Genomic DNA, 139228 nt, shown 5'->3' with positions numbered 1-139228 from the left:
TGCTTCTTTCTCTAGCACCTCTCTGTTGGCTTTCAGTGTGGACCTCCAGCTGAACTCTTTGGACGCTTCTCTTGATCCCAATGACCGGAGAAGCAAAAACTGTGCATTGGACCGACGGCGATAACCGCCCCATGTTTTTATTCCTCAGAAATCCATTTCTGAACCAGACAAATGGAGACGCCCCTAGAAATGCTCATTCTTTCATCCGCGCAGCAGGTCAGGCTGAGTTTGAAGAAGCTTCTGTTCTGATCAGTGTCCAGCAAAACTCGGCCATAGCAATGATTTAAATATAGCCTCATCTTTCTCTCTCTCACACACACCCTATGTTTTTGTTTTTTTATCATCAGAACTGGTCAAAGCCAAGCAAGGAAACAAACGAACAGCATATAGCATCCCCACCTCTATTGGTACATCTTTTGATTTATTTATTTGCTTGTTTGCTTGTTTGTTTTGCATCGTGCTTCACCCTCAAAGAGGCACAGTTTCACACAAGTTCTCCGTAACCAGAAGAGGGAAGGGTTTGTCTGGAAAGTGACAGACAGAAAGGCCGAAAAGGACACACACGGGGGGGGGGGTTGGAAAGGAGTAATTGGCTGCCCCCCTCTTCTTCGTCTTTGTAGCAAATCAGACAAGACTCCTCCGGCTCTGAATGACCATCCTGGCATTGGCTAGGTTGCCGCTTTCAACTTGACCTTGGCCTCTAGTCGTGTCTCCCCTCCCTCCCCAAAAGAGCGCTGCCCTGTTAGCCTTTTGCTGGGGTAGGTTAATGAATTGAATGAGTTGGGGAAGGCTGAGTGTGCTGTGTTTTGGCTCCGCTGCAAGGCGTTTTGAAAGAATGAGATTCCCCAAAAGGAAAGGGAAGGCGAAGGGAAGCTTCCCCCCCCTCCCCTCCCTGCCAAATAATGGAAAGACTTCGAAGGCCACATTTTTTCTAACGGCTGAAGCCCGGAAAGCGGGGTGGTGGGGTGGGGGGTGGGGATATGAAAATATGCCAGGAATAAATATTTGCCTTTGGCCATGAGGAGGAATGCGGAAAAGATCATCCAAGAGGAGAAGGAGGCTGAGGCTGGAGAGGAAAGGAGCCCTTTATTGGTTACAATTAAGAGAATTCGCTGAAATATTGTCCGGTGACAAGAGTCCCCTCTGTCGCATGCCATTCTCAGCGAAAAGGGCCAGGGCAGGGCAGACTGGGGGACGGGCAGGCGAACTGACAGATCTGTTCCTTCCTACATACAAGGGACTGGGAGTCTCTCCAAACAATGCACGATTTAGAATTCCATCCTTGTAGCACTGCAGCGAAAACAATGTTGCAAGCCCCAGCCGCTCGCACAATAGTTCATAAATACCTGTCAAGCGTGCATCAAACAAGCAGACAGAGGTTTGGGTGTGGTGGGTTTTTTGTTTTGTTTTGTTTTTCCTTGCTTTTGCTTTTGTTTACAAAGACAAGTTTACTCCCTTCATTGCGGTCGGAGGTCAGTAAGTCTCAAATCCCCACTCTCTCGCGTGATTAGATTACCATGAATTAACTTCTACAGTACTTGCGTTTTGCAGAATGCATATAAATCCTTAAGCAGTCGTGTCTGCATAACATATACTCGTGATAGAGTATGTGCCAATGATAATAACAATAAATTATTAATTAATTAACAATTAATTAATTAATAGAAAATACTCCAAGGAAGTGCCCTTTTATTGACATAGTGGCTTTCCGTGTTGGTGCATGTGCTTACGCAGAGCGTTTCGGTGCAAAGGGTTTGCTATTAACGATGATAAGGGGGGAGTCCCTATGGTCACTCTTTGACAATAAATAATCCCACGCAATATTTTTATGGTCGGGGATGATTCATGCAAAAAATTGTAGGCTGCGCGTTTTATTGTTGCAATAACAAATAATACAGGGAGGGCTGATTCATTTCTGAGGTCTGCTTAACTCTTTCTCTTCCACACCCTGCCGTGGCAAATCTGCTGCCTACGTTCTGGATTCTGCCCCTCTTTTTCAGATGTATTTGTCCAAAGGAGGAGTGATATCATTCAAAATGCACATATATGTTTGTGTGTGTGTGTATCTGGACTGGTCAGGAGAAGATGTGAAATACCCGGCGTTGACAGGCGTTGTGGTTTTAGAAAGAGGTGTTTTGACCTCGTAATGGTACAAGCAGTTTGCAGTCCTATGACACGAGAAAATACGAGTTTAAGTCTAGTGAGGGAGTGAGGGGGAGGGGAGGGCGGGACGTTCCCCAGGAAAAACCAAAACCAAAAAAACCCCACACATACACACACCACCAACCACCAGTTGATGAGCAAGAAAAATACAGAAAGTCAGAAGGCTTTGACATTAAGACCGTGGAGTGAGAGCCTGTTGAAATAATTTCCTAGAGGCAATGTGCTAGAGGGAGTGGAGGGGGAGGGGGAGAGGGAAGAAATCCACACTTTGCAGAGCGGGGGGTGGGGAGGGAGGCGAAATACCTGCTCTTCCTTTGCACCCGCGTTGGCGCCTCCCTCGCCACGCAAAGTCGTGAGTGGAAGGGGCGGCCGCGCGCGCGGGCGAGTGCCGTCCGCCGCTGGCATTCCAAGCCGTGGCGCGATTAGGCCATTATTTAATTATCTGCCCTTTATTCCTCAGATGTTTATCAGCTGCTTTGCATATCACGTGGGGGAGGGCGGTCCAATGAGCGCCGTCGTGGCGCGACACTGGCGCGTCAGCCCTGGTCAAGTCTGGGAGATTTAGTATCTCTTTTTTCAGTCTTTGGGGCTTTTAAAAAAGAGCCACTAGTCTCAATGCGGATCGGGCTATGACAGCCTCCGTGCTCCTCCATCCCCGCTGGATCGAGCCCGTCATGTTCCTCTACGACAACAGCCTGGAGGAGATCAACAAGAACATGGAAGCCGGTTTCCACGCGGCGGCGGCGGCGGCCGCAGGCACCAACTTCGCCGCGGCCAACCAGTGCCGGAACCTAATGGCTCACCCAGCCTCGCTCGCCGCCCCGGGCAGCGCCGCCGCCTACACGTCGAGCGAGGCGCCCGCCGCTGCGGGCATGGCTGAGCCCGGGGCATCTGTCAAGCAGTGCAGCCCCTGCTCGGCCGCCGTGCAGAGCTCGTCGGGGCCGGCCGCGCTGCCCTACGGCTACTTCGGCAGCGGCTACTTCCCGTGCCGCATGAGCCACCACAACGCCGCGCTCAAGTCGTGCGCGCAGCCCGCCGCCTCCTTCGCCGACAAGTACATGGACACGTCGGTAGGAGCCGCCGGAGAGGACTTCACCTCCCGGGCCAAGGAATTCGCTTTCTACCAGGGCTACGCCGCCGGACCCTACCAGCCGGTACCGGGCTACCTGGATATGCCCGTGGTGCCCACCATCGGAGGCCCCGGGGAGCCCAGGCACGACTCGATGCTGCCCATGGAAGGCTACCAGCCCTGGGCTATCACCAATGGCTGGAATGGGCAGGTCTACTGCCCCAAGGAACAGAACCAGCCGCCCCACCTCTGGAAGTCCACTCTCCCGGGTAATGCACCTGCATGACCCTTCTTTCCTACTCCGGAGTATGCTTACTTAGTGCCTCACTGTCTGCCTTGCCCCAGTAGAATTAACAACGCCCGTTCTCCTCCTAAGCCTCCACCATCACCCCTCACTTATTAGCAACAATATGGTCGCTTCCCTTAAGAGACAGAGACAGAATGCGCCCCAGTTAGGCTGCAAATCCACACTGATCTGGGAGTGAGTCCCCTTCAGCTCAGGAGGGTTTCTGTCCGAGCAGACGCGCCCAGGATGGCTCCGCACCTATCCGTACTTCTCATAGTGCCCTCTTGGTTATTTCGCTCACAGCAGGGTCAGCCCCTTGCTCTGAGAAGACTAGCGATTTCCTTGGCTGTCCCACCAATCATCGTGGTAGAAGTGAGAGTTGTGTTTAATGCCAGTCTCTTACCTTCTACAACGTGGTTACCTATTGTTATTAACTTTCACAGGGAGAGAGTGCGTGTGTTTGAATCTATAGAAAACAGTAGGGTTTACTTGCGAGTAATGCATGAAAGATCCTATTGTTGCTTTGCGATCATCTCTCTCACCAAGCGCGTTCCTGCTTCTTTCTCCGTCTATCCAGCCAAAATAGGGAAGATGTCTGGTTTACTGGAATATTAATATTTACCTCTTTTGCAACATCACCAACCCAACTAGCAGAAATTATAATAATACTTATAATATTGTAGCGTTTGTCCTCTTATTCATACTCTCCCAATACTCCTTAGATCAAGCCTCTCATAAGTAATTTGATTATAATGATTAAGTCCCCTCTTCCTTAGTACCACTGTTGCCATTTCTTACGGCGCTACCACCCAGTTTAGTTCCTCAGTTTGGGCTATATAATAAAACTTAGAGTGTTGTTGTTTTTTACTTGCTCAGTTACTAGCCTTCTGATTAACATAAAGCCTTCCTGGTGAAGCATGAACTCCCTTAGTCAGATTATTCCTCTACGATCAGCGGCTTTAGCAATATATATGTGTGTGTGTGTATATTGCTACTGCACCAGAAAAGTACTAGAAGCTGCAATACTGTACTAGTAGCTGTCTAGTTTCAAGTCAGGAGATTGTTACTCGTTCTGACTGCCCTGCTTCCAAATTATTTCGACCATCAGTCTCCGCTTCTCCGCTCCCCCTCCCCTTCTTCAGCGGTACCAGAACTAAGTTTCGGGTACCTCAGCTCTGCTGGATCTAGATTCTAGAACATATGCACGATTTGTTTGTTTATATATTTATTTCCGAGGAGCGAATCGGCTTGAACCAGTCTGCCAAGGGACATTAAGTCTTCCCGGTTAACAAGAATTTTCCACCGAGGCTTCAGCTCGCACGCTTCATCGGTTATTATAACTGCGTATAATTTTCCTACAGTCTTTTGGTGTCACAGGGAAAAGAGCTTGCAGCGAAGCGCTTGCTAGCAGCAGAAAAGCAAAGCCCGCATTTCTGGGTGATGACTTAGGAGCCAAGGCAGGCCTGTTGATTACAGTCCATTTTAGCTTGTCACTGCGTGAAGGGGGAAGGCATGGTGGAGAGTAATAAACTGATATCAGTTGATGGTCGTAATAATGCTAATGCCCGCCTTCCTGTTTTGATTTTTTTTCTTTTATTATTATTATTATTCTAGACGTGGTTTCGCACCCTTCGGATGCCAACTCCTACCGGCGTGGGCGAAAGAAGAGAGTGCCTTACACCAAAGTTCAGTTAAAGGAACTGGAAAGGGAATATGCTACAAATAAATTCATTACCAAGGACAAGCGCAGAAGGATATCGGCCACCACGAACCTCTCAGAGAGGCAGGTCACAATCTGGTTCCAAAACAGAAGGGTGAAAGAAAAAAAAGTCATCAACAAATTGAAGACGACGAGTTAACGGATTAAATGAAAGCGCAGCTGCCCAGAGGCCTAAAAAACCAACTCTCTTTCTCTATATTTTTTTGGTCCAGATTATAATAATAATAATAAGTAAATAATAAGTAATAAGAAAATAAGAAAAGACAATGAACCTCTTCTTTCACCAGAACTCTCTGTCTCTTTGGAATTATGGCTTTTGGAGAGAGCGAGAAAGAGAGAGAGAAAGTATGGGTTCTTGAGAAATGCTTTAAGACTTGTCAGTGCTCCCGAAATCCAGAAGAGGCCATTTCAGTGACTGAGTCTGAGAGCCCAAATGCCCAATCCAGAAATATTTCAGTTAAGAAAGATAAACATTTTGTCGAGAAAAGCGTGTAAGTATTACTGTGACTGTTGTAGGACACTATTTAGGACTGTAATCTGAAAGATGGCTTTTTAAAAAAAACACACACGCGCGCGCGCACACACGCACACACTTTGCGATCCAATTTCTTGCGTTGCTTCCCAAAAGCATGTTTGAATGGTTGCTCAGGTAAACACGGGGGTGGGTGGGGTTGTACAATTACTGTATGTTAAAGCAATGCCTTTTGTGTTTTCTGTTTTATTTTCTTTCTGGAGGAAGGTACTAAGTACCAAAGACAGCAGTAATGAAGGATGAACCTTGAAAAGAAATTAAAACCAGTCTAAACTACCGGGTGTAAAAAGGGGAACCTTACCAAAAAGAAAATTGATTTACTTTCCAATCGCTCATTTCTTGATCCCTAAACTCAGTGATAATAGAATACTCCAGAGATTTGTAAAGGGACTCTATAGCTTTTCAGTATCAGCGATATTAATCAAGTAACAAATGGTGTAAATCCCATAAATGACTGTTTTCCAAACTTGGGGAGAAACAGAGACATGAGAGTTATAATTGTGATGTAACAGAACTCCCTTTCTAAGAGAAACAATCTTAAAGGACCTGATAATGAAAATATATTTTGCTTCCCAGAGATATCTTGATTTCTATATTCTATAGTTTGAACTATGAGCAAGTAGACTTTTTTCCTTCTTCGTTTTCAGTTATCAGGCTGCATTAGTAAGTATAGGAATTCATTTTACAGCACTTTCACCCCTTGAAACAAATCAGTCTGCAACTTCAACCAGCACATTATTATTCCCCCCCCCTTCACAAGGAGAGGCTATCTTGTAAATATTTTTTTTTAATCAGCACACTGTGAAAATGTATTGGTGCACCCTTGGTTTGTTTTTTGTTTTTTTATATTTTTACTGAAAATGAAAATCTAAGAGCTGTAGATAGATACTAGTGTTAATACTGTTAATAAAAAATAGTCACTGTAATAAAGCCTGCTTAAACCCTCCTTTATTTCGCTCCCTCTGATATATACATATACGTGAATTTCAGGACGAATGTACTTATCCTGTAGGTCTAATGTTTTCTCCTAAATTGCTGATATGGTCCATATTTTCCCCGTAAATTACCTAGCCCAGAAAGCGAATGCGTGATAACTAAACTATAAATGTTTCAGTAAGGTTAAAGAGTCAGGTATTCTGAAGGGGGGGGGAGGAGATATAAACGTTGAGCCGGAGCACCCCTTCCAGAATGAAAAACAGTTGTTAGAGACCACAAATGCAAGAGTGTCATATTTAAGGTTTATTGGCAGGACCGGTTAAGAGTTTTTTGGGGGGTGGGGGGGAGCAAGGAGAGAGAGAGAGGTTTTGGTATTTGTTGAAATGACAGGACTAGGAAGGCCTTAAACCTTGACCTTGATGGGGGTGGGTGGAGAAAAGACAATTTGTGACCTTGACTTTTGACAGCTCATGAATAGCCTTCTTCTGGATTAGTAGATGAAGGGCGCCACCTCGTGTTTCCACTTCGGCTTTGTCGGCACTGCTGCTAAGGATGGAAACCCAGCGAGGCCTGTCACCTGGCGCCTGCTTCACCAGGCGGGCGTCAGCCGAACTAGTCAGGATGCAGGAAAACACACCGGGCGGCATTAGTCTACGGCTCATTTCACATCCCCGTCTCTTGGGCTTGTCTCGGAGACCAGTACATATTAAGAGGCTTCTTCCTTGACTGGGCGTTGGCTCCTGAGAGAGCCTTGCATTTTGTTTATATATCTATATCTCCAAGAGCTCTTTGCTGCCTGTTCGCCACCCTAATTAGAGCGGTCAGGCAACTTTTAAGGCGAATAATAATAATAATAATTTATTATTTGTACCCCGCCCATCTGACTGGGTTTCTCCAGCCACTCTGGGCGGCTCCCTACATATATAAAGACATCATAAATAAACGCTAATACTTTGTCTACTGATCGTAACTTATCACAGGCGACCCTGAGGTATTGGCTACGTCTTCGATCTTTTCAGAAACGTCAGGAGTCGTAGGTCTATCTCTCCGCCACCAGTCGAGATATATGGATGTGCACGAGTGTGCATATGTATGCCGCCATAAATCTGTTCGCCTTTAACGTGCTACAAAGGAAGGACTCTCTTTCTGTGATAGGCAGGGGAAAATGTGTGTGCATGCTTGGGCGTATTTTTGATAGGGAGGGCAGGCCTTTAGTTAGGGGGGAGTCCTTTGTGGGGGCCCAGAACCTTAGTTTGCTGTGTATTTTTATTGAATTTTATTGGCTACGCTCATGTGTGCATGTACATCCATGCGCGTATGTTTGCATATGTGTGCACATATACACATACGCGTCCTGTAGGAGATTACATAACTACCAATATATATTTCACTTTTGCTCGTCTTCAGGGGGTCCTCCAAGGCTCAAGTCACAATAAATGTATTAGTCTTTAAGATGTCACATGACCTTTTCTTTCTTTCTTTCTTTCTTTCTTTCTTTCTTTCTTTCTTTCTTTCTTTCTTTCTTTCTTTCTTTCTTTTAGCTATTTAAAGTGACTCTCTGGGACAGTGGGTGGTACCCAATAAGTTTTACTAAGAGTAAATCCATTGAAATTAATGTGCCTAAGTTATTCATGGCCCTTAATTTTAATGGGACAACTGAGCACGGCCAACAACCCAGTAAAGTGGTCTTCTTAATACAGTATAAATTGTTAATACCTTCAGGTAGTATTTCAGAACGCGAAATGATCTCCTAGAAAAAGGAACTGTTTGAAGGATTTTATTGTGGGCTTTTTTTTCCTTTTTTTTTTTTTTGATCGGTGAAATATAGAATGAATGAATGAATGAATTGAATTGAAAGGCTATTTTAATGTATCTGGCAGAAATCTCTGGCAATCCAATAATGAGCCTCTCCAAAAATCTTTTCTTAAGGCCTCCTGCCACCTCAGTTCTCAAGCTACTGAGACTGAGATGCTCAGATTGGTTGGTCCTTCCCTTCCCAATGAGGTCCAAGTTCACTGCTTTAAGACGGACGGAGCTAAAACTCTCAGACAACAGAGATCTTATGCAAGCGAAAACCGGCTATCTTTAAACTGAGAATAAGGGGGATGCAAGTATAAATAAACTGATGTTTTGGTTCTGCGGAAGGGCATTTTCAAAACAGCAACCGGAATTTGTTTCCTAACATACAGAGCATTTTTTTTGCTTTTACAGAGAGTGTTTATATGGCGTTAGTGAGGACTTAGGGGGCTTCTGGGTGACTTTAGCGATGGATCCTAGACGCCTTGACGGGCTCTCCACACCTGGAACTATCCAGGATAGGGAAAGGGCAAGAGCTCCGAACTTTGCGGCGCTGCTGGGAAAGTAATTCGCTACTTGTTTCCTGCATACTAATTGCATGTTAAGAGCTGAGACCTTGGAAAGTGCGCCTCAGTCTCAGCTTGCCCGCTGCACGTCAGAACTCATCTTCCTTGAACAATGCGAATAGGGATTTTGGCTTCCCTTGAAGTCTGTGGTCAAACTCCCTGACCTTCGCGGGGCTAGGTGCCCCACTGCCCTTATCCCCTTGGAAAGAATCCCAATGTAGGAGTTCAGATGATCTACCACTGCCCGAGGACACTGAGGGCACAGGTTGGGTTGGATAATACAATATCGCCCAGTTACCTCTCTTAAATTCTGGACCCTAGTTTCCAAGTTGCTTTCCCTACTGACCTCACTCTTTCCTATTTATTGTATAGGCTGTGGCGTTAGGTACAATTCTGAGTGTTTTCAAATAAGTTCCCGGACGTTCCAATAATTAAAAATAGTGATTAAAGCCTCACCAAAAAATGTGACTAGACAATTAATTGGAGAGCATGATGGCACATATTATTAGTTTACACGTGTGTAATTTGGCGTGTGAGTGTATGGCATTTAGTGGCACATAAATGTATGCTAACGTATGCTTGGATTACAGGTGGATCCCGTGCATTCTGCAATACGCAAACCAATGTGAGCATCTTTTGTTAATGCAGCTTGTATATCATGTATGGAAATGCGTAAACTATTATTCAAAACACTTATTTCAGGTATGGGAATATATGTGCATTGTATGGAACGAAAATGCCAAAATATGCATAAATCTGTCCCTGTGGATATACTCAAAAGGTGCAGTCGTGCACTTCTGAGAACATTCTTAACAATTATATAACCAATATCGTCTTCCAAATCAAGACAAGGAACCCAGATTTAATCCGTAGGAGTTCAGTGGGACTGCTACACGAACTCGTTGGAGATAACTGAGTTGAGAATCCATCTGCTACATACTTTGGCACTTTGCTTTTAAAGTTTACCCATGCCACGTTAAACCAATAAATGCAATGCTCTTTAATGTGATATACACACAGAGCGATATATATATATATATAACTGAAGCAACAACAACAGTAAAAATCCTTCCAATTCTGCACCCAGGCAGGAGCCATCCTATACTCTAAACATTCCCATTGTAGGCTGGCACCTACACACAGAGGTAACTTCAGTTTTCTTAAAAATATCAGCAAGAGGGATGGAGTGAGACAAAAACCTCTTTTTACATCTACTCCGTGTGAAATCTCCTCTGACTAACTAAGACTGAAAATGAGTTCTACTGTTTTGAAAGCACAACATTCCTGCTAATTGCAGACTGAGTTATTTTTTTAATTATTTTTTAAGATATCCGTGTACATTTCTAGTCCCAAACCAGGACTCCTTCGGCCTTAATTCTAAATATAGACGAATGTTGCAATAATATTGGGAATGGTGGTGGCAGTAGTAGTAAAAGTAGTAGTAGCTGCAGCATGAGCAATTGCGTGGCCAAAAGGGTATTTGTAGCCAACGGAGTCTTGTTCTTCCCTCCCGCGCCCCAACTAACAATCCCAAGAAGGCTTGTCCGTTCCTGGGCCCGTTGGGAAGCCATTGCAAAATGCCTCCATGGGAAGTAAACTGCGTAAGAAGCTCAGTCAGCCAGCTGGTCTCTGGTCATCACGTTTTCTCAGTTCGACTGCGAGTCTGCGACACCCTGGAAATTCAGCCATAGGCGAATAAAGAGGGTTTGTTATCCCTTTCTCCCTCACCTCGCAAAATGACTTTTTTAAAAAGGAAACGCAGCCCATGTGATATTTTCTCCTCTTCTCGGCTACAGTCATTGTCAACCTCATCCCTGAGAAATGCAGGGGAATAAAATCGGACGCAGGCTGTGCGGTGAATGGTGAATTCTCTACAAAAGATCATTATAACAAATCAGAACCCTTCAGATGCGGACCCTGAATTTCGAAATTTAAGTTCCTCTGGATAACTTGCCGCATTATAGTTTAAATTCTGAGCCTCCTAAAACGCATATATGGGATATTAGTAGATTTACACCCCCGATCCTAAAATTGTTTGTTAACGAGCAAATTCTGTTATTCCAAACGTGCTTAATTTCCATATGAAATATTTAGGATTCTGGTGTTCTTCCATGAACTTCCCCGGGTTTCTCGCTTGATTAAAATAGCTCAAGAAGCTTCCGATTTCAGGGCTAGATTTTATTAGTGCTTCAACTTAACATTTCACGCGCGTATTTGTTAAGGAAATCATATTCTGATGTGTATAATCTCCAGCGATTTCTCAGACATACCATGAAATTCAGGCCAAGGGGAAATGGTTCATTTTGCACAAATCCACCGCCCATTTAAACAGGCTGCTTAGACTTACTCAGATTTACACCGTGGCTCTAAAAACATTGACTTGGGAGTAATTCCAAATGGTTGCAAGAGATATAACTCCCCGGTCACTGATTTTTAGGATCTCAGCCTTAGGTGGGAAATGGGGCTAAATCCTGCTACTGTAGGTTCAGTGGACTGGGTCCACCTCAAGCCCAATAACAATCCCACCTAGGCTCTGCCTTGTCCTCACAATCTATGATCGTATACTGGATTACGATGAGACCCGCAACACGCTTATTTATAAATGTATGTGTCTACTCGGAAGTAAACCCCACTGCGTTCAACGGAGCTAACACTTAGCGTAGATACGATTTCAGCCTGAGATGCAATGTCCTATTATATTGTATCAAGACTGGAGAGACCAGGCCGCTTGATAAACTGTGCTTGAAGAATGAACTTCCATTTTCTTATTGGTTTTGCATCCATTAAATCCCCTCATTCATTCTCTTTTGCTTCAGTAATAGGAATGCCTAGATGTTCCGGTAGGGTGTGGTGCCTGTTATTTATGGCCTTCATTTACCCCTAAACTGTTGGCACATATATTTCCAGGTTACAAATTGCTGTTGGGTCACATTTCCCCCCCTCTCCCCATCTGCCGCCTTCGTTCTGAAATATATGCGTAATATCTGCTTTATAAGAACATCTATCACTAATGAAATGCGTCCGCCACTACGAATGCCTGCCTTGAGTTCGCGGCGAGTTCCCACGCAGCATTCGTGCCTTTCCAAAGAGCCTGGCGCTAACGTGGACCCTTCCACTTGTCCTGATTCATTCTGCCATAGAAACACCAGGATGTTTTTTGTATTAATTTCAATAAGAAAATCTCCGTTACTTCTCAAAGCAAACGGGTTTAGCACACCAATCTAGGTTTAAGAAACTTCCCTTCCCTGCGTTTTGCATGGGGGGGAGGTGTCTGTGAGTATATACTGCGCTCCATACCCACCCACCCCTTTTCTTCTTCCTCTAAAACGGAAACATTCCTAACCACCTTGGGTATTAAACTTTGTCCCTAACTAGGAAATACAGTAATGTGGGGAAACGATTAGCGTTTATGCATATTGACTTTTAATGGCGGTAGGGAACGGCGAAGTAAGATTAACTGTAAACTCAGATGGTGCCAATCCTGAGAAAGTTAGAGGTGCGTCACGTTCAACTGCAAGCTCCTACATAATCACCTAAAGTAGAAGGAATATATATAGGACTCCAGAATATAATCCGCATTCTAACCTCTCAAACTGCTGGCAGCAACAAATGTGTTTTTCTCAACAGGAAATAAAATTTGACAGCAGTGTGTTTCCTAATCAGAATTAAAGTAATACTGCGAGTCTATAACTTAGGCCATTTCTCCCCTCGAACATACTTCCGTTTCAAAACACCAAGCGCTTAGTGCTTCGGATTGCAATGATTGGGATATAAATAGCTTGTGCTATCCAGGAAAAGACTTAGATTTCTAGAAATATATATATCGGGCAACTATTTTAGGGCCCAACTGTAAATGAAAGTTAAATGTCAGTGGGTGTTTTAAAATATTTGGTTTTTTTAAAAGGCACCAGTGTGTGTTAACTGAAATACGTTTCAGTATCTAAATCCCTCTGCAAATGGAGACGAGTAACTATTTTTTTAACGTGAGGAAGACCTAAAGAGACCTAGTCTGTTGGATCCGGACAAATGGAAAACACGGGCTTCCTGAGCAGTGCGAGGAGGGGGAGAGCCTCTTAGGCACAGGGGAAAAGCAGAATCGTGGATAATAGTTTCCAGCCGCTCATTCTGCGGTACTGAAAGATTGTCCCGCAGATTTGAATGGAGCTCGAGCGATCTGTGAAGGTCCGAGATAAATTGTGTCGCTATCTCTTTAACACCCTCCCCTCCCCTCGCCTGCGCACGCACGCACGCACACACACACACACACACACACACTTTGCTCCTGGATTCTCTCCCTCCTTCCTTCCCTCCCAAAGACCCCACTGGTTGTTTTATGATAGGTGGGGGCGGGGGGAGGAAGGGGAAAGGCGCGTCAATAATGAAAGTGGATGTTTCTAATCTATTGACGAGGATAGATTTCGTTTCGTTTTAGTTTTGTAGCGAAGCAGAAGTCTTTCCTGGATATTTACACACACACACACACACCCATTCCTGCGTTGCATACGTTTAATTCTTAAACTCCAAGCTCCGGGGAGGAAACGGTCCTGGCTGGTTTTCGCTGGCGAAATAGACCAAATATGGCGTGCAGGAAAAAGCCAGTGGCTTTTGCCGCTCTTGCTTCTGATTTCCGATTAAAGATCCCCGAAGAGCGCATCTTTTCCTCCGCCCCCTCTCCCTCCCTCCCTCCCTCCCTCCCTCCCTCCCTCCCTCCCTCCCTCCCTCATCTCCTCATGCAGAGTGAAAGAAAAAGCCCCTCTTCGACGTAGTAAAGGTCAAGTCCTACAACGCACAAACCACGGTCATTACTGTACGGTGACCCATGGTGAATTGGGGAGGGAACGTCAGGGTGTCCCGCCATCAAAAACATTTGGACTTTCCCTCTGGTGGGACTAGTGGGGGGAGGACACGTATGGGATTCCACCGCCCTTGAGTCTCGTTCCCTCACTTTCGTTGGCCTGCTCATCTCCATCGGAACTTTAAGCAGCGGGATTTGAGAGGAGGAGAAGTCAACGTGAGATTTTGGGCGCATGTTCTGGCTCAAGTTCGTAACGAGGAGAAGCAGACTAACCTTAAGGGCTCTGCTTCCCGATCGTCGGATGATTCAAAACCCGGAGGGGGTCAATCCAGCTTTATTAGCATACCGGCTCTCCCGGTCTCCCACCTCCCTTAACATCCGAGTGGATCTGGAGCTTGAGAGGCGAGATCCGAAACCTGCTTGTCCAGTTCCTCTTTGATGTTTTGCGCCGGTAGACTGGATCTTGGAGAATGGGGTAAGATTATTCTGATAATCTCCACGCCCGTGACAATGCCATGCAAATATGAATATGTATGTATTCATAAAATTTCTGGTGCCGCTGCTGAATGCGTGGCTGCGATCGGTGTAGTCTAAATTGTCTTTCTATGAGTTTCTGTCTTTCCTTTTGTGGGATGTATTGCAGTATTATTCCCACACCTTCACCCCAAAGCCGTTATTTCTTCACCACCCCTCTGCTTTGACGTTTCATATCTATCTGTCTATCGATGAATATAGATTAGATATAGATAATATTTGAAAAGCACCAACATATTTCTTTTTACTAACCGCCCCCCTCCTTACCACCACCACCACCACAAAAAACCATTTATTGGTTGGTGTTTATTATCTGGAAAGAGGGAAGCAACATTCCCTCTTTCCTGCAATTCGCCTACAATTTTATTCACGCCACAATTCGAGGTGCAATTTCAGGAAATCCCACCTCTCTCCCCCCACGCCGCCCCAAAATCTATTTGCCGTCAAATAGGAAGCTTTCGCAATGTGTGCCTGAATTTATTAATACAGCTTTTATTACAATTATTTATCTTTGGGACAGCATTCCTAGGCACAACAGGGAACAGCCCCGCTTTCTATAGTTCTGCTTAAGCCGCCTTCCATTTTGAGTATTTGGAACGTCAGAAATATCCTCGTGGGGGGTACCTCGTGGTTTAAAAGCCTTTTTTATCCGACCCTGGACTTTGGCGAGGGATGCCTCAGGGAAGATTTAGATGGCAATCGAAGAAGCCTTGGTTTTTCCCCTGGTCTATAGTTAATGGTTTGCGTGTGACTAAATATAAACAAGGTTTACCGCAACAAGGAGACCCACTAGGGTGGACAGCTGTGTGGAGATAGGGACGGGGATGAGGAAATGTTAGATGAGGGCGCTGCCCCTCCGTGTGTATTTTTAGCCAATTTCTCCTGGCTGCTATTTTTCCGCTCGTTGCTGATGCAAAGACAGGATTATCAATCCGATTCAAACCCAGGGCACTACAGAGCAATTAATACGCGCTCTTATTGTTAACCTATTTATTCTGCTTGTTGTTATTCCCGCCCACTCTCTCATTATTGATGCAAATGATACCAAAGTAATTGTGCGCGTGTGTAGATAGATACAGATACAGTTCAACCTCAATGCAGCTAAAGGGCTATAGCTATTTTCTCCGGCCCTGCAGCTCATTCGAACGAGTTTATTCTGGCTATTATTATTTTTCGGGGCATTACTGAGGCAGTCTTTATGCAAGCGATGCAAAAGAGCATAGGCGGGGCCAGAGTGGGACAAGAGCCCCCCCCCCCAGTAGACCCCTCCATTCCCTATCATCCTTGCTTGACGCCCGTGGGAAAAGCGTATTCTACAACCCCCACCCCACCCCGCAGTGGGGTTAAGATTCCTTCCCATTCCCCGAATCCCTATTTTAAACCTGGTTATCAATATGTTCATGCTCCTTTCTGGTGAAGACGATGCAAATGGTGCAGAAATGGACCTGACGGCCATACTAAATATTCGCAGTCACGCAGCTTTGCTTTGGTTCTTCGGGAAATAAATGCTCCTCCCTTCTGCCCCTTCCTATAATAATAGTATTCGGTGAGCAGCGAATGTATATTTAATCAGCGTGGTGAGAAAATGATATTCAGTTCTATCTTAGCCACGTTTACCCAGAATTAAGTTACAGTGAGATGAATGGAACCTTAGTCTCAAGTCAAAGCTCCTAGGATTGCGGGACGACGAGGCCCAATGAGAATACAGTTGTCTTATTCCCTTCTACTGCAGCTTAAATGGTCCGTGGTTTGCATTTTTGTCCAGTATTGCAGAGTAGCATTGCAAAAACGCAGGCAATTTGTTTGTTTGAAGGCCTTCAAAAATCTGAAGTTCGTATTCTGAAGCTACCGAGAAACTCTGGAGACGAGAAATATTGTATGTTAGGTGAATATGGCGATTATCAAGAATGGCTTTTACAGTGAGTTTGCAGCACAGAATAATGAGAAGCTTTGTGTCGTCGCTTGGTGATTTAGGGAAAATAATAAACGTTTTCTTATTGGAACAAAATGTTGTTATAACAGGTCGTACTAATTCTACAGTTGTTTAAAAGCATATATTTTACCTCCCATGTGGGGAGTTAAAAAAGCATATATGTTATTGTACTTATTGTACCTAACAGGTGATTCAAATAATAACCCTTTATCAAATTACTTTTCTGTATCCAAAGAACAATATTAGTGAAATCACTGAAGGTACAACAGGTATAATGAAATAAAAAAATGTTTGCTCAAATATACAGTCTTGAACAAGAAATAAATTTTCAATGTTGGGAATAGAGAAATGAAATAAATTGAACGGTTTTTCATCCATTAAGTAAATAATGAAACAGAGCACGATCATTGCATTAAAATGTTTTATTTTCGTGGATTTTGTTGATTAACAAACTTAAGGTCAAGTTCAAGGCATCACCTGTGACAATACGTCTAAATATGTCAAACTTGAAATGTTGTCCTGCGGTTGTTTTGGTTGTTTATAAACGGGAATGGTCTCCTTTGCAGACCAGACATTGACCTCACGGTCTTTAGGAAAAACCACCAGGTTCAGAATCCGTGGCTGGACTTCTCATTAGGATGTCAGAGGGTATTATGTATTTGAAATTTACAAGAGCGGTGTCCGTGTGTTTTACTCTCTTGAAGCAGCAGATCTGCTGGGGCAGATCCAGAGGCAACCTTGCAGGAAAAAAATGCTAGAAATATAAATTCCAGTGCTGTGGTTTAACCGGCTGATGCTTATTACGTTCTGCAATGGCTGATTTGTTAGGGATTTCGCGGATATGAACCGGGTGTGTTTTGTCCATTAAGGAACGTGCAGACCTTTCCACCTCTCCCGCTCCTGCTTTTTCTTCTCAAACCAAGTTAGCTGCTCTAAACACCTCGAGAACCTTGCATCTGGACGCTTTATGTATTGGGACTCAAAAGAAGACTTGTGAATCCTGTAATTGTGTGCGCTGCCCATATTTTCATTTAGTGGGGGAAGGAGAGTGGTCGAATAAATGTACACGCCAGAATGCACATGCAAAACACAAGAACGTGAATATGTGGCTCCTTCTCCGGCCAGTCGGTTACAGAAACACCGACTGCAACATCTAAAGTAATACCTCAGTTTTATTTGCAAACGTTTACGCAACGCTATGGAGTGTACAGTACAGTCGCCCTGTCTATCACAGAAGCTGTTGCTGAGTGCTATAATGAAACAAACGCTGCACTGAGGTGGACGAAAGGCATACAGAAAATTCACATCTACGACTGCCGTCTGTAAGCGGTATATTCGTATCTTGAAAGCACATGTTCATAGCTCCAAGGGTACTTACTTGGAAGCAGATTTCGTGGAAAGCGATGGGGCTTGCTTGGAAGCAAACGCAGTTTAAGATAGGGAAAGTAACAGGCGGGTTGGGGTGTCTAATAATCTTAATCAGGAAAGTCTATCTTTCTTGCTTAAACTAATGGCAACTAAAAACCCTTAACTTTAACCTAGCCATGGTTTCCGATGTCAAAGAAACACTTCCAGTTTTAGATAGGATCGGGCCCATACTTTATTTCTAATCAAATATGTATAGGGTCGGAATCAGTTAGCGCCATCTCATCAGGCAACAGAAATACATTTTCAAATGCATATATTTGCTTTAATTTTTAAAGTAAATACTGACACCAGTATCTCTAGGGCAAATTGCAAGAAAAACCAGCACCTTATTCCACAATCTGTATTTTGTTAATATCCATTCACTGTTAGGGAAATACAACCGAAGCTACTGTTTTAAACATAAATTTCTTTTCAGTATTCCTAATAATTGCTTCCAGGGACATGATCCAGTGTACAAGCGATTCTAAACCCCAGTGAGTTGAGTGGCAGAGAACAGGAGAAAATCTCTCACCACTGAAATAAGGGAGAATGAAAATGCTCAATTTTATCTGGTTCATGCCCTGTGAATTTATTTATGTATTTCTGGGCCATTTCTATAACAGCAAGTGTGCATTTAAGAAGAACAGCAAGAGGGGAAATATTGGCCAATGGGACAGAATACATTTACAAGCATAGTTTATAAATGGTTTTACAGCAATGGAACTTCCTTTACATAGCTGCTTTTGTTTTAAGTAATGGAAAATTAAAAGCCAGGAGTCACTTGCAGCATCGACAACCCCACACCAACATCTCCCCTGATTGTCCATTTAGGTGCCATATGCAATCTACCTAGCTAATAGAGGGCATATACCCACAGTAACATGACAAATCCCGCAGACCTAAACCCCATTTAAGTTCAGCTACGTGTACCGCCGTACATCTGAACTGAAGTTGAAAATAAAATAAAATTCTGCAGCATGGGCCCAATGGCAAAACACATTATACATTAAGAAAAAGACGTGATAAGCGAATTTTCACAAACATCTGCCAAATATATACCCATAAAGAAGCAACCGTTCTCTATAATATCGTATACATCTGAGCGTCGGGCGCCTGGCATATAAGCATACTAGACAATTTATAGATAAGAAAGCGAAGAGGCATTTAACATATAATAAAGCGAGGTCTTTAGAGAACAAAGGGAGCATTTCGAATCTTTCTTCTTTTGCTCGTTACAAGGGCGAAGAGAAAGCCTATAATCTTCCGGAATGGAAACCGTTCTTCCTCGTTTAGTGGAGGCATGTGTTTTCCTATTTCCCTCACTTACGTGCACTGAATCCTTAAATCCTTAAATTGAGACCCTCGGTTTCTAACCCCAAACTAAACACCTCCGTGGTATCTACGTGGCTTTCGCACAAGGTGAATTGTGGGGATGGCGCAGGCTCAGGGGATGATCCTCAGCTCCTTTTCCCTCCTCCTCCTCCGAATGTCAGCAGAGGAAGTCGCGGATATTGCATTCAAGGGGGGCCTTTTTTTAAAAAAAGGAGAGCAAACAACTAAGCCCCTAAAATAGCCACCTTAACAGCAGGCTCACCATAACTGAGGGCCCATTTGGAGGAGTTGGAGGCACACATTAGCGGCCTATCACTTAGCAGCAAATAAAGCAGAGATAAGTGTGCCTTGGGTGCCTACTAATTCCGAGACTAGCGGCACCCTTAAGTCTTGTCCCTTTGCATAATAGCCTTTAATGGCTTCACAAATGTAAGCGGTTGCCAGGAGTCAATGCATAGTGTGTGTGTCCCACCCCTCCTCCACCACACACACCGCCACCTCTTCCTTTGCACAAAAATGCAACTGCCCCCAAATCTCCGAGTATCTAATTCATTTCCGAAAAACGAAAGCCCATCACTAATATCCCAAGCCAGACAGGAGATGGCTGAAGGTGCAGACAACTGGACAGGCTTCCTTCATCCTATATCCTCCTCGCCGCCCCATCTTAATTTCCCCTTTGTCTGAAAGGATTTGAACATGCAAGACTCTCGGTCACCCAAAGGACCTGGAGTCCTTCCGAACAACAAACCTTGGGCTTCCAAACCTGCCCCCTTTTCACCTAAGGCTGCAGCAGACTTATTGAAACCAGCGAGGCGGGGGGGGGGGGGAATCCGTGTAGGTGGTTGTCTGTCTCCTGGCTTTCAGTCGGTCGGATCTGGCATGTCCGCTCAGAGACAAGCTGAAGTTGACTGCCAAAAGTGCCATAAAACCCCAGGCCAGTCTAGAACTGTTTTCGGTTCTCCTAGACGCGCCGGGTTCAATGAGAGCCTGTAAAAGCCACCCGCCCCCCACCCTCCATACAAGTGCAAGAAAGTTGTTTGCTAAGGCAGGAGAGGCGGAGCGAGTCTGGGCAATGGTGGCGCCTTTGTTATCACTGGGGAGGAAAAGGGGGGAGCCTTCAGAAACCCACTCTTGTCCAGTTGGAAGGGAAAGGAATCAAGCAATCTTTTCATAAATATATATGGTTTGGGTCCTGGGGCAGGGGATCTGTATTTTCTACCATATGTATATATGGCACAAATGTAAGCTAGATACAGTTCTCAGGTACCTTGTTTTATTCGGGACGGAGGGAAAATAAAATCAAAAGGCTGTCGTTAAGGCCAATTTGGCAAGCATCAGTGTTGCATATTTCTGCACCTTACCTCCCCCCCCCCTAAAAGAAAAGAAATAAAACAGTTTTATAGTCCCACACAGACCCAAGCAATCTGTAACTAGCCCTTTGATGACACGCTTATCTCTTATTTCCATCCACTCTCTTGGCAAATGCGACAAGGAGGGAGATTAATTAATAATTTCAAGTTCAGCTCACAACCGTTGAAGGCCCATAAAAGTTATTCCAGCGATCCAAAATAAAGAGTTCATTAAAGGGATATGTCCAAAGCGTTTGATTTGTGATTGGTAACCCTTGTAAAAAAAGAAGAAAAAGAAGGGGGGGAGAGAAAAGAAAATAGGGAGCCAGAGAAAGAGAGAGGTAAAAGGCATATAAACATTAATGTTAATAAATTAGTTTACTATGCTACAAAGTAATTACTAGATATTATTGATATTTGCAGCTTCGTATACAGTTAAATCGAACGCAGAGAAAATACATAATGAGGATTTTTTCCCCCTCCCAGGACCCAACATGATTAGATTTGTTATTGAGTCAGTTACGATAAGTTCAGCAATAAATAAACAAATCGATCTTGACATTCAAATCCCCGGATCTCCAGCATGTACAGTAGAACTTTGAGCTTCTGATGTATTAAAAAAAAGAGGTTACATGGGTGGGTGGGTGGTAAAACAGCAATTTAAAAAAGGATTTCTCCCTCCTTTTAAAAAAAAAGGTACCCCCCAAGAAATCATGACATCCCCTGGAATGATATGTGCCCGGGGTTTTCTTTTTACACCAATTTCATAGTGAGTTGTCTGTGGCCTTGTGGTAGCTCTGTTCTCCCCACCCTACCCCCCGCTATAATCAGATCCAGCCAAAACACGGATCTTCCTAAAATTAAGCATAGTAAGAGGGCACACATAGGAAAGGGTGGGACATGGTTGCTGTAGGTTTTCCTGTCGCTTGGCAGGATTATTCCACACACAGACACACACCACCAGCAGCACTTCCACCTGGTTTCCTTTGACTCTTGGGTGTGGACGCTACTTCTAAACACAGCCAGTTGCCTTTTTTTCCTGCGCAAGCTTCCTCGGAAGTAAGCTCCACTGAGCTCAATGAGCCTAAATCCTGAATCGGTGGAGTGGGCTTCCAGCCCTGATCACTTCTCTATACAGTCTTCCTCTCTATAAGGCCGCCTTTCCTCCGACTATAGTCAAAGCTTTAAAAAAGAGAGGTCTTTCTGTAGACTGGGGTTAGTGCTATACAGTATAGAGCCACTAAGCAGTTAAACGTTAACGCTGAGATTCGGACCCGCCGAAATCCTGGCTCGTCTGCCTCCTATCCCTGCTAATTTTGCATACTTCTTGCTCGCAGATATATGTCTGGATTGGTGCATCTGACCAAGTGATTCCAGTCCACGCCAGTTTGTGCCATCGTGGAAACGCGTTGGCCTTAGAGGTGCCGCAAGACTCTTTCTTGCTGCGGCTCACCCGCTGGAATTCTAATGCTCCTCACGAGTCCCTTGCAATGAACGGCACTTACTTCCGAGGAACACCTTTCAAGATGGGGAGGGGCGCGCGCCTTGGGCTCATCCAACCTCGCTGTGGGTTTCTCAGGTAGGCAGCTGCCCTTAGGTCGCACGCTGCTCTTCCACCTGATGGGTTGCAATCCAAAGACGTCCTGGCATTGCATGTAATAATGGACAAAAAAAATATTTTAAAAAAATCGAGCAACCGGGGTTTCAAAGTGAGAGGAGGCCGGGGATGGGGAGGGTGTGTGTGTGCGGGGATCGGAGAGGAAAAGCCTTGTTAAGGGAGCATAAAAGACCGTGAAATGCATAGAGCAGAGCTAGGATGAAGCAGCCCAGGCTCTCTGAGGTTAGTACGTAGGAAAGGAAGGCGTTTAAGCGCCTTCGGAAGTCGAACATGAACGCGAGCATGTCATCCATTCACCATGAAAATCAGTACAGACTTGGCCCTGGCACATTCTTCCCCGACCATGCCTTCGGAGAGAGAGAAAAACAAAAACCCCTGCAAGGCTTGGCGAGTACCTTCCGGAAGAGCCCTTCCCAAGGACCCCGTCGCTTGCGGAGCAGCGCTTCCCAGAAGCCAAGATCTGGGCAGAATTAGGAGATTACACGGCATCTCATGAAAGCGACTCAACGTGCTTTTAAAGGGGTGGGGGTGGAAGGGAAGAGATGGTGCGGGGGAGAGGGAGAGAGATCCGTGGGCACTTCAGCGGGCTAATAGGCTCAAGATAGCTTGATTGCGCGCGCGGGTGGGAAGAGAAGGGCTGCAGGGCGAGAGAGAGAGCGAGGAAGGAAGAAAGAGAAAGAAAGAAAGAAAGAAGGAGAGCCGGACAGAGGCCAGCAGTCTTTTCTGTCCTCCTTACTGTCCACGAGGCCCGCGTGAGTTGCACTTTAGATCTCGTGCTTTTTAGCCAGAAGACCAAAAGTGACGATCTGTTGCTTCCCCTGAGATGGCTACAAAAGAGGAGGGGGCGGGAAAAGCGGGGGGGGGGGACAGGAGGGAAGGAGGGAGGGAGGGAGAGAAGGAGAGAGGGCCCATACTCGCAGCTTGTCAATTTCAACATTTGGTCACGTGACCAGCGCCTCCCTGCTAAGGATGGGGATAGATTTCCACGTCAGCTTTACGTCTCCAAATTTCTTACTTCACGGATCTGCTTCAAAGAGGCAGCTGCATTAGAGAATCATGTTAAGCTCGGCTAATGCGGAGAGCCCGAGGTAGCCTAATGATGGATTTTGATGAGCGTGTCCCTTGCTCGTCTAATATGTATTTGCCAAGTTGCACGTACTACGTGTCGGGTCCTGATTTCTCCAGCCTCCCTTCTTTCCTGCCCCAGACCCCGTCTTCTCGCCCCATGACATACTCCTACTCCTCCAACCTACCCCAGGTCCAACCCGTGCGGGAAGTCACCTTCCGCGAGTATGCCATTGATCCGGCTAGTAAATGGCACCACAGGAACAACCTCCCGCATTGCTACTCGGCCGAGGAGATCATGCACAGAGACTGCCTGCCCGCCGCCGCCGCCAACACGGCCGCCAGCATGAGCGAGATGTTCGGGAAAAACACCGCCGCCGTCTATCACGGCCACCACCCGGCTACGACAGCCACCGCGGCAGCCGCCGCCGCCAGCGTCTCCTCCAATTTCTATAGCACCGTGGGCAGGAACGGGGTCCTCCCGCAGGCTTTCGACCAGTTCTTCGAGACGGCTTATGGCACGGCCGACAGCCACTCGGACTATGCAGGCGAGAAGAACGGCGAGAAGATGCCCCCGGGAGGGGGAGCCGCTCCCGGGCCGGCCGCCGCCGCTGCCGTCGGCGCAACGTCAAGTTCGGACGGGAGCTGCGCCAGGGACGCGGCATCCGCGGCGGCGGCGGCTGCAGCGAGCGCCGCGGCCTCGGCTGCGGAGGAGAAGGAGCGGCGGCGGCGGACGGAGAGCAGCAGCAGCCCGGCTTCGTCTTCCGGCAACAATGAGGAGAAATCCAGCAGCTCCAGTACGTATAAAGGCAGCGCCCTGGCGCTTTTATGAAGCGGACTTGGAAATCTTAGCGCACCGCCGCTGTTAAATTTTTATATGCTGTTTTATAAGCATATAAGGTTTATGGAAGGGCCTGTAGATTTCCCCCAACAAAACTTTGTTATAAAAGGAGAGATCACGTGGCGGGGACTGAAATTGGCCGTGAAATACCCACCGGCCAATGGATGCCTTTTTAAAACAAAAAAAGGAAAAAAAGGAAAAGTCCCCCCCCCCTTAAATCATAAAAAAAGAATAAAGAGAGAGAGAGAGGATGTTGGGGAGAGAAAGGCTCTGTGGTCAAACTCTTGAAAATATAATAACGCACGTTTTGCGCCTGTAAATGTACCCAAAAGGGGATTTCTGAGTCCTTTGATATCCATGTAATCCTGTGATTATTTTTCTTCTCTCTTTTTTTGGATTTTTTTTATAAAAGCCATGTGTTGCCCCAGAAGCCTAGTTAGAAACTTGGATTCAAAGCCATCCCAGTTTTTTAACGATTGCCCGGGAATAGCGTTTAGCAGAAAAACTAGCTGCCTGCACTGTAGCAATATAGTTAAAGCAACAGATTAACCTAAAGCTGGCCTTTTTTTGTCTAAAGGAAGCCATTTTCCTAAGACAATGTGGCAAGTATGTGTTGCTTTCTGTCCAACAGTTTGCTACTTACAATTGCTATTCAACCTGTCACTGCCTGGTTTTATTTTTTTAATGTAGATTTTTCTTGCTCCTCACCCCCTCACCTTCAAAAGCCTAGGAAAATAGCCTTGTAATGAGCTGTAGCAGCAAATGGGGACGGGTTGTGTGTATGTGTGTTTGCAAGGAAATATAGCACCAATATTTAATGTAAAAAGCCTTTAAACATTAAAGGAGGGGGGCTATGAACATTAACCCCAGTTTGGCTATGAAGGAGCGAAAGGACTTGAGAGAATATAGCAGAGGGGTTAATTTTAAAACACACACACCCCAGATGCGAGTGATAAGATGTAATGAACTAGTGGTTGTCCAAGGCGCTGGGGTACTGTTTTGTCATTTTTAAACAAAAGGAAGCTGCACACAAAAGCAAAACCAAGTTTAAGATTAAAAAAAAAAACCCTCGGTCAATGTACAGGAGCCCATTTGGCTTCTCAGATCCTGGTGTCATAATGTCCTTCAGGGCTGAAACAAGCGATGAAGCTCCCTATGTCCTCTCTTAAAACTGAGTTGCAAAACTGGGTTGCAAGAACAGTGTCACAGCTGGGTTAGGTCCCAGAGAGTCTGCCATCAACCTTCTTAACCTTCCCGCGCCAAGCATTGTATTATTCGGAGACTGCTTGTGCGATGTCCATCTAGATCTTGTGCACTGCAGATTCTGCTGACTAGGGAGTCAGTAGTTTGGACACCGTGGGTTTTAATTTCATAGCATAGCGCCTCAGGTGTGCCGCCTGAAGTGATGCTTCGAAGTGAAGATGTTGGGATTTTGGAATATTACATGCAAATATGTTCCTCAAATACATGCAAATATGTTCCTCAAATACAGGTCAGGCTAATACAGCTGCAGAACGGAACAGAGCGTCAACTTTATGTAGCTAATAAACAGGCCTTTTCTCAATGGTTCAACCCAAGAATGTCCCTTTATTCAATATGAATTGCAGTCGTCCCCCAGCCCTATCTGATCCCAGACTTAATGGCTTCTGCCTTTTATTTTTGTCATTCCACAGGTGGACAACGCACCCGTAAAAAGAGATGCCCATACACCAAATATCAGATTAGAGAATTAGAGAGGGAATTCTTCTTCAGTGTCTATATAAACAAAGAGAAACGCCTCCAGCTCTCCCGAATGCTCAACTTGACCGACCGTCAAGTAAAAATATGGTTTCAAAACAGAAGAATGAAAGAGAAAAAAATTAACAGGGACCGATTACAATATTACTCAGCTAATCCACTACTTTAAAAAACTCGTAGCGTTTTTCAAGATGAGATTAAGTTCAGATCTCGCCCATGACAAGGTCAAGCCACAGGGTTACCTATGAGAAGGAGGTGTGCAAAGTGACGGAGGACGCTGGGAAAAAACACCACACTAATATTTTTTTTTCGTCCCCATAAAAATGTAAACCAACCGGGCTTTCCCGCTACTTTTCTCTCCCCCCTAAAAAAAGTTCTTCTTAAAGCTCTTGACATATCAACTGGAAACGGTTTACACCCTGGACCCGCATTTCCAAACAAGCCACCCCCATATTTTGCTCTGAGGGCAATTTTATACCTCTTACCTATAGACACTGCAACTCATCCCAACGCGGGTTCACACGTGAAAAAGCGGGGAGTGAGTTATTGGATTCGTGTCGTTCTAAAACTATGTTACTTTGGTTTTACTGTGGAACATTGCTTGAAAGGCTATCCATGGCTGCACCGGAGCCTGATGGACTACTGCAAAAGAAAACCTACAGGAGCCCCCGCAACCTCTAAATGCACAGCCGCCGTCCCATCACCTTCCCCTCCTCGACCCTTAAAATGACAAACCTTCTTCCGCAAGAGCGGTTACCCTCTTGACCAAGTTCAAAAAATTTAAGCAGTTGCAAGGCCAATCATAAATGTTTGTAGAGGTGTAGTAGTGTTGAGTCTAACCGTGCTGTTGATAGGGAGTTATGGCGTGGAAGGTTTGTCAGTCTCCTTTTGAAACCATTTCAGGTATTAATTCGCCATATATGGTAAGGAAACAATCACTGAAGAGTCAAACACATAGCCACGTGCATTAGCTCTCGTTTAAAAAACCCCCAACAAAAATGAACAACAACTGTCGAAAAGTGGCCATCCCTTTGGAGACAAATCATTATGTTCTTATTTAAATGCTTAAAGAAAATTAAAAAGCAAACAAATAAATAAAAGTGCACGGTGGGGTGGAAAGGGAGGGAGAAAGAAAGACTAATCTAATAGCTCCAAAGGGGGAAACCGTAAAAGGAAGCTTCTGGCTTCTGTCTCACAAACTTTCTTCAGGAAATACCTGTGGAGAAGGACAGTTTGGCAAATACCACACAACACTTAATTGGACCCTGGATGTGTGCAATGCACTGAGATCAGATCATTAAAATAACTAGCGTTTTCTTTCCCTTAGAAGCCCAAGCAGAAGGCAAACAATGTAAATATGGTGGATTGGTTTTCAGATCTTTTTGTTCACTATTAAGTGTCGAAAGCCCTACTTAATCGCTCAGGCGGCAGAATCAAAGAACGGAGAGTTCCCTGGAGTTATTTTAAATATATATAAAAGAAGTATATTTCCCTGCAGGAACCAAAGCGAGAGTGAGAAATAGAGAGAGAGAGAACAACGAATTTTAAAAGAAAGAACTATTTAAAAGTCTATATCAGTTTACAAAGGATATTGTGTTTTATTGTAAAAGTCGCTTGCTGTCGAGAATATCTGAATGTATATTTCATACGAGAATGGTGTTTTACAAGACTTGTACATTTTTAAATGATCCGTTTTGGTTGGTATATGTTTTTTTAACGGTCCTTTTCCTTGAAAAATGTCGAGTTTGTCCTTTTTTAAAAAAAATTCTGTGCAAGAAAGATAAGGTGACTAGAATGTTGTAAAAACCACCAGCTTCGAAAAGGGACACGATTTCTTTTACACGGTTCACAAAACGCAATACCTTTATATTCCAACACTGTTTGAAGATATGTATCGTCATATATGTAAATACGGTTTCTTTTACTATGAGAAGGTCTTTCGTGGCATGTATACAGTGGTACGGCGCACAACGAAAATAAACATGTGGGAAATTTATAATAATAATAATAATTTTTTTTAATCCTTGTGTTGTATTCATGGATATTCCTTGATCTGGGCTCTGAGACTTTGAATCATGGCTCCTGAATGGGATGCTTTCATGGAAATTCCATTCACCTATTGCTTCTGGTCCTTCAGGATAAGGCAGTGCAACATGTCTGGTATTTATGAATGCGTAGGCAGACTGCAGCGAGCTTGAGGCCAGGTTTCACCGGTTTGTAGAAGTGGGAGGGGGTGGAGGATCACTCCTTCAAGTAACTGCAGATTACAGGCTTTATACATTTGCTCACAGGTGTAAAACCTATTAGAAAAGCTGGTGGTTTTTTCTGGGCTCGTCCGCTCTTGTTTATCTCGGGCGCCATGTTTCTGAACACACTCCTTTAAGTGCTAAGAAATGTTTGTGGCAGGATCTGATCCCCAAAACGCAATGATAGAGAGGCAGAATGAAGCATACTGGTTGAAACGTGTTGGCTCCTCTGTGGTGACTCCTAAGGGAAGAGGATGGGGAGGCATTCCTCGTGTGAGTGAGGCCCAGATGGCCTGTGTGTGGTTTTCGTTCTTAATCTCTCGAGCGGGGGTGGAAATTAATTTTTTTAAAAAAAAACACACACCGAAGACCTTTTTGAGGATGTAGCATGAGGTTGATTTTCCTCTCTTACACTTAATCAGGAGAGAAAGTACATACTGTTTTCTCCTATTGTTTATTGGCTTTGAACTTCTGTATTGCTTTGGACATCACCCATAACCTTGAGGTGAAGGGCTAACTGGCTCTGGGCTTTTGCTGACAACCCCCACCTAAGCCAGACAGCGTCTGGTCAAAGGAAATGTACAAAGATGAAGCGCAGGGGGAGAGAGGAGAGAGAGAATGGAGCTCGCTTGCTTGTTTGTTTATTTGGCTAGCATGCTACAAAGGAATGCAACTCTTAAAAGGGAGAGATAGAAAGATAGATAGAGAGAGAGGAGAGAAAGAGAGGGAGAAGACAGGGAGAGGAATAGGCGGGTGGCAATAAATGTTCAGGCAGCAACTTCCTTTGCTAGTTAAAAATTAACTGGTTATTCATCTCTAGGTTGACTCATGGAGTTTCTCCAGTTTTGTGGAGAGGCTGCTGGTGATTTCCTGGCCCAGTTAAAAAAAGGTGGGGGGACATCCCATATGTGTTGCCGGGACAATGCAGCTATAAAAGTGCCCTCGACCCCCCCCCCCACTTCTATTTGCATACTGGGAAAGCTGGGCTATAAACGAGACGGAGGTTTGTTTCAGCCATCTCTGAGGGTAGATCCGCGAAGGGCAATTGTCTGCGCTAGCATCCGTTCGTTTAACGCGGGGCATTTGGAAACCGGCTGGCAGGTCAGCTCTGCGGAGGAACGCTGTTGCCACAAGATGGCGTTCTTCAGATCAATGTCAAAGCCGCAGTGGGAGAAGAGGGGGAGAGGAAGGGGGGGTTTGAAATCTTGGCCTTTGTTCCCCTTGCGTTCTAGGAGCTGCACATTATATTATTTCACTTTCCACGCTCAGATTTGCAAAGGTAAGGTGAAGCCGATTGCTCACTCCTTCACGGAGAAGCACAAGCGTTGAGCCAGGAGGTTCTCTCTCTCACACACTCTCAAGGCTGACTACTCCGGGCTTCCAGCGCTTCCAGAGGGTGAGTATTTCCTTTGAGGCTAAGTTTGGTTGATTAAAGAGGAAGCAAGCTCTTATCAAGGTGCAGCTGGAGTGACCTCTAGGTCTACTTGCTCTCGATTAAGTCCTTTCACGTTTATTTTAATTTCTTTTTGGAAGTGGAACTCCAGGGGTGTGGTGTCTTTTCGGAAAGCCAGTCATTAAAAGGTTGGCTGTGGAAAGTATTGTTTGAAGGCTTGCTAAGTTTAGAGAGCAACTCCTCGAAAGGAGTGGAGAAAAGGTTTTCAGGTTGAAGGTCTGCCAAGCAGTTCACGCGGTGGTGTAACAAGCGTAGGTAGGCCAAGACGGCGGCTTTCTTATAAAAGCTGCATCCCTGGGAATACAGGATTATGGATGTCCACGTTTGTTTGGAGGACGCTAGGTGTCTTCTATCAACTAGATCTATAGCGGCGTAGACTGAAAATGGCAGCTATTGGACTTGAGCTGTGGTTTGCTCATTCCAGTTTGGCCGAGTTCGCCCGCCTATGGTTGGTTTACAGCGATATTTATTAAATGCCTTTCTCTTCCGAGGCAGCGTCACTCTCCTCCACTCTAAGCAGAAGAAGCTGGAAATCGATATAGCTGGATGTAGAGTAAAAGCTCCTTTCGCTTAACACCCCCACCTCGGAGCGATCTCATGTAAAGCCAATTCCTGGGTGGAGGCTGAATTTAAAATATCTCTGTTGATCCTGTCTCTATTGATCTGCAGTGTAGTTGCTGTAGAAATATTCTGAGAGCGGAGCCATAATCTGGAAGGCCTAGCCCTTGTATACAATAACAGGAAATTTACTTGACACTTGGAGCTACGGTCATCAACATACTTGCTGCAGCGAATTTGCAGGGATCTCGTGTTATGATTATTCTGAGCGGGCCAATTACTTATATAGGATTGAGGGATATCTAGTTTTCTCTAGATTGCTGCCTATTATGCAACATCCAGAGGGGATATTCTTGAGCTTCCTTTTGCATAAAGCGCCTGGGATCAGATGCTAACGGTGAAGAGTTACCAGTGTAGCACCCAAGATAGATTAGGAGGAGCAGTCCTGATTTCTTAAGCAGTTGACGAGTTGACCTTGGGATAAATTACAGATTACAGAAGCTCGCGATGAGATTGCCCCCCCCCCCCCACGTTACCGCACTCAGATAGGCCCAACTTTATTCGAGCAGTCTGCCTGTGCCATTAACTTCTTCGGCTTGCATATTTTGGTCCGAGTCATGTGTTATGTTAGAAAGTCTCTTATCTTGGCCACGCACCGCCCTAGTGAACTATGATTTCTGAAGTCCAGTGTTAAAGCTTTACTCGGTTATTATGGTGGGGTGGAGGAGGCGAGGCGGGAAGACGGAGGGAACTTTCCTTCAGTGTTTATGGAAACAAAGGCAACCGATTCATAGGAGGGAAACGTTCCGCCCAGCAACTTTCTTGCATTTATTTAATCAATTTCTTAGGTCTCATTAGCAAATCATTTCACCAGTCAGCTCGTGCTTCTGTGGTAGTAGCATGGTGTCCTCTTTTCCGAGGGAACTTTCCTCCAGTGCTTATGGAAACAAAGGCAACCGATTAATAGGAGGGAAACGTTTAGCCCAACAACTTTCTTGCTTTTATTTAATCAATTTCTTAGGTCTCATTAGCAGATCACGTCACCAGTTACCTCGTGCTTCTGTAGTAGTAGCATGGTGTCCACATAAAATGATAAAAATTTAAGCATAGCAAACTCAAATGAGAGGTTTTCCCCTTCATTTTAACAACAACAAGAAGAAAGAAAAAGAAACCAGCAAAAATGAATAAATACGTGTATTCAGAAGCATACTTTTTTTAGTTTTGGTTGCTTCTCTTTCTTTCATTTCATCCAAAAATATAAATAATAAACAGGTTTCCACAGTGGTTAGTCTCTAGATATCCTCTGGTGGTAAAATTAAGTTTGCTGTAGATCTAGGTCAGAAAGCAACCTTCCTTGTAGCTGATTCCTTATATTCACTCTTCCCCACCCGCTTCGATATCTAATAAGCTGGGATAGTGTGCTTGGGGGAAGAGGGTGAAAATGACTCTACGTTTATAAAATGCTGCGATTGCTTTCTCGCACACAAGCACGCCTAAGGGTCTTTAAAGAGGCGTCTTCCACTTCGACGTCTCCTTCGGATATCGTGTATTCCCCATCCCACCCCAAATCTGTGCAAAGGAAATGCCTCTGAGAACGAACCATGGCCGAGCTTCAATATAATTTTATATTATAATTTTACGTTGTAACTTAGAAATGCAAATAGATATCCCTCCGCGAACAGCTGCTGCCTCGTAGTTTGAAATAGAGTGCCAAACTCACGTTGAAAAGAAAAGAAGCATAGGTTCAGACATGCGCCTCGCTTTGACTTCAACATATTATTGCCTAGCCTAAATTATTCGAAGGGAGAAATCCAACTTTGCTGGAGTCAGATCAATGCACTCTCTCCAAATTTCGTTGCTATGTGCACAACATAATGGGCTACTAGAACCAGACGGGAGTCTACGACACAAAATGCTAGATACGTGTCTGCTAGCCTGGAGCTAGGCTTGCAAACCCAGAAGTGAGTCCAACATTAAATTCAATAGGGCTTCAAGTCTCAGGTTAAGTGTGCGCAGAACTGTAGTATTAAATAACTTTCTTATGCTCCGGGATCCTCTAATTTAGGCCTTGTAATGGCCTTATTTTGAATGTGAGCCCCACTGAGACCTGAAAAGACTTGTGCTCTGCTCCCATTCCTTAGGAGACGTTAATTTGGGAGAGATGCCCTTGACTTCAACTGAATTTACGTCCAAGTAAACACGCATTCATATACGTCTGTGGTCCCAGCCACTCTCGCGCGGAAGGATGTGCTATTGAAACCAGCAGGACTTCCTTCCCGACCGACGCGTTTAACACTGGGGTGCCAGGCTGCGATCCTGCGCTCGGTTGCCCGCACATAAATCCCATCCCTATCAGAGAGAAGAAGGAAGGTAGTCACCAGCAAACCGGTGAGCAGAATTTCAGCCAGACCAGAATCCCAGCTGCCAGGGAAAAAAATGGGCTTAAGGTGCAAACGAAGTCCAAATTTTAAAGGAAATAAATCTCCCAAACCCGACCGTCGCTCACTCTTTACCCTTCAGGCCCTCTCCCCCCTTCCCCCCTCCTTTTAACCTGAAAGAATTTCGAAGCGAAGATAAAAAATTACTTCGGTAGTCGTTTGACACCTTTTCTTGGCGCAGAGATGCAGTTCTTAAAACGCCTGATGGAAAGCCGCCTGTTTGGAAATTTTTCCAGAGGGAAAACTGCCTTGGCACACAGTCACATTCTTGACAACTGACACTTTTAATATTAAATAAGTGCGCACTGATTGTATTAATTTGGGTGGAGATTTACAAAATGCAATCTGCGGCTATATATTTAAAGGCAGGCAGCCTTCCGACTCCCAAGATAGCTTTTACACTTTTTCCTTCCTCTCCGCGCACCCCCCCCCCGCCACCGCCAGCCCCTTTCCCGCAAAACCTCAATTTACCCATGTCAGAAATATAAAGCCCGTTTTAATTAGCATACAAAATAGCATCCCTTTCTTAACAATGTTGTACCTTTTTAGTTCCTCCTGGAAATAAGGAGTGGATAAATCATTCTCTTCAGCGAGTGGGATTTTAAAGGAAGAGAGACAGAAAGTGGGGGGGGGGGAATCCCTCCTTCGATCTAACTTGGCTTAAGTTATTGTGTCTTCCTTAGCCCTTCCAGTCTTTTTTAATTTTCAGTTCAAACTCATAAAACAGCCTAACGACTGTACTAATGCAGCCATTATATTTCTCTTGGACCAATAACTGTGGTGTTGTTGTTGTTGTTGTTTAAAAAATTAATAGGATATCTGTGTCTCCGCAGAGTACAAAAGCTCGTCTCCCCACCCCTCACCTCAAACTACCAGCCCTTTGGGTGGCTTCTGAGAGTCTTCGGTCCATTCCATAACTCAACTAAGGAGACGCTAGGCTTTGCCGACCCACATGTTCCAGCGCAACCTGGTTGTAGAGCTGGCTGGTTGTTTGCTGGTGCTTAACCCGCCAACCCTCCACCCACCCACTTCCCAATCTCCCAGACGAGTTTGTTGGCAGGAGCAGAATGAAAAAGCAGTCATTTCTCTTCTCCCCCCCCCCCCCGCGCGCCCTGCATAATAGTCTCAAGAAATGCTATAAAGTCCTGGTTAATGTCCGAGACACATTGTTAAGTGTTTAAAATGTTACCGCTACACACAATGCACGCCAAAGTAGTTTAGTTTGCTCTAGAATTGACCATTATCTTTTATAGTTAAAAATCAAGTGCACATTATTAGTTTTACTTCACTGGCTTTGACGATGCTTTTGGCCTTGTTAGCGATTAAAGAAAAAGGCGCCGAGAGCCGAGTTCACGAGCTCCTCCTCGCGCGGTCCAAAAGCTTCCCCGAGTCAAATGCTAGCCTTCTCTTTACCATTGACCTCCCCGGGCTTTGGATCCGGCCCTGGGTGCCTTGACCATCAAAGCCCAGACGCTTTGGGTCCCACAAACGCAACCATAAAAGGGGGCCCTGGATACGAGGGGCCGCTTCCTTATTGCCTTATACTTTGAGTGAAAAGGAACCAACAGTACCCTTGATTGCAGAGGGTGTGTGTGTGTGTGTGTCCAGCTGCAAGCGGTTCTAACCTGAAAGAGAAGAGGTTTCAAACCATTTTCCTAGCCCCGCTCCTCTGGTTTCGACCGCCGGTTTCCCCTTCGAGTCTTCTCTTGAATCTTAAGAGCAGAAACCGAGTCTTGCTGGGATGGATCCGACCAAAGGTCCAATTGACCTCCAAAGTGGCCCACGGGATGCCCCTGGACCTCTTTGAAACGGGAAATGGTCAGTCGCCCGTGCACTTATGAGGTGCGAATTCCCGTATCTCCAGGTTTTTCGCCTTCGCTAGACTCACGAATCGGCTCGACCTTCACTGTAGCACTTATTTAAAGAGAGGAATGGCGGAAGGGAATTCTTTCCATTGGGATCTATAGATTCGCAATCTTTTTATTTAAACTGGGGGGGGGGGTGATTATTATTTTTAAACAGACTTGTAGTATCTTTCCTTTATTCGCCAACGGACCCTTCCCCAGGTAGACGGTTGTTGTTGTTGTTGCATAAGTAGCAAGATTTTTCAAGGCATGCGCTTCATTTCTTTTGGATCTGGCAGATGAGGGGTGAAGGCGGGGATCAACACACAGCACAGAGGGACGAGATTCCCCCTCCTCGAAGTTTTGATCTACTGTACCTGATTTTAGCCCCACCAAGTCCTGGGAAAGGCGAAGGTGGGCCGTGCGCGCGGGTCCCATTTCATTGCTCGGAGATCTGCTGTTACAACTCTAAGCCCATTGATAATACGTTTCCAATGTGCTAGCCCATAAAAGTGCTCCTTATATGGCATTAATTTTGCTGGAAGTCATATTGCCCTCCTAGGAATCTGATAAGAACTTGTTCCTCACACATTAACACAGTGTAAGTTAAGTCGAGTTGGGGAAACACGGACAATATTACTCCAGGGTGTGGGGAAGGCTGCTGACTCCCTGCCTCTGGTTGTTCTGCCTCCATGCTTAACTTGTGCTGGAAGCCAGCAGAAGTGAAAAACCCAGGGTGCAATTCTTGGCTGTTGGGAGAGGAGATGATAGGTGAGGGTGATGGGTATGGCAGTGGTGGAAGTGGCTTAAGAAGGACGTCTTGCCTTTCCATAAAGATTTTACGGGCCCGGCAAAGTTGCAACTATCTCTGCCAGGCTTCTCATCCGACAAGCCAGAAACCTCAGGAGGCCCCCTTCGCGTTAACTTGCCTAGGAGAAAACTCGCGTTCTGTGTCCTGCTGCCTTCTGAATCTTTTAGAAGCTGAGCGGAGGGGAATCCCAGAAGGAAGGGAGGGAATTTCCCCACTTTTGTAGGCAAAACCAGGGCGTTATTAGGCATGCGAGGCTTGGCAGATCAACCCTACCCTACCCAGCCCTCCGTGGAAAGGGGGAAATGTGCGGAGTGGCATATGAGCATTTTGCAGGACTCGCCCTGCATTGTATGAAAGCCAAGGGTAAGCCGTGCCAGAGAGAGAGAGGGTATATCTGAAAGCCACCCTCTCTGCTGCACTCACTACACCGAAGGCTTGGTCAGGAAAATAAGGCAGCGCCTTTGCCTCCCGATTCCCTTGGCATTCTTAGCGCTTTTGAGGGCTTTATGGACGAGGGAGTGGGTGCCAAAACGGAACCGAGCAGAAGATTTACAGCACAATATTGAATTGTTCAAAAGAATATTCCTACTCGCTTGGGAGCAGAGACAGGCGATCATTTAAATCCTACCAGCTGGGGCGGTTTGGAAGAAGAGATACTTAACGCAGGGATTTGTAACCTAAAAAAAAAAAGTTAAACAAATATTTGTTTTATTTTCTTAAAAAATAATAATTCTAAAAGACTCCATGGACAATAAGAGATGTTATTTCTCTCAAGTTTTTATTATTTCCAAACAACGCGTGCCAAGAACATGAGAGACAGAGAGGCAGAGAGAGAAGTGGAGCCATTCTTTCGCTCTCCCCCCCCCCCCAATTAAAAAATCTATCTCTCTGCCCCCGTCTGACGGGCTCACTCTCTTGTCTGCTAGTTGTCTACCACAATTACGAACTGGCTACACAGTTTTGTCTGACAGTCCTTTTTAGCCTTTTATGGGTTGAGAATGAGGATATTTTGAGATAATTTGCTTGTGGCGCACTTTTGAATCTATAGTGGGTGTGCGATTATTATTATACTCCCCCTTGGGGGGAAAAGAAACAATTCCGAACACTAACCATTAGAATTTAATGTTAATCTGAGGATATCTCGCATCCACGTTCTGTGAGACCTTTTTGCTATCCTCGTCCCTACAAGACACACCAGATATTTCTGCTTCGCATGTTAGTTTAAGACCAGATACGGAAGACTTCGATGCAATGCTTGCTTACTGGGTCAACAAAGATGGGCTCATATTGTTACTGTTGCTTCTGCGGCGCTAGACAGGAATATTTCACAGTGGCGCTCCTCAGCCTCTCTGCCAGGCGGGGGTTCACTTCTGAGCCGGTATTTCTATATGTACACTTAGCTGAAAGTAAACCCACCCATCCCACACTGAACACAGTGGGACTTGCTTCCGCGTAAAACACGTATAGGCCAATATTCAAAGATGGGAGTCAGGCTTGAGAATTTTCTTCATTAGTGTCGTTGTCATCTTGAGGAGACACTGGGTGACTTTATGATGTCCGTAAACCTTCAGTGCTAGTGAGGAGGTCAGATTGGTTTAGAACTTCCAGTGGCCCGTGATGCCATAATCACCGCCACTAAAAATAGGTAAGCAAAAGCATGTCCCAGGGCTTGACAATAAATACTGAGGTTTTAATAATTTCATCACAGCCATGGGCTGTATGAGATGGGATTGGGAGAGCAAAAGGAGGAGGGGGGAATGTTGGTGGCGAGGTGGCAGAAAGAGAGAGAGGAGTTGGGATGTTGAAAGGTTCACTTACAGCTCGCTTTACGACCTGAACGCTTAATATGCTCCTTTGCAATTTTATATTAGCGCATATACTTAAAGAGGAAGCCTGGCTAAATTATGGGTTGCATTAAAATCGGGGCAAATTGTTTTCTATTGTTTGTCTCCCCTTTCTCCTCCGTGTGCGCGAGAGCCCACGCGCGCCTTTCCCCCTCCTTTGCTCACACGCAGGCAAAAGACAGCCTATATGTGGCAACATCAATTGTACCCCGGGTACCTAGGCAAGGGCAGCTATGTGGCACCATCGATTACACACACACACATACACACACACACACATATATAAAATTCAGCAGTGGACCTGAGAGCAGCTCATTGCCTACGAAACCAAACGGGGAGGGGTTGCTGGCGAGGGCTGGGATTCCATTGGCTGCACGCACTCGCCGTGGCGCGGGGGTATCTCTAATCATATCCAGCATGTTTTGCACAAGAAATGTCAGCCAGAAAGGGCTATCTGCTCTCTTCGCCAAATTATTCCACCACGGCCATGGCATGCTCGGAGAGCCCCGCTGCAAACTCTTTTTTGGTGGACTCCTTGATCAGCTCAGCCTCAAGCAGAGGGGAAGGCGGAGGAGGCGGAGGCGGGGGCGGCGGAGGAGTTGGAGGAGGAGGAGGCGGAGGAGGCGGCGGCTACTATCCCAACAACAGCGGTGTCTACCTGCCACAGGCGTCCGATCTGTCCTATGGGCTGCAAAGCTACGGGCTTTTCCCGGTCCTGAGCAAACGCAATGAAGGCCCTTCTCCAAGCGTGGCGCCGGCTTCTCACGCCTACATGTCAGGGATGGAAGTCTGGTTAGATCCCCCCAGGTCCTGCCGCCTGGAAGAGCACGAGAGCCCGCAGGCGACCTCCTGCTCCTTCGCTCCCAACATCAAAGAGGAGAGCTCCTACTGCCTCTATGACGCCGAGAAGGGCACCAAAGAGGCGGCGGCCACCGACTTGTCCGTTTTCCCAAGGCTGAGCTCGGAGGTCTGCTCCATGAACAACGTGACAGCCGCCGGGGTGCCCGTCCCAGGCTACTTCCGCTTGTCTCAAGCCTACGGCACCAGCAAGAGCAGCGGCAGCAGCAATGGCAGCAGCTACAGCAACAACAGCAACCACCACCATCAACATCATCACCAACAGCAGCAGCAGCAGCACCATCCGGGGCAGATGGTGGTTCCTTCCCAGTTCGCCCCGCAACCTCAAGTGCGCTTTGAAACTCCGCCAGCGTTGACTCCTGCAGTCCCACCGCCGGATCCGGGGAGGAAAGACAGCGAGGATTCATCCCCACCCAGCACCTTGGCTTGCGTGGCCCAAAGGGGTGAGGAAGAAGGGCAAGCTTCCTCTTCGGCCCCCGAAGAACTCTCCCCGGCTCCTTCAGAGAACAGCAAGCCCTCTCCAGAGAAGGAAACGCTAGGTAAGCAATAAAATAAAATAAATAAATGCACTACTCTCTACCCGCCTAGCTCCCCCGCCCCCGCGCACGGCAGCCGGCCCCGTTGCCACAAAAACCAGGAGGGGTGGGATGCGATAAGGGGGTGAGAATCTCCCAGAATACTGGAAGCCCACTTCGCTGGCCAAAATGGCCATTCATAGAGCGGCTTAGCTGAGCTGCCATTCATATTTGGACGCTGGGATGCTGTAAAGATAAATAAATAAATAAATATTGATATATCCACCCCTTCGAGTTTATGAGCCATGCAAAAAGAAAAGAAAAGCTGAGTATGGGTAAAATCCTAAAGGCAAAGGGCTTGAAAAGAGACAAAATAGGAAGAAAAGGAAAAAGAGATAAATACAGCTCTGTATTTCCTCGCCTCAAGTGATGCTGAGGTGACTGCAGAGATAACATAGATGTTTGTAAAGCGTCCAAAGTAAGCAAGGGGCCAGCGCCAATAAATAAGCCCATTAACAGGCTAAGTTCTAGTTTACGATCCTGGATGCCTTAAAAAAAAAAAAGGCAGCTGGGTTAAAATTCTCTTCTACGAAGCACTATCAAATTAGACTGCTGGAGACTGCGCTGCGAGAGGCTCTCCAGAGCGCCACAAGGCTTCTGTGTTGAAATATACGCAGGGTCATTGGAATGAATGGGAGCTGTACAAGAATGCCAGAGTTCCTGGTCGGTGCTCAGTCATTCATTTCAACGCGCGGGGATGGCGAGTGGCTTTTGCAGAAGAATTTTCTATTTCATTATGCCATTAAAGGGAATAATAAAATAATAATGATAAGAAAATAAAACCGGGAACTCCGCAGGGTAAGCTTACCGTTGTTGTTTCTCCCACAATTCTGAAACAGGATGCAATGAAGCATGTTACGTGTGCGCACACATATATGCATATGCATATCGTTACCTAAATGCACACAGAGAGAGTTGGGTTTCCCGCCCCAATCCCACCTCCAGCTACATGTACTTCCAAAAAATAAAGAGAAATGCATATGTGCTTTTAAAAAAAAAGCGTACATCATCACTGTGTGCTTGTAGGAACCATCTCAGCGCTAAACTGCCCAACGGTTTAGATTTAATTTGAATTTGGAAACGCACAGCCCGTTCCTATGCTTGCTTGCTTGTTTGCTGCACCACTGAATTGAACGGGCTTGATTCTCAGTAACGCAACATTCCTATACCTGCTTACCGGGGAGTAAGCCGCACTGAACACAGTGGGACTTACTTCTGAGCGAACATGCTATGGAAGGGTGTGCGGAGTAGTTTAGATGGGATTGCAGCCCTCATTCGCCAGAAATATTAGGCATAACAATTCGAAAACGACCCCACCCCCCAATAAAAAAACAGCCACCCAGGGCTTCTTCTTTTTTTAATCGAGCGCTTCGGCAGCGTCGACCACATTTCCAAATAATCTGGATTTAGGGGAGGGAGCAGGGGGCGGTCTCGCAACGAGTGTTTTGAGAACAAACGGCCAGGACTGAAGCAGAGGCAAAACCCTGCAAGACGCCACTGCCAAAGGCATTTGTGCGCATCGGTGTCAACTCCAAAAGCGATCCGGTCTCTCAGACCAGCGAGATGCGGCAAAGTCAGGGAGTGTGTTGCAATGCTCGCTCTCCTTTGGGGCTCCCAATTTAAGAGGGACCCGAACCCTGAAGGAAGGCCAGAGTGCCCTTCTCAAATTTATATTCGGTACTAAGTACGGAAGCGTCCCCCAGCCCAGCCCCGCTACGCCGCCCAAGTTTTCCTGGTGTCGTTCTGGTAACCTTCCCTTTTTTCCCCTTATTTCCCCCCCTTAAAACTAGGCAATTCCAAAGGAGAGAACGCAGCCAGTTGGCTCACCGCAAAAAGTGGCAGGAAGAAGCGATGCCCTTACACCAAGCACCAAACTCTCGAGCTGGAAAAGGAGTTTCTGTTCAACATGTACCTGACTCGTGAGCGTCGCCTAGAGATCAGCCGCACAGTCCACCTAACAGACAGACAAGTCAAAATCTGGTTTCAGAACCGCAGGATGAAACTGAAGAAAATGAACAGGGAGAATCGAATCCGGGAGCTCACAGCCAACTTCAATTTCTCCTGATGAACCCTAGACACGCATCTTGATGGTCTGAACAGCTAGGACGGTTCCACCCCCCCCCCCACCCACGGGTCTCCTCCCCACCCCCTAAGCCTCTAGCTACTCGCACCTGTGTGCGTCCGAGCCTTTCAATTACATCCTCAGCCTCTCCATGGCCTCTTGGTAATTGATTTCGTTGGGATGAAGCCATAACTAATGCACACTACCCCATCCATGTCCGCTGCTGCTCTCAGTCAATGCCCGGTCTGGAAAGTCTGACGCTGAGGGGGGGGGGGAATGGTTTTCAGAACCCTAGATGCCTATTGTCCCCCCCCTTCTCAACACCCTTCTCCCAAACTCCATTTTCAGAAAATTGAGCCAAATAAGACTGAAGGCAACTTCCCACCCCACTGTAATGGTAGCTGGTGTTTTGGATCTGAGCCGAGGATGGTTTTGAATAATTAAAATCTGGCCACGCCGCTGCTTAATAGGAAGCATGCGTCTAGCCGATCCAGATAAAATCAGGTTATAGAATATGGTGTCAGGAGCCAAGGCTGGCGCACTTATATGTTTGTGCCCAATCCCCCGCGTACCCAAAAATCCATATTTAATATTACAACTTTTTTAATTGCCACGAAAATGAGACCTCTTCCCCCTCCTCCTCCCCCTCCCCCCCAAAAGGAGAGAGGAAAGTCTTTGTCTGCTTTATTGGCTAAAATCTTACACTTTCTGGTTGTAGGTAATGACTTGAGGTAGTTTTTGCTTTGGATACCTTTGGGTTACCGCTAGTTACGCTTGGCAAGCACATGAAAGGAAGGAAGGAAGAAATCTCCCCGCTTTGGAGAGGAGAAACGACTTTGTCCACGGAGAGGTGTGTTATTCTATGTATATTGGACCACCAGATGAATTTTCCCCCTGACTTGACTGTGGGAGACAGCAAGGGAGGTGAAAGTTTCCCCCCTGGTTTCCTTGATACTGTGAAGTTACATGCGTTGAAAAGGTCAAGCGTGTAGTGCAAAGAGAAGATTTTTTTAAAAAAGAAAAAAATATCTATGAATACAGAATATGTATAAATGTCTATTAATATTAATATTATTAATATTATTAAAATGCCGATACTGTTGCAAGCAAAGCATTCTATAGCGTTATTCTCGATGTTAGCTCTATCTCTCGTCCATCCCCTCCTTACCTTAAAACCAATGAATTGTAATGCTGCCCTGCGTGGAAGTAAAGCAAAACAAAAAAAAAAGAAAAACACAGGACAAAATGGAGATGCTGTTTATGTTTCTCTTGGAAGAAGAATAAAAGGCATGGAATGAACCACCCTCTTTTTTAAAAAAAAAAAAATACCTCGTTTGTGACTGTTTATTCTCATGGTCCTACTTTCAGATCTCCAAGAACTTTTACAACAGGAATAGTTTGCCCGAGCCCCCTGCAATTACTTTAGGAATCTATTTAAATATTACCTAGACGGTCGTAATTTGTCTGGGCCATATAGCAATGGTGCTGTAAGGTTTGTCGGCTTTTGTTCAGTTTTATGACTTGCTAGTATATCTGGATTGTTGCTGTCTTGGACGAGTGGTTTTAGTTGACTGAGGGGCTGCACAGGCAGAGGAAGCCAAGGGCTGCTTGTTTGCGAAGTTAGAGGACTTGGGCTTCTCTTTATTTATTTATTATTTTATTAAAATAAGTCGGTGGTTAACTCACGAGGAAGGATCCACTATTATTATTATTTTTTATTTTTATTTTAAACCAAACAAAACTACCCTACTTAGACGCTCGGAGCAGCTCTTTTCAACTCCAGAGGAAAACCTAGATGCCCCCCACATACACAAAAAGGCGATTCTGAAAAGGTGAGCACGTGGGAACGAGGATCTTGAGCCTTGATCGATCAGCTTTTCCGCCATGTTTATTCCTCCCTTCGCTACCTGCCTGCTTGCGGATGCGCTGAAGCGGAGAGTGTTTTGGTATTAAGGTTCTGTATCATTGCACGTTGATCAGCTCCAGAATCCAGACAAAGGCGGATCGGGTGGGGAGGGAAGAGAGAGGGGGAGATTGGAAGGGGGGGGGAGTGGAGGCGGTGGTGATGGGAGCCTGAAAGGGCTGTGTAGCCATTTCTTTTTCCAGACTTTGAACCCGCGCATCTTGATCGTCTTCGATAGCCTATGTATACAAGGATTCTTGCCTCTCGAGGCCTCCCTGGCCCCGCTGCCCCCTTCTCTAAGTTGCATTTTAAAAAGGCATCATACCTAATTCGATCCGTGGCTAAGTTAGAGAACTATGATGGAACGTGGAGAGTAAGATTAAACGGAGTGACTACAGAGTGGGCACAAAGGCGTTTCTAATGATTTGGCGGGTCCAGAAGAAGAGAAAGGACTTCATTTTTTTAAAAAACACACAAGAATGTGGAAAGTTTGTAGACGGAGATGGAGACTTTGGTGGAGAGGGCGGAGGGGAGCGGTGGGAAGGGTGAGGTCTTGTTGCTGTTCGGTTTTTTTTGGGGGAGGGGGCTTTCCCCACCCCACCCGCTCGGAATCTGTTTCTTTTGGGCATTGGTCTCTCCATATTTATTCGAAGCGGGATCCTGTTTCCTAAGGAAAGCGGCAGTGGGGAGCCCTCTTAATTAGGAGCCTGAGAACTGGTCGGTGGTTTAGGTAGTTTCATGTTGTTGGGGCTGGATCTCAATCTCTCTCTACAGCACGAAACTGCCTTAATTACTTCAGTTTGAAATCATCAACCGGGTCTAATAAGAATAAGAATAAGCGCCGGAGTCCTTCCGTAGCAATAGCGATACAATACTAATAATACCGCCTTTTACCGAAGAAATCTGGCAAGCTACCTTTCCTCGGCAGGCGTTAAGTCCCAATGCCATTGGTTTGCCTTCTGCGCGCCGAAAAACCCCGCGCCTTTCCGGCCGCCTCAATTAATCCATTTCAGCCAAGTTGGAAGAGGGGGGAAATGTTTCAAGGCGCTGTTGGAGGAGACCTTCAAGCTTAGCTAGGATCGGTTGTCTTCGGGTTTTCTCATGCAGGTTTCCTTCAAGGTCAGGTGCACTCTGCCAGTTTAGGAATGTCCAGATTTTATTGTCTAATCCGTATTAATGGATACTTTGATTATTGTTGCTGCTGTTGCTGGTGATATTATTCGCATTATTCGCAAAAATGTCTGTTGTCCTGGTCTTTTCCTCCCTATGTATTGGGTGTGTTTCAGTTACTCCGCTGTAAAGAGAGAGAATCTGGTAGCAATTTCCATCCCTGCTTACTGGTTCTATCTCATTATATTTTATTGAGCTATATTGTGTTATGAGGTCTCGCCGCCGGCCCGTTTGCGCAAACACACACACACACACACACACACACACACACACACACACACAGCCCTTGCTCTCCCTTTACTTACAGTGGTGGCCTTCAGAATCACTGTTTTCTCTCCGCTGTTTCTCCCCCCACCCCGAAGCTAGAACAGTCCTTCCAATGTCTGCAGGGAATGCAGACCCTAAGGGCATAAGGGGCGGAAAGAGGGAGCCCGGGGGGGCAGGAAAACTCGGGAGGGGGGACCCCAAGGATTTCTCCGTAGCTCACAAGGCCTCGGTTACGATCATTATTGGAGTGTGTCCGGGCGCCTGCATTCCAATGAGGGGGAATAAGCAACAGCGACCTCGCTTGGGCTCGAGGCTGCGCTGTGCTGTCGCTTTGCCTTTTATGCGCAGCAGCCCAGCGAGAGGCGAAGGAGCTGCAGCGCCTTGTTTACACCGGATACACACATTGTTTACAGCTATTGTAAATGAACAAGACCTCTCCCTTCCATGTCCTGCGGTGGGTACGGGTGCGTGGGTATTGGGAAACGCACGGGAATATCCTTTATATTCTTTTTTTCCCCCTCCTCCACCCTTCAACTTTCCGAACCTTTCAGAGAACAATTAAAAAGGCTGGAGAAATCAGATTTGTTTAATTCTGCCTCCCACAAACACACACCGTCCCGTCAATTTTGGGGGGAGCCTTTGCCACGGTTGAATAATTTAAATGGCAAGTTCACACGATAAGTGCTTCGGGGGCATTGCTGCTTATAATATGGACATTGTGTGGTTATGTATGTGTCTGTGTTTGCACGAATGCACGTGCCTACGGCTTGGATCTAGAGGACGTACATGTTCCCACCACATGAATACAGAAAGAAGGCCCTGCTGTATGCAAGCAGCTACCATGGCCAGCCTTCTGTATGAAGTCTGTGCTTCTTCTGAATCATTCTATGATTGTTTGGTCACTTATCTCAAGCAAAGCTTATTTAAAAGCTAAAAACACAACAAAACAGACAAACCCAAGAACCCGGAATTCTCCATATCAGTGCGCAATACATTACCTCCTACAGAATATTATCCAAATCCTATTAGGACTACTTTTCTTTCTTTCTTTCTTTCTTTCTTTCTTTCTTTCTTTCTTTCTTTTTAAAAAGAGAAATCTCTATATGTCTCTGTGTGTACACACATATATATGTTTGCATGAATGAGAGGGAGAAGGGGGTGGAATATATGTGGGGGGAGGAGAGAGAGAAACATTAGTCAATTATATTGCTTAGATATGTTTAGGAACATACTGATTACTTCAGACTCTGTGTAAAATAAGTAAATAAAGTGCGAGCACACAGTTATAACCCTTAAACGGCGTTTTTATTTTTCCTTTGATCTGTCTGGTAGGTAGATTCAAGGGTTAAAACCTAATAATGCGTGTGTGTGTGTGTGTGTGTGTGTGTGTGTGTGTAACCAGATATAGTTATTAAAACTCTGAAGCTGCGACCATATATGCACACTAACTTGAAATAAATACTGTTGAGATCAGTATAACATTTTTAACCTGGGCGAAAATTTCCCGAAATGGGCGAGACAGTGTATATGGGTTGTTTATATGTCACGGCTACCGTTCTGCACACACTTACTCGGGAGTAAGTCCCAAATTTATGTGTTCAGGGTAATGTCCAAAGACTGGTAGCCGCCTTATTCCAACCCGAAGCCTATTTCATTGGAGCTAATTAACAGTTCAAAGTAAGCAGGAATTCGGCTAATGAGGAGGCTTTCTCCATTTTCATATTATTTGTCGCTAAATGGAAGTCAGCTATAGGTGCTACAAAGCCGAGCTATTAAAAAAAGATTCCTGTTGATACTGAAAATACAATATGTGCACCAAATGAAGAAAATGGCGAAGTACTTTGTATTTATCCTTTTCTATCATTTCGAAGGTGAATGTAACAAATCATCTTTAAATTCTTTAATTTTAATGGTTCAGCAGCCAGCTTTTTTAAGGGAACTCTGAAATGTTTATCCCTTTATTGTAACGCGAGCCTTACATTTCAAATTTCTACATGTCTACTCAAAAGTAAGTCCCACTGAGTTCAATGGCGCTTCTAGGTAACTGGGTAAAGAGACTGCAGTCTTAGACTGCAATTTTACCCAGAAGTAAGTCCCACTCAGCTTTAATGGGACTTACTCTGTAGTACGTGCCGGGGATTGCAGCTGGATCATTCCCGTTGTTTCCCACTCTCAAAGGCTTAATCCGGAATGAAAAGTCACTACCGCCTCCGAAACCCCAAAAAGTCATAAAAACATTTAGGAATCCTGCTGTTAAGATTATTTTTCTCCTTCGAGGAGGAAGGAAGTTCTGCCAGCATATTTCACAACAGCTGACTCTCGATTTTAAACAAAAATGACGTAAGACTTCCGTCTTTCCAGGAGAGAAACCGACTAATAATAATATTTTCCTCCTCTCTCCTGTTGAGGATATCGCACTAAGGCGATCACATACTTTAGCTGTAATTACATAGGAAGACATTTGTCTACTTTTTTTTTTTTTTAAGAAATGGCTTTGTTGAGGCATGGGAAGAGATTTCCAGCAACGCCCCTGCGAAATTGTTTCTGCTGAGGATCTGTGAAATATTAATTGTTTCTTGTAATCTCGGGACCTTATGTCAAAAAAAGAGAACTGACTGCTAATTTAAGTTTTTCTCAAGACTCAGCTATTGGAGAAGTATGAAAGGGGAAAAGAACGCTGACGTGATGTAAAGCTAATGAGAACCACACTTTTTGCGCTCACAATATTCACAGACGAATTTCATTAGCACGCGGTTTCCTTGCTATTTGCCCCGTCTCTAGCCTGACGAAGAGTTAAAAAAAATAAAATAATAAAATAAAAATACAGAGATCCTTATTCTCTTCCCCATCCTCCCAGTAGCAGAACACAGCATTTCTTTCCAAAGAAAGAAAGAAAAAAAGAAAGAAAGAAAGAGAAATAAATAAATAGGGGGGGGAAGACGTTTAGGAATCCTCCGGAGAAAGACAATGAATGCAAATGTCACCGACAATCCACCATTTAGTCATAACTTTAATCCACAACACTGGACTTGATCTGAGACCGTATCACCTTCTCCTTGTTTTTCCTAGACGGCGGTAACCCTCCGCCGCTTACAGAAGCCATATAAGAACGTGCCAGAGAGTAAATAACTATTTGCACCTCAAATCCGACGGCTCGGGAATGCGATCCGCCAGCGGGGATACTGCATAAAAATGCAAGGGCGAAAGAGGGTGCCCCTTTAAAGGCAGGCGACAGACAGGATTTTTGCTCCTATTTTGCTTTCATGCATGCTTAGGAATTAATCGTCATGAAGTGTGTGTGTGTGTGTGTGTGTGTGTGTGTGTGTGTGTGTGTAGTGTAGTGTGTGTATAGTGTGTGTGTGTGTGTGTGTGTGTGTGTGTGTGTGTGTATTCCTTCCCCACCCACAGACAGACACACAGTCTCACACACTCACAGTCTCCAACATAGCTGTGCTTTATCCGGTTCTTGACAGAATGTGTAGTTACACTTCAGAGAGAGAGAGAGAGAGAGAGACAGAAGGGATAAAATGCCCAGTGGCCGTGGATCCCGCTGCAGTCAACTTGATCGAGGGGGATGTGTCCGCTCAGTTTTTCTCCCGCATAAAAGTTCTCTTCTGCATTCCTCCTCTTGACTTGGTCTCTTCCTTTTACCAAAATAAAATAAAATAAAATAAAATATAAAGGTTATCTAGTTGTCAAACCTGCATCAAAGAACAGGGCATCAAACAACTTCTTGATAAAATGTCACAATATTATTTAAAAGAAAAACAGCAAGAAGGGTAATTGTCTCCCACACCTGCACGTTAAGCTAGTATTTGTGGCAGAATTTAAATGTGTCTGCGGTTCCTTGCCTTATTCTGCTGCTGGAATTATTTCGGGGGCTGTGCTGGGGGCGAGGGGAGGGAGAGAGAAGAGAAAGAGATTACTGAGGAGCCAGGAGGTGGGTGTTTTGGATTCCTAGTTGTGGGTCCGATTCCACAGTGAGGGATTCCTGGCTGTGGGTCCGAGGACTCTTAGATCGGAGGTGCAGATAAAGATGCAAATTTCGATATCGATTTGAGATCTCTCTCCCCCAGCCCCAGTTATCCTCCTGCTCTGTTCGGCGGTGGGCAGATTCCCTTTTGGAAAGGGGAATCGTGTTGGATTTGACTTTTCCCTGCCAGCCCCAGTTAGCTCTGAACTCAACGGCACAGTATTATTTACAGTGAGTTCCCAAACTAAACACAATAGTATAATTTAACCTTTCCAGGCACTCGTAAATTTTTACTGCTGTGAAACACAGCGATGCAAATGAATATGCTCGTAGTTACTGACTTAATAACAACCCCGTGGCTCCCGAAACAATAACTCCTTATGAAATATAATAAATATATATTTAAATACAGTATGCCGCCAATGTTATTTTGCTTTTTTATTGCTTCAATTATTGTATAATTTTATGTGAAGGTCTCCGATCACAAGGAGGGTAGCCTGTCTTTGTGTGTGTGTGAGCGTGAGTGAGTGAGTATGTGTGTGTGTATGTGTGTGTGTGTGTGTGAGAGAGAGAGACTTGGCTTTTTTTTTTTTTTTTTTTGCAAGGAACACGGACCATTGATGGGATGATTAATTATGATATAAAATAGTCCGCTTTAGAAAGGTGGCCATACCCAAAATTCTGATCTTTTAATCTCGATCAGCCACAATTAAAACAAATATTGCCTTACAAGTCGTCTATCCCTTTGCATAAAAACATATGGCTTTGCTATAAAAATGATGACGGGAAAACACTGACCCATTAATAGCCTGCGGACTGATTTATACTTTATTGTTCTGCTGCCCGGCCATGTGACGCGAGGCAGCCAATGGGCTGACAGGCAGCCTTCAACTTATTAGGTGACTGTACTTCTTCGTGAGGACCAAGTTGTTACATGAAATCTGCAGTTTCATAATTTCGCCAGGTCTTGCCTCTCCTTTTTTTGCACTGGGGCTGGGGCTTGGCTTGGATGGCTATGTCTTCTTCGGGGACGCTCAGCAACTACTACGTGGACTCTTTCCTCATCCACGACAGCGAGGAGCTGGTGCAGTCCCGCTATGGCTCGGCTTCTCTAGGTCAGCCGGCCAGGCAGGCGACCCTTGGAGACCACCCCGAGTTCACCCCGTGCAGCTTTCAGTCGAAAACCTCCGTCTTCAGCACTTCCTGGAACGCCGTGCACCCGCCGAGCGCTAACAATGTGCCCACCGTGTACCACCCGTACGTGCATCACCAGGCACCAATGGCAGCGCCCGACGGCAGGTACATGCGCTCGTGGCTGGAGCCCATGCCGGGCTCCTTGTCTTTCCCGGGCTTGCCGGCCAGCAGGCATTACGGCATTAAACCTGAACCGCTCACGGCCAGGAGGGGTGACTGTACCACCTTTGACACGCACGCGCTCTCTCTGACTGACTATGCTTGTGGTTCTCCTCCAGCTGATAGGGATAAGCAAGGCAACGACGGCGCGTTCTCGGAAAACAATGGCGAGAGCGAGGCGAACGGAGACAAGCCCCAGATCGACCCAAGTAAGTGCCATCCGCCTGGGCTTGGGCGGGAGGAGGGTGGGCGGGTGGGTAGGGGGCTGGGTGTCGAGAGCCACCGTCTACCGCGAGCTATGCGGCAATGGCTGCTGGGTGGGTGACTGGGTGGGGGCTTCTGTGGTCATAGAAGAACGTCCAGCGGCACCACTGAGCTTCTCTCTATCTCTCTGTGTGTAGAATTGTGTGCGTAAAACGGGAAGATGGTTGCGCATGCATATACGCGTGTATGTATATATTTGGTGCCACAGTCTTTGTAGGCTTTGTAGGTCTATGCAGCCAGCTAGGTCTGTGTGTGTTTCTCAGCGTCAAGGTGCCAGCAAAGTCCAGCATGACCTCCCTGTCGCAACAGTGTGCAGGGGCGCGTCACCAGCGTGTTTTCCTGGGCGCACGCTTCAGCTACAAAGCCACATTGGGGGGGGGGATGGGAGGAGAGAGCCGGGCGGTGTAAGGGGGGGCGGCGTGAGAGGGTGGTGGTCGCGCACAACCCAAGTTACTTGGGAGAGGCGAGGAAAAACAAAACATTGGATGTGAATCTGATCCCTTTGTGACGACTGAGCTAGGAAAGCCAAGAACGACAACTGTGCATGTGTGTGTGTGTGTTTTCTCTAACTTCATTTTAGCACTCTCTTTGGCGACTGTTTATTCCAATCCTTTGCTTGTTGCTAACACCTTCGCTTGCCTTTAGAACTGAGCTAGCGGATCAATAGTGCAGGCACGGCAAATAATGCCAAATGCAAATGTGTGAGTGGGTGTTTTCCTACCTAAGCAAGCCAGGCTTCGCCCGAAGAGAGGGCCGGGTGGGTGTGTTCCCTTATCTCCTTGAAAGCGTCCAGTGGTTATATAATAGAAGGTCAGAACTGGAAAGTGAAACATTTTCCGTAAGACACTTATTCTCAGGGGTTGTGCACCGGTCCTATATTTTTTTTCCCGGAGGGGGAGAGGACAGAGAGAAATCAGGGGGCTTGGCTGAGAGGAGGCTAAGCAGCAAAGCCAGGCTTTGAAATCACACCCTATATAAACACTATGAAGAAGTGAGGCGGTGGCCAGTGGGGTTCCCCCCTCCCTTTTTCTTTTTCTTTTTTTACTACGCGTAATTCTACGTGACCTTTTCCATGTGTCTCAGTTTGGAGTCCATTGTGTCTGACCCCATCCTGTATGTCTGTCCAAAGGAAAGGAATGTCGTAAACCACCAATATCAGGGCATCCATGCTCTTCAAAAGGAAGGTGGTGGCTTGGGGGGTGGGGGGTGGGAGGAGGTGCTGTTTGTGTGCCTATGGGGTGGAGATGCAGTCATAATAGCAGTACCGGGGGGGGGGTGTTGGTGCGGGGTTCTGTCCTTCGCCAACTTAACCCTCTTTGGCGTCGTTTTCCTTGCAGACAACCCGGCCGCGAATTGGTTGCACGCGAGATCCACTCGGAAAAAACGGTGCCCTTACACCAAGCACCAGACGCTGGAACTGGAGAAAGAGTTTTTGTTCAACATGTATCTCACCAGGGACCGACGGTACGAAGTGGCCCGGCTCCTGAATTTAACCGAGAGACAAGTGAAAATCTGGTTTCAGAACCGGAGGATGAAAATGAAGAAAATCAACAAAGACCGAGCGAAGGATGAATGATGCTCGGCTTCCAGGTTTAATCACGTTTCAAACAGCAAAAATCTCCCCTTCCAGCGCAACGCAACACAATCCTCCCCTCTTCTGTTCCCAGCATACCCCGAGACTGTGTCCAGGCCTCATGTGTTGTTGTTATTATTATTATTATTATTATTAATATTATTTGGGGTTTCCCACCCCCCTGGGGTTGTTGCTGTTGTTTTGTCCTTGGCCAATTCAGCTCTTGAATGTATCTCGCCAGCGTGCAGGGAGATATGGCTGTGCTCCGGTGCTATTATGGAGGTACCCAGATTTATCATTTTCTAATCATAGGAAAGGAAAGGGGGGCATTAAACTCGGAAGGCTGATCTGTTGGCTTGTCTAAATCTACCTGTCCTTCACGAAAGAAAGAAAGAAAAAAAGAAAGAAAGAAAGAAACTACCTTTTTAATGCACAATTCTTTACAGACTGTATAGGTTAGTCGACGTAGTTAATTTTATTTGCTCTTTGCGCGGCAGAGAGAGGTCTGCTCTAATACTTGAACACTGTGTTTTATTGTGGTAATTATATTTGTGACTCAATTTTTTGTGCTTGGGTGCTGTACCAGATGTGATTGTGTAAGCTAGGATTCAATTTGAACTCAGGTTGTTTATTATAAAGGTTGCATAGAGTATAGCTCGGTAGTGTAAGGAGTCCTTTTTTCTGTATCATTATTAGACAGTGAACCTTGGATTGTACCGGGGGGAACCAATTCGTTCGCTCTCTTTCTATCCCAGCTTTTAAACACAAAAGTGGGGGGCATGATCTGGGATAGCCAAGGACTTGTGGACCCCCCAGTTCTTTTGAAGCAAGTCATTTTCGTATGCACACCTGATCGATCTATCTATCTATATATATATAGTACAGTCTTCGTCAGTTGTATATATCATAATCTATATATTAAAGAAAGAAACCCTTAATAATCAGGCTAGCTTGGATCTTGTTTTTGCACCCGTGAGCAATTTTGAGATAACGGAGCTATACCTATATGTGAAAAAGAAGGTAACTACCTATGGTTTACGTTTTGAGTTTAATCGAATTTAATTGATTCTTATTGTAATGAAGTTTAATTTTATTGATAATAAATTATACACTCTAAAAAAACCTACCTTTTGGTTATTGTAGATTTGTATCGATTATTAACATAAAAAATAAAAAGTCCTGGACTTTATGTTTATGCAGAAGCTACACTGTATATTTTGCAATAGTTACCTCATGGCCTACTGACCAAATAGTTGTGTCCAGAATGATATTTAACTTTTTGCTAAATAAAATATATATTGATTCTTTTAAAAAAATATATTGTGCTGTTTTTAAGATTATTAAGAAGGCAAAACCTGCCCATCTTTACCTTTGGAGAGCAATCAAAATCCTAACACTGGTCCTTTAACACGGTTACTCAAAAGGAAGACCCACTCATTTTGATGGAACTTAACTTCCAAGCAGTTATGGTTCACATGGCAAATCCTTCTCCCAAACGAAAACGCGAGTGGAATCTGGGAGAAGAAGACAGTGGAGTAACTCGGCCAGGCACGTTGCGCCCAGGCTACCCAACGATTGCAAAGAACCCTGAACTGGAAACTAAGGATAGTAACTAGTGTGGGTGTCTTTAATTAGTTAAGATGCTGTGAAATAATAATAATAATAATAATAATAATAATAATAATAATAATAATAATAATAATAATAATAATAATAAATAATGGAATTGATAAACATAAACCAAAGCAGCAGGACAAAATTTCGGTGACCTTTTGCAGGAATAATCTAGTCAGTACCCGCCCCCCTTTCAACTCTCATTTTTTTTAAAAAAAACAGCTTGGCTTCCAGAAGCAAATAATCCATAGAGTATGAAATTTCATCCATGTCTCTTCATAGAGAAAGCATTCCCAATGTAAAACCCATTCCAGCTGCTTTCTGTGTCCTCCGTGCATTCTCGCCCGCGAAATCAACACACCGCATTTGACGCAGCCAAAGATGGAGGCTTATCGGGCAACAAGGGACGCTAGAAAGGTTTTTTGGTCGTTGTTTATAAAGTTCAGGTTAGAAAATCGGGCTGGTTGGCAAAGGGGTGTTGGTGATGGAGATTAACCAACACTTTAACGAATACATGCAGGCGATGGAGTGGGGGTGGGCAGTCCAAACGCATGAAGAAAAAAAGGAATTCTGACGCGTTGGGAGTTTAGGCGTGCCTCGGGCAGGCTCGGCTCTCCGCTCTGAAATTATTATCCTCCCCCATAAAAAAATATACCAGTTAGAGCAGAGTTGTGCACAAGACCAAACAGGGACTCCTCTGTAGCTCATTGCAGAAGAGTTTATTTTAAAGGCACAAACAAGCCCGCACACTTCCAGCTAACAAGTCTTAGCTGAAGAAGCTGTTAAGAAAATTCAGAGCCATAGTGTGCCATAAAAGAAAATGACGGCTGTAACCGTTTATGGGGTGTAAAATGCTGCAGGGCTGAAGGCAAGAACCTTCAGTGTCTCAGGCTTTGAAAATGTTCGAAGGTTTAGAGAAGCAGGGGAAATCACTTGGAGTTTTGTTGGCCTTTTTAATTTTAATTTTTTAAAATAAAGAAATCTCTGGTAAATTGCATTAAATTAACACAAAGCGAAACAGTTCTTGTCTGCAAAAACAAGGGGGGGGGGAGTTCTAATTAATGCCTGTCCCAGTGGTTTGGGATGTTGCGACGCCCTCTGTTGTTGCAGACAGTGGGGACTTCAAAGAATCCGCATTGGAAGTGCGTAATAAATGGCAGGTCTGCAAACTGTCTGGAATTCGGCCCTTAATGAGTTTACAACTGTCCAGCCACAATTAAGATTTTCTACAAAAGCCCTTTCATTTGTTTTGTCTGGCTGTTTTAGATAAAGCGGCTCTGCGGAAATAGCTCGTTTTTATTAGCCCTTTCCCCTCTGAAATGTAGGCTGTAAGGTGAACGTTTATCTTTAATGAATATACCGCTGGAACCTTTTCTATAATTGCTACTGCATGGCAAAGTAGATTACCGAAGCGTTTGCAGGGGTAGATATCAGCTATGTTTACACGTTCGCCAGATTCCTGCACCTATTTTATTGCTTGCGGTTACCAGGACGGAACAGCAGATGGCAGTGTTGTTCCACGAAAACAAGGGCGATTTCCGCCATGAAGCCAATGGAAAAAATTCTAAAATGTCGACTTCCTCGGAGCAGCATATGCGGTTTTGAAACTCCTGATTTGATATTAACAAAAGGCGATGTTATATATGTCCCCACTTCTAAAAGGAATACCTTAATGCTTCAGTATTTCGTGTTTCCATATTTAATACTCTTAAAAGTCAATAACTGCAATGGTAAAGTTCTCCGTCTATAACTATTAGTATTAGTATTAGTATTATCATGCCAGTTCTGTACAGATTGATATTTTCCCCTCTCAGCTTGAAGCCTGCTTCAAGAATACTGCTAATTTGACCGCAGTAAGAGCAAATAATATGTCGTGCGCCTGAGTGCACGTATCAAACACATGTACAGTGAGACTATATTTAACAGTTTAAGCTTATACAGATGCATTTGGGTTAAACACCCCGTGTATATTGTAATCGACTAATGAAAATGCATAACGGATATATAATGTAAAGATATATAATGCACAAAGTCAAAGCAGATATTCTCACACAATATAATCGTTTGTATTAACCCATTCATGGCTTAGGCAATCTACCTGGGAATCTGCCCCAGTGAATGCAGCAAGGCTTCTTACTTCAGAGTAGACCTGTATAGGACTGCACTACGCTATACTGAGGCCGCATAAGCAATTTTTATAGCCGGGAATCTCAAAGCGCTTGGAATGCGGATGCTGGTGACTGAAACGCGGCGGAGTTGTTAAAGAAACATGCTCAGTGTGTATTTAAAAAGAACAACAACACACAGTTAGACGTGGGTTTTTTTATTTTATTTTTTAAAAAAATGCTCCGATCAATTTTCTTAAAAAAGTATTTATTAGGAGCAAAGAGTTTTCACAATGCAATGGGCGAGCTTTTGAGATGCTGAACATGGATGGCTCCATCTTAATCTCTTATTCAGCCAAAGATCCCTCCCTTTGGCTCCATTCTGCTCTGGGCCAGAATCTTTCCGAAACAACGTTCTTTTCGCCGGGCCAAAGCAGAGGCTCTAAGTTGGTGGCTTGGCAACAAAATTTAATTTGAAAATTATTTACCGGCCACTGAATTCCTTCACCAGATGTCTTGGAGGCAGTTAAAGGCTCCCGCTCGCTTTCTTAAGCAATTTCATCTCTGTGGGACCCGGTTTAATTATGCAGTGCAGATGATAACAGTTCTAACACACCGCATGACTAAGATGCCTGTACGAATCTAGGCTGGAACTCTTACGGCATTTTATTTACTCTTTCTCATATATATATATGTGTGTGTGTGTGTGTATGTTTATGTATATATAGTATATATTGTATATATTGTGTGTGTGTGTGTGTGTGTGTGTGTGTGTGTGTGTGTGTGTGTATATATATATATATATATATACACCTCTCCTTCACTTCTGAATTCTACGGCTCCATCGATTAGTAATTGAGCCATATACACAAACATACATACGGAAGATAGATGAATGGACTCGATGTTTGTGAATAAATAAGACAATTAAACCACAAATGTGTGTCTACTGTACCGAAATTAAGAGCCAAGAAAGACAACATTATTGGGGAAATGCTTTAAGTTTGCGTCTTTTTTCCCTGCAAAAAAAGAAAAAGAACGTTTAGCAGTCAAACGTTTCCCACTAAATGTGATTATCAAAGGTATTTCATTGTAATTCCTTAGTGGGAATCCAGGAGGATTCCTAAAAAAGACTGGAAATTTATTGTGCATTTATTTAGGATGGAACTTACATATACTCTACTTCATACAAATCCCCAGTAGAAAATGTCGTTTATATGAACGAAGGACTGGTCATGGCAGCTTTTAATGTTAATTCTTATTGTCTCGTGTGTACTTTTAATGTAGCTTGTCCTCAATGGCTTCAGCTACAGTGAAATGCAAACACAAATATATACATTTTTTGCAAGTAATTTGGACAATGGGTGATCAATGGAGGGAAGAAAGGAGGAAGAAAGCAGCTGAAAGAGCGGTATAATACCTCAAGTCCAAATTGCAGAAAATTCTTTGCTTGATCCCAAAATAAACCACCCTGCAGAATGACCAGTTGGTGTGTGTGTTTTTAAATCATCCTCGTTATTTTTTAACTTTTTATTCTGTGGGTGGAGGTAGTTTTTAAACGAGGTTTGTTTAGAGAAACCTAGAAAGCAGCAGTTTCCAGGTTACAATTTTTTAAAGGGGGCGGAGAGGGCACTTTGGATGGAATGAGTGACCTAGGGAAAGCTTTAAATAGTTAAGCAGTATCCATTCCAAAGTATCTTTTATTTTTATTTTTAAGTGGGATGGAGAATAGAGGCATCTTCGAAAACTGGACACCATTAAATTTCCGCATTCATGTACCGGTAATATGTCCAGGAAACATGGCTTAGAAGTGAATAATCATTTCCCCCCTCTTTTTTGCTATTTATACTGGAAGTCTATACTTTGGAGGTGATTCGGAGCTCATTGCGAAGGGACATTCCGTTTAGCGAGGGTTAGTCCTGAGACTTTATTATAAAACGCCCTATTTCCTGGAGGGTAGGCCGTGGACAACGGGTGTGTGTGTGAGAGAGATGGTCTTCTCAGCGTTTAAGAAGCGTCTAAGCAGCGTTTCCAAGAAGTGACTTTAGGCAAACGCGATTTTAAAATATATTTATATAATCCCAGCAGAACTGAGACACACACACACGTCTAAGAAAGCAGTGTGCGGTTTGATCCTCCCAGACCTCGGCCTCAAAGCTAGTTGCACTTAACGGTGTCCTTTAAAGACTCATCGATAAAATTCTGTCTTGCTCTTATCAATACCCAAGTCTAGACTGTCGGTTCTGTTTGCTGCTGCTTTCTTCTGGCATCTTGGCTGCGTTGTCACCAGAGGAGCAATTTATTGGCAGAATGCCGTCTAATTCCGCTTCTTTGATCTGGCTCGTCGTCTTTGGCAGGTTTTCTTTCGCCTTCCCTTCTAACTTCTTAGTCCTCTTTTATTTTTCTCAGGAGGCTTTTCTTTCTTTCTTAAAATTTCAAGGTTATTTTTTAAGGGGGTATTATTATTATTGTAGCCCCTCAATCTTGCATCACACGCCTCTCTCTCTCCCCCCCCAACACACACATTTTCTTCCTTTGGGTTTGACAGCCATCTTGGTGCCTTGACCGATCTTGGCGGAATGAAAACCAAAGACGTCTGTCGATGCAACCAGACTGTTCTCTCCTAGGAATAGCAAAGTAAACCTCGAAGGGCGGTCTCCGCGCCCAGGACCGGCTCCAGTCCATATCACTGATTGTGAAGACGAGTTCATGATAATAATGTTCTTCCTTTCCAAAACTGTACACCAACACCTCTCTCCAGCCCCTGTTGCACCCGGGCCTCCTCAGGCCCCTTAGCTGAGCCCTCCCCCCCTTCCCTCCCATGGGTTGCCAAAATGTGCCCCTCTGAAGGGTCCCTGCGAAATATGGGCCAGGCATAATTTTAAACTGGTGAGAACCTCTTTGTACACACAGGATACCAAACTCTATAATCTAAAGGGAGAATTTCCGGGGCAATCTCATTGTCCTCCTTCCAGTTTATGGTGTGCAATATAGCAGGGCAGTAAAAGCTGTCTTTACCAAAACTCCCCCGTCTGAGGGAAGGAAACTAGTTTTACGATCCGTTTTAAAGGAAGGGTAGGGCGCAACATCCTCAATGGCGTGTCCTCTTATTGCTTAGTGGGGGCCGAGTGTTTAGAAATTAAGGAGCTGCCTTATCCGAGATCTGGGACGGACACACAGACACATGCCACCGCTCTCGTCACCACCAACACCACCACATAAAGTCAGAGGTAGGTATTTATTTACCCCGGGGCGGGGGAGGAGAAAGAAGAAGCCAGGATGAAACAAAGAAACCTGAGTCCGCATCCCAAGTCTCTTCGATTTTTTTTTTTAAAATAAGAGGTGCTGAAAGTCCGTTTGTTTTTATTTTATTTCCCACTGTATCATTTTTTTGGGGGGGGGAGTGGCTGAAATATGCATGCTAATGCATAGAAGAAATCCGCACCAGTAAAGGCAGACCGGCTGCATTATCACCGAAAAACAAAAACAAAACAAAACAAAACTCCCTCCTGGATATAAACCTTCCTGGAGTAAAAGGAACAGGCAAAAGTAGACACATGCCTTCTTCCTCTTCTTCTTCTTCTTCTTCTTCTTCTTCTTCTTCTTCTTCTTCTTCTTCTTCTTCTTCTTCTTCTCCTCCTCCTCCTCCTCCTCCTCCTCCTCCTCTTTCTTTTTAGGAAAGATACCCACCCGTCCTCCCTCAGATATGCTGTGCTTTTTCTCTATTTGTGTTTTGTTGCTGAGGAAGAGAATTTGGCAAAAGAGGGAGAGAGAGATGATAGAACACGTATTTAGCAACCCTTCACTCATCTCGCCAGCAGCGATTAGCCGAATATGTCTGTCAATATCTTAATAAATCTGCGAGCAAATTGGGAAGCCTCTCATATAAATATTTCATTCTTTCCTTTCCTGAGGAAAAATAAATGTGAGCAGGATACAGAAGGATTTGCCAAATGAGTTCATTCATACACACACACACACACACACACACACACACACACACACTTGAGATAGACAGAGGCAGATAACACATCCTGCATAATGGTGGTGGTGGTTTTTACTATGGGGGTATTTTTATGGGCACCTTGCCTTTGTATTTTTTTTTTAATGTGCTTTCCCTCCCGCAGTTCTATCCCTTCCCTTTCGGAATATGGAAGAGCTGAAAGGCGGAGAGAGATAAGAAACAAGAAAAACAAACAGGAAATATACATGGAAACTCAGAGTTGTGTTTGTGGTTTATTTCCAGCTCTGCAGGAAATATGGCTGAGGAGTGGGGTATATGCAGGAGAAGAACAGAAATGCCTTTTCCTCCCCTTAAAAAAAGAAAAGACAAGGAGAAAAGGGGCAGAGAGAATAAAGATGCAAAGAGGGAAATGTGTATTTCAAAACACTGGGTTGACGTTTCTTATTCTAGCTCCCTCTGCCTCGGGGCTGATCTCGGCGCTCCCTCGGCTTTATCCGGAGCCTCTCCGGGAACCCGGGCCCCGTTGGAGCTGCCCGAGCGGCCAAGTCTCCCCCTCGCCTTCGAATCGGCCAGGCGTCGGCTCGATCCTCTTCCCCTTCCATCATAGGACCTTGTGAGCCACCCTGATCTATACCACCTGTGATGCAGGAGGAGATTGGAGGATGGGGTCATATGACTGGTCACGTGGTGGAGGCAGCTCAGTCCAAAAGAAAATGGGGTTTGGTGTAAATCTGGGGGTGTAATGTTATCATATATCACGCTACCTCGTAAAACCGACACGGAAGCCTACCGGACCACAAATCACCGGTCAAAATTATGAGTTCTTCGTATTATGTGAACGCTCTTTTTAGCAAATATACGACGGGGGCTGCTTCTCTCTTCCAAAATGCGGAGCCCACGTCTTGCTCCTTTGCTACCAACTCGCAGAGAAGCGGCTATGGACCAGGCGCTAGCGCGTTCACCTCCTCCATGCCTGCCTTGTACAACGTGAACAGCACCATATATCAAAGCCCGTTCTCTTCCGGATACAGCCTGGGCTCCGATGCCTACAACCTGCATTGCTCCTCTTTTGATCAGAACATTCCCGTCCTTTGCAATGACTTAACCAAACCCAGCTGTGACAAAGCGGAGGACAGCAACCTGCACAGCCAGGCGGAGAGTAATTTCCGGATATACCCCTGGATGAGATCTTCAGGTATGGGGGAGGAAGGAAGGAAGGAAGGAAGGGGGGTGGGGGGTGGGGGACAAAACCGAGATGCGGGCGGGGAAGGCCGGGCTGAGGGGGGGGGGGCGTTGGATTGAAAGCGCTGCCAAGCAGGCGAATGGCAACTTCCACGCGGGTGCGGGGGCAACTTCCACGCAAGGAGCGCGCGCGCGCCTGCCCTGCCTGCCTGCTTTTAATTAGAGCAAGCGGCGCCATTGCGCAGAAAGCCCGTGGCATTGTATGTAAATGAGTCTCATAAAACTTTTTATTGCCCAATTAATGGGTTCTAGCCTCGTAAATTTATTTAACTCTCTCTCCCTCTTTCTCTTTCCCTCCCCTGATATGGAATGGGAGCGTTGGGTTGAATTTTTGGTCGGGGCCCTAGGGAAATATGGGAAGGGTGATGGCGAAGGTGCCCCGAGACTGGCAGGGGGAGAGACTCGCTTCTCCTCGCCCGCACTGGCGAAGGAGCGGGGGGGGGAGTAATGCTGAGTGAGAGAAGAGCCGGGGGTGCGGACTGGGGTGGGGGACGTATCAGAGAGAGAGGGAAAAAAATATGGGGGGGAAATGGAGCTTTCTCTTTTGGAGTGAGCGAGAACGTTTGATTCCCTATTATTAATCTGACCCACCTTCCGCAAGAAATATAGACGGTCAGTGGTAGGCATGTCAATAAAGAAATGGGTTATTGGAGCGATGCAAACCCGAACCTGCAGTTAATTTTGCGGGAGGACAGGAAGACCTGCTCTTTTAACTGGGAGCAAAAGCGAGCCCTGAGTTCCAGACACCGCTTTGACTTCCGCCAGAGTCTGGAATGTGGCGGGCAAACCGGAGAGAGTTTGCTTTCAGTCAGTCGCCCTCTTTCCCCCCCGCCTGGGTTTATTTATTTAAACTACCTGGTTAAAACCCGAATTCCTCCACCCACCCGGTTTGTCGCCTTTGCCCCGGGCACTTGAGGGAAAGCTAAGCCTTCAGTTTTTAATATACTGTGCAGGAAGTCGGTGGGATTTGCTTCCGAGTAGACGTGTCTCAGAATTGGACGGTCAGCTTCTACCCACTGGCCAGGAAGTTACGCCTTGCTGGACTCAATGGAGCTTACTTCTGAGTAGGCATGAGCAAGATTGAAGTGTTGCTGTCCTGTTCCGAAATATTTATTTATTTATTTATTTATGGGGGGGGGATTCGTGTGTTTGTGTGTGTGTGTGTGTGAGAGAGAGAGAGAGAATAGGAAATAGAAGGGATTTGTTTTTCATTTGTTTGCCAGTGTTGTAAAACTATTTCCTGGTTCTCTAACTTCGGTGGTTCTTCCCCGGCCTCCCCAAATCCTCTCTTCAGGTCCGGATAGGAAGAGAGGGCGTCAGACCTATACCCGTTACCAAACTCTGGAGCTGGAGAAAGAATTCCATTTCAACCGCTACCTGACCCGGCGGCGGCGGATAGAGATCGCCCACGCCCTGTGCCTGACCGAGAGGCAGATCAAGATTTGGTTTCAAAACCGGCGCATGAAATGGAAGAAGGAACATAAAGAAGAAGCTGGAGGCGGCGGCGGCGGCAGCAGCGGCGCCCCGGCGGCCAACGACAGCACATCAGCTACTGCCTCTGTGGAGAAAGTAGAGGAGGAGGAGGAAGAAGAGGAAGAGGAAGCGGAATGAACGGACAACTCCCCCCCCCCTCTCCCGGGCTCTCGCTCGCTGGAGCCCAGCGCTCGTCTTCTGTATGCACGTGACATTGTAAACGCTCTCTTCAAATAATAATTAAAATCTATTTAAAAAGGAGACCCTTGCAATCGCCAATTCCAATTATAAGGGATGGGGGGAGAGGTGAGTTCACCTCGACTGGCCCTTCCGCATTCCCAGAGCATCCGAGACACAGCTCTGTGTAAACTAAGAGTAAAATTATCACTTGAACACCCGGACCAGTTTGGCTGTGAATGTCCAGACCTGTTGTGTTATTATTTTTTGTTACATGATAGACGGATAGATTTTTCTCCCCGCCCTGATATCTGTGAGGGGAGGGGGGTGTCGTAACTTGCACATAATAAGAAAAAGAAAAAGGGGAAAAAACGCTGGGGAGCCGCATATAGTTTAACTTCCAAATAAACTACCTGACTGTACTGGTCCCAATCAATCGCTAAGGGATAAGTGCATTAGGCTCACACTCAAACTACCTAATTTACGCTGAGGATCGATGTACTCCCAGTTACTGAAATTTTTTGTTGTTGTTTCTTTGTTTAAAATAACCTGAAGAAGGATTTGGGGGTGGGTGGGGAATTTCGAATTCCATGCGGGAGAAAACAATGACTAAACCACTACACTCAGCTGCAGTGATTTGTACTACCTATTTTCCAAACTACCTATTATCTAGCTCCGCCTACCTATCTTCAAAATTATGCTGTATTTTATTAATGCAAAAAGGAAAGATGACAATACTTAAAGCGGACCTTCCTTGCAGGACCTGAAGCGTAGCGCATAAGGTATAAAAGGGAAAACAATTTAAATGGGAGGCCTTCCCAAGTCCGCCACAGGATTTGATGCCTGGTATTGTTGAGTATAATTTAAAGTTTTTAAATAATAATAATAATATATTTATTCTAAGGCTGTTATTAAGTGGAAACAATATGCTGCAATGTAAGCTTTCGTCACACAAGTCTTCGCTAGGCCGAATTTGATGGAGGTTAAACCATCGCAATGGATTTGTACAAAGCGGTTTCATCGCGTCCTTTTTGTGCGGCTCTGCTCAAGGCCGATTTAGTGTTCCCTTTTGAGTTTTCTACCATTCTGCTTGATGCAACTGAAAAACACACAAAGCAACAAATTGAAAAAAAAAAAGATGTGAATTTAAGCACCGGCCACATATACCTATTCTCGGCCACCTTATTCCCTTCTCCCTATTGCCAGAATGTGTTAAGTCGGAAGCAGCGTTGATTTTCATAACAAAGAACGAATATTGTATATTGGGTCGAGGGAGGCTTGAGCCATTTCTGATTTTCTTGGACCTCATTGATAAATATACCATGTCATCTGCTGGGAAGCCTGTACTTGGTTAGGCAAACTTTGTAGCATGAAGCAACGTTGGCAACTCTGTATAAATAAATTCTGCCTTGAAAGTTTTGGCTAAACTTTATTCATAAAATGTACGTTACAATGTGTTTTTCCACTGTGAACATTGAGGTATCTCGTGTTAAAATTGAAGGGGGCGGGAAGTGCGTGTGTGTGTGTGCGTCTGCGTGAATACTCTTCGGAGGTGCTGTCGTGTATCGCCCACGTTCGATGTGTTTTATGTTACACAGAAATAAAAAAAATGCTTGTTGACAAAATATCCTCTCTTTTTTATTATTAAAAGTTACATATCTATATAAACATTTATATACACGTCTAGGCACACATGCAGACCCGCATCCAAATGCGAAAGTCCCGAGTATATACAAAACAACCCAAAGAAACTAACGATAACTCTCTCAACCTGGTACTTGGAAATGAATGCTAATATAATCACGAAAATCTGCTCTCACAGTGATCTACTTTATATATGAGAATGAGCGAGCAGGCTGCTAGCCACCCAGCAAGCAACCCAAATATTACTTGGGCGGAAATCTCGTGGATTCCAATCAGAGTTCCTTCCCCATAGTATAATGGGGATATAAAAGAGAGATTTTGCTTAAGATGAGTCTACTGGTTCGTTGGAAAACATACATCTGATTTCGAAGTAGGTCCTAATTAACTAATTCATGATTTGTTTTTCAAACGCATCTCGCGAGGTATATATAAGCTGGTATAGTCCGCACTTTGGAGAGGAAGTCACTGAAATTTCTGGAATGGAATGACTATAAGGCTCTTTAAGGCGCCGTCTGGAGGGTGCACGGTAGCCCCCGGAACACGGAATTAAGGACAATGCCATTAGCAAAGATATAACACGTATAGAACCTATTTCCATAGCATATTCCCAAAATATTTCTCCTACGAGCAATTTTTCTCCCCGCCCCCCTTTTATTCATTTAAAGCAAAACTGAGTGCTATCTCTCATATATATATATATATATATATATATATATATATATATATATATATATGGAAAGATAAATAAGAGTGGTGAGTGAATAAGGGCAGATTTCCTGCTGCTCTGTTAAAAGCGTGTGGCACAGTTTTAATATTCCCCCTATTATAAAATACAATTCAAAAATTGTCCAGACTGTGGGTCCTTTAAAAAATCTAGAGCTTGCCTCTCTGGTAAAATGGCGCCTCTCTAAGTCCTGCCTCTTTCTTAGTGAGGAGGAAAGAGCCATAAATCCGTTGTTGTTTATGAAAATTTACAACTTTGCAATACAACTTTATGAGTGGTTCCGTTCCTCCATTGGTTGCCGATGGTCATGTGGATGGCAACCGTGAACATGAACTTTTTTATAATTTCCCTGGCGAGAATAGAGCTGCATTCTTTTGCTCAGCTCTGTCCTGCTTCGGATCTCTCTGGCTTTTCAGTCCCCCCCCCCCACCTCCACCACCCCCGATTTTCATTTGTCCTTTGTAAGTCAATAGGGAGCCGGGTGGATGGAGGTTCAGAGCAGGCAGTCGCCTAGAACGCAGGTCTTGGATGGCAATTTCCAGTTCCTCCGCCGGAAGGTGTGGCATATTGGATTCAAAGCGCTGGAGTGGCAGATTTTCAACTCGCAACCTGGCTAATTTCCTGCTTCTTCTGGCACCAAAAGGAGGGCGATTCGTCTCCGGTGCAGCCAAAGCGACAGCTGTCAAAGTAGCAGGGGCTCCTGCAAGCCAGAACCTAAAAAGGTGAGAAATTCAGAGAACTACCAGCATGAGCAAGCAACCTCTGTTATAACATTAGACTAGACAAACCTGGAAAATGAGCATCCTTCTCTGAAACAGATTAGACATAGAATGTTGATCCGCCAAAGGTGCGATGGTGCCAATTGACTCTCTAAGCTTTCTGGATTGTGCCGGGTGCAATCAAAACAGACCAGAACTGCTAGTGAGCCTGTAGATATGCTATTTTAACACCGGCTGCAGCTACATTTGCTTAAGAATAACCTGTATTTTTTTGAAGCCACGGGAGATTTTAGAAACCGTCTCATTAAATGTTGCGTTGATAGTAAGGCAGAGCTGGAATGGTTCTAAAATGTGTATTTTAGCAAAGCGGGTGCGTTTTGACTTTTTGTGTGTTTAATGCGTGGTTGTTGTTGCTATGAGATCTGTCAATGTAAATAGAGAGTTTAGGAACTTATCGCTTCATTTTAGATGTTAGGTGGAAATTAATTCCGGTAACGTCAGAGGATAGATTATGCATGCACTGGATTGCTCCATCTTCGGATGAAGATGTACGTACAATAGCATGGTAGTCACGTATATCGTATGGCGCCTGGATAACATTAGGAGCTTTTTAAAGTCCCGAAATGCAGCTTGTTCCTTAATGATAACTAAGGATTAAATGCAATAAGGAAGCTTACTTCAGAATCACAAAATGAGGCTTTTTGTTTGGTGGAGACGGGGGAGTGTTTGTGTGGATGTGAGAGAAAAACAGGTTAATGAAATAATAGAAAATTATCCTCAAAATTGGTATAGGTGGAGGGATGTGGTGAAGCAATATTTTCGTAAGGGTACGTAATTTTGTGTGATGCGCCCATTTTGTGTCGTCTCCTTAAAATGGTTTTCTGGGAGGAAAATATTTCGGATTGCATATCTTCAAATATTCATTTCAGTTGTTAAAGATGAGAAGCAATTATCTTATGTGTTCAGAACGATGGGTGTCCCCCCCCCCCCACTTCTCCGAGCTGATAAAGAATTACGTGTGCATTGCATTGCAGTATCTGGCTGACTGCAACCGCAGTGAATGTCGGATTATTTATCGCCAAGTGGAGTGTACTCAGTGCTGCCACTGTGTGGTTGAAGGTGGTACTGGACGCAGAGTGAGCTGGGGCAACCGCCAGTATCACACACACACACACATACAAACACACACACACCCGCAGAACGTAGCGGGTGGTTCTCCATTGGAAAACTCTATTTGTAAAAATCGGCCTTCAGTTGCCCACCTCAAGCCGTATCGCTTTAAGGATTCTTTTTCCGCGAGAGCTTAAAAACATTTACGTGGCAGACGGGATTTGAAGGGGACACCCCGGAAAGATATTGTTGTTGAACTGAATGTTTTGGCGTGGTGAATTGGAAGGACCAGGAAGGGCTACTAACACGTCCAGTCTAAACAATAGCTGGGATTGCGAGAACTGTTTGGATTAGCGGCTGTTAGCTAAATGTTGCTTTCTGTTACACCTCTGAACCTAAGAAGGATTTGCAAGTGGATTTATACCTTAGGGAAACGGAGCTTTTAAGCTTAAGAGGGTAACTGCCCCCCGCACCTGTATTCTAACTTTGTTTGACTTATGGCTTCGATTGAATGAAAGCCCGAGAGCAAAGGGGGTGGATGGGGGGAAACCTCGCACTGTTAAACGGGTAGTCACACATTTTAAATCGATGGGTACTGCTATATATTTTTTTAAAAAAAGTTTTGGAGTTTTGCATGTTTTCTTTTAAACGGGGCCACTCCAGCTGTTTACCTTGCTTCGGTCAGGAATGTGTCTCCGGGAGCTTGTCTGGGTTCATTTGAGAAGCTGCAGTCTATGGCAAGGCTTCTGCTTAGCAGATGTGGGTCTCGGAACCTCTAGCTGGGGAGGGGCGACTTTTTCTACTGGCAGACCTTGATATATATATATATTTGTACATTGGAATGCAACCATGACATTGTTATTATTACATTGCATCTTGCTAAATAACCTCGTTAAGAGACCTGGTGAGCGTTGCATGCACTTTCGTACTTTTAATTCTGCTTTATTTGGTTCTTGGTGAGTAAAAGGAGTAAAAGAAAAATGAGGGAGATGCCTTCGTTATATTGCGCTGAATTTACAGACACTTCCCTACAGTTTGTATTTTTCCTGGCTGCTGGTCTTTGCAGGATAATTTGAGAGTGGCATTTTGGTTCATTAAAACTGATGGGATGGGGAACCCCAGCACAACTTCCTGAAAATATTAATAGAGAATGAAGAAATGTTTTACCTGTCCTTCAACCGTATGAAGTTTCCCACTTTCAAGCGCCTTGTGCATCCTGACGTTATATAGCTGCACTGTAAAAATGTTTGAAACGTGATTTACTCATTTTTTGTTGTTCTCGGCGAATGGTTAGCTTCCTGTTCCTCTGCTTCTGAGCTCTCCCACCTATACTATCGATTGCATTTATAGGTAACCTTTTAGCGGAAAGATTGGGGAAGTCCTTTGAAAGCACTCGCCATTATTGGAGGTAATCGAGAGTTGCCTGTGAAACCCCGATGAGGGGCGCAAACAATGCACACGGTGGGGAGACGTTTTAACTTACTGCTGTTTTATAGATCCCGTAATGGGACTCCGGAAATGAAACAAACCAGATTGCAACTGGGACAAAGCTCACGGCTTTCAAGCCAATTGAGGGATAGTTTTTAAAGCGCCCATTCAAAAACTCGAGTCTTGTGGAGGGAAGTGTAAATCGCTACCCAGGCAATTGGCACAGAAACCATTTTGTGGGCCTCTGCCCTAAAGACACTTTACTTGGGACCAAAGTCCTAATGGGCTCAGGGGGGGGACTTACTTCTGAGTAAACCTGCTTAGAAATGAATCAAATGTATTAAAAGCGTGGATCTATCAGATGTTAGCATTAGTACCTCTGCTACCTTAGGCCTAGGCGTACCGCCTTCTATTCATCACCCTAAAATTTCCACCACGTTTGTGGGGGAGGGATTACAGTGTGGTGCTTGCTAGGTGATGTCTGGGGGAGTCCACAACAGCCAGGTTAAATATAAAGATGAAAAGGGGCAGCCCCCCCCCCCACCCAAAGTACTGGCGATAAAGGGTATTTGTGCAAAGTTCGCCATGACGGGTTTCCCCTCTGCCTGCCAGACTGAGACAAAAACAAGGACTAAAGCTGCAGATATATTCCTTGACGAGTTAAAAAATGTCAACAAGAAAAACAAGCCTGTCCTTGCCGGAATGATTCAGCCTTTTCAAAGCTTCTGATGTCTTGTCCTCAGCTACTTTCGAGAGGATTCCTTTGCCAAAAACAATAACAAAAACACACACCACCCACTGCCAACACACAATAACAACCACGTCGAGACATCCTCACTTCTTTCCTGCTTTCCGAATTACTATTAAAATTGTCTGGGTCAAGCTTAACAGACGAGATTATTTTCCTCAGCCACCAAGAGGCTCAAAGAAGAAGAATTATTGCAGAGAGACGTATCTGCGTGCGCGTGTTTTCTTACTAACCAAATAAAACTAGGCTAAGCGGTATTCGATATTATTTATTATTATTATTATTATTATTATTATTATTATTATTATTATTATTATTATTATTATTATTATTATTACCTGAATCTAAACATTTTGGGAAGCCTTGTATGACTAAGCTTATTCTCCCCGCCCCACCCCGGACTAGGAATATGTGAAAACAATGGAAGCTTTTAACTGAGGTGGTCTCTTTTTAATCCGATCAGTGAACAGAAGTTCCCGTTTTCGAACTTGTTTGACATTTTCTTATTATATTTTTAAAATTCTTAGATACCACATAAATCAACCAACCGGCTGCCTTGCTTTCATCTTCCGGGGAGGGGGGAGGCTGAGGGGTCCTGGCGGGAGAATCAATGGAGAGGGGGCAATGGGGAGTTTCCTGGGTGCTGCTTCATAACGCCTTCAGTCTAGACACCCTAACTTTGCAGAGGTGCCTCTTTTGCTTACAGATGCCAGCGGGGCTGTGCTCTGGGTGTCTACAATCACCTTGATTTATTTATCTATACAACAACACACACACACACACACACACACACACACACACACACACACACCCAATTCCTCTCTAGCCTTCCCCCCGCCTCCAGCTTTTTGGCACAGAGGACGATAACCGCTGTTTCCAAGTTGCCATCCATCTGCCGGGCTCCGGCGGCGGCTGAGATACGGCGGCTGGGGGGTGTTGTTTGTAACTTTGCTGGTTCGGTGGCGGCGGGTCCCAGGGGAGAAGGGCCCTCCGCCGCTCTCTCATTGGTCGCCGAGCCATCAGCTGGTGCTATTTGCTGCTGTCGCTTTTGGCGCTCGGCCATCCAGAAACAAACCACTTCGATGACTACTAATAGTTATAGCCAGATGTACTAATACACAACAAATCACGGTCCGGGATCTGGGGAGCGTCAATGAGTTCCTATTTTGTGAATCCCACTTTCCCGGGGAGCCTGCCTAATGGGCAGGAGTCGTTCCTCGGGCAGATCCCCATCTACCCAGCTGGGTACGAGGCTCTGAGGCACTTCCCAGCCTCTTATGGGGCCGGCAGCCTGCAGGACAAGACCTACTCCTCACCTTGCTTCTATCAACAGTCCACCAACACGGTCATCGCCTGCAACCGGGCATCCTATGACTATGGAGCCTCCTGCTTCTATCCAGACAAGGACTTGGGCGGCGCCTCCTCGCCCTCCGGCAGTGGCAAGCAAAGGGCCAGCCACCCTGGGGACTATCTGCCCTGCTTTGCTTCTGACCAGCAGTACAAGCCCGAGAGCGGGCCGGCCAAAATCCTGAACGAGGAAGGAAGCGACCGGAAGTACAGCAGCCCTGTTTATCCTTGGATGCAAAGGATGAACTCGTGCGCTGGTAAGTCACAGGGATGCAAGCAAGACTCAAGGGGTGGGCGGGCGAGTGAGGGTGAAAGTGAAGGTGAGGGGGGAGAGAGATAAAGGGCTTTGGGGGAGGATGGAGGAATATGAGAGGGGGTTTTTGCAGGGGGGTGAGCTGGATCTATGAAGACCAGTGTCACCTGCAAGCAAATGGGTAGACTGAGATTCCTCTCCAGGTTCTCCTCTATCCTGACACTTTGCTGGGCGGGGTGAGGTCGGGTGGGGGGGGCTACTTTGAAAAAGTATGCATTTATTTATTTATTTTAAAGGAAAGGTCGCCTAAAGTCTGAGTCAGCAGATAAAGGTTGCAGTGCCCAACAGTCATACCTGAGAGCCAGTTCGGTATAAAGTACTAAGATCTGGTGCTCGTTGTAGGCTTGGCTGGTGGTTACTGCTGCTACCAGTACGAAATAATCATGGTTAAAAGAAGCCCGCTTCCCTGAGAGCCAAAGACTGATGCAGAGGAATATGCCCTCTGTATTGACTGCTCAATATATTTGCAAGACAGATCCTCTCTTCCCCCTCCCTTCACCCACTCATTAGTGTGTAAGTATTAGCTACTGAATGCACGTTTTCCAGTAATATGTGCACGCACACAAATCATCTACTGGGGGCGGAGGAGGTGGGAAGAGAGGAAACTTGATCAATGGCCAAATTCCCATTGATTTCAATGGATCAGAATTTCATCCTTTGTCCATCTTAAAGGGGAAGTTTGGAAAAGACATGCAAAATTTAAACTCCACGACGCATTTTTATTCAGGTTTTTCCTACATAAGTTTACCTTCTCCGTTGTGAGTTTGTTTCTTTTGGGGGTACCACACTGCAGTAAATATAACACTGCTGGGGCGGGGGCTTGTTGCTTTAAGAATGCATACTAGGATTTATTTCTTTGTAATTATGTTCGTTTCTAGGCTGTTATCCTAAGAGCACTTCCTTGAAAGTAGGCTTTACTGAAATCGATGGCCTTGCAAATAAATGAGCTCAGATACTGGTATCTGTTGCTTTAATTATTATGGAAGGTCGTGGTCCAGACAAAGTTAAGCACTTTCAGGTCGCACTTATTTTAAATCGAGCAGAGTTAAGGACGTGCGCCTGCTCGAGTTTGCCTCTGAAAACCAATGGAGCTGCTTAACTTTGTCCGGATCCTGCCCAGGTACCCTATCGGCGTGATCTTAGGCATGTTCACTTATAAGTGGGTCCTGTTGAGTTCCATGGGGTTTACTCCCAGGCAGATGGGTATAGGATTGCAGCCTGAGTTTTTGCCGACGCCACAGCGAGATAGAAATGTTACACGCCCCACACAGAGTCAGTCACAGCGTGTGCATATGTGCCCGTTTGCGTGCCATATGAGAGTATTTTCTGCGCGTTGAGCGCGGAATTTTAGCCCCGACGTCAATACGAACATTGGCTTCCCAAAGTTCTGCTACCAACTTAGATACCCCTGGGAAAATTTAACCCGGGAAACGTTGAGGAAGGGACTGAACTTTCCCCACGCATCTCCTTATATCTTCCTATGCAGGGATATGGGCTGGGGGTGGGGGAGAGAGGGGGGAAAACACACACACACCAGCGCAGCTCGAAGCAGTTTTCCTCCATTGTTAACAGAAAGCACGAAGGCCTCTTCAACTGAGACCATCTTGTCTTTCCTTCCCTAGGTGCAGTATACGGAACGCACGGCAGACGGGGCAGGCAGACCTACACCAGATACCAGACCTTAGAGTTAGAGAAGGAATTTCACTATAACAGATATTTAACCAGGAGGCGACGGATTGAGATAGCGAACGCTCTCTGCCTCACTGAGCGGCAGATTAAAATCTGGTTTCAAAACAGGAGGATGAAATGGAAAAAAGAAAGCAAACTCATCAATTCCACCCAGCCGGGAGAAGAAACAGAGGAAAAGTCAGGGGAGTAAAACAATGCTTACAACGAGGCGGGTGTGTGGAGTTGCCACCATACCCTCTCTTTAAGTTGCTTTTTACATCTCCCTTTACCCCTCCCCTCTTATGTTCCTCCAGGAATATATATATATATATAGATATAATTCGTATTGTAATGGTTCTGACGACTTTCAAAGGCTTGATTAAAATATATACCTATTTATATATATCTATATATATTTGCAATTAACTGTGAATTTCTGGATCGGTAGGATAAATGGACATGGAAGGGAGTGATGTACATAGTCAGGTCTCCAAAGTGTAGGTTAGGATATGCTTCAGATGGTATCAAGATTCTTTAAAAAAACCAAACCACACCAAGCAAACTTTGAAGTGGAGCATCGGTGATAATATGAAAGACTGGAAATTGGTGGAATGGCTTCCAGGGACAAAAAAAGAGGGAGGCGGCGGTCGCTTGCTCAGAGGAAAACCTCCATATTCTAGGACGGCCAGAGATGTACATGCGTCTTATTTATGTCTTCGCTGCTAACTCGGGATAGATTGGTGCCATTGTTCGTCTCCTTTTCACCTCAGACCTGAGCCCATTCATTCGGATTTTTTTTAAAAAAATACAAAACAAAAAATAAAAAGACCCATGATTAAAGTTGCCACCATAGCGACTTTATGGCGCCGAAATATTACAGTACAGATTAGGAAAAGCCTGTTTCCTTGTACATATGATTGAAATATTTAGTTAGGATCCCACCCCACCAAAAAGAAAAAGAGGGAAAGGGGAAATTTCAATAATGAGATTAAGCGTTTTTCTGTTGTGGTTTTTTTTTTTTTAAGTACAGCCTTGAAGTGTTGATGAACCGCTATGGATGTTTCAAAATGGCCACGTATTTGCGTACTGTTTTGTTTTAATTAGCAAAAGCCTGCATTAAAAAAAACCCCCACAAAGCTCAAAATACTGTAATTAAAAGCACAACAAGTGAAGGGAGAAGTATCTCCGGGCAGGCAGAGATGGGTAGAGTTCGAATTAGAGGAGTGTGTGTGTGTGTGTCTGTGTTTGTGTACACACACATGTATATGCACGCTCACAAACACAACTTGACTATCGAGGGTAACTTTGATTTCTGTGTACTGTTGAAGGAGTAGGCAGAATACTGAATCGTGGCTGTTTCCCCAACCCCCCTCCTCCACATTTGGTTAAATTTCTAAACAACGACAGTAAATTATGATGGTGATGGAAGCAAAGTCGAAATGTAGCTACTATTCTATGCTTTCATTGAGAATGTGTGGAAGAAGGATCCGGCGCAAGCACGGTTTGCTTTAAAAATAACAGTGACAGTGAAAATGTGTCTTTATATATGCGATTAAGTGTGTTTGGCGTCCTCTGTGTATATGTGGAAATGCAAAGGTCTTTTTCGATACTATGAAAAGTGTACTTTTTGGGCAATGACTCTGAATACTAATAAAAGTGAAACAGTGATAACCTACCCCTCAAAAGATCACCAACCTTATATATATATATATATATGTTGTTGTGAAATTGGGTGGGGGAGGAAGAGAATATGCCATGGTGTCATAAAATGATACTGGGGTTTGCTTGCTTTTAGTTCCAGGCTGTTTAAAAGAGGCTTAGAGAACAGCTCAGCGGAAGGAAATTTTGAAATCGGCACTGATCTTTAAAAATGCACAGCGATCGATCCCCCGCCACCCCTTTTATCCTGGTTTTTCAAGCGCCTGAGAAAAAAGGACACCATAGTAATTGTTGCTAGAATGTTGGGGTTTATTGCTTTCCTCTAATTGGCTTCAATAATAATTAGTCTTTTCCCTTCCTCCCGCAAAAGAAACCCCTGTATATATATATATGGCTCTCTCTATTTATATAGCTTTTGTTTGTAAAGAATCTCTAGCAGAATGGGGGATGTTAGGAAATAATAAAGGAATGTGCAAGATTAAAAGGAATCTTATTGAAAAGGAAAGGTTGAATATATTATTTCTCCCCTATGCTTCTGAATTCTTGCTGGTTTTCTGATCTGGAGCCGATAGCCCTTAAAAATTGGTCCATACTAATGGAACTGTGTGAGAGATGCCATAATTTTGCTATAATGGGCTGTAACCTCGATTCGACCCCAGACTTGCGAGTAAGCCCCTCGCTGGGGCTGGGGGGGGGGGTGTTGCGGAGGTGAAGATCCCGCTTTCCTCCAGAGGGTGGCGCACGAGGCCGACTGACAGTCGCGAGCTGGCGGCCGGGTGCGCGCGCCGGTGCGCGCGCCCCAGCCCTTCCAGCATCCACCCAAACTCCCCCATTTAGTGCACGAGTTTACCTCTAGAGGTCATCAGGCAGGATTTACGACTGGACAACAAAAGCACGTGATATGAAGCCGTACCCCATATTTGGGTGCCTACGTAGGAGGGAACCAAGTACATGTCCCAGTCATTTCCATAATTCATCATAAATTGTGCTAGGGTGCTATAGACGCACCAAAAAACGAAGCAAAGAGCCACAAATCAAGCCCCCCGATCAAAAAAAAAAGCAACAAAAAAATCCCAACCAACAACAACAACAAAAAAATCATCATCAACAAAAAAAACAAATGAGCTCTTATTTTGTAAACTCATTTTGCGGTCGCTATCCAAATGGCCCGGACTACCCGTTACATAATTATGGAGATCCCAGTGCCGTGAGCGAGCAATTCAGGGACTCCGCCAGCATGCATTCCGGCAGGTACGGCGGCGGCGGCGGTGGCGGCGGAGGCTACGGCTACAATGGCATGGACCTCAGCGTCGGCCGCTCGGCTTCCAGCCACTTTGGGGCAGGGGGCCCCTCGGAGAGGGCTCGCAGCAGCTACCCCGCCAGCGCTGCCCCCGAGGCCAGGTACGCCAGCCGGGCGGCGGCGGGGGCCACGGGGGCCACTCACTCGCCTCCGCCTGACCCTCTGCCCTGCGCCGCTGCCGTGGCGGCGGCCACCTCGCCTGTCAGCGGCGACGCTCATCACGGCGGCAGCGTGAAAAACTCCACGGCCAACTCGAGCAGCACTTCGTCCACTTCCAGCAGCGGCGCCAGCAGCAGCAGCAGCACCAGCGCCAGCAGCAGCGCCAGCAGCACCGGCAACAACCCCCACCACCTAGGCAGAGAAGGGCTCAGCACGTCGCCCGGCACCGAGGAGGACGCCCCGGCCAGCAGCGAGCAGGCGAATCCCCAGCAGAACGACCAAAGCACAGCTCCACAGCCGCCACAGCCCCAGATCTACCCCTGGATGAGAAAACTGCACATAAGCCATGGTAAAAAGCATGCCCGGATTACAATATCTATGTATGAGAGAGGGGTGGGGAGGGGGGGCAGTGTGTGTCGAGGGAGAGAGAAGGTAGATTGTTTGCAAAAGAGGAAACGTGGTGGGCAAGAAATGTGCTTTCTCTTGCTCTCTGTCTTCCTCTGCCTGCCTGCTTGTCTGATCTTCTGGTCTATGCGGAGGAAAGCCCCCCCCCAAACCCCGTCCCTCTTGGAAAAGGCAAGTGGGACTTTGGAAATCGGGGTAGGGTGAGCCAAGCTCTCTTTAATAACTCTTCTAAGTCTCCCGGACTGTGAGGTGTAATTGAAATTTGGGGGGAGGGGAGAGAGGGAAAGCGTGTGTGTGTGTGAGAGAGAGAGAGGGGGGGATCTTGAATAGTGCGTGTCAGTCCTTGTAATTTATGACGAGGACCGTCCAGTGAAAAACACCGTTACTAATTATATCAAAAAAGAAGTTGAGTAAATAATGTGTGTGTGTGTGTGAGAGAGAGAGAGAGAGAGAGAGAGAGAGAGAGAGAGAGAGAAAGAAAGGGGGTGTGGGGTGAAATATTTTTTTCTGGGAGGGAAGGAAGTCGAGGGAAAACTTAAGAGAGGAGGTTGGAGGGGGGCAATTGGGGGGGCTTAGTCCTGCAGTCCATAGTGCACTTGGAAATTCTTCCCACTGACTCCCAGATAAAGTGTGTTCAGATCAGGAGTGGGACCAGAACTTCAGAGGGTGCTTGGTTTGGGTGTTTATGTTTGTGTAAAACTCACTCTAGTAACAACTTCCCCACGACCCTAAGCATACTGTCAGGAGGAAGTAAGTTCTCATGAAGCCAAATGGTTTTGTTTTCTTTTACTTGCGAGTAGTAATATATTAAGGATCGGGGTGCAGAAGGGAGCTGCCATCCTGTCTTCCCCAGATTAAATAAAATTCCTCAGAAGAGGCAAAGGGGAGGCTGCTCAAATTCAGAGCCCGGGATATTATTTGAGGGAAGGGGAGAAGAGATAGATGCGGGTGGGGAGAGCGAGAGAGGAGAAGGAGCTACTTGTTGATCATTTTCTCCCAACTTAACGCCCATACCAAACAGAGAAGGAAATCAGGGAGAGGAAGATTGGAGAGGAAGGATCCGGGGTGGCGGCGGTGGGACGTCTCCTCTTGCCAAAGGTCTAACCCGTGTCGTCCCCTTTCTATTTTTTGTTGCAGACAACATAGGGGGTCCCGAAGGGAAAAGGGCTCGGACTGCTTACACCCGCTACCAGACCCTGGAGCTGGAGAAAGAGTTTCACTTCAATAGATACCTGACCCGCAGGCGGAGGATTGAAATAGCGCACGCTCTTTGCCTCTCAGAGAGACAGATCAAGATCTGGTTCCAAAACAGGCGGATGAAATGGAAAAAGGATAACAAGCTGAAGAGTATGAGCATGGCAGCGGCGGGAGGAGCCTTCCGCCCTTAAGAGGAAAAGCCCCCGGCCCTGAAGCTGCTGCTGCTGCTCCTTCTCCTTCTTCCTTCCCCGGAAGAAAACAAAACAAAAAAACCCGAGTAACTGAGCAGTATTATAATTGAGCTGACCCTGCGTGGAATGTCAGTAGCCTCTTCCCGCTCCTGCTCTCCTTCTGCCCATCGTTCTGTAGACCACATTGACTTGCTCCAACTTCTCTGGGAGGCTGAAGATTCCCTCGCCCATCATTTCATCCTGAGCCTGTTTTAATTAAGCCCCCCCACCCCGCCCCTGCCCGCGTCTCTCTCTTCCTCTCTCTCTCTCTAGCGCGTGTTACGTACGAGTAGATCTGCTTCCCGTGCATTTTATGTCTTGAATGGCTTTTGTCTTGAAGGGGGGGGGGGGCAATGTAGATGTTTTAACTTATTTATATGAAGCGAGTGGTGTTACTTGAAGTAACTGTAAAGTGGGAAGGGGGAACCGAGGGGGGGGGGGAAGACACCCTAGACAAACACAAAAGTAAAGGAGGACGATCTGTTCCCTCGTTCGCTCCCCCCTCAATTCCTTCCCTTCTGGCTCCCCTACAAGTCCTGTTTGACTCCCAATGTTCTCTCTCTGTGTGTGTTGCACTCGCTGTGCTTTGCTGTGCATGTGTGTTCAAAACGTGTCAGTGTCTGTATAGCTCCAAGCTGTGGCCGAGATTTCCGATCAGAAACGACCTATCTTATTTCCCTGTGTCCATTAATGGCTGTTGTAGAGGTGAATATGACGAAATACAAAAACGGAACGTGTCCTAACGTGTAGTGAATAGTGAATCTGTGACGAAAACTGTGATTCCAGACAGTATGTCCTTTGCTTGTGCCTTTGTATATGACTCTCTTTGCACGAAGTCTTAGAAGTGGCTTTTTTATTAAGCGCAGCTTCAGTAACGTATTTCCCACCCCCTCTTCTCTCTTATAGCTTCCTTCCTTTCTTTTGGTGAACAAAGTTACACATAGAGTCAAAGTCTGGCTGTTTGAGCAAACAACAATAATAATAATAGCAGCAACAACAACAATAATAATGTGATCGGCTTTTGAAAAGAAACTGTTTTTTTTTTAAATAACTGACTGGAAAAAAATAAACTTTCTATTGTAAGGGTTTCCCCCTTTTCTTTCTTCCCCATCGAAACCCCCGGTTTTTGTTTTTACTTCTGCGGGTAGTTTGGTTTCTACCCTAACGGAGGTGCCCTCAGCTTCATCACTCTAACTAGAGCAAAGTTGGAGAAGGACCCAGCCCAAATTAAAAGTAGATGCAGACACGATTGCCCCAGATCCCTTGGAATTGTAAAGTTATTCTTTGGATGGAGGGCTCACAATAACAGACCCTCAGCCAACTCCTTGTCTTGGAAGTGGGGTGGGAGGGAGAAGGAATGCCCCAAACTTCTGCTCTTTCTTGGCTGGGGAGGAAAAAAAGAAGAAGAAGAAGACTGTCCTTTCTTCAACAACATTATCATCTCCAGAACTTGCTTTATACTATCTCCATCGGTTCATCCTCATAAGTTAAAGAAAGCTAGACCTGCCAGAAAGGTCTTGCATCTGTGAGCACCAGTCCAACATGGGGGGGGGGGGGAAGTATTTAAATAAACCAGATACATCCACCTTCTTATTCTGCACTCTTACAAAAAGGTATTGGGGAAGGGTTTTGTGGCTGTTGTTGAGCGGGTGGGGATAAATTCCACCCTTCGACATAACATTTATTTATTTATTTTCGCTACAGCTACTCTTTTTTTTTTGCTAGGAAATGTAACGTTACTTACCCACACCAGGGCTTGAATGGTTAACTCTCCCGAGCTTCTAAGCGCAACTAAAGCTTTGCACATTTACAGACGGCTTTACATTGATGCCTTCCCTTAAAAGTTATAAAACAGTAAACTTTATAAGCCCCAGTTCCGGCTATATGACATTTGGGTGCCAAATGAATAGGGTTTTGTCTATGAATTAGATCGTAAAATCATCCATAGCACAGACAGATAGGCTCACTGGCTATAAAAAGTCACGTGGTGCCATTAAAGTAAGTTTTATGGTTTTGGGGAGTTGTCATCCAACATTATATACCACATAACATATAATCGCACTGACGATGGACTTCATTTGACTCTTTTGCAGGCTACGTGCGCCTCCTGGCCATTCAAATTGTCAGGTTTAGGTACAGAAGTATCCATTAACCCAAGTTCTCAAATACTCTCTGAAAAAATGGCTCATTGCAAGTTAAGGTAAGTTTCGTGCACAAGTTGCTTAAGTTTATTTGTACAGTGAAGAGCTCGCCTCTCGTTGCCTGGCTCCTTCTTAACGCTGCCCCTTTGATTCGGAAGGGAAGAAATAATATTTGGAAAGGCGCAGGTTACAGTGGGTAGGGGGCCCTTGTCCCTCCTCCCCATTTTTATCTAACCTCTCCTTTTTAAAATTTTATCCTTCAAATCCAGGCAAACCACAATAAGCGACTTTGGCAGAGATGGATTTTGAGGCCTAACTTTAATTACTTTGACTACGGCAAATGATAATGACTTCCTTTGCTTTTCCGTGCCCAGTGATTTTGTTTATTGAGGGAGCAGAGAGTCCGCAGGCGACTTTTTTTTTAAAAAAATATATTTTAATGAAAGGAACATAGATCTGGCTATGTCTGTAGACTGGTCATCCCTGTCTTTGCGGGGCGGGATGTGTGTGGAATTGACGCAGTCGTAGGTTTTCCAAAATAAGTTTTCCAACTTATCGTCTCTAAAAGACAAGGAAGGTGCGCTCCAAGTCTTGACTTTTTACGTGGTTAAGGTTCTTTGAGACTTATCTCTCCTCCATAATTACCCCTACGTACCTCCATCTCTCTCGTGTGTCCCTCTCTGTGTGTACATAGAGTGTATATATACGCAATTTACACCCTTACCGTAGATTCCCCACAACCCCAGTGCCTTCATTTCCCGCTGGTTCCTTTATCTCTTCCCATGAAGGAACAAACTGACTGTAACTTTTACAGGAGATTCTACGTGCCATTGGAGTGCTTGGAATTATGAAGGACAATACGTATAGGTTTATAGGCGATAGTAAATAACCCCATTTATATAGATATCCATATATATATCTACATACACACATTACTGGCTGGGAATTGCAGGGTAGGCCCCAGCTGCCTGTTTATTTCAACATTCTTTTTTCCTATTTAAGTAGACTCTTCTCACTAGAGTGTGATTACTCAGCAATAAACTTTATGACCGGATTCAACTTTAAGTCTTTGAATTTCCAGGGTTGAAAGAGAGCGTGAAAGAGCATCCCTTTTTCCACTGCCCTTCTTCTTTTTGTTTTGTTTTGTTATTTCCTTTTCTTTCTTCTCAGCTTCTTTGTACTGCCAGAGCCAAATCCTGGAAATCCTTGCTCACACGAGCAGCTTTTAAGTCTTATCAGTTGTATCTTTGGAGCGCCTTGTAGCTAAAAGCCGTGCAGGTGACCAAGAATTGGCAAGATAGGACCCTAGTCTTTTTGAAGAAGAAAGTAAGAGGGGCCCGTACAAATGGGCTCATACATTGAGGTGACCCCACGTGAGGTTTGAAACGATCTCACCCCAATTCCTGCCTTTTAAAAAAACAACAACAGATTGTTATCAGCGTGTGGGGTTCTAGAATATGCTTTCCCACTCTTATATCGCTTTGGACATCAGAGGAAAAGACAGTGTTGTCAGAAAATATAATAGCGTAATATAACATAAGCGTGCCTTGTCCTAGTGGCTGTTTGGAAAGAGATATTCTGATGAAGGATCTTTTTTCTTGTGTATAGGTGGGTAACCTTAGAAGACTGAGAAACTTGCAGCAATAAGTGAATATATATTTTAAGACTTCAAATATTTTTTTATACATTTCCCTGAATACAGATGGATACGCTAGCAATGCAATAAACTGGGTGGGGAGGAGCAGTTTTTAATTATACATTTAGTCCAAGCCTATGTGGCAGAATTAATCACACAGAACCGAATGCTAATAGTAGCTGGCATTTTCATGGTATTTACTTCCCTACACCTTAAATAGTTAGCAATGCGTATACACGTGTCTGAAACTATGACTAGATTTTTTTCAGTAGAAAAAATAAGGATTTAAATATAATGCATATCTGCTAAATAGAAACAGATGGCTGAATTACAAATCCATAATCCAGTTAAGGGAAGGACCTGATTTTACACTTTTTTAAAAAACAACAACATCCAACGGGACTATTGTTGGACTCCTAAAGTATTTATTGGGAAATTCGAGTCCACGCTTTCAAGGGGATATTTCCCTAAGTGAAATATCACTGAAATCCAGGTGCTAATCTACTTCAGTTTACATGAACTGAACTTTAGCTTCTGTTTCTTAGTGAAAAACAAGGTACAGTTTAAGCTCATTCGGGGCTGGATGTGATCTCACCGTCTTGGATGAGACCATCTGAAGGTTGTGGTCATTCTGCTCCATACCTAGGCAGAAGAAAATCGTACTGAAGTCTGTTGGATTTAATTCAAAAGAATTCAGGAATGGAGTAGGGAAATCCTGATGCCGTCTGATTTTGTAACTGGGGGAAAACAATTCATTGAGCTGAATGCTTATTTAACTCTTACCGTGGCTATCTAGCGATCCAGCCTTCTGATTGCTAGTTGACTGAATGGATACTAGCCAGTGAAACACATACAGCTTTGTGAACAATGTCATTCAGGCTGCAATTCTATACTCACTTCCCTGGGAGTGAATCCCATTGAACTCAACGAGACTTTCTTCTGAGTAGGCAAAATTCCTCACGCACAAAAAACAAAACAAAAAAAGCCAACCCCTAAACACAAGATGAATTCATGGAGCATGCGAATAACTATGGGAATTGTCACTATTTAAAAATATTTCTAGTTTTCTGTCATGCCACCTTGAAACACTCTACCGAATAACCTAGGCAAAACACATCCACACGAAACTCCGGAATGTAAAGCCCATTTTAAAATAATATTGTATGTGTATTTAGTGCAAGTATATCTGATGGTGATGACTGTCGTATCACTGTTACTTTCTTTCTCTGACAACTGTGTGGTTTATTTTACTTAAATTACCGCCAGCAATTCTGAACCTTAGAAGTACTTCGCTGGCCCAGATGTAAGCACCAGCGCCATTAAAGGTTAGACAAGGGTGCGTGTGTATATAGCAAAGGCGTCGGAAGACTTCACTTTCTTTAAAGCGTAAGATGGCTTTTCTAAGTCACATGATTCGATGGTTTGCGCGTGCACCTCACTACAAAGCATCATGGGAAAATTATTAGTGGCGTTATCTTAACGAATTAATTTCCTTGTCTTCAAAAGAGTGAAATTGCAAGCGTTTTCTACCTTATCTGTCCAGCTTTCAACATTACATTCTAATATCGAGGACATAAGCACTTGGACTGCATCTTTCCTGTAATCCCTCTCTTTCTTCCCCTTTTTCATCTGATTTTCTGATCTGTATAATTCGGCCTTTGGGAGTTTTTTGTTCTTTCTATCCACTCTGATCATATAACCTCTATTTTTCGCAGGCTTTGTTTTCACGATTCTCCAAAATCCTAGTAGTTTCCCTGGCGGCTAGCGCTTCTCGAAAACAGCTCCTCCACAATCACAGGGCCGTATGGTTTGCATATTGGACGCAAACAATGCACTGTGATCTCAGAGAGAAAGACACCATGTTTTCCAAAGGGCGTCTCTTCCCAGGCAGCCTGTCCCCTTCTTTTCCTTCTCCACATAACCCTCTGAAATGGGCTTTTCAATAATAATATTTGTTATGAAGGTTATTGGGTAATTATTGCAGTTTTTGTGAAGCAGTCCTTGCTCGAGGTGAAGCCTGTCTCTGGATAATAAATGGCAGCCCTCGCAGTTCATTGCCAGGTTAAGTAAATGCAGAAACTAAGATAAATCTGCAGACTCCAGAACTCGCCAGCAGAGCTCGCTTTAGACCAAGTTCACAGTCAACTTGCTTTCTCCGTGGGCAAGGCTTCTCGACTCCCTTGGATCAGGGTCTTTATTAAATAAATAAGATGGCACAATGGCCAGCCTGGATAAATTGCCCGGTCACTTCGCATCCAGAATTTACACATCTACCATTGGAAAGCACATCGCTCCTTTCAGTATAATCTAGTTAATCTCCCACGCTGGTGTCTGGGCATTGCGTTTGATTTTGGAATTCGGTTTCAGTGTTGAAAGCCGTTGAGGCTGCTCTTTTTTTAAAAAAAACCCCAAACAAACAGCCATGCAGAAACTGCATTCCCTTAAAATCTTAGCGAAAAGGGAAACAGTCAAGGCTTGATGGCAACAAACAAGAGAGCTGGAGATTCTTTTACGGAGATAGGGGCTGCTCCGCTTTTGTATATCTCTGTGGTTAGGGCGTAACAACTCTAGGTCAAAAAGTTGAGGGTCAAAAGTTTACGTTGTGCGCCACTCTTAGTCATGCGCCCAGACAGAGTTTGATGTCAATGTTATAGCCAAGATCTTGACTATCAACACAAAAGATAAAATAGCTTTGAGTTAGGCGTGTATCATAGTATGGACTCCAGGTGAACTCTAGTGGTTGAATGACCTCAATTACCGAGGAAAGGATAGAAAATCCCTCTTTTCAAAGAGTAATGCACGTTGTATTTCATCTTGAATTATCAACCACATTTCCCCCATTGAATATCGTTGGCTGGCAGATGCATCAGGTGAATGCGGGCGCACATTCCCCCCCCCCAGGCAACTGCGCATACACGCACCACCACCAATGCATTTTAAAGTGCGAGTCCTATCAGAGTCCATCGGAAATTCCCATTGGATTTTAATAGTTCTGAATCGCAGAGAAGTGGACTCTTGTTCACACAAGCGTACGCCATAGTACAATTGTCTGGCTTTTAAGTGCCACAATACTCTGTTTTGTGTGTGTGTGTTGTTCGGCTTTGCTACAACAGACTAACACAGCTAGCCCTCTCAAAAAGGCTCAGTGAGGTGCCAGCTTAACTTTCCAGTGGGTACCAGAAGACTGCCCGCTGGCTGATAGCAATATCTGAGGAAACGAGTAGACTGAGATGACCATCTCACTGCCGGATACCGCAGGAGTATAAAATACAAGCATGACAATACTGGAGAAGTTCAGATATGCTGTCTTTCTGAGTTAAGGAATGACCCTAAGAAAATTGCATGCCCCCCCCATCCTTTAGGGTTATACGTTTAATAAGAAATATATAGCTTCACCCTTTTGGCCGCCTTATTTAGCCACAATGAAGCTTTATTTTTTCCTTCTTTTTTTCAAGGCGTGTTTGTATCTGAATAACTATTTATTTCAAATAGGGAAGTAGGGATTATTTATTTAGCCATGAGTAGGATTGCTTTCTGAGATGGATTTTCCGTTTTCACTGTGTCTCCAGGTGTTTTGTTTCTTTTGTGTATTTTTTTTTAATCCGAGAAGGTGCGTTTTTCAGTCCTAAGAAATTCAGAATATTTCACAGAGATCCAGTGAGTGGTTTATTACTAAGCAAATACATAGGAGAGATTGCTCCTTTCAGAGGTGTCGAAACAGAGATAACGTGCAGGAGAAAGTAAGCAAGTTATTATTAGAAGGCTTTATCAATGCTTTGAAAATACACAAAGAACTACGGGACACCCCCCCCCCCGTTCGACAAGAAATAGTTTTAATTATAAGGCGAGGACATTGGGCTTCCAGGAAACATATTTGCAATGTATTTTGGTTTTTCATCAGCGACCTTCTCTTGAAAATTATCTTGCAACGTCCCCCGTCCCCCCCGTGTCTCCTATATGTGCTTTTGCACTGAAATTACCACTGTAAGGTGGAGGGGGATGCTACTCACAACACACTGTTAAAAACACGCCTCTGCTATTTCGGTTTTGCCCTTGAAATACTGCATTGCCTATTTGGAAATTTAATTATAGGAAGCATGAACATTGCAAGGCGGAATGTTTGCTTAAACGTCCCTTTTATATACAGAGGACCAAGGAGACTATTTCGAAGACAACACTTCTTTGACTCCGCCTGTCCTGAAAAACTTGACTAAAAAAAAAACAGAGGGAGAAAAAAAAAGAGAGAATAAGATCTCTGTGGAAAGCAGCAAAGCGAAACCTGGCTTTCTTTTCCAAGGACTCCTAGTGCCAATTTATTTTGCTTCCATTTAAGGTGGAATTTTGGGCGGGGGATGGGAGTAGGGACAAGTTTTTTCAAATACAGAATATTTCCAGAAGGGCCTCAAAGAGCATCTGGAAGAAGTATCGCCTTCTCAAGTCGTTTTCTATTCATTCATATTTTTTTTAAAGGTAAAAATAAAAACGACACAGTGGGCTTTTGTTGCTTTGATCGGAGTCATCGGAGTCATATAGTCGGAGCGTCCTACCTCTAGCGCAGCACAGACACTGGTACTTGGTGCGTAACGTGACCTTTGAAAAGATTAGCCTTCTCAGCCTCAAATGTAGATGCCAATCGCCCCATCTTCCCCTTCTTTAGAATTGTGCTTATTTACGGTCCTGGACGACCAGGACCTCAAAGTCCAGTTACCAAACACACACACACGTACACACACGAGTTAGATCCTTATAAATAAAATCACCAGTATTTCGGAATAGGGGGGAAGGAGAACATCCCAACCTCTTGTCCCAAGAATGAACTCCATAGGAACTCCATCCCACCATCCAGTTCCCTGGTAGGACCTTTTGCTGATTCAGAGGAAGTTTAGGATAAACGCAGCCGCTGCGTTATCACAACGTTTACATGTTTTCTCGCACGGCCGCCTTAAGATTCCTTCCCCGTCTGCGAATAAGTGACCTGCCCAGAGCCTCTCTCTGCCCCTTGCTATTTTTTTTAAAGACGCTCTTAAAGACCTCGGAAGGGGAAGAAAAAAACCCCCTAAGTCCAAGGCCGAGGTGAACTTCAGGTCAGCGCGTCTAACAAATATGAAAATGTCGCTTTGTGAAGGGCACGCCTTGTTATTTAACAAAGACTGTCAATGTGTAAGATTAATAAGAAACAAAATGCGCCCGGTGTCACTTTTCGGTCACTTTGAAACTTGGGGCAGGCTTGCATTCAAGAGTGAAAGCTGGGTTAAATATATTCAAAATGCCTCGAATCAAATTCAAGCCAGGCTGCCGGGTGTCGCTCTCCACCGCCAACCCGCCTCCCCCCCCCCACGCCCGCGTCTCTATTGCTCGCTCGCTCCCTCTCTCCCTCCCAGGCGCGTGGGCAAGTTGGAAAGTTTAATTGCATAGATTATCTATAAGAGCGCAACCTAAGATTGCGGTGCGCGCGCGCACACACCTATATTTACACTCTGAACTTGCTAGTCGGGGTTGGCACACTCTCCGCTTATCCATTTACTTGGTTTGCTCCAGTTCTGAGACCGACTCCTGTTTCTTGGGAACCTCGGAGTTATCTTGCCATCAACTTTCATTTCGGTCAATCTTCCACGTTCTTCACTGGTTAGCTGCTAAACTTCAGCCTCCCCTGATCTGCGATGATGATGAGGTCTTGGTGCTGAAATCCCCCTCACTGAAATGTGTGTGGTTTAAAAAAAAAGATAGGCGATGCTCTGAAGCAGTTTCAGGAGGCCAGGGTTCAGGGTTCGGTGTAGGTTCGTTCCGGGATTTGCTCCGCGGAGCCATAAATCTCTGGAGGGAGCGGGAGGGCAGGCTGAACGTGGAAACCGCCGCATATGAGATAACAACTTGGTGGTCTTGGCTGGGCTCTTGTTTATGATATGTAAACCGCAAAGACGAGGAACAGGCCCATCTCTGCAGCCTGATAGAATCCCATGGAGGTGGGGGTGGGGGGGGGGAGAAACCCTGGCTGCTCCCGCAGCTGAGCAGCTTAGGTCACCTTGGAGATTTACAGCCCCAGCTCTAGAATCGTATTCATTGCTTGTTGCAACTGAGCAAAGGAGACACCCAGTGGAAAGCTGACCAGGGGGAAACAGACCAGGCTCTGAGATACAATCAGGAGAGCTAATATTAAACAGCCCCTGGGACGTTCTCCGAAGGTAATAATCAGCAGACAAAAAGAGAGAGAGAAGGTACCTGTTTTCCTTGTATTGTTGTGGTTTCTTTTCTTTTTTGTTTTGTTTTGGGGAAAAAACCCTGCGGTTTTGACGCCTGGTGGTTTTCTGGTATTTACTATCGCCCTCAGATGCAAGGGCACCGCTTTATCTCAAGGGAAATTGATAGTGTTTATGTCAGAGGTGCATCTTGCAGCGTTTCTGTGCCAGAATCGCACCGTCCATTTCAGCGTGTGCGAGAAAAGGGGAGGGAAAAGCGAAACAAAACCCTGCGCCTTTGCTTTAGCCGTTTAACACCAACCATGGGCTTACGTAATTGTTGCTGTTTGTTAGTGGCAAAAGACCTCCCCAAAGGGGCAGCTTTGCATCCCGGTCTACTATTCCGTGAAACCATAAAACGGGACTGGAGCCGGTTGTCATTCCTACAAATGTCACAGGCGCGCAATCAGCGTTAAAAAGCCAAGTGTTGGATCCTGCTATTTGACTTCCGCGTTGTCTGCGAGTGTTTTACGGCCTGGCACTCGCCAGTGGCGTCTATTTGCTTCCACAGTGTATGGTGCATTCGAGAAAGCTTTGCATACACAGAATATCCACTAGAGATGTACAAGGTGGGGTGGGGTGGGGAGGGCTCTTGCCATTTCCAGGACGGAGGTATTTCCGATAGTATCTGGAAACCAGCACTTTATTATTATTATTATTATTATTACTACTACTACTACTACTACTATTATTACTATTATTGTTGTTATCGTGGAACGAGGTTTCAGCAGTTTAAGGGAGACGCACAGAGAAGAGGAAGGGAAATTCAACGAGAGCATAAAAACGGGATCTATTGAGCGCACTGACACACATTTATACACAAAGAATTGTAGCTGGTTAATCTAGATGCAATCGTCATCCACATGAGCGCTATGAGCGGTTGATACAACCGAAAAAGTCATCAGTCCACACTTCGAGTGAAATAATCACGATGAGAATGAACACTCCTATTATATGGATCCTTTTCTTAAAACTAAACTGGTTCTTTGGGAAGAGGGCAGAGCAGCATTTTATCAAGTTCCAAATTCTTATTTTTTAAAACTAATATTAATATTATATTAAATGGGTGTGTCCCTAAAGACTCAAATATTAAAAAGGAAGGTGGGTCACTAGACCTACCAAGCGGTTGAATTAATATATACTATAATAAAGGCTAGTTTAACGTCCAGATTTCAATTACCCCATAGGTCAGGCCATCGCCTCCTTTTCCTCCCTGTCTCGCAAACGGATCAATTTCCAGCAATCGTAATGCAAGTCGAAGAGACTATTCACGACGCTCAACTGCAATGTTTACGGTACTTGTGAAAGATAACGGTGCATTCTGTTTTAAATAACCAATTCCTCTCCCTTTCTCGCTTTCTCAAAGGGAAATACTGTTTCCTGGGCACTAGATATCTTTATTTATTTATTTAGGCACGTGAATGGGATTAATTCTTGATCTTAACTGCCTCTCTAGTCTGCTGGAGGTTTTGATTAAAATCTATTCACCTTAAAAAAAAAAAGTATTTTTATATTGGCCTCTCTATTTAATGATATGCCCCCGCAGCTCCAAATCTGCCACGGGGTGGAAGATTTTAAAAATAATTAAATTATCGTAAAAGAGCAACATTTAAAAGCCCCCGGGAGGTATCAGAGAGAAACAAATAGCTAGTTGCAATTAGGTGGTCTCTGTTTTCATAGGATCGACTGGTCTCATTGATCGCACTGCTACCGTCCAATCACTCATTGATGCCCCCGAAATCACGCGATCTCGGGTGCCCTTTTATGTCTCGGGAGGACACTGCGTTTCCTTTGCTTTCAATGACTTGGTAAGGGCTGGAGATACAGAGAGCGAAACCGTACGCTGCGTTTGATGTTCGGTTTCAGATACATATACAATGCTTTGCTCACACTGTTGCTACTCACGGCCTGATGCTTGTGGTCAGAAATAGCACACATGCGCAAACTCCCAGCTTGCGTTCAGGAGGATATATTATTCCGGAATAAGGACTACCCTTGGTTCCCTCATCATGATAGCGCACAAGGACGTCTTCTGCGACACACACTTTTGGGCTGCCCCAGATCACTCCCTAAACCACATTGACCCTAAGTAGCACATAGCTGTTTTAAGGGGTAACGACCGTGCGTGGTTAGTCTTAGGTGACCTAGCATGTCAAGCAAGGATCCCTCGCTGCTTTCACTGGGGAAACTCGCTCAAAGCAGCAGCCCCCTCGCCCACAGCTGCATGGCCCGGAGGCTTTCCTCTCGGCCTAATTCTCTAGTTAGGCCGCTTGCGCCGACTTCGGTTCTGACCGCCGCTGTCTGGAGCGCGCAGAAAGGAATCTCCAGCTTCTCCTTGCCTCTGCCGCGAGAAAGGCAAGACAGGCAGGCAGGGACCGTCCTGGGCTTGTCCACCAGCGTTTCATTTCCTGATCCGGGCTCTGCCAACCGCGTAGCAATTGGCCCTGCCGGTCAGGTGGTGGGGGTGGCACTGGTTTGTGTGTGTGTGTTTGCGCGCGCGTGTGTTCCAGGCTCTTGGGGTGGGAACTGGAAAGGAAGGGGGGAGCGGAGGCCCAAACTTTGGCAGCAGGCGCTTGACAACAGCAGCAAGGGGGGTTGGAGGAGGAGGAGGAGGAGGAAGGGAGGGAAGGAAGGAAAGAGGGAGGGAGGGAAGGAAGGAAGAAGGGGGAGGAGGGGAGGGGCCTCCTCGAGCCCAGAAAAACGACAACGCGAGAAAAATTAGTATTTTTGCACTTCACAAATTAATGACCATGAGTTCGTTTTTGATAAACTCCAACTACATCGAGCCCAAATTCCCTCCTTGCGAGGAATATTCGCAGCTCGGCGGCGGCGGCGGCGGCGGGAGCAGCTACCACCACCACCACCAGAACCAGCCCCACCACCAGCAACCCCACCACCACCATCCTCAGCCGCAGCAGCACCTGCGCCAGCCGCACCACCAGGCTCACCCCGGCCAGCCTCTCCCCGATTACTACCAGCGGCCGAGCAGGGAGCCCGGATACCAGCCGCCAGCGCCGCCGCCGCCTCCTCCGCCTCCTCCTCCCGAGGCGCTGTACCCCGCGCAGCCACCCCACCACTACCCGGAGTCGCCTTATAGCTACAGCAGCCTCAGCGCCACTCCGGGCCAGGAGCAGCCGCCTCCCGGAGCCTCGCCGCCACCGCCTCCTCCGCCGCCCCTGCCTCCTCCTCCGCCACCCCCGCCACCGCCTGCTCCACAGACTCCCGCGCGGAAGGGCCACCATGCCCCGAGCCAGCCCTTGCTCCAAGGCCACGTCCCGCCACCGCCTCAACCCCACCAGCGCCATTGCGAAGCAGCAGCGGCGGCGACAGCGCCCGGGGGAATCCCTGCCTGCCCGCTCTTGCCGGACAAGAGCCTGCCCGGCCTGAAAGGCAAGGAGCCGGTGGTGTACCCTTGGATGAAGAAGGTCCACGTTAACACGGGTGAGTTGACCACCTTCTTCCAAGGGGAGCCGGGATGGCTTGTATGTGTGTGCGTGGCGAGGTGGAGGAGGCTGGGCTAGGCTGGACTCCGAGGTTGTGTGCATATACGTGTCTGTGTGTGCTGGCGCATTTCCTAATTTTAAAAAAGCGCGCACGCACACGTGAGAAGCCTTTTGTACTCGGGGCCCTTTATCAAGAGATTTACGAGACGCCAAACTGTTAGGGCAGTAATTATAGTCCCCATAAATTTAATCGCCCTGCCTGTGGCTCTGGGCCACGTCTCTTTGAAGCTTTTCTTGAACCCAAATGCCCGTCACCATTTTTTATGGCTCCCCAATTGTCTCCTATTGTCACGAGCCTGTGAACCATTTTCCTCTCCGCTTCTGTGGCTAATCTAAACCCAGTGTCGAGTTATTATATAATAATGATAATGTTCCGTTGCCTTCTTCTCCTTTGTGTCCGTGCGTGTGCGTGTGTGTGTGCGCGCCTGTGTACGCTCAGTCAACCCCAATTACACTGGAGGCGAGCCCAAAAGGTCTCGAACTGCCTACACCAGACAGCAAGTACTGGAGCTGGAGAAGGAGTTCCATTTTAACCGCTACCTGACCAGGAGGCGACGCATCGAGATCGCGCACACGCTCTGCCTCTCCGAGCGCCAGGTCAAGATTTGGTTTCAGAACAGGAGGATGAAGTGGAAGAAGGACCACAAGCTGCCCAACACCAAGATGCGCTCCTCCAACCCCTCCAGTCTTAGCCAGCAAGCCAAAGCGTCAGCACAGCACCATCAGACACCACCGCCCAGGGGTAGGGCGACCCCAAACTCAGCAGCGCTCTGATGGCCCGACAGACGCAGGGACACCCTAACCCACCACACGTCCCGCTCCTGCCTGATCTAATTTGCCATAGGGACTATATTAAGGGGCATAAATGCAGAACAAGAACCAGTCACAGGGCACGTGTGTTTAAACCAAAAACCAAAAACAAACACCTTGGACAAAGTGTTCACCTTCTGTAAATATGACCTTTCCATTCCCACCATGTTTCGTTTTTTAATTTATTTATGGAAATACGGTCCACCTGCAGCATCATTAAAGAGTTGAGGATGGATCCTGTACCTAAGAAGGACCCTTTGCAGATATGTTTTAAGGTGTCAACATATGTTAATAAGTGACTTTGTGACATGTGTGTGTATATCATAGACTTTGTCTTGTTTCGTGGAACATTCGTGGACTCTCAATTACAGACAGAAGCAAAGCCATCTTATGACGTGGAAGTATTTTGGAAGTAGGAGTGGGGACGTTGCCCAGAGACCCCAGCACCCTCCAGCCCTTACCGACCAAGAAAGTATGTTTTCTGTGTAATAAGAACAAAAAAGTGTAGTCTCTGCTGTAGTCGTGATACATTATCCTCCCCCGACGGTGCATATGTTGCTTTTTATAAAAAAAGAAAGAAAAAGAAAAGTACACCAATATTGCTATAAAGGCTATTTCTGTCTCCGTGTCTTGCCATAGTCAAACGTCCGTGTACAGTTTGTGAAATCTATGTGTACACATTTGTGAATGTGTGATGTATATATAATGTCCAGTGCTGGTAATAAAATAAAATAAAACAAAACCACACCTCTCTGTACAAAAATAAAACTTAAGGCACTAGACACACCGTGAGAAGCGTGCATTTGCCTAGAATGTGACTTTGTTGACATAAACATGAAAACTCTCGAGGATGTCATGTGTACATGCTGTTCAACACATTCCTTAGGAGAGGCCGAGTACCTGCATTATAGTCGAATTAGTTTTATTAAGGAGTAACGTTTCTCCTTCCCAAACACCCGAACCACTTTATGTGTAAGGAAGTCACATCGTTTTCGATGACACTGGCTTCCACATAGGACCATAGACCAAAGCCCCTATGGAAAGCAGAGAGTTGAGAGTAATTCCCATTGAAACAGGTTGCCGGAGGGGTGTCGTTGTAGATGGGCTGAATAGGCTGCCATCCAAGTACCCAGTTTTAAGTGAGTTGTGGATCGGCCTGCGCAGCCTGTCCATTTCCCTAAGGAGGCGCTTCGGCTTAGCCACTCCTTCTACAGGATACAGTCCACTGTGTGTAGAACAAGAAAGGCGTCCATCCCCCCAAATTCTCATTCATGACATGTGTCCTCTGCCTACACCATTGGGGGAATATAGTTCTTTCCCGCCTTGTGTGAAGAGAAACGGGGCTATTCCAGTAGAATGAAGGGAATAATAACAGTAATAGTAACACTGCACTATCAATGCTTAAACATATTGCAGCATCAGTAGTGACCCCTTGGTTTATTCCAGCCGCAGCAACTTTCCACAGGGGGGAAGAGGGTCGAGTTGCAATGGCCCACTGCTCTTCGGCATGGGAACAAACCGGAAGCGTTAAAGCCGCACACCCAAAACATTATGGTAAAGCCAGATGATGCCCTTGACATGGAGGTTCATGGGGGGGGGGTCTTCTGAACAGCTTAACCAACCCATGCAATAAGTACAGGTGAAAGTTGCTAGTTTAACTCTACACCCCCATTGACGTTTACTCCGAGGCAAGTCCCACTGTTGCACAGTGAGGCTTATTTCCAGGTAAGTGTGTCTAGGGTTGCACTCTTATAAGTAGCAATTCCTCGGTCTCCTCCTGGAGAGTGGAATACAGTTCTGGGCCCTTTCTGATATCCAGAACTATAATCCGATGCTGGCTTATATTGGAGACTTAAATGGAGCATTGAGTGCAAAAGCTTGTAGACAGCTCAGACAGAACTGCCGTGGAAGCATAAGCAGATGGTTTAAATGTATCCTTCGTCCATTGGGCTGGGAAGGGTGACACCGCCATTTGAAAAGTTATGGTCTCACTTGCCGTGCAGAAGAGAAGTAAACATTGCTGTGAATAATCTGGAAGTGTGCGTCGAACTGCACCACCCCAAAGGACTTCCTTTCTTATTTCCTTAAAGTGCCCTGTCCCGTATGTTTGTTTGTTGTTAAGAAATAAAAGAGAATAGGCTGGAAAACAATATCGCCCCCTCTCCTCCCTGTTAACATGGACCTCTTTTTGTCTAAAGTCTTTGTTTGGTCTGCCCTAGAGAATTCTCTTCTGCTAAATCCACTGACGCTCGAAAATCAAGAGGAGTGTCCCAAAACTGTTAAATCAGTGATTAGTATTGAAGTATGATTGCGGATCTTCCCTGACTTCCGTAGTCTTACGCTTGGATCACCCCCCTTTCCCTCCCCCTCTTTCTCCATTGTGTGTGTGTGGGGGGGGGAAGAGCCCGAAATGAAATCACGCTGAAAATAGCAATTTTACTAGGAATCATTAATCACCTCCTACAATAAATACTTCTTTGTAATTCAACAGCGATTCTGAAAGGCATTCTCTTGGAAAAAGGTCTGAGAAGACACGAAGGATTTTCCTGGGGAAAATGGGTTCATGTAGAAAGACACAGTCGCTTGGCTGTGCCATGAAAATGTATACTTTCTGGGTGGAGAACCGAACGAAGACTGGAAAATGCACGTGGCAGATCAACATCATTCAAGGTAATGTTTTTATTTGATTTTTGGGGTTGTTGTTTTTCTGTTTATGCCTTTCCCCTTGAAAACGCAGGGCGCTTCACGGTGGTGTGTAGGTGTCGATTTTTTTTTAAGCTTGGCTGCCATAATCGATGTAACAATAAGTTCGAAAACTACACCCGACCATTGTCCTGGTTTGTGCGAGGGCAATGGGGAGAGTTCACCGAAAGGACAAATTTTCTATCCCATTAATTGTTTTTTTAAGAGAAGCAGACTGACCCATCAAACCCTTGACCTTTAAAGGCAGGATTCTTTCTAGCTGCTGGACCTAAATCCTCCTCTTGCCCTGTTTCTCTCTCTCTCTCTCTCTCTCTCTCTCTCTCTCTCACACACACACACACACACACACACACACACACACACACACACACACACACTTACTGCATATTACCAAAGAAAGCTGCTCTGGATCCTAAAGGTGGAAGCGCCTTCATGTTTCAGATAGAGTATATGCAAATACCGGTACTTGAAACAGTCGGGCGTAAAGGTCTAAGCTCTAAGGGGTCCAACCACAAACAAGTAAGGGAGGAGGGCTAGAACTGTGCTGCTTGCCTTTTCCTCCCACTCAGAGATGTGGCATGCGGGGCGCAGGTTTGTTTGTTTGGGTTTTTATTTTACTGCTGCCTTTGGGAATCACTCGTGGCCAGCATCCAGTGCTGAAGAGGGATTGCCACATGGATTCCTGGAGAAGGGACTGGCCATTTTGGGTTGCAGCAGCTACAGGACAAGATGGGTTTGCGGTATGTAAGGGAACGAGAAGGGAGGAAGGCCCAGACTGGTGGGATTTGGCAGGTTTCCATCTCATGCTGTCTAGATTTTCTCCAATTTTGTAAGCAGAAGGGTGTGTGTGTATACGTGGCGCTGTGTAGGGTTAGAGGATTGCGAAGGACCGTTTCGTCTCTCTCTCTCCCCCCCCCCTGCCCCCAATACACACAACCCATCTTCAAACTTTAGGCTCATATTTGCTAACTTTGAGCGTGTGAAATGATCGCAGCAGGCCTCCAGATGAATCTACAAGCTCCAACACTCCTGGTCCAAGTCTTTCATGCCCAACAGAGGCTACAGAACTAGCTTGAAACTCTGCTCCCCTCCCTACTTTCCTTTTAAGAGAAGTGCCCCTCGGTTTGCTTAGCTTGCTCACTACAGAAATATACAGATCAATATCTTGGTGACACCATTTCACCGGGCAACCTCAGCGTGAACCGACCGGGAAGACCAATAAACAAGAACTGCGAGGTTTTGGATGTGATTTATAGTATGCGGAGAAGAGACATTAAAAAAAAAAAGACAGACAGAAAGAGAAAGTTTCAGAAAGAGAAAGTAGTGTCTCTTTCCTACACTTCCATTACAAGAGAGACAGATGGACACCTAAGACAGAAGTGCTACTCTCCGGGCAGAGACAATCTCTGACGCGCAGGCTTGGCTAGGTTGAGAAGGAGGAGTAGGTGTGAAGATATTGCTCTTGCCCAGCTTTGAGGGAAATGTTAGCTTTGCAGTTCTGCTAATTGCCAGCTCCCTCCAGAGCAGTTTAATTTACTCACTCCTTTGGCCATGCTGCGGCCCAGGAGGATTAGGCCGCCAAGTTCTCTTAACTTCATACTTTGACCCCATTTGAGCTCATTGGTGCTTTTGCCTGTTTCATGAATAATAAGCAGTAGTCCCCCCCCCATGTTTTAAAGCACATATTACCCCTCCTTCAAGAATCCTGAAAGCTGTCGTTTACCCCTCCAGAAAACTACAGTTCCCAGCACCTTTAACAAATTATGGTTCCAAGGATTCTTGGGGGAAGCGGGGATGTGCTTTAATTATATGATGCTCAGGCAACTGTAAGTTAGGCGCGTTGAAATCTGGGTTGAATCCAACCTAAGGTACCTGCACTTGGATGCCATTGAAATCGATGCCTGCAAGCCTAACCCCACTTACCTGGAAGCCACCCTCCTTGCATGCAATGGGGCTTGCTTCTGAGTAGACGTGGCCAGGATTGCTCTGCTAATGCCTGAAACCGGTGGGCCCTAAGTGCAACTAGCTCCTTCTAGATTAAACCCACCGCGCCTAAAGTGCTCGCCAGTCCTCACTGCATCTCATCCAGTCGAGTTTCCGCCTGCCTCGCTTCCTTTCTGGAACTGGCCAAGGTGTGAAACACCTTTGTCTCCCAGGACTGGGTGGCAACACTCCTGCTGACCTCAGAAGAATCAAGTTGTCAGCCCATCCGACCAGTTCAAAGGGAATACTGACTAAATAGGGTTATGGCCCACGCCGTGGCCGTTCTCTTACCGACTCGCCTGCCTGACATCCCTATAGCCAGGACTTTTTATCAGGCGGTCCCTGTTGTGATGAAAGGCGTGGGTTCCAAATCATGTCTGCTGCCCCAACCTGCTGCCACTGACAATAAAAAGTCGAATTCAAATGACTGATTCGGGGGCTCGGCCGCTTCATTCTGCCTGGGCCTGACAAGCCCCGCGTTATTAATGCCCAAATGATCTCCCCAGAAACTGAAAAGCTGTCAAAAACCGGCGAGATGATGAGGCCTAAATAAGCAATAGAGAAGCACTGCGAGGGTAGATAAAGGTGTTGCGTCTGTTCTTCTCGGGTATTGAAATTTTAATCTGGCCGGGTTGGGGAGGGGAGGGTTGGGGGTGAAAGAGAGAGAGAAAGGATGGGATGTCACGTGACATTAAATAATTAATGCAGATCTTCACGAATGGATCTGTGACGGTCAGTTCTCACTAGTAGGAGTGATTCTTTCCGAAGTGAAAGGGAACTTCCTCTTTGACTTTTTTTTTAATATATAAAAACAAAAAACCCCCAAAAACATGCCTACCTGGTTTATCTTTTGCAAGGCTCCTTAAACTCCTTGAGCGAGCAATAAGGGGAATGAGGTCGGTAAGTATGCGCAGGCCGGTCGTGTGCCTGGACTGCCTTTCATTGTTTGCACTTGCCTTCCTTTTTGATTGGGGAGCCTTGACTTAAGCGACGGGGAGATTTACGAAATGTTCCATCTTTGTTGCGAAGCTGCCTTGTGGTCGCATTATGCCTTTTTGGTGATTAAACCTAAAGCTAGGCGAGGCGAGGCGAGGCGATTTGATAACGTTCGAGTACTAATTCACACACTGTGGAAAGTTGCCACAGTGCGGGAGTCCTGGCTTTTTTGTGTGTGTTCCCCCCCCCCCCCAATTTGCCATGCGTTCATAAATCACCGGCTCGCAGAGCAGGGCCAAGAAGAGAAACCGGAGAGGCGGCGGCGGCGGCAGCAGCAGCAGCAGCAGCAGGCATTGTGAGGAAGGGAATAGAGGCAGGCGAAGGGGGCGGGAGACGACAACAGAAGTCATGGACACATTTCTCTATGACTCATCATTAAGCAGCGCGATTTAGTACCCAGTTTAAAGCACCGCAATTAATAGCAGAGTTTTGTGATAAGGTTCCCCCCCCCCTTTAACTCATGGCGTTTTGTTAAGTGCTCCATTGCTACTTTCTAACTTTAAAGCTGCAAAGGAGCAGTCCTCCCCCCCCCACCCCAAGAGGTCTCTAAAATATCATAGCATGTAGTTTAATCGTCCCCAAATATACCACCAAAAGCTATTGAATAGCACGATGCTGATTTAATAGTAAGCACATTAAGTGGTTCTGTATGCTACTGCTTTCGATTGTATTACAGTTTGCCACGCGATGGGCTGTTTAGGAAGTAGTTTGAACGTTAAACACCAAAGGAGTTTCCCAGAATAGAGAACTGGTAGGATAGAGAGCGAGCAAGAAATATTATTATACCCTTAAATACTCCTTGGTATAGAAGCAGCTGTCTGGCAAAATCCACGGGCAGTTCCAGAAATCGAAGCATCTTACTAATGTGGGAGTGCAATAAAACCCCCAGTAAGCGATTTAGAGCTTCTCCTTTCTTTTGTCCTGCTAGATGCCTGCTTAGCACCAAATCTAAAATTATAATAGTCATTACCAAAAGATCCAATTACCAAAAGCAAATTCTATCATGCCAAGTTCTCCCAAGATGAGATTTAAAACTTTTTTTTTCAAGCCTTCGATGACATTATTCCAAGAAACAGCGCTAAGCAATTATTGGCAGTCACTTTTGCTAGCCAGGCGAAGGAGAATCCAGCGGGACATTTAAAGAGGTGGGAAGGCCTGTCAGTGGATTGCGGAAAGCGGGGCGAACATCTCATTGTTACTTTAAATGATTAATAAATATATTTAAATAAAATTATTATTGCTTTGAGAAAGTCAATATCCTTATCTTCAGGCTACTTTTCTGCCAGCGGAGCAAAGAACAGCCATTTAAACCCACAACACACGTCTGTTTCCCCCGTTTCAACACTATTTGTGTTGCTATTGTCCCTAGTCTGATTTTTAAGTCAATTGCAGCCAGTGGGAGACAGTTCAGGGGCGGCAGATCAGGCCCACAGATTCAAGTGTGAGCCTAGTTTCGACCGACGTGTGCCTTGCATTTAAAGGAGAGAGTCACATTCTTCTGCCATTAAACAGAGATGAACGTGGCCAGTTGTATTTAATGTCCTTACTTGATTAAATGATGCTAAACAAAGGCTTCCCAGAGGAATATGAAGCTTACATTTCATAAAAGAGGAATTATAAGATATTCACAGGGAGAATAGTTGTCTTCATAAGAAAGAAGCTTATCTTTCAATTTCATACACGATTGCAAAGGCAATATTTTTACGTGTGTTTTTTTCTAAAAGAAAAAAAAATACGCAACTCAACAGCGTCCATTTAATGATTATATACCCACCGAGGATCTGCTAAAACAACTCAGCAGCTGACCCACGTCTTGTCTCGAAAATAATGCTCATCCCCTATAGTTCTCTCATTTAGCTATTGCTTGTTCTTTATTTACAGCACTCCGGTGCACCGGAAAATACGGTTTAAAGACACCTACAATCTGGAAACAATTCTGCCCGGTGGTTGGAAACGCGAGGAGGTAAGAGCCCTGTGGGTGGAAAGGGGGGGGGGGAGAAAAGAAACGAATCTGTTGTCCAATTGTTTAAAATAGTTTCATATTGCAGAGAAGAGGATTCGGTTTGCTAGCGCTTGTTACAAAGGTTACTGCGAGCTTCGGGTTTGATAAATAGCTAAATCGGTTGGAATTTTCTGCACTGCGCCAATTCATCTTTCGTCGTCGGTGAATGCACGTCTTGTCAAACAAAGAAATACATAGAGCCTAAGTAAGAGCAATTCTTTGAGAGCCATTCAGAACAGGGAGGGTTGCACACGGGCTGGAAAGAGCTAGAGAAGCCAATGAAGTCTTTAATGAAAATGCATTTTGCTTATAAAATCAGCTTTCTCATGATAGGCTCGCGATTAAGAGCAGCTCTGCATTTATGATAGCCTGCTTGTTGTTTGCTGTTCCGGATGGCTTTAGATTGTTTAGAACATGAGAACAAAAGTCACCTTTACAACTTAGAATACCTGAGTATTCTCTATGGCTGCTAGCAACTACTACGAGGAATCAGTAATATCGCATCTGCTTTCCCTGCTGTTGTAGTGAAATTTAAAATTTTCTCTAGGTGGCCTCGTTTACACCCAGCTGAAGGCAAACGAAATATATTCATTGGTGGCATCTATTCATTGAAAACTGCTCTTAATCCTAATAGAGGTGCCTTGCACTCTTCTCTCGTTTCAGTTCTTAAAATCGATGAAAACGCTTAAAAAGCCACCATATGATTTCCCCCCCTTTTATTAACCAGCGTTAGAAGACCAAGGGATATGTAGAGCCGCTTGAGTTTCCTGCTAGAATTACCTGCTTTTATGAGGCTGAAGTACAATTAGTTTAGTTTACTACCTTTTAAACGGCAGGCATAAATTACAAGCCTACAAAGGCTTGTTGTGTTGATTTAGCAGCTTGTTGAAATTCTCCCTGCTAAAAGGCGCTGCGAATGCCCCTTCCTGAGCCATTTCAAGACAAAATGTTGATTTAAAACTATCAACATTCCAAGAAAGGGAGGGGGGGCAAATTACTTTAAAATACAAAACACTTCCAAGTGTCTGAAATATAGCCTGACCGCATCCTCCCAGAAATAGCCTAGACTTTTCTAAGAATAGTATTCAATGCTTAAATATATATATATTGCACTCGTCCCCATTTCTCTGATAAGGATGCATGAAATTTGGACAAACTTTAAAGGAGAATAGATGTGATGCAGCGCAGCTGTCCTAATACTTAAACGAAAAAGATAAAATTATTTAAGGGGGACCCAAAAAACCCCAACACCCCCCAAAACCTAGTGACATAAAAAACTCACACCAGGCTCTGATAATAACAGAGTCTCTATGAGAACGTCATTTCCTAGTTCTGATTATCTTGCTTTGCATTTTCAGACATAAACGTGACATAAAATATTCAGAGAAGTTCACTCGGTTTCTTCTCCGTGTACACAACATTTTAAGGTTAACGTTAATAATCAGCATTCGTTTTGAATGAGGCATATTGCGGAACGGAACTTTAAACTAAGCCCAAAACTCAATTCACCTAAAGCAAAAAGCACAAATCGTTTTATTTAATCTAAGCCTGGATAGCGGAAGGGAAGTCCCACTTTCTTCGGAGGATTCTCTGCTCAGTATATTTACTTGGCAGAAAGTCCCACTGAAATCAATAGGACTTACCTCTGAGTAAATATGCTTAAGCCTTGCAGCTTTCAAATTCGTGGAGACTTTACAGCTTAGTTGCACTTGGATGTTAACCAATCATTTGAAAAACGATGTCCATTGATTTCAGCGCGCGCTCTCTCTCTCCCTCCAAGTAATTGTGTCTTGGATCTCGACCTCAGCTCTGCTCCGCGCCTTCTTTCTTCCGCATGCATTCCACTGCTATGTGTGCAGAAAGAGGCGGGGCAGCCTAGCCCTGTTCCCTAAAATGAAATGTAGCGTTTTTAGCTCTCCCAAAAGCGTTCAGATTTCCCAGTCCTCGAAGTAACAGATGAAGGCAACGGAGAACCTCCGCGAGGAAGGCGAAATGGGTGGCGAGGCTCTGCTGCCTTCCTGTCCATTCGCATTTGTATTTCTCAAAATTCAAGATCTCTGAAGTTCGACCCAAGCAAATGAATTCCAGGTCAGCTTTTTGGTGGGTTTTTGTTTTGAAAAAGGAGAAATAATAAGCAGAGTTACCAGGACTCCAGTGAAGCAAGCTTGTCTCCTATAAAGCACAGCCTGAAGAATTAGCTCCTCATAAATCACCAAGAAGTTACCTTTCTTTAGGAGAAAAAAAACCCCCACATATTCACTATCCATGCAATACGCACCGGAGTTAATAGTTCAACGGCAGATTTCACATTAACTTGATCGTTAAAACTAATACAGACCTACACAGCAAAGGGCCCTTTCCTTTTTTTAAAATAAGGAAAGGAAAGGGGGAAAGGATGTACTCATAGATGGCGTTAAGGCGTGTAAGTTGAATCTGCACCCCAGAGTTATGATTTATGGCTTTGTAGTTTCTATTTGGTAAAGTCATCTTTCTGCTTCTGACTCAAAGCAGTCGATAACGTTTTACTCGAGATTCAGGAAGATTCGCTGTGGCTCCCTCCCCCATCTGCTCCATTATCCATTAATTTTGGCTGCATTGTTGCTGAAGAACTTCTGAAGGCCTCTTTTGACTGCGCTGAAGGCACTTTAGTTTAAATGCCTAGGAATCCATCTCTTGGATAAGGGTGCTCCCTGTTTAAAGTTTAGCATTTGTCAGTGGAACTATTAGTGATGGACGCGTCTATGACTATTCTACAAGTTTCCCTCCAATACTCCCCTCACTTTCTGTTTTAAGGTTGCTTGTGGCCTAAGCTTTTCAGGTTCTAGTCCTATCAAGCGGTGTGATTTGGTTCCATTAAAGGCTATGTTCCGGGAAGGAAAATGTATAAAGGTAGCTTCAAAGTAATATATCTTTGGGTATTCTGCCACTGAGTTCAGTGGGAAGAAAGAAAGAAAGTTGCTTTCAGAAGAACTCTGAGCTTATGAAAACTCTGAGCCTAGAGAGCTTCTGGGTGACAAGGGGAGCTTTTTGTGTGAGCGCAGAAATCCCCGCATTTCCACTTAACACGGTTGTGGAAGGAGATGAAGATTACTAGTGCGGTTAAATCCACCAACCTCTTAAAAGTTAAGTTGCAGTCAAAGGAAGAGGACGGCTCATAATTTGATCAGAAGGCTGGCAGACGATACATTTCATCTGCTCACACATAGTAAATGGGGTTCTCTCCCCGCCCCAAGCCCTAATGCAAGTGATGAAAGAAATAGAATACAGTGAAACTTGCTTTGGAGTTGGTTGGAGGAACAGCTGAGAGGGATGTTACATAAGAAACCGGGCAAGAAATTCAGAACCACCATCGGTAAAGTGGGCCCGTAGTGCATTTAAGGTAGAAACGACGTTTGCCTTGTAAGACATGGTCACTTTGTTAGAGCACTATGTAGCTTGTGGAAACTGAACAGAAAGAAAAAGAGAGCTTTTAGATCTGCATGCAAATGAAAGATTAATTCATTTCTGAGGCTCACTCCAGGGACCTGTGTGAGATCTCTCCCCCACCCCCCTCATTTCTTGCTTGCTTTTTCTTTTTCTTTTTCTTTTTCTTTTTAAACCCTCCCTCTCCGGACAGTTAGATCATTATTCCGCGCTAAATATTTCATCGTTCCAGAACCCTATAATTTTGTACATCACTCAAGTACTTGCATAGGAAATGCGTAAGCGCAGGTTGAAAGAGAAGGTCCCAACAGAGTTTGCAAAATGTAGATCCACCACAAAGCCAGCAGACGCCTTCCTCCTCGTCGTCGTCGTCCTCTTAGGGTGTTAACAAGTATAGAAGCCCACCATCTCTATACCAGAGGATCCTTGGGCCTTTTGTCAGGTAATTACGGGTCTTTGGGGTTCCTACAAGGGCTCTGCTGTAACGTGGGTGTTCAGCAAGCTCCATTCAATAGAAGTACAGAGGAGCCCGTGGGATGGCGGATGCCCCCCCTTTAATACTGAAGGGCTTTTCCTTATGGAAATAGTGGCAGAAGTTCATCTCGGATGGATCCAGCTGCCCTTTTTCCTCTAAGGGTCAGCGGAGAGTTTCTCCTTCAGAACGAGGCCAGTTGGTTAGCCTCAAAAAGTTATGGGTAATCACATGAGAGGGGGGGGGGATTGTTGATTCTTCCTATCTTCCGTCTGAAACGTATATAGAAAAACATTCGTGGGAGGAGTGGGATAAAAAATAAAAGATAATCTGTGCCCCCCCTTCTTGGCTAAAGCGTAAGGAGGGGTGAGAGAAGAAACAGAAAAGAAAGGAGGAGAAACACACACACACACACACACACACACACACGAGGCTTGCGCTTCCAACCCTTGTTCCTTCAGTGATTCCCTATTTCAAATAAAAGGATTTAAGTTGACGTATGACCACGTGAGCACATAATACAGCGCATTATTGTGGCATTTGGAGTGGAGACCCGGACTGGCTTCGCCCGTGATTACGTTTTTTCCGTTTCTGTTCAGAGCAAGAACTGCTTTCTATTATCCACCATCAGCGCCGCCGCCGCCGCCGCCGCCGCCTCCCCCCCCCAAAACTACCAACCCACCCGCTCACCCTCGGAGAGAGAGCTTCCACTTGGGCTACGGCGCTCGGTCCTTATGGAAAGGTTATCGCCGGACTCTTAGGACGCGATGCTTCGTTTTAAAAAAAAGAGAGGATGGATTTTATTTTAAGGTATTTCCGCCGATTGTTCCTTTACCGTGGGTGACTTATGGCTGGGCGAGGCAAAGGTCAGGAGAAAAAGCTTAAGGGTGTATATGGACACCAGGCAAGCCTCGTTTCCCCCTTTGTTTCCCTGGGCTTGTGGAAGGGGGGCGAGAGAGAGAGCTTTGCAGCAAACAGATCAGAGAATATTTGCCCCCCCCCATAGGTTTTGGATTTCTGCGTGTTCTTGTGGCTGGGCTTTGTTGTGGCTTTTTGTTGTGGTCTGGATGCTTTAGTGGCAGTTGTTATTTAAATCGCCCAACAGAAGCAGGAGAGGACAGAGTCAAGGCTTTAGCTTGTCCTGTTTATTATATACCTCTGATGCTGATTTAAGTGTGTTTTGGGAAGCGTCACGCGACCGTGATCCGAGCCATCTTTCTTTCTTTCTTTCTTTCTTTCTTTCTTTCTTTCTTTCTTTCTTTCTTTCTTTCTTTCTTTCTTTCTTTCTTTCTTTCTTTCTTTCTCTCTCTCTCTCTCTCTCTCTCTCTCTCTCTCTCTCTCTCTCTCTCTCTCATTCTGGACCTTCAAATCGATGAGTATGAGATTCTGCTACCATTTTATTTATGCCGCTTACTGGTATTTTGTTGACTGGTGGCCCACTGAACGCGCGACTGGTGGGATCTTCACCATTCCAGGAGAAAGAAACCAGGCGGTTTTCCCGCTCTCCCTGCTCAATTTTCAAGCTGTTTCCCTGTCTTCTCTCTCTGTGAGAATGGAATAAAAGCATCCATCCATACCCCATAATAATCAATGGGAATATTGGAGCGGGGAGGGGGGGGAGCTGTGGTTGAGAGCAAGGATCTGGAAAGGAAAAGAAGGCGCTTGAACCTATTTTTCTCTCCAAAAGCTTTACATTCGCAGTTAGATTTCCTTTACCTCTCACCAAGTCTTAACCAGCTATTCATTCAGTTTTATGGAGGGAGATGCACCGCAAATAAGGAGGAGGGGGGAATGAAAGCACTGCTTGTGTTATACAAGGGGACAAATGTTATATAAAATTACATCCACCACTGAGTCCCAGCATTGCTAAAGGTCAGAGTGCTGACTTTTGATTTATGTTGCCAGTGGGCTAGGGGCAGAGCGCTCGCCTACACGCTGCTGCTGCGCCTCCTCCCTCTCCCTTCTTAATGCCCACTTGCAATTATTCAATTCAGGGTTAGATTTTAGAATTGGGGGTTAAGGAGCAAAAGCTTCTTCTTCTTCTATTATAAATAAAACTCCCTTATCTAAAACATGATGGTTGTTTAATTCTAGAATGTGTCTTGCGGATATTGTGTATTTCCCCCCCCCCCTTCCCTGATCTGTTCACCGACCAGGTCCTAAATTAATAAATGAAAAGCAAGCGGATCCAGATTGCCCAGGCATCTCTTTACACGTATGCACTTCTATACACTCTTTCAGATAGATATGAAAGAGGTGGGGAAACTTTATTTTTTCTTTGTGGGGAGGGGGGAGGGGAATGAGATTTCAAATAGGCCGAAACCTCTTTGGGAAAATATATAAATGAAATGTAAGTTTTAATTGTGGCTCAATTACTTTGTCACGGTTTCTTATGATTTATGACCTAGTTCTGGTGCATTTTGACCCAGTTAAAAGAGTCATAAATAATAGGAGTGCTGAACCTGATATGAAAAAGGGCTTTCGTGCACAAGTGTTGGAAAGTAAGTAAATAATAATAATAATAATAACAATAATAAAGATTCCGGTAAAAATCCTCAGTATATATATATGCTGAGTAAATACAAAACGAAGTGTCAATAGCGGTTATATGGGGTTTGATAAGATAAACAGTGATAAGAGACCGAAGAGGCTTCTTCTGTCTAAGGTTGGAAGCGATACACTTCTGGGACTGAGATCCTAAACACCCTTACCGGGAAGCAAATGCCATAAAAAGCCAATGGTACTTACTTCCAAGTAACCAAGCTGAGGTTCGGCGTATTAAGCGTCTCAGATTTGCATTTTATCAAGATTCTGTACCAAACAAGCCTCTCTCCCTGCAATTAAATCAGTTGAGTAGTTCTTCTCGGTTCCTTCTTGCAGTATAGTTATTCCGGAGTTCTGAATAATTTTCTCTTCCCAGGAAATATATATATATTTATATTTTCTTTCGCAATGCATTCCGAAATCTTTGGGCTATTTGCCGAAATGATCGACGAAACTCCCCTGGATTTTCTACCCAGAGAAGAGAAAATGTTCGTTTACAAACTTCAGCTCCTGGTTCAAAATGTAGTGTAGTATCTGTTTGTTGGTTTGTTTGTTTTTCCGGTGAGCAGCCCACCCCCAGGTTGCAGAAAGGATTTTCAGGGGAGGGAGGGGCACCCTGAGATATTCATTTATTCCCCAGTATAATCCAGTTAACTGGAAACATATTTATGCCGCTTGACTCCCAATGGCATAAATCCAAACATCGTGGCTTCTAAGAAGGGGGAGTATTAGGCAACTGCAGCTATATAAAGTAAAATTAAGATTTATTTATTTTTAAATGATCAGGTTGGATAGAGAAAAGATACAAAGCCTACAACAGAATTCGGGGTGGGGGGGTAATTTCACTTATTAAATTAAATAACCTATTTAATTTAAATATTCAGGGCTTAGAAATCCACCCCCGCTTCCAACCACAGATCCTTTATCTGATTTACCTCTAAGGTGAAATATGTTATCTCTGCATCAGAACATTACTCGCCACAAAATTATCCTAAAGTAATTCCGAAGTGTGACAGAGCGGTCCCACCTCGCCATCGCTGCTGGGAATCCCAAGACTGCCTTTGTGGCAAGTGGGGTGCGCGCGCGGTGGATACCCGGACCGTCTTCTGTAATTTGTTCCGGAGAGGGGTTCTCTCTCTGCCACCCGCCTTGCTCCCCACGCAAATCCTCCCCCAGTTTCTTAGCCGGCATCTTGCTCTCCTTTTTTTTGGTGGCTTCAAAAAAAAGGAAAAGTGTAGCATCAGCAGTTTTCAGAAGAAAAGTACGAGGTTGATTATTGACCAAAAGAGGCGTTTTCTCTTCCAGCGCAACTTTCAAGGGGTTGTTTGTAGCAAAAAACTGCCTACCAGTGAATTTTTTGGGGGGCCCTCCTACGCCGCTCAGCTTTCCCCTTTCAAGTTGGGAGCCGCCGCGATCTGCTACGAGGAGCAAGTGTTTTCTGTTGTGAAGCTCTGTTTACAGCTTGGGCGCACGGAGTCATAAATCTTGCCTAGCCATAAATGACAAAAACCATTGGTATGCGTAAGAGGCCACCCTGGCCTTAGAGTCCTTGTGTGTGCATGTGTTTAAATATCCTCTTTCTTCCCCTCCTTTTGCTTTGTTTCTGCTTTAAGGTGACATTGCGGTTTAAAGGGAGCCCTTTGTCTTTCTCGCACCTTGGGTTTTACCGAAGGCATGTCAGATTCACACCTAGGCTTTATCCGAGTGCACCGCGGAAGGTCTGAAGCGCCGAGCGGCTCCTTTGTGGTGCCTTGATGCTCTCCGTCGGTCCAGCTTGGTTTTGTTTTTTTGTTTTGTTTTTGGAACCCAGAAGCATTCTGCCGGCTAAACCTCGCGACATTTGGTTTGGTGGTTGGAATGGAATAAAGAAATGGTTAGGAGAAGGGAGACTAGGACAAAGACTAAGAGGGGGGCGGCGGAAGAGAACTGAAGTTCACAGAACCAAACATCCACGCCCATCAGCATGCAACCACAACATTACATATGTCTGTGTGCGTATTTTTATAAATACACACGGAGAGGTGTGTCTTTATGGATGAAAAGACTTTCATGCTAGCCTCTCTGAACGCATTTACAGAGGTCCTCCAGGCACACCTAGGCTTCAGAAAGTCTAGGAGCCCCTCCGAATTATTTAGAACCCGAGTCCCATTTGTTTCTGCCGCGGAAGGATGCGCAGCTTCCCCATTCGATCCTAACGATGTTTGCTCGCCAGCAAACCCCGTCGATTTCAATTCGATCGGCTTTCACCTAAGCACCCTTTAGGAGTAGGTTTGCCTGTCTCAGTTCCATTGATCTGAACAGAGACAAACATGCCAGCAATTCGGTTCTACAGTAACTGGGAACGGAGTCTTTATGGGAGTGACAGCCCATTTGTGCGGGATTCAGTGGCAAAAAAGAAATCGCCCCACGGCTTGTTTGCGTACCACGGTCGCGTGGGTATCCCGCATCCAGTTGCGCGCGTTAATGTAAGCCTAGGGGAAGGGCATGTGTGCGTGTAGATGCGTCCTTACATGGGCATCTGGCTGCGGTTGCCTATCTCGGGTGAGCGCGCCCGTTCATCATCCCGAAATGTCATTACTTTAATCGTTCCTTTGAAACGCTGTCTAGATTGGCCTGGGTGGTAGACAGACCAGAGGGCTCCTGGTTTATTACAATGGGGAGCATCCGAGCCTTGCAGGAGTTCCAGGTTTCGACCCCTTCTGTACTTCCAAAAGAGTCCATATATACCATAAGCACCTTCATATAACGTGGAAATACGCGCGCGCACACATATATATATCAACAATCCGGCCTAGGGAGGGTGACCCCTTTGTGAGCATCCTTTGTCTTCATTTGCATAATTTCCCTGGCCTTCAGTGCCGCCCCGGCGCTTCCCTCCCTCCCTCATTCTTCGCCCTCCCTCCCTTCCCGCTCCCCACCCCCCACTCTGCTCGCCTGCTCGCCTGCCTGCCCCGGACTTCCCGAGGCAGCTGCCTTACCCCCCCCTTCAAACAAACGCCCCCTTGGGCGCACAAAGATTTCAGAAGAAACATCTCTGCTGCTTTTTTTTCCTGTAGAAAATCTGGTCAAGGTGGGAGAAGCCGGGCTCCCGTAGCCTGGGGAGGCTCTCGATCGCGGCCAGGCCCCGAGGAGCGTGGGGAGGTGGAGGTAGGGGCTGGAGCGAAGTAAAGGCTCGCGCGGGGCGAGGAGGGGCGGGTGGCTCTCCGTCAGAGGCGAGCTGGAGAAAGATCCCCTTGCGCGCGTGCCCTCTTCCTGATCAAGGCAGGGCTGCTCCCATCTGTACTCGTGGGCTCGTCCTGGTGGAGATGAGTTGAGCTGGGACCCATCCCGGAGAAGCTGAGGGGACTTGCTTGGGGAGGGGGACTCGCGAGGTGGAGTGGGGGGGGGCAGTGGATTGAGGAGAAGAGTCGTGCTCCCAGGGCTGGCGGGGAGCGACTGTCGCCGAGCCTCCAAAGAGCAAAATGCGGGCTTCCGCCTCAGTCGTCAGAAGTTAAGGTAAGCAGGCCACAAATACGCTGCTATCAGTGGTGAATGGCGGAGTTTATGTCCTGGTGATTTATGACCAGAGACTTAAATCTCGGTTCAAGAAGAGTTCACAGGCTGGAGCTTCCTTCCAGGCAGTGACGGATAGACCCTGGTGCTTCGAGTTCAGGCCACTTGCCCACCCCCTCCCCTCCACTTTCCCTTTATCTGGCAGGAAATCTTGGGGCGAAGGGAAGGTGGGTGAGAGGGGGTGCCCGCCTGGATTGAGCAGGGTGAAGGGGAAAGACGGGAGCGCGAGAAAGAAACAGCTCCAGATTGGTCGCCGCAGCTCGCTCCACGAGCCAGTTGAGGAGGATTGAAACTTTTAGGCCAGTTCAGTCTCCCTGTTTTCCAACCAGGACTGTATCGGCTCATGTCCAGGCAACCCGCCTTTTTCTGAGCTGCGGATCGAGGCGTGGAAGGGAGGAGGGTTTTTTGTTGTTGTTGTTGTTGTTTTAAAAAACTGAGTGTGGGGTGGGAGAAGCAATAGGGAGACTTCCCTAACCAAGCAAAAGTTTCCACCAAAGCTTCCTAGTGTTTCTAAGGAGCTAGGAAAGTCCTAATTGATGAGGATATTTTATTTGCAAGGGCCGGTCTAGTCTTCTTGCTCACCCCTTGGGACACTTTTGGATCCTGAAATAGTACAATCCTGCGCACATTTCTTCCTGGGAAGGAAGTCCAACCGAATAGAGTGGGACTTACTTCCCGGTTAAATAGACATTGGGTCTCCCTATAGGGCAGCGAGAGTAAACTCCATGCAACTCCATGGAACTTACTTTGGAGTAAGCTCATGTAAGACTGGGCTGCGTATGATCCCATGATAAGCAATCAAGTTTTTATGAAGTGTGCTGGCCAAGTCACTGGGTTGCGTGACAAACTTCTGCGCGGCCTAATTTTGCTTGTAACCTGTTCCTCCCCGCCAGTTTCCTTTTGTCTATCATCTGTGCATCATCAGCAGCAATAGGCAAATGATATGAAGGGTGCATTTTACTTTGAATTGATAATACAGTATAAGATGTGATCCAGAGTCATGCCCTTTCGTGGAAATTTTGCCCATGATTTCAACCGGAGTTGTTTATTAGCACCGCTCCTTTCATTGTTTGAGAATACTTAGGTTTACCTTTGCTCAGAGTTGGCTGCTGACATTAAGGATGAGAATTGCCTTATTCCTCTCACTTCACACTCTCTTTGGCACCATCCTCCACCTGAGCTGGTTCTCGCCTCTCTGCCAAAGCTTACAAGAACAAAACTTAAATGCCTGGGACATCGTGGAAATATTATGAATTTGATCAAACGGGAATCACGATCATAACAGACCCCACCACCTAATTTGTGGTTCACAGAAGATAACAGGCCTCTGCAAAGGAAGCCCGGAAATTAGCAGAATGGTTAGAAAGACAGATAGCAACAGTAGGATCTACAATCAAGGCTTTTTGTTTTTGTTTGTTAGGTATTTTAGGTTTAAGTCGATTCACTCTCAAACTGGAGGGAATCAGTTTATGGCTGGATTGTGTTCCGGGGCTACAGTTTCTAAACTGCAGCCGAAGAAAGTTAATTGCCTACATTTTTAGCTCTTAACCGCCGGGTTCAGAAAGGACTTGATTACTGTTTAAATAATAATAAGAATCAAAAGGCAGCTGCCATCTGTAAGGGGTTTATTAAATTAGTTTGTCTCTACAATGTGCCTTGTTTTCTAAGGAAACGAGTGTGGACTGAAATGCTAACACATGTAATGAATTTGAGTGGGTGCCTAGGGTGCTGTGCAATGTTTTCTTCAAGAATATAAGCCTTGGCACAAGACCATCTTGGCGGAGAAGAGGGAACCGAGGGTGTTTTGTAAGAAGATGGGGAGAGGGAAACTATTAAGGTGCGGATACATGGGTTTTGATATCGGGGTTTGGCCGGCCTGTTAAAAAAAAAAGTTCTTAGATGGCAGATAAAATTCCTGGGAATGGAAGCCCAACTCCAACCTCGGTTGTACTCATGCAGGTAAACATTGTGGAGCGAACAGAAAAAGATTCGCCTGGGTTGTAGGAGCCTTCTGCGGTTTTGTGTGTCCATTCTCCTTTTCCCAGCAAATGACCCTCATACATCAAATTACATAGCAGTTCCAAAGACAGAGCCTATTATCGTTAAGTTGGTAGGAAAGTTCAATCCGTGGTCATGGAGATGAACGCTGGTTTTTCAGGTTCCTGGTGTGTGTCTTTCCCCCAATCCATCATGTTTGAGCAGGTAGAATTTGGGTATATTACATGAAGGGGTTTGGGGGAGGGGGAAGTGAAGATACTGAATGATAATATTTTAAAAGTTCATATGTGCCTAATATACCCCCGAAATAGTTATTAGCTGTTCCCGCGGAACGCAATGGACAGAAATAATATACAGTATAGGCCCGAGGGTGAGAAGGAAACTTCCCACAAAAGCAGGTCTAGCTGAAAGGCCGCCTCGGATTATTATGTTTGGTTACATGTTGAGGCTGTTTGATCCTGGAGGCCAGATTTGTGTCTCTGTCTAAAGGCGCAGCAGTTAAAGCTAATTTATGCGCAGGAAGTTGGCTGGTTATTAAACTGCGAAGGAGAAGGGTTTCCCTCGTCGCTGTGCTGTTTCATCACACGAGGGCCATTATGGGTTGCATTTGTCAAACGTTTCCTAGCAAACAGTTCATGTGTTCGAATCCCTCGAGTGCCAGAACGTTGAGTAGCCCTTCACGGGGAATGCGATACAGTTATTTATGGGTCTTCTAGCTTTCCCTTTTCTTTTTTCCTTAAAAAAAAACGCAATTCAAAATGATGTTTGCTTAATAATAAAAAAGGAGGGGGGAGCAAAAAAAAAATAGTATAAAGAGGAAAGAGCTACGGATTTGCTCATTATTTTGGGGGTGGGGCGGGGAGAAAATATCACTTTCCCACGGTGACCACAAGTTTACTCTGGTCGTTCTTATCTAGAGACTCTCCCTTTAAATAACCTACGAAGTCCCTTTACTGAGAATTGATAAATTGGTTCTTAGAGTAAGAGTGTGTGTGTGTGTGTGTGTGTAGATTTTCATCTCTCTCTCTCTCTCTCTCTCTCTCTCTCTGTGTGTGTGTGTGTGTGTGTGTGTCTGTGTGTATGCACACACACACAAATATAGATATGAAAATCCTAGAAAACTACACTCTCCCGGAGCAGTAAAGCACACAGTACCGGCTGCCTAGTAAATCCCAGCCACTATCGAAATTCTCTTCGCCCTCCAGGCCAAGTCATGCTGCTAAATATTGCTGACCACTTTTTCTGTTATGGCTTTCATGTCACTTAGCTATTGAAAGTAAGATGGATTTGTACTATTTCTTCACTCTCCTGTGCTTTGCCTACACCCTAGGTCTACCAGGACGGGCCATTGGAGGAAAAACGTCACGTGACAGAGGGGTGCCAATGTTATTCTTTAAGGGTGTCAAGACCCTGTCAGTTTGTGAAATAAATATTGGGAAACAACGAAATGCAAAAAGCGACCTACTACGACAGCTCTGCGATCTATGGCGGCTATCCTTACCAAGGAGCAAATGGTTTCGCTTACAATGCTAGTCAGCAGCAATATCCTCCTCCGCCTCCTTCTTCCTCGCTGGTGGAAACGGAGTACCATCGACCGGCCTGCTCTTTACAGTCCCCCGGAGGCGGCGGCGGCGGCAGCACCACCGTGTCCCACCACAAGGCCAATGAAATCAATGAGAGTTGTATGAGGACCATCACCAGCCAGTCTCTCCAGCCCCCGGTCCTTTCAGAGCAGCCTCAGCAGCAGCCTCCAGCCCCCCAGCAAGCACCACCACCTCCACCCCCCTCTGTGTCACCACCTCAGAATGCCACCACTAATTCCGCCCCGCCTAGCGCCACCAAGAGCTCCATCTTGAACTCGCCCACCATGTCCAAGCAAATATTCCCCTGGATGAAAGAGTCTCGACAAAACACCAAGCAGAAAAACAGCGGCTCCAGTTCAGGTATGGCAAAAGGAGGAGGGCTAGTAGAGATTAACCGAGCGGATGTACTTACAGGCAGCCCCATCCACCAAGCCGTTAAGCAGAAGTTATTCAGATCCTTGACTTCTAGGTGTTTCATTAGTCTTGCAGGAATGGTTTAGATTCCCCACTCCCCAGCTATTTCACTTGGAAATTGGAAACACACACAATGGCTTGAGATCAGAAAAATGGCCTTATCTATAGCTACACACAGAGATATCTATATCTATATCTATATCTATATCTATATCTATATCTATATCTATATCTATATCTATATCTATATCTATATCTATATCTATATCTATATCTATGTCTATGTCTATGTCTATGTCTATGTCTATGTCTATATCTAGATCTAGATCTAGATCCAGATCCAGATCCAGATCCAGATCCAGATCCAGATCCAGATCCAGATCCAGATCCAGATCTATTACACATACACACAGCAAAAGATAGATATGCAAATGCATACATACATACAGCTACATGTGCACATATTTAGGTAGGGGTGTGTGTGTGTGCGCGTGCGTGCGTGCGTGTGCGTGCGTGCACACACACATCCAAAGAGGCTGATCTCCAGAAAGAGGACGCCTGAAGTTTGGTTGCTTTGCATGACCTCTGTTAAACTCTTGCAAAAGAATGTGAAGTTGCTTAGCTTCCAAGCTCTTCTCTTTGCAGACTTTGAGATGACTGTAACAGGCACCTCTGAGTCCTCAACATTCCATAGACAACCCGCCCCCTCCTTCTTTCTGCTTCTATTAAATCATGTCCAGATACAAAGGTCCAGGCCTATCTTCAACCAGTGGCAAGACCTGTGTGCTTCTCTCTCTCTCTCCCTCTCTCTGTTTCTTTTCTTTTTTGGCACAGTGCTACAGTCACAAGACAGTGACCTATCCCTGCTGAAGTGTAATGAGAATAAAATAGCTCATCATTATCTGCAGTCAAGATCAATGCTTTGTTTGATATTCATAACCTCTTTTGATTTTAGCGCACAGACTGGCAACCTTACAAGCGTGGTAAACAAAGCTTAGGTTTCTTTAGCACTTTGCAGGCAGGTCCATAAATACATTATGGGTGGATTATAGTGTTTATCAACAGTGCTATTACATAAGTAAACCCAAATCGATGAGAAAAGTATTAGCGTCAGTCTCCCCAGGCATTTGGCTCCTGTTTACCACTTACTTCCTCAATTTATCTTGTGCTGTGAAAATAGATTCTAAAATTTTTGCAAATGTTTTCTTCGATGCATTTCTAATACTGTTACAGTGGTGTATCAACACTGACAAGCCTGCTTATTTGATATGTACTGTGGTTTAAACTGTATATTTATCTACATGCATATTATATCATCTAGGACCCTGGCTCTGATCCATAAACCCCGGGCAGTCAAAGTACTAAGGGTGGCAGCCTAATTCTAAACATGTCAACCTGGAAGTAAACTCTGCTCAGTTTAATAGGCCTTGCTTATTAGTAAATATGCAGAGGACTGCAGACATATCTCACTAGGTGCAACTGTTGGAAGGACAGTCCCACAGAACTGAATGTAATGTCGGCTTGATACTAAACTTGGAAGCAAGTTCCTGGAATTCTGTAAGGCTTCTAAATAGGCTTAGGAACTCTGCTTAACAGTGTATTCCTATACCTATCTACCCAGAAGGAATCCCACTGAGTTCAATGGGGACTTTTCCCGGGTTAGAAGGTATAGGATTAAAGCCAAAATCTCATGGAGTTTGATGCGACTTCAGAAATATTTCACTTATTTGGATTGTGCACTCAGCGAAAGCTGAATACGTTTTGGAAAATGTCCAAGTGTCCCCACTCCCACCCCACCATGGTGGCAAAAAAGCCAGCACAATGAATTGAACAATTAACCATTTTGCTGCCCTTTAATGGTACCCTAAAATCACTGCCTACAGCAGGCCTCTTTGTCCTTCCCAGTCACAGAGCTGGCCCTGTGTTCCTATCCATTCCATTCACTTGAGTGTGTCCAAGCTGGCTTTAAGCCAAGTAATTCTTCACTGGTGTGTGGAGCTGGCAGCCAAGCTGGTTTTATATTTGGGGAAGGAAGTGGATGGAGTATGGATGTTTGTCTTTGGCTTTTTGTATTCTGATTCTCGGCGTATTGACATAGATACCTATCTTGTTATACTTAATGGAATATACCTTTTGAAGTTCTCTGGACCTCTCTGAATGTCAGCCGCATTATCCTGACCCCACCAAAGTCAATGGGACTTTTGCGGTTGATTCTAAAAGAGTCAAGTTTTCTCTTCTCTAAAGTTCCATATGAAAGAAATAATTCAACCTACCACTTCAATTGGACTTTCATTCAATTACTTGGGAGTAATCCAATTCATATAGCAAACAACTTTTGTTTTAGCGGTTTGGGAGCTGACAACATGCAACCCTGAAATCCATACCTTTATTTGCCGTGGTGTTTATCTTTCCCATGAAAGCATGGTTTCTGGTCAGACGCATTTCTAGTGGTTTTCATAGACCGCATCTCTGATCCTACAGAGATACAAGCAATTTGCATATATTGGTGCAGTAAATGACTGTCACTTGAGCATATCTTTGGTCACAACAGACAACCTCATGTGTGAAAGAGCCAATGCTACCACTAGGCTAGGGGTAGGCAACCTAAGGCCCGTGGGCTGGATGCGGCCCAATTGCCTTCTCAATCTGGCCTGCGGGCGGTTGGGGAATCAGTGCGTTTTTACATGAGTAGAAGGTGTCCTTTTATTTAAAATGCATCTCTGGGTTATTTGTGGGGCATAGGAATTCGTTCATTTTCCCTCCAAAACATAGTCTGGCCCACCACATGGTCTGAGAGATGGTGGACCGGCCCACGGCTGAAAAAGGTTGCTGACCCCTGCACTAGGCCCTGCAATGTACTAGCACAGGCAAGGCTGATTGATGATTACTGGTTGTTGTGTGTTCAGGTGCCCCAATGCTCACTTTGTTCTTTGTATGATTTGCATAGGTGAGAGTTGTGCTGGTGATAAAAGCCCCCCAGGGCAAGCTTCCTCTAAAAGAGCCCGCACGGCTTACACAAGTGCCCAGCTGGTAGAACTGGAAAAGGAGTTTCACTTCAATAGATACCTTTGCAGGCCAAGAAGGGTAGAGATGGCCAACTTGCTCAACCTCACAGAAAGACAGATCAAAATATGGTTCCAAAACCGCAGGATGAAATACAAAAAGGATCAGAAGGGCAAAGGCATGATGACCTCTTCAGGAGGACAGTCCCCAAGCAGAAGTCCTGTCCCTCCGGCTGCTGGAGGATACCTGAACTCTATGCATTCCCTAGTAAACAGTGTTCCATATGAACCCCAGTCACCGCCATCCTTCAGCAAGCCTCATCAGAACGCCTATGGCATCCCTACGTCATATCCGGCTCCTCTCAATAACTGCCCGCCTCCACAAAAGAGATATACCGGAACTGCAGCAGTGACTCCTGAATATGACCCTCATCCTCTTCAAGGGAATGGCTATGGCAATCCACATATACAGGGAAGCCCCGTCTATGTTGGGGGCAATTATGTGGACACCATGGCAAATTCTGGGCCTTCCATCTTTGGTCTGACTCACCTCCCTCATCCTTCCTCTGCCAACATGGACTACAGTGGGCCAATGGGCAACAATCATCACCATGGACCGTGTGACCCACACCCAACATATACAGACCTTACTTCTCACCATCCTTCTCAGGGAAGAATTCAGGAAGCGCCCAAACTGACCCATCTGTAATATACCATCAGTTACTTAGTGGATCATAAAAGTCCCCCAGCCTTTTTTAAAAAAAGAAAAAGGGAAAAAGAAAGAAAAGAAAAGAAAAATACTTTAAATTCCTCCCCCTGCCCTTTCTGTTTTGCTTCTGTTTTCTTTTCTTTTGGTTAAAAAAAAAAAAGCATTTTCTAGTTTATGTGACGTAGCAATATCTGTTGCTTGAATTGCTCCCTAGTTTCAATAGTGGATATTTATCTCCTTGAACTCTTTGCCTTGTGTTCTCCCTTTGAGAGTATACATAGGCTTTCTACTCTTAACTTCAACACTTTTATCAAAACAGGGTATATGAACAAATTTTCTATACAGATGGTTCTTAAATGTGAATTTGTTCGTACAGAATCGATCCCAACCGGGGAAGCATTTTTATTTTAATTGCACTTCTTTTAAATAGCGAGAAAGAAATAAAAAGGCGCTTGAACAGGGGCTCCCTGAGCGAACTTATTAATACGTGTACGTCTTTCAACGTGTGTATGCTGGTGAACTTTCAGATTTATTTATATTTTTTTGCAAACTTTGAATAATCTAAGTGTTTAAATTTTTTTATTTATCCCCATCTGTTCATATTTATATATATAAATATATTAAAAAAATAAAACTTCTGTACCCTGAATATTCAGGAGATATTTACCTGGCTGTATGTTAAATGACATACATAGGAAATATCATTTGGAAGGGGGGAACTTAAACTCCTTTATTTAAAAAGAAGAAGGAAAAAAAATGCAATAAAATCTGGAAAATAAACAGCAGGCCACCACAGAAACAGAAGCGGGTGCCTGTTAACATCGAACTAAAGGGAAATGTGTAAACCTGAACGAGAACAACACAAAGCTAGATTTTGTTTTGAAAGTTATACATTCCTTGCTGCTCACATTCTGGAAAAAAAATAAAGTTTTTATTCTGAATAATACAGACTTAAGATATGATCATTTGATTTTAGAAAGGAAAAAAAGCGAGAGAGAAAGAGAACAAGGACTGACGCCCTTGGAGCTTTTAAATACATAAATGTCCAATATCCAACCTTCAGGTCTCCTCTGTTTCTCTGAGCTTTCAAAGCTTAGAAGGTTTACACATTTTTGTCTCCACTCCCCACTCCTCAAAAAACAACAACAGTGGGGAGAACTGGAGCATTGAAAATATCCAAGATGGAAAAAGATCCGCCCTTTCCGACCATAGCTCGAGGACTGCAGTTCTCCAGACGTTTTTCATGAACGCAGCCCATAGGTAGCTGTGGCAGCTTGCTCGTTTTTTGTTGCATTCATTGTGGTCGAAGGGAAGCGGAGGAAGGGGTGGAGGTGGGGAAGAGAAACTGTGTCCCTCATGTCTGGAGCGATATGCTGTAAATCAAGCTCAGGTGGCTGCGTCGCCTCTGCAGAAGGGAATCTTCTCCTGAGGCCGCAGGATGAGCTGGGTCCCGCTTGCAGGCTGTTCTCCCTCTCGCCATATTGGGTCCACTCTCTGCTGGAGGAAGCCAGCCGTTCCTAATGGGAGAAAAGGCTCTCCTCGCCTCCGCACTGGGGACCTTTGAGCCGATCGGCAGCTCGCTACTCCCACACTTATAAGCTCCTCTCGGGAACCAAAACGGACAATTCAGCGACTGTTTATGCTGAGTGATGGGGAAAATATTTTTTAAAAAAGGAAAAGGAAGGGGTGGGGATTTGGAGGGAAGAAAGAGAGGCGAAATTAAATAAACTTAAGGCTAAAAAAACGAAGACTCATGTAGTTAGACTCATGTTTGATATGGCACGAATTCAAAAGCACATTTGTTTACAGGCAAAATACAATTCATCACCCTAATAATGAAGGGACAGATTCAGCAATAATAAATCAGGCCTGTTTGCCAAGCGATCTGGCCCATCCCCGGGGTTGAAAGAGAGAGTTTGTTCCTTATGGTCTTCTCCGCGAACTGATCTGCTCATCTGCGGTCTTAGAAATTGAAGGGCTTTAATAATCTTTGCACGACTTGTTAATCGAGCGTCCTTTCCCATCCTGCACCCCCACCCACGTCTTTTCTAGATTGGGTGGGCGAGGTGAGGCAATCGAATGTAAATCTTCTATTGGGGGAGGGGGAGGGGAAATAAAATAAATGAAATCCTTTCTTTCCGAAATACCTTTTGATATATCCATAGCAAATTGGTCCCGAAGACCCTCACGCATGGATCTGCGCTAATAAACGAGTTATAATAAATCCAAACAGTAAACAGATAATTTAAAGCTGTGGGGCTTATTTGTTGTAGCAATTGGGTTTAGGATTCTAAAAACACCGGTATACACAATAGTGCATTTAGAGGGGAACGATTCCACATTCAGCATCTGTTATTTCAATCTGAAAGAGATTGTCGCCATGTTGGTCACCTTGGTAGAAATATTATTCATCTCTTCTCTTTTTCACAGTCTTAAGAAGCTTCCTGATTTCTTGTCCCAATAACATTGCTACCCCCAATATATAAAAAAAAATAAACACAAGGCGTAGCTAACTACAATGCAAAGAAACTCTTTATTATTATTTTGCCATCCATACAAACCTTATTATAGCTTGAGCTAGGAAAGTCCCATATATACTTACAGCGACGCGCTCGCTCCAGACTGCAGAAAGTCTGCACCCAGCCTTTTAAAACTCATTAATCTGATTTATAAGAGTCCTATAATAGGAAAAAAAACCCCAAATTGGAGCTCCGGAATGCAGCATTTGGAGGAAGATGAAGCGAAAATGGATGGTGGTGGATATTCTCCTGTTCAAAATTAATTTGAGAGATGATGCCTTATATCAGTGGCGAATAGCTGACTGTTTGGGTATTGAAAACCAACCTTTTAAGACAATTTTCTGGGAAGGGGAAGTCAAAAAGCATATATTTTCTCCTCGTGAATTTATTTATTTATTTTTTTACAGGAAAGGGGTCGCCTAAATTTTCTTCCTGCGCTCCCTCGACTGTATCCCATACTGTTCGGATTTCATTTAGAGAAACATAAATTTTGGTTTTTGTTTTGGTTTTGCAGAGGGTTTTGAGTGGAGGGCATGGGGTTTTGTTGTTGTTGGGCAGCCTCTTTGTTCCAGGTGTTTTTTCTATTAGGCTGCCCACCCCAAAATGCTGGCCCACGCCGATTTGACTCACAAAGCCTTCCTGGACCCAACTGCCCCAGCCTTCTCCCACGTTCGCCTTTCCTCCTAGCGGGTCCTCGAACAAACCCTCCCACCCATTTCACTTCTAGCACCTATATTCTATAGGGGGGGGGAGTAAAGATTTAAAAAACAAACAAACAAAACCCCAGGATCGGAGCTGTCTTTCAGGGTAATGCGAAAAAGAGCAAGATCCCCACCCTCAATACAGGAAAATAAAATCCATTTAGGGAGCAGAAACAGCCTCGCCGTCCTCTTTTTCCTTGTTTACTCGCGTTTCTTGCTCTCTCTCTTTCCCCCCTTCTTTTCTCAGCCACATTTGATCTGGGAAAGAGCAAGAAGCTTCAAATGTGTTCTTAAAGGCCAGAAGCTGTCAAAGCGTTTGGCCCGGGAAGATTGATCGCGCGCAGGCTTCAGCGGATCTTTGTTTGGAGTAAAAGCAAGAAAATTAAAAAGAGAGAGAGAGAGAGAGAGGAAAGAAACCCAGCCTACATCTTCCAACAGCATGTATATTTGTAAGGCACCCTTTTCCATCCTCCCTCCCTCCCCTCCCTCCTTCCTTCCTTTCCTGTCAAAGATGCATTAAATAGCAACCCCAATCTACATTTTTTAAAAAATGTGAACAAATTATTGCAATATCTCGGCCCCTCCCCCACCCCTTCCTCAGCCCCTGATCCATATTGTGGGAGTTTATTTGCTTGAAATCAAAAAGGGGTTTTGCTTTTTTTTTTTTTTGCTTAAAAAAAATCACCTTTAAAAACATTCTCTCTCTCTCTCTCTCTTTTTGCTTAGCTTCACTCCACCTGAAGATGTAATGGTCAGTTTATTGTTTTAAGCGCTTCCAAGCTCTGCTCAGGATTCTGCTCTGAAATGTAACAAGGACTCGAGGTAGCGGATGGAGCACTTTCGGGCTTCACTGGAATGTATAAATATAGAAAGAGAAGCTCTTCCATCCCACCCCTCTCGCCTTGCAGAAAGCCCTCTTCCAAAAAAAAAAGGAGGATGCGCGGCCTTTTTCCTGGTTTGCTTTGAAGAAGAGGAAACCTTCGCCTCGTTCCCACCATGTTCTTCTGGGTCTTCTTCTCTCCTCCAGCGCTGTCCACCCCTCCCCTCATTTACCTTTTGTAAAATAATAATAATAATAGTAATTGAGGCGATTGAAGAGCTATCCTGTCCAAACCATCGGCATCGCGGAATGAATGAGCAAATCGAATAAACCGTGCGCTCCAAAACGAGATGGTAAGGGCAGAAACGGATAGTCAGTTCCACAGTCCTTAGAGCTCTTTGGGTTAATCTGCAGCCTTATTGCGGTTTTGTTTCGTTTTTTTAATCCCCGACATTGACTTTTGACATATTTCACTGGAATCGAGAGGGGGGAAAATACTCGCCGGACCCCATTTTATTGGGGCTACGGAAAGAAAATGAGTCAGCTGATTCCAGTGTCGTTTGTGTGAATGCTCTGGATGTTGTTTTGTGACACCCTCCCCGCTTTTATTTCCTCTTTTGATCGGAACCTGTGTTTGCAGTCCCAGGGTCTAATGGAAATCTGTATCTCCTCTGAACCGTCCGCTTCTGTCAAGACAACTGCGGGGAGAAAGTAGCGACCCACCAGCCTGCGTGCTCTTACTCTTCCCCTAGGAGCGAAGCTGCTGGAGAAATTCCTTCGACACAATGGATGGAGGCAGGGACCGGCGGTCAATTGTTCTCCATACTGTACCCTCAGCTGAAACAGGGAGAGAATTGCGGGGGGAAAAGATGCCAGGTCGTGATCGAGGGGGAGGAACCCCCAACCTTGCCGTCCTTTAATTTTTTCTTAAGGAAGTGGTTAGTCCTTCGCACGGAGTTGGGTCCGGGTTTTGTTGGAGATGTGGGGGGCGGGGGAAGGGGGGGGGCAAACAAACCCAAATCAAATATAAGCAAAGACTCCCTTCCTTGGCATCCCCTGGCCGGGTGGAACTTTTTGTGCTGCGGTGGAGATGTTGGGGGCCCGCGGTGTCACAACTTTGGAGATTAATGGATGACTTCGTTAATGACTCAGGGCGTCCGATGGAGGTGCGCCCGTGATTTGTGAGGTGCAAGGCGCTTGCTTGACAGTCCCAAACAATGAAAAGGGGGAGTGTGCGGAGGGGAGGCAAGCGGGGCAAGGGAGCCTCCCCGGCCAAGCTAAGCATCAGAGGCAGCAGCAACAGCAGCAGCAGCTCAGACAACCCACCCAGGCAAACACACACACACACACACCCTCTCTCTCTCTCTCCCCCTCAGACATCATTTCAGATTAGGAGGCAAAAGGGGGAGAGCGAGCGAGAGAGCGCGCGGCGGAGATACCCTTTCCCCCCTTTTAAAAAGTATAAATAATGCCTTGCTGGCCCCCAATGAGGCGTTCCTTCCCGACTTTTTTGGATCAATCAAACAGACAGTGGCTTCTTTTGATTAAAGCCCAAATTGTCATTGGGCAGAGGCAATCATGTGACAGCCAATTCGGTCCAATTTCAACCTTGTCTCCATGAATTCAATAGTTTAATAGTAGCACGGTCCCCATACGGCTGTAATCAGTGAATTAGAAAAAAAACACCCCACCAGCGATCTTCTATGATATTTTTTTCCCTTTTCTCTCTCTCTCCCTCTTCCTTTCTCTCTCTCCCTCTCTCTCGGTTTTTTTTCCTCCCTCCCCCCCCCTTTTCCTGGGCCTTGCTCCCCCCTCCCCCTCCCAGAAGCGCTAAATAAGAGGGAACTTTTTCTCCAAGGGGGCTGCGAGTTGAAGGCCATGAATTTCGAATTTGAGCGAGAGATTGGTTTTATCAATAGTCAGCCATCGCTCGCTGAGTGCCTGACATCTTTTCCCCCTGTCGGTGATACATTTCAAAGTTCATCAATCAAGAACTCGACGCTTTCACACTCGACACTGATTCCTCCTCCTTTTGAGCAGACCATCCCCAGCCTGAACCCAGGCAGCCACCCTCGCCACAGCAGCAGCAGCCGCCCCAAGCACAGCCCCAATGCCAGCAGCGGCAGCCCAGTGCCAGCCGGCGCCCTCCAGCCTCCGGAATACCCCTGGATGAAGGAGAAAAAAGCCTCCAAGAAAACTGTCCTGCCGCCTCCTTCGGCCTCCGCCACTGGACCAGCCTGCCTGAGCCACAAAGGTCAGTTCAAAGACTTTGCTGCACCTTCAGCCTTCCTGGGACTCAGAGATCTCTCTCTCTATCTCCATATAATCTCCTTTTCTCCTCTCCCACTCCCTCTCGCTTGGATGGGTGCCTCCCTAACTTACGGCACTCCAATCCGGGTTCGCTGGAGGTCTGGTGGGGGATCCACAGGCAGATTCCTCAGAAACCAACCCCGCCGACACCCCCAAATCCCCCCACCCCAAACAAAGTTTCTTTTTTTCCTCCCCTAACTTGTTTAGCGTGGGATGATTTATTTGAGTTGGAGGTGACCCTCCTCTTGTCTCGCTGTCCTAGAGTTGGGATATTTGACAGTAATGAAGAGTGATAGATTGCTCTTGCTCAGCTAAGCAGCTGATGCATTAATTATAAATTGTTGTATGGCTAATATCAAAGTTTGCTCGGGTATGGGCAGGTTGGGGAGATGGAGGCAAATCAAGTTCCTGGAGCTAAGCGAGGAGGGTGGGGGGAGAAGGAAAAGTGGGTCCAAGAGACCGGGCTCACAGGAGTGCAAACACAATGGATTTACTGCATTCATGGGCGGCCATTTTGTTGCAGTTGAAATTTTAATGCTTTAAGAGAGAAAGAGAGAGCCCCCCCCCCAACTAGCTCATTTCCCCCCACCAGGCTTGGATGTTCAAAATCCTAAAATAAGACATTCTCCCTCCTCTTCTCTCTCTTTCCCCCTCTTTCATATCTCTCATTCTAATAGTGCTGGTTGTTGTCTCCTTTCAAGCAGAATCTCTGGAGATTTCCGAAAATGGGACCGGGGGCTCCAGGAGGCTGAGGACTGCTTACACCAACACGCAGCTCTTGGAGCTGGAGAAGGAATTCCACTTCAACAAGTACCTCTGCAGACCGAGGCGGGTGGAGATCGCCGCTCTCCTGGACCTGACCGAGAGGCAAGTCAAGGTGTGGTTTCAGAACAGGAGGATGAAGCACAAGAGGCAGACCCAGTGCAAGGAGAACCAGAACAGCGAAGGGAAATTCAAAGGCTTGGAGGATCCCGAGAAAGCAGAAGACGACGAGGAGGAGGAGGAAGAGGAGGAGGAGGAGGAGAAATCCCTCTTCGAGCAAGCCCTCAACAATGTCTCAGGCGCGCTTTCGGAAAGGGAAGGCTACACTTTTCAGCAGAATGCACTAGCGCAACAGCAGGCTGTCACTGTCCACAATGGAGAGTCCCAAAGTTTCCCAGTTTCGCCTTTAACGAGCAATGAGAAAAATCTGAAACATTTTCAGCATCAGTCACCCACTGTTCCCAACTGCCTGTCAACAATGGCCCAGAACTGTGCAGCTGGCCTGAACAATGACAGTCCTGAGGCCCTGGAGGTGCCTTCTTTACAGGACTTCAGCGTTTTCTCCGCAGATTCCTGCCTACAGCTCTCCGACGCCGTCTCCCCCAGTCTGCCAGGGTCCCTCGACAGCCCTGTAGATATTTCAGCTGACAGCTTTGACTTTTTTACAGATACACTCACCACAATTGACTTGCAGCATCTGAATTACTGAGAAATGACAGACCAACTTTTCCGAAAAGGGTTATTTCCCCCCTCTCCTTTTCCTTTTTTTGGGGGAGCGGGAGGGGGAGGGGGATGACTTGATTTAATTTCTTTCCCTTTTCCTGGTCAGTATTTTCCTGATTATTTTTATTTTTCCTTCTCGGTGTGTTGGAGAGCTTATTTTGCCGTTTGCCTATGACATTTTTAGTTGTGTCGGGTTTTAAACCTAGTCCCATTCTAGGTCCTTCTATGAAAAGCAATATATAAGGCCTGTAAGAAAGTGATCATATCAAAATTGTATCTTCACTTTCTTTTTATTTTTGTATTACATTAGGATGCGTTGTCATAAGTATTTTTGGTAGAATAAATTCTTGTTTGCTACAAGCATTTTTCTTATCTCTTTATCTCTCTCTTTCTCTCTGCTTCATACAAGGAAGTTAATCTCCGCCCCTCCCCTAGTCCTGAAATACAATTAAAAGAAACAACACAATTTGGTCACAACCTTCGTCCTTTTTTGTTAGAAATATATTTATTAGGGGGGAAGCCAGCGGTAAATGATGGATTTCCAAAGTTCTCAATATTCAAATAGGGGGGAGGAAAAAAACAACCCTAAAAAAACTCCAAAACTTACATAAAAATATATCCCCCCTCCCTTGAATGCCCATAAGACATTAGAAGCACAAGTTAAAATGTTTCTGTGCTATCGCCAACGTTTTACTTATAGTATAGGTTTAATATATTGTAACATTATATAAAAATTCTCTTCTACGTTTTAACTGATATTGTATTACAGGCAGAATATATCATATTATTGCAAGGGGAAACAAAAAGCACTACAGCAAGCCTTGCTGCATAAATGGCCAGAAATCGACAGAAGTGTATACTGGTTTCTACTATTGAACGCTATTTTAAACTATTTCTTTTGCGACCCGTGCCTTGGAAAGGGGGGAGGGATGGTGGTGTGGGGAACCAGAGCTGAGAAAGGAAAGCATTTGATGGATTTCCCAGCTGTCCGAAGGCCCCGAGAAAAGAAACCTAAAAGAGAGGAAATCAAAGGAGAGAATTAAAACACAAGCACACGCGGTTAGGATGTATGCAATGCATATGAAAAAATCGCTTTCAAATCCTGTGGCTTTCGCTAGGTCTACGGAACAAAAGCTGTTGGAGGGCATCGAGTCCTACTGGAACTGGACTAACAAGTGTAGAGTCATGAGGTCCGTTTAAAAGTGCTACCAGGCGGGGATAGCTGTGTATACAGTATTCTCTAATCCGATTTCAATTCGGATTGTTAGCAAAATCCAGTGTGCCTCTTTTCTTCTTCTTCTTTTTTGCCCCACTGCCTATCAATAGGTGTTAGCATACATCTTCGTGTGTATGTAGATATGCCAATGTAGATATTTATAGCCCGCTCCTTAAGAACTTCCCCAGATCTTTGCAGGCGCGCGGGTTTCCTGGTTGCTCTCCTCTGTGCGCGTTTGTTGTGGTCGCCGTTGGCTTCCCTGTTTTGCAAACCCCCTCTAAGTGGGGTGGCGCTGAGCTGCGTGGAAAGACTGGATGCAATTCTTCCTAAAGTCATAAATCAAACGCTTTCTGTGAATGAAAATGTCATCAAAGAGATCAATTGCAGGAACACATGCACAAATAAAAATCCTCTTACGTATTTGCTCGGGCTGGGGATCCCCGTCTGAAACCATTAAACTAGGAGGCGGTTAGTCATAATTCATTTTTATTGCTCTGTTAAAACAACAGCTTGGCTAAGCTTCAGGTGCGGCAGGGAATCCCGGGCGCTCCCCCGCTCTCCCCCCCTTTTAGCTAAGGGTTTGCTTGGTTTGTGACACAGAAAATTCCATTTCGGGCGTGCATTTCGGAACGTTTTCCTTTTATACAGAGAAGGCAGCGCTCAGGTTTGTTGTTTGTGTGTGTGTGGGGGGGGAAGCCTCCGGTTCAAAGAACAAAAGAAGCCTTCCATACAAATCGACCCCCCCACAGCAGATTCTCTTCCCCACCCCCGCATATCAGAAGTAGGCCAAGCCCTGCAGATATCCTCTTTCAAAACGAACAAGAGAGAAATTCGAAAGATTCTTTTTCGAACGCAAAAACAGAATGCGCCCTGGCCGCAGGGACGAAGGCCAGAGATGGGTTTGGGGACGTTCAGAACCACCAGAGGAACCGATTCAACAAAGGCGGATGTAGGGGGACGGTGGGATGGGGGGAAACCGGTGGGGGGGGCAGGGCCTGCTTTGGAAAGGCCTACGTCGAGCTTAGGGGGCTTTTCTGTGGGCCTGCTTGCGTTTTCCAGAAGGCAGACATGGAATGGGAAATATGGTTGCTTCGCCACACTGGGAAAGGCGCCCCCCTCCCCCGATCTCCCCGCCCGCCGCCGCCCCCCCCCCCGCCCTCCATGTGTCTCCTTCTGCATTCTGGTAAAACAGAGGAATTGTGTTGGCTTCAGAATGCAAAAGCGTTGGGCCACAGAGACAATATAACAAAAGGGGAAAGAGTTCTTCTGAACAATGGCGGAGAAATGGGGGAGAAAGTGTGGAAGGGAGCAACGTAGCAGCAGGCACGGGAGGGAGGTTTCTGCTCAGAGAAAGGCGGCCAGGAAGGAGAAAGAGAGGATAGGGGCCCAAATAAAATTACCAACTTTTCATAGGGAACAAGGCTTCCTTTAGATCAGGATTTATACTCTGTTTTCAAAGCCGGCATGCACCAACATAGTTTTACATCTAAAGCTGTTAGGGAAATATTAAATCCCTACATGCACGTTCTTTTGTTTTACAAAACGCCTCCTCGTGAATCCACTCCTCGGGCCACGAGTTGGCCACTCATATCGATGCGATCTACTCCCAGACCGTCGTGCCTGGGCAATACGTGACTGTGCGTGCAATGAGTAGAATGGAAATCAATGGGGCTACGCGTAAAGGGAACCCTGTATCTGTCCTTCCTTCCTTCCAGTAAATTGAAGAATATATAAATATTACTCTTGAACACACACACACACACACAGAGAGAGAGAGAGAGAGAGAGAGAGAGAGAGAGAGAGAGAGAGAGAGAGAGAAATCCGAGGTGTGACTACAGGGCCAAAAGGAAATGTTTTTAAAGTCCCACTCAGAGCGAGTTTAGCTCTACCAAAGGAAAGCCAGGAAGTACGCATGAGACTTTCAAAGTCTCACAGCCAGATTTGGGGCATGTTTGTCTTAGTAAACAATGCACGCTTATCAATATTTTGAGTGGGCCTGGTTTTTGAAAGAGGGAGAAGGAAGAAAGGGGAAGCCGGAGAACAGCCTAATCCAGATCAGCAGCATTTTAGGAATGAAAATAGTGTTATAGTTTCAGAGGGACTAGGGTGGTACGGAATCATACATGGTGTGTGTGTGTGTGTGTGTGTGTGTGTGTGTGTAGATAACATAGAAGCAGCAGCCATTAACACACTAATACTAAATTATTGGGCTGATTTCGACATTTGCAAGATGAAAGCATAAGAAGTGCGCATAGTTATTTCCGGACTCCGGCAGGCAAAGTCTGCCATCTTTCTAGTCAGGCCTGTTTTCCTTCCTGCAGTGCAGGGGGTTGGACTAGATGACCCTTGGGGTCCCTTCCAACTCTACCATTCTACGATTTTATGCTGAATTCTGTGCTGTTGAGTCCTCCCTGCTCACCTCTCCTTTTTGTGCAGATGAAGCCCCCGTGGGACGCACCACCTCCCCACATCCAACCCAGGGGTTTTCCTCCAGGTTTAAGCTGACCCTGCCTTTCCTTTGGGCAGGTCTAGCCCCACCGAAAGCCAGGCGTCTCTCCTGGCCCCACGGACTTGAGCGGAACCAGGGATTTACATCTCCGAGAAGAAAGCACTTGCGGTCCTCGCGAGGGAATCCAGAGAGGACTCTCCCAACGCCCGGCCATTTGTTTCCCTCGGCTCCCTCTCTCCCTCCTCGGAAGGAGGGCGGCAGCCTAGCGATCAAGCGCCTGGAGGAGCGCTGTCGACCCCCTCGCCCCTTCCTCCAGACAGTCTCCTCCCCCTAACCGCTGGCCATGCCATCCAGAGGGCTGCTATTTTAAAGACTCGCGTCTTTCTAGACCTCATGGTTTCAACCCGTGGACACTCCTTGCGGGTGGGGGGAGGGAGGCAAAGGTTATACGTGAGAAGCGGGGTGGGGGAGCAAAAGTGGATGGGAGGTGAGAGAGAGGAGAGGCCTGACAGTTTGCACAGGCGCTCTGGCGGCTCAGCTGCCGGAGAGAACCTGAGAAAGCTTCCCTGGCAACCTTTGTAAGCGCTTCCTTCCTCTAACCGCGCCCAGCAGCGTCGGATCGTCCGAAAAAAGAGCAAGCCAGTACCCAGTCGCCAGGCAGACACACTACCGCCTCCGTTTCAGCCCAGGCTGCCGGCTCCAACTGCCCCCCCCCCACTGACTCCCCGTCTCCAGGAGCCAACGGCGCCATTCCCGTGCGTTAAAGCCAACCACGCTGCCCGCAGCAGCAGCAACAATGGCGTTGCCTTGCAGAGAGCCTCATTTCCATGCAAATAACCGCGAGAGAGAGGCTGGACCAAGCGCATTTTAACTCTTGCCGGTTCGCGCGCGCACGCCGGGGTCTGTCTGAGGACGCATCGGCAACTGGCAGAGCTCAGCCGCCGGCCTCCTACCTCTCTCCATGCCCCCAAACCTCCCCCAGCCCCCTTGATCTCTCTCTCTCTTTCTCTCCCCACCTCTCTCTCACACACAGCAACCCCAGACTGCTGGAGACTGCCCAAGGCAGACCATAATGGTCCAAGCGATCTAACTGTAGCCGAAAAGGTTCAGCCTAGCTGTGCTCTCTAGACAACAGCACTGGTGAAAGCAGCAGCAAGAGGAGCAGCTACCCAACTGGGGACGCCCTGCGCGGGTCCCTTTGCTTACCTGCCAAGCCCAGGCTGTCCCTTCGTAAATCCATGCAAGAGCAGCCCCCTCCGGCGGCGGCTCTGTGCTTGCTGCTGCTGCTGCTTCAGGCTGAGCGCCTGGGCGCGCACTGCCTCTCCGGCCCGGCTCTCAAACCCCAACGCGCTGACTGGGGACGGGGGAGGAGATGGGGGGTGTGGAAAGAGAGAAGGAAAGAGGGAGAGAGGGAGGGAGAGAGGGAGGTGGTGGTGGCTGCGCGTCACCTTGATGGAGGAGCGCTCGGAATTTAAATGCCACAGCCAGGGTGATCCATCACCAGGAAGGAGCAGGGCAACTTTGGCAGGAGGATCAGCCATTGGCTGCCGCCCTCACGTGGCCGCCTTCTCACTGTACATTCATATCATTTTTCTTCTGGCCCCCATGGAGGAAGTGAGAAAGTTGGCACGGTCACCCAGGACTCCGAAGAGCCGGTCAACCGGTGATAGATGGACACGGCGAGGATGAATTCCTTCCTCGATTATCCGCCCATCCTCAACGGCGAGTCCGCCACTTGCTCACCCCGGGCTTACCACCACCACCGCCACCACCACCACCACCACCCCGACCATGGGATTACCACAACCACGTTCCAGTCCTGCGCTGTCAGTGCCAACAACTGCAACGGGGACGACCGCTTCCTCGTGGGCAGGGGGGTCCAGATCAGCCCCCATCCCCACCACCAGACTGCTACCTACCAGCACCACCCCAACCTGGGGGTGTCCTACGCCCACCCGAGCTGTGGGCCCACCTACGGCGTGCAGAACTTCGGCGCGGGGGGCTACAGCCACTACCCACTCGCTCAAGAGGCAGAGATTAATGGGGGCTTCCCCCAGTGCGCTCCTGCGCTCTACTCTGGAAACGTCTCGTCGTCCGTGGTTCAGCAGCCCCAGGTTTACGCTGGGGGCCCCGTGGGCTCTGCTCAGTACATCCACCCCTCTTACGGGGAAGAGCAACAGAGTCTAACCCTAACCAATTACAGCCACCCCCTGTCTCCACTTCATTCGAACCACCAGGAAGGCTGCGGTTCCCCTTCGTCGGAGACTTCTCCTCCCGCCCAGACTTTCGACTGGATGAAAGTGAAGAGGAACCCTCCCAAAACAGGTGAGTCACCTGCCTGAGCGATCACTCTGGACTTTGGAAAGTTCGGGCCCGAAGTTTTCTTCTTTTCATTATTATTTTTGTAAGGTGGACGCAGAAGATCTGCATTTAAGGTAGATGCAGATCAACTTGATGGTCGCAGGTACGATGGGAACAGGTATGGTTGGGATCCTGAAGCGTACCGGTTCTCCAGCCATGGGGGAAAGGTCGTGTTGTGATTTGGGGTTCGTGTTATAACGCAGTTTGATGTGTTTGTGTCCCCGCTGTGGATCACAAAGCAGGCGGTCGTCAGATCTCCCCTGATCTAGGTGAGTTCAGTTGCTGTTTCACTGGACAAGCGGACACTAAGAAGTTAGCCCATGTGCACTCGCTAGGTCTTTACTTAGGAATAAGCAGGTTTCCGATTGGCCCACAAAGTTCCTTTCACTTTAAGAGCTCATTCTCCATGGTTTGTACCTGTGCGCGCCTGCCTATTGATTCATGTCACCTATAAATCATTGCATCGAGTTAACGCTTCTGATTTGGGTTGTTGTTGCTGTTTTCTTTCTTTCTTTCTTTCTTTCTTTCTTTCTTTCTTTCTTTCTTTCTTTCTTTCTTTCTTTCTCTCTCTCTCTCTCTCTCTCTCTCTCTCTCTCTCTCTCTCTCTCTCTCTCTCTCCCTCCTCCCTCTAGGGAAAGCTGGCGAGTACGGTTATGTTGGCCAGCCCAACACGGTCCGGACCAACTTCACCACCAAACAGCTGACGGAGCTGGAGAAGGAATTCCACTTCAACAAATACTTAACCCGGGCCCGCAGGGTGGAGATCGCCGCCTCGCTGCAGCTGAATGAGACTCAGGTCAAGATCTGGTTCCAGAACCGCAGGATGAAGCAAAAGAAGCGAGAAAAAGAGGGCTTGCTCCCCATTTCTCCGGCCACCCCAACAGGAAGCGAAGAGAAAGCGGAGGAGTCCTCGGAAAAGTCCAGCCCATCCCCCTGTACCCCTTCGCCAGCCTCCTCTACCTCAGACACTCTGACTACCTCGAATTGAAAGACGCGCTGCTCCTCATTCTCCCTCTAAGGCACAATCTAAGAGTAAATTTATTGTGTTTCGAACTTATCCCCTTGTTTGTTTTCCGACTCTCACGCAATTGGCGGAGAGAGCAACCCAAACTCTCACCCTGAACCCTTTGATCTGGAGAGAAGTCTCATTGATTTGAATGGAACTCTCTCACAAATTTAGCAACTTTGAGGCTGAGATCCCATAAGGCCTGCAAGCAAGCTCTCTGGAAGCCAACACGCCTGAGTAGGCAGGCCACAGGACTGCGCTGTTAAATCATCCCTAAATCCCATGAAAAGGAGCGGGATGGGACTTTGTGACTATTTTAAACTCAGTTGATTTCAATGGGAGCTGGCTCACGTTGGCTGGGTTGTGGCCCAGGAGTTTAGGACCTCACTCTGAGTAGCTTATTCAGTATCACTCACTAAGCCTGCCTCAGCTCCTCAGAGTTTATCTGTTTTCATCTCTCTAAAGACTGTATTGTGGGAACAATCAAGAGAATTTGTTAGATCAGAATCGAGTTGCCAAAGACATTGCTACAGTTTTCTCCTCCAACCAAAGACTTGTCAGACCCAAATTCACGAATAGATGCACTATTGAAAGCGTTTACACGACTTCGAGAACTTTCACCACTTTAATTTAATGTCTCTTGTCTTCTCGTGTGTATGAGTTTTGTTGGTTGTAAATACTTTGTCCCAGAGATTTATCTTTTTACGGATTTTCTAGAAATGTTTAGATAAGATGATGAGCTTAAACAGGGTGGTTACATTCTCAACACTGGATTCGATTTTATAGCGAAAAGTGAGGATGTCACGAACGAAAAGTTGTTCAACTCAATCAGATACCTCAAAAATCATAGGTTGCTACTATTTCTTTGAACGAGCTAGAAAAGAAAGTGGAAATTGCACTAGGTTTTTAAAAAATAAACCTTGCTTATTAGTGTCTACCCCGCTTTAAATCCCCCCCTTCCCGAACTCTGTGCTGGATCATTCCCAACTCCCAATATTATCATTAAAAAGGGAGAGGGGAGATTCCCCCCACCCCCAGAAAACGTTCCTTAGACTTGAAGTCTTTTCAGCCCAATTCCTGAATGTGATGAATGGCCAAACGAATGTATATTTTATGTGATTCGTGGATGGAACTTGCATGATGCACAACCGCTTGGATGTACTCAGTGAAAATAACACTGAGTTCTATCAGTTGTCATTTGTGATGGAGTACTTTCTGATTTTTTTCTGTACAATCATCCAAGGTTCTGAGATTCTGTGTTTCAAAAAGAAAAAAAAGAGAAAGGAATCCAGAGCAGAATTTTACGGGTCCTACAAATCTCTGTAATAAATATATTCATATCTCAGGTTTTTACTTTCCTTCGGTATCTTTTGGAAAGCGGAGTCTGGGGTTGAGGTTAAGCTTTCTGCACCCTTTCCAGTTCCCCTGGAGTGGCTTTTGATCGGCTGCTCAGATATCCTCCTCAGATATCCCTACATCGAATTATTCGCGCCCTTTGACTGCACATTATGTGCAGTACCCCGAGATTATACAAAGTAGGTCTATTAATCAATAGAAAGAGAAAGATCCATGTTTATCTTCTGCAATTAAGAGAAAGGCGAAGGAAGCGGAGCTATTTTTGAACCATACTTGCGGGAACTTCCTGGGTCAAGGGCTAACCTTTTCACCCCAACTGAATATTGACCTGTGTGTAAACAGAGTCCTCTTCAAAAGCAGAAGCTGTCTTCGGCCGGTCTTTCCTCACATCACAAGCCACCAGTTAAGAGAGTCACATTTCATTATCCCTGGGTATAAAGCTGTCCAAGGAACCCCCAGCGTCACTCCCTGCCTTCTAAATCGTCAGTGACATCTTGAAGGCACAAAGCACGATAAAAGTTCACAGAGGGAGAAAGAGGGAGGGAGAGATCCTTGTTGATCCAACTCCGATTCCTGCGTGGTCTGCAGACAATTTCCTAACCCAAGTATGTTCATCCCAACGTGTCCTTGCAAACCCCACACCATTCCCGCCCCCCTCTATTTGGAAAACAAGTTCTGGCAGGTGAATTGAAGTTACTTCCTGAAAAGACTTGCAAACAAGTTTGTTTTTGTTTTTTTGTTTAAGATCTGCAGAACCCTCTAACGCGCGCCCCCGCTTTTTCTTCCAAGCTCTCTAGCCAGAACATCGAGGCTTTCCATCCACTTCAGCCCGTCTGAGGAGCTGTGTTTCTTTCTTTGGGGATTTAAAAGAAACAAAACAAAACAAAATAACACCCTCCTGGCTGCAAGGTCTGCAGGAGACTTTTACAAGCTTTGAGCCCGGGCTGTGAAAACAACAGCGGAGGCTGCTGGATTTGAGAGAGCCGGAGCGCGCGAGTCGTCTGCGGCTTCTCGGCTGAAGTGTCAAAGGCAGAGCAGCCTGGATTTCCAGGCGCATCGGCCATATCAAGAGGGCGAGGAGGAGAGACCCCCCCTCCCGCCCCTCTCCCCTGCTATTGCGCAGGGCTTGTCTCCAAAGGGCTCCCTTGACTGCCTTGTTGTAACTTCAAAAGCAAGGAGACCCAGGTTTCATTTTATCCTCCCTTCCTTTGCTGGCCCCCCGCCCGCCCGCTTTGTACTTTTATATACATAAAAAAATAAAATCATTTTGTTGACTAGGGTGAGGTTGCAAACTCAGCAGATGGCCTTCTGCCAGAGGCTTTCGTGACCCAAAGGGCATCTATCTCTGCATGCCGAGAGGGCCTGATCGGGATCACCTTTCGGAGAGAGCTGGCCCCCCTCAAGCAAGCGGCGGCCGCCTGACCCTTCCGCATCCCTTGCGCTCTTCCTTCCTTCCTGACTCGTTCGGTGGAACCGGGAGAACAATAACAAAAGGCTGGCAATAATATTATTGATGGTTTGGCGGGTGTTTTCAAAGGAGGACGCATGTGCCAGGCGGGGAAGGGAAGAGGCTGTCCTAAGATAACCTTCTGCATTTTAGTTACAGATAGGTAGCCGTGTTGGTCTGCCATAGTCAAAATAAAAAAATTCCTTCCAGTAGCACCTTAAAGACCAACTAAGTTAGTTCTTGGTATGAGCTTTCGTGTGCATGCACACTCTGTGTATCTGAAGAAGTGTGCATGCACACGAAAGCTCATACCAAGAACTAACTTAGTTGGTCTTTAAGGTGCTACTGGAAGGAATTTTTTTATTCTGCATTTCAATACACATTAAGCGCCCTTCCCCAGGGATCTAGGGAACCGTAGTTTACCCTTCACAGAGCTACAGTTCCCAACACAGCTCCCAGGATTCTTGTGGGGAGCGGGGAAATGCGCTTTGAACGCGCTTTATAGTGTGGATCTGCATCTTCCCCTTACTCACCCGAGCATGCCTTTCCAGACCCATTCCTTATTCGTATTATTTTACCGTCTAGTAGGGCTGCCGTCGCGACCCGCTTTAGATTAGGCCGGGGACCGCTAGTGGGCCCCGATTCGGGGACACCGACATAGGGCCAAATCCCCCAGGAAGAAAGTTCCTCCTCCCTGCTAAAACGTTTCATGTGGAGGTTATTCAGGAATAAATAACTCACTTTTCGTAACGCAGGCTTCTTGACTGACGCCCGCCGCAGCAGTGCTTCCTTAAAAAAATAACCAGTTCGACCCTGGGCACGTTTACCCTGAAATCTGTCCCCCCCCCCAGCTGAGTATGGGCTTGCTCCCCACTAAGAGTGTGTGAAATTGCAGCTTCTCTGGTTTGGACAAAGACCAGCAAGAAAAAGCATTCCTCCGAGCCGCTTCATTTATGCTGAGGCAGAAACACCGCCCTTCACTGGGAGCTGAGGCCGCTCTCCTCATATATCTATAGATATATACGTATATATGACATTTGATCAATAGGCTTGTCAGCCAAATAACATGGCTGACATCTCGATCCTAAGCGGATTTAGAATGGGGTGGTGGTCGGCGGACTCTCTCATCATCGATGAACGGTATTTGGAAGGAGACCCCAAAGCATGGCCTAATTTGAGGGGAGATATAAAGGCTATGGGACTTCCTTTGGATGAAATAAAAGCCAAGCACATTGTGTGTGAATGAAGATTTGTGCACGCATGCTTCGGGGTAACTTGCTCCGAGCTTCACGGTTTCACGGCTCTCCGAAACCCACGCTGCTGTCTCTGCGGCTGAATTAGTCAATCGCTGCTACAAATCGATTAATCACACCTGTGAATCGATTAGTGCCTCATGTTCGCTTTATTTACAAAAGAATTTGCGATAAATCTTCTCATTCTTTCCCCCAAATTGTGCAAAAGGATGAGGAGGGGGGGGGTCACCTATTATTATTATTAATTTTTAAAAAAATAGAGATAGAGATGCCAACAGCAGCTATCCTTGGTCTGCTTATTTGCATCCTGGTCCTCTTATGACTGTGTATATATTTATTACCCTCAACTCAGCCAAACGTCTCAAGGAATTGAGCGTCTTTTTTCAAGCCCGATATCTATTTTCGATGTTCACCTTTAAAGTTTACTTTTGGAGGCTACATTGAGATGCTCGGTGTTTTCCTCTGGGGCAATCAGATTGAAAGCGATCAATATTTACTCAGTCTGAAAAGGGTTGTTGAAAAGGCAGCTCGCAACAAACTGCTTAGCTGCTCAACCCTGTTTAATCTCAGGTTCACCGAAAGTTCAAGCAGAAATGAATTCAGCGGTGGGTCACTTTAGAATGTGTCCCAGTGGTTTATTTCAGCTCTCTGCTAAAGGCAACAATTATTTACACACACACACACACACACACACACACACACGCACTCATCTCCCAGCGGAGCCTCTTGTCTATTATTCTAATGCTAAACTTGATCCTTTGACTTAAAACTAAAAACATTTCCCCCCCCCCAGTTGTGGGGTTAAAATCTTGTTTCCTCCTCGTCTCCTTCTAGTCCTTCTTTGTTCTAGCCTTGATGATCTTTAGCCATTGTTAAAATCAGTGCACATTTTTTTAAGCGAGTGAAAGAGGGAGATTGTTTGCAACAACAACTTTTAAATTATACAGAGCAAAGCGCGGGCCTTTCATCTGCTTTCTGGGCAGCAAGCCTTGATGACTTCAGCAAGAATGCGCTTCCCGGTAAATGCGTTTTTGGATCAAACTTTTTCGCAGTATCTACACAAAGCAGAGAATTTAAAGGAACCCCTCCCCCACCCCCACCCCCGTCTTCAGCCAAGCAGTAGATCCCATTGCTTCGACTTAACTGGGTTGAAGACAGTTTTGGCGGCATTATTCAAGGAAAGAAGCACTTGAAAGAGGCGGCCATTTGAGGCGATTCAGATGTTCCTTGAAGCAAGCCCTACCTGAGATCAAGGCAGCGGGCTTCCAAATCGAGAAAGCACAGAACTTGCGTTATAATAATGCAGCCAACCTCTTAACAATCCCCCGGAGACGCTCCGAAGGGCGCGCACAATTCAAATTGTGTGTGCGCGCGGGCGCGCCCTTGCTCGTGTGAACAAATGCGAGTTCTTTAACGTGTTTGCACGCTCCTCCCGGCCCGTATTTTAATGAAAGCAAGCGGGAAGGGACCGCGGGACTACGCAAAACCCGAACATTTGAAGGTGCTGCACGTTGTGTCTAATTGCAACAACCCTCCAGAGGTCAAAGTTCACCTAATCTCTGCATAAATGCATCCGGAATGGGAATTTATTAGCCTTTTTCTCCGGGCAGATCACGTTCGAGGCAGAATCTAATTTTCATTAGCATATTGGCTAGCAGGAACTATCACCCATAAACTCGGCGGCTTCCCATTTTCCCTTTGAGATGCTGAGCATCTTTAATTGTTTTGTCCTAACGCAGGGATAACGTTGAAAGATGCTGCGCCGTTTCGCTAGGCAGAGGCATACAGAGGGACCGATTCTTAAGCGTGCGCCTCTAAGCACTGTTCCTGGGGGAAGAAAATTCAGCTGCATTTCCAAAGCGCTGATCCGGGTATCCCTCTTTCTGGCATACCGCACATATTAGATCTGCGGAACTAATCCAAAGCAAGCGTTTTCAGGACCCCCTGCTTTCAGATTCTCGCTGGTAACCGAATATATTACGCTGAGTTTAGTTTCAGGGGGGCGTTTTAGGGGTCATATGTTTTTCTTTTTTTAGTAACCACATTTAAAAAGAAGAGAAGAGAGGTGGATGCTGATAAAAACTCACCTACGAGGAAAGGCAGAAGATGGGTTAAAAATAAAATAATTGGGCATACTAAAAATACTTTTAAAAATATGCAGCCGATTAATACAGAGATGTGTTGGTGGGGTCAATCGTAAAAAAACCCTCAAGACTCCCTATCTATCCCTCCACCATTCCTGTGGCCTCTAGGCATGTTCCTCGGCTGTCTTTCACAGTTGAAATTCCTTTCTTTTTTAAATGGCTTGTGCATCATAAACTCTCCTGGGTGCCCCCCACTCTTTGTCTCAAGCTCAGGAATTCAGAGGGACAATCTCGGCCAAACCCGATCGAGGCTGAGATGTCTGCAGGAGGAAGGTGTTTCAACCCAGCGGGGCCGCGCCTGGCTTTTGAAGCTCATCCCAGTCACCCGGTTTGCCCACTCGAGTTCGAGGGAATCCAAGGCAGGAGAGGGGAGGGGAAGAGACTTGCATTTGCCCCTTCCCCGTTTCTCTGCTCTTTCCGGATGCTTCCTTTTGCTTCTCGGAGGTGTGATTAGGATTGGGATGGAAATCCGCTCGCACAATCTGTCAAGGGAGAATCAGAAAGGAACATTTGCTCTCGAAGGCGTTGGCAATTGCAGAGAACCAGGTCCGAACACGATTCCCCTGGAAATGCTCCAGAAGAGATTAAATCAATATAAAACACAGAAAAGTGCAGGGCGGGGCGGGGCGGGATGGGGGAGAGGGAGGCTAAGCAACCCCCGGGGTGAGAAACCTGGGAAAGCTAGTGGATATAATCTATATCGCTATCTTGCGGGAAATCCAAATGCGAACAACTGGGCATTTCCAGATCAAAGCCGCGTTGCAGCCCGCCCGATTTTGCGTCAGACAATTAAATGGAACGAAATCGGTTTGAATCCGAATGGCCCCCCACAACAGGCCAACTGATCGGACTCAACAATGCGCGTTTGTCACTGGTGGGTTTAAAAGCAAGCGGATTTGCGGTAGTTGGGCCGGGGAACCCTCTGAGAGATCAGAATGGGGAGAGTCTTCTGCTAAACTTCTGCGCCATCCATTAACCACGGGATCGCTTTACCAATCTGCAGAGACTCTAATTTTAAACAGGCGCAACTCCGTTTCTTGAAGCAAAACTGCAAGAAAGGAAGACAAGAAAGTAACGTCAAGAAGGCCGGTCTTGAGAGAGATGGGTGCAAGCACACACGACCACCACCGACATAGGTAGAGACCTCCTTTAAAGAGCTTCCCCACCAATGGGTCGAATTACAGACAATAATTGCAAGTGGCTTACTTCGGTATTAATCCTCCAAGGCTACAAGTGAAACGAAATTTTGCAGCCCCTTCCTTTACATAGGATCGCAAAAAAATGTAAATTCATTTTGCAGACCATTTACAGACAAAGGCGTCGTTATGGATGCGAGACGCGCGCAATTTAATATTTGGAACTTGCGCGCAAACGAGAGAAAGAAAAATATCTTCGAAGTTCAAAGTTTGACAGTTTTCGGGCTTAGCAGTGAACACGCGGAAAGGATGTGTTTGCATTGAGTCACCATTGCGGTACATGAAAATTAAAAAAAGTAAAGCGCGCCGAATTAACAAAATATTACCGGAAGGGAACATAGTTTAAAAAAAGACACCGCGTGAACTCCGATAGGTTCCCCCCTTCCCCAATCGCTTTCTTCTTATGTTTCTGAGTTAAGAAAAGCAGTTTTTAACAGAGTTCTACTCAGGTGCTGTAGCTGCTTGTGGTTCCTTATGTTTAATAAGAGCAGTTCAGGCTTTATAAGCTGCTCGAGGGTATGGGAAACGCACTCGTTGAAAGGGGTGCGCAGAACATTCTCTGTCAATCACAGATCCCCAACGAGTGTATAACCCTGTGCAACTGACACGTGCGTCATATTCACAAGGTGCCCTAGAACGCATGGGTTCCCAGCCACCTGTGCAGAGGTACCAACCCTGTAGAAAACCCGTCTTGGATTTAATACAGTTGCTTCTTTGGTTAAATATCCATTCCACATCCTCTTGAAGTCGAACGCAAATGTACTCATAGGGAGATCACAAGCCGAAATGTGTGGCCTGCGCCTAATGATTCAGGAGAGGGGGACTGTCAGGCAGACTTTGACGAGAGATGCCACACCAACAGCGCTGCAGACAGAATAGCTGCTTTGATTCTGCAAAGGATTTTTTAAAATTTTTTAAAAAAAGAACCGTGGAGAAAACGGCCCAAAATGTAGCAGTCTCCAATAAAATTGCCTCGGCTGATCCATTTTTTAATCCATAAATCAAAAGCACTCAATTCCTATTTGATTTTTCTATCTGCACTTCAGTTTTACAATCTATGTCGGATCCAGTGACAGAACTCTTTTGGATTCTAATAGCTGTGCCTGTCTTATTTGCATATCATTTTGCTATATCCCACTCACCCAAATACATAGATATGA

General features: G+C 45.7%; 11 protein-coding genes and 4 long non-coding RNA genes across 24 annotated transcripts; 11 read left to right on the top strand and 4 right to left on the bottom strand.

Moving 5' to 3' along the window:
• Nucleotides 1-2053: 2053 nt before the first annotated feature.
• On the bottom strand, nucleotides 2054-2591 carry LOC310690329. The gene is made up of 2 exons (XR_014518047.1): nucleotides 2467-2591; nucleotides 2054-2168 (listed from the first exon to the last, which is right to left on the bottom strand). It is a non-coding gene; the product is annotated as an uncharacterized lncRNA (long non-coding RNA).
• A 163-nt stretch (nucleotides 2592-2754) lies between these two features.
• HOXA13 (homeobox A13) lies at nucleotides 2755-6716 on the top strand. Its single transcript, XM_083469087.1, has 2 exons — nucleotides 2755-3501; nucleotides 5133-6716. Exons 1-2 carry the CDS (start codon nucleotides 2793-2795, stop codon nucleotides 5375-5377), a joined length of 954 nt encoding a protein of 317 aa, XP_083325213.1. The 5' UTR covers nucleotides 2755-2792; the 3' UTR covers nucleotides 5378-6716.
• A 16222-nt stretch (nucleotides 6717-22938) lies between these two features.
• HOXA11 (homeobox A11) lies at nucleotides 22939-28267 on the top strand. The gene is made up of 2 exons (XM_083468997.1): nucleotides 22939-23899; nucleotides 25617-28267. Exons 1-2 carry the CDS (start codon nucleotides 23110-23112, stop codon nucleotides 25847-25849), a joined length of 1023 nt encoding a protein of 340 aa, XP_083325123.1. The 5' UTR covers nucleotides 22939-23109; the 3' UTR covers nucleotides 25850-28267.
• Nucleotides 28268-36466: 8199 nt separating this feature from the next.
• Nucleotides 36467-41603, top strand: HOXA10 (homeobox A10). Its single transcript, XM_083468995.1, has 2 exons — nucleotides 36467-38271; nucleotides 40098-41603. Exons 1-2 carry the CDS (start codon nucleotides 37308-37310, stop codon nucleotides 40370-40372), a joined length of 1239 nt encoding a protein of 412 aa, XP_083325121.1. The 5' UTR covers nucleotides 36467-37307; the 3' UTR covers nucleotides 40373-41603.
• A 6999-nt stretch (nucleotides 41604-48602) lies between these two features.
• Nucleotides 48603-52188, top strand: HOXA9 (homeobox A9). The gene is made up of 2 exons (XM_083469000.1): nucleotides 48603-49244; nucleotides 50637-52188. Exons 1-2 carry the CDS (start codon nucleotides 48692-48694, stop codon nucleotides 50873-50875), a joined length of 792 nt encoding a protein of 263 aa, XP_083325126.1. The 5' UTR covers nucleotides 48603-48691; the 3' UTR covers nucleotides 50876-52188.
• Nucleotides 52189-59147: 6959 nt separating this feature from the next.
• Nucleotides 59148-63072, top strand: HOXA7 (homeobox A7). The gene is made up of 2 exons (XM_083469003.1): nucleotides 59148-59750; nucleotides 61092-63072. The coding sequence occupies exons 1-2, from the start codon at nucleotides 59372-59374 to the stop codon at nucleotides 61406-61408; spliced, it is 696 nt and encodes a 231-aa protein (XP_083325129.1). The 5' UTR covers nucleotides 59148-59371; the 3' UTR covers nucleotides 61409-63072.
• Nucleotides 63073-64391: 1319 nt separating this feature from the next.
• On the bottom strand, nucleotides 64392-76300 carry LOC310690293. Its single transcript, XR_014518024.1, has 3 exons — nucleotides 76176-76300; nucleotides 66812-66879; nucleotides 64392-64529 (listed from the first exon to the last, which is right to left on the bottom strand). It is a non-coding gene; the product is annotated as an uncharacterized lncRNA (long non-coding RNA).
• On the top strand, nucleotides 64396-116749 carry HOXA3 (homeobox A3). Of its 10 annotated transcripts, XM_083468985.1 has the most exons (7): nucleotides 78165-78298; nucleotides 87299-87406; nucleotides 87792-87919; nucleotides 92916-93094; nucleotides 97988-98069; nucleotides 111428-112040; nucleotides 115042-116749. In XM_083468985.1, exons 6-7 carry the CDS (start codon nucleotides 111545-111547, stop codon nucleotides 115803-115805), a joined length of 1260 nt encoding a protein of 419 aa, XP_083325111.1. In that variant the 5' UTR covers nucleotides 78165-78298; nucleotides 87299-87406; nucleotides 87792-87919; nucleotides 92916-93094; nucleotides 97988-98069; nucleotides 111428-111544; the 3' UTR covers nucleotides 115806-116749. The 10 variants fall into 10 exon arrangements, with proteins under 10 accessions (XP_083325116.1, XP_083325112.1, XP_083325111.1 ...); XM_083468988.1 differs by lacking the exon at nucleotides 87792-87919; XM_083468989.1 differs by lacking the exon at nucleotides 78165-78298 and adding an exon at nucleotides 85317-86057 and having other exon boundaries at nucleotides 87299-87919.
• HOXA6 (homeobox A6) lies at nucleotides 68220-71942 on the top strand. Its single transcript, XM_083469002.1, has 2 exons — nucleotides 68220-69424; nucleotides 71103-71942. The coding sequence occupies exons 1-2, from the start codon at nucleotides 68974-68976 to the stop codon at nucleotides 71357-71359; spliced, it is 708 nt and encodes a 235-aa protein (XP_083325128.1). The 5' UTR covers nucleotides 68220-68973; the 3' UTR covers nucleotides 71360-71942.
• Nucleotides 73880-77181, top strand: HOXA5 (homeobox A5). Its single transcript, XM_083468999.1, has 2 exons — nucleotides 73880-74615; nucleotides 75809-77181. Exons 1-2 carry the CDS (start codon nucleotides 73928-73930, stop codon nucleotides 76057-76059), a joined length of 939 nt encoding a protein of 312 aa, XP_083325125.1. The 5' UTR covers nucleotides 73880-73927; the 3' UTR covers nucleotides 76060-77181.
• Nucleotides 88735-91206, top strand: HOXA4 (homeobox A4). Its single transcript, XM_083469001.1, has 2 exons — nucleotides 88735-89552; nucleotides 90054-91206. Exons 1-2 carry the CDS (start codon nucleotides 88856-88858, stop codon nucleotides 90386-90388), a joined length of 1032 nt encoding a protein of 343 aa, XP_083325127.1. The 5' UTR covers nucleotides 88735-88855; the 3' UTR covers nucleotides 90389-91206.
• A 177-nt stretch (nucleotides 116750-116926) lies between the features above and the next one.
• LOC310690292 lies at nucleotides 116927-119278 on the bottom strand. The gene is made up of 2 exons (XR_014518023.1): nucleotides 119160-119278; nucleotides 116927-118573 (listed from the first exon to the last, which is right to left on the bottom strand). It is a non-coding gene; the product is annotated as an uncharacterized lncRNA (long non-coding RNA).
• Nucleotides 119279-120115: 837 nt separating this feature from the next.
• On the top strand, nucleotides 120116-124000 carry HOXA2 (homeobox A2). The gene is made up of 3 exons (XM_083468996.1): nucleotides 120116-120640; nucleotides 121671-122099; nucleotides 122860-124000. Exons 1-3 carry the CDS (start codon nucleotides 120631-120633, stop codon nucleotides 123624-123626), a joined length of 1206 nt encoding a protein of 401 aa, XP_083325122.1. The 5' UTR covers nucleotides 120116-120630; the 3' UTR covers nucleotides 123627-124000.
• Nucleotides 124001-124123: 123 nt separating this feature from the next.
• On the bottom strand, nucleotides 124124-128630 carry LOC310690291. The gene is made up of 2 exons (XR_014518022.1): nucleotides 128512-128630; nucleotides 124124-125206 (listed from the first exon to the last, which is right to left on the bottom strand). It is a non-coding gene; the product is annotated as an uncharacterized lncRNA (long non-coding RNA).
• Nucleotides 128631-128975: 345 nt separating this feature from the next.
• HOXA1 (homeobox A1) lies at nucleotides 128976-132017 on the top strand (the record flags this gene model as incomplete). The annotated part of the gene is made up of 2 exons (XM_083468998.1): nucleotides 128976-129630; nucleotides 130299-132017. The coding sequence occupies 2 exons, from the start codon at nucleotides 128976-128978 to the stop codon at nucleotides 130652-130654; spliced, it is 1011 nt and encodes a 336-aa protein (XP_083325124.1). The 3' UTR covers nucleotides 130655-132017.
• Nucleotides 132018-139228: the final 7211 nt, after the last annotated feature.

The sequence above is a fragment of the Podarcis liolepis genome, assembly GCF_965112155.1.
Source record: "Podarcis liolepis genome assembly, chromosome: 12".
In the NCBI taxonomy this organism is placed as follows: Eukaryota; Metazoa; Chordata; class Lepidosauria; order Squamata; family Lacertidae; genus Podarcis; species Podarcis liolepis.
This window is presented reverse-complemented; position numbering and strand designations above follow the sequence as displayed.

Excerpts from the sequence above, each read along its gene's own strand:
- HOXA13 (XM_083469087.1), top strand. The coding sequence starts at position 2,793 with ATGACAGCCTCCGTGCTCCTCCATCCCCGCTGGATCGAGCCCGTCATG. Across the intron at positions 3,502-5,132 it reads CTGGAAGTCCACTCTCCCGG|ACGTGGTTTCGCACCCTTCG; the intron begins GTAATGCACCTG and ends TTATTATTCTAG.
- HOXA11 (XM_083468997.1), top strand. The coding sequence starts at position 23,110 with ATGCGGAGAGCCCGAGGTAGCCTAATGATGGATTTTGATGAGCGTGTC. Across the intron at positions 23,900-25,616 it reads GGAGAAATCCAGCAGCTCCA|GTGGACAACGCACCCGTAAA; the intron begins GTACGTATAAAG and ends GTCATTCCACAG.
- HOXA10 (XM_083468995.1), top strand. The coding sequence starts at position 37,308 with ATGTCAGCCAGAAAGGGCTATCTGCTCTCTTCGCCAAATTATTCCACC. Across the intron at positions 38,272-40,097 it reads TCCAGAGAAGGAAACGCTAG|GCAATTCCAAAGGAGAGAAC; the intron begins GTAAGCAATAAA and ends CCTTAAAACTAG.
- HOXA9 (XM_083469000.1), top strand. The coding sequence starts at position 48,692 with ATGGCTATGTCTTCTTCGGGGACGCTCAGCAACTACTACGTGGACTCT. Across the intron at positions 49,245-50,636 it reads CAAGCCCCAGATCGACCCAA|ACAACCCGGCCGCGAATTGG; the intron begins GTAAGTGCCATC and ends TTTTCCTTGCAG.
- HOXA7 (XM_083469003.1), top strand. The coding sequence starts at position 59,372 with ATGAGTTCTTCGTATTATGTGAACGCTCTTTTTAGCAAATATACGACG. Across the intron at positions 59,751-61,091 it reads CCCCTGGATGAGATCTTCAG|GTCCGGATAGGAAGAGAGGG; the intron begins GTATGGGGGAGG and ends TCCTCTCTTCAG.
- HOXA6 (XM_083469002.1), top strand. The coding sequence starts at position 68,974 with ATGAGTTCCTATTTTGTGAATCCCACTTTCCCGGGGAGCCTGCCTAAT. Across the intron at positions 69,425-71,102 it reads AAGGATGAACTCGTGCGCTG|GTGCAGTATACGGAACGCAC; the intron begins GTAAGTCACAGG and ends TTCCTTCCCTAG.
- HOXA5 (XM_083468999.1), top strand. The coding sequence starts at position 73,928 with ATGAGCTCTTATTTTGTAAACTCATTTTGCGGTCGCTATCCAAATGGC. Across the intron at positions 74,616-75,808 it reads AAAACTGCACATAAGCCATG|ACAACATAGGGGGTCCCGAA; the intron begins GTAAAAAGCATG and ends TTTTTGTTGCAG.
- HOXA4 (XM_083469001.1), top strand. The coding sequence starts at position 88,856 with ATGACCATGAGTTCGTTTTTGATAAACTCCAACTACATCGAGCCCAAA. Across the intron at positions 89,553-90,053 it reads GAAGGTCCACGTTAACACGG|TCAACCCCAATTACACTGGA; the intron begins GTGAGTTGACCA and ends GTGTACGCTCAG.
- HOXA3 (XM_083468990.1), top strand. The coding sequence starts at position 111,545 with ATGCAAAAAGCGACCTACTACGACAGCTCTGCGATCTATGGCGGCTAT. Across the intron at positions 112,041-115,041 it reads AAACAGCGGCTCCAGTTCAG|GTGAGAGTTGTGCTGGTGAT; the intron begins GTATGGCAAAAG and ends TGATTTGCATAG.
- HOXA2 (XM_083468996.1), top strand. Across the intron at positions 122,100-122,859 it reads AGCCTGCCTGAGCCACAAAG|AATCTCTGGAGATTTCCGAA; the intron begins GTCAGTTCAAAG and ends CCTTTCAAGCAG.